The following is a 144179-nucleotide window of genomic DNA, read 5'->3' on the forward strand; positions in this document are numbered from 1 at the left end:
GCACTGAAAAATGTTTTCATCATTTTCTGGAAAGTTCCCTTAAAAGCTCTATCTGCAGAAGTCATTTGCTGATTTTTTCTGCCAGAGCAGGGCTAGAGTTTGCACAGCAGGTTTTAGGTACCCAGCTCCTACTGTCTTCTAGGGACACTTAAGGAAGCCAAACTCCTTGAAGCATTTCTCCTCTAAGACATGACAGGGCAATTTAGCAGGGTTTGTATACTGAGTAGGAGTGGAACAAACTCTAAACACCTCTGCTCCCTGTTCTAATAGTCCCTTTCTGTATGCCACTGAGTACTCTGACATCCAGAGAACTAGACAGCTATTAGTGCCATCACCAGGAAGATGTCTTTCTTAACAACTCTTTCTAAAGTTCCTTTCAGGCTGGGAGCATGCAACAGGGCCTCATCTGTACTAGAAGTAATTTGCAGGTATACAAGGCCTTGTCTATGCTCGTTAAAAATATAGGCTATTTCTGCCTAGGCAGATTACAGTCTGAGTGAGAGATGCTTTGCAAAGCCTTTTTGTACTAAGTAGCTTTCATGTTTGTGCGGAGAAATAATTCTCCAGGAAATTGTGTTGAGGTTTGCCTGCAATGATAATTTAAATTTAATATAAATAGCATTTGCAGATGAGAAAACATGAAAGTATGCAAAGGAGTACCAACAGCCCACTCCAGAGAGTTCTCAGAGCAGTGATCCAAAACTATTATGGTTTGCTGGTAATGCCATGCATGCTTTGGTATTACAAGTCTAAATCTGATATTGGTGGGCATTATTCATCTGCCACAGCTTGTCACCACCACAATATATGACACAGAAATCAAATTCTGTCATAACACCCAAAATTCTCATTGCTTCTTTTAAATACCAACTACATCTCAGCTACATAAAATGCTTAAAACTTCCTGGAGCAGAGCCAGGTGTGGAGGGCAGCTGTGCTCCTCTTAAAATTCCAAGTTCAGGTTTTGGAACGTGTCTGAAGGAATGACAGTAAGCAATCAAATATAAAGGAGCATAATTCTATAGCTGATTGTACTGGAATTTCTTGGAAAAAGAAACTCGTGGAATCCCTGAAATGTCATTTTAGCGCCAGTGTGAAAATTACATCCAGATTACTTTGCTTGAACATTAATGACACTGGAGAGACAGGCAGCATTAATTGCAGATTGTGCTGCAACCTAAGAAATCAGTCAATGCACCTGCCTTGCATAGATGGCAGTGCTCTGCCTGCTATGAAATCACCTCTAAAACAAACATAGGCAACACTTCCCTATGCTGCTTGTATGTCAGAGTTCTGCTCCACATGGCACAGGGAACTGTGGCAAGCACTACTTCGTTTGAACTTTATGGTGGATGGCAGACAATCTAATGGGTAATTAAGCAAAGGGCCGTTCTGCTACTCAGCTTTAACAAGGACTGTATTCCAAGGGTTGAAAGTACGGAAAAGCATTCAGATATGATTTGCTGAGAGAGTTACAAGGAATCTCAGTGCACACATAAGGACGATGCTGAAATGGAAGAATAGCTGACCGTTTCGTCTGAGTAAACTATTACATAACAGCTAAGCTATAATAAAACCCCAATTCCAAATCAAATAAGTCTCCCAGACTGCTTAAAATGAGTCACCAACAGCTTTATAAACATACAAAATACTTGACAAGGAAGTCTCTGATAATTTTTTAGTAATTATGCCTGTGAATTGTTCTCTGCTGACATCACTATTAGGAATGGTTTCCCATAAGTTTGCACTGCCTGTTAACATCTGCTCATTAATCACTGGGGCTTTGAATATTTCTTTCATTACAAGTTTATTAGAGAGTTTACGCTGTTTGTTCAGGGACTTGTTTAATTAGCACAGAAGCAATAGTTGAAGACAATACAGTTTTGGTTTGTATGGTGTTTTTTATGGCTTCAAAAGCCTCTTGACAAGATGCGATTTCACAAGACAGTCACAGATGATGAAATATGTGTGCATCTCAGAAATTTATAAGGAACAGAAAACCATTCTTCACGGGCTTCAAGGACACTTTCAAGCCATGTCTGTGGACTGAAAAAAACAATAAGACTTGAAGTATGATTTGGAAGCAAATGCAGAGCTAAAGCTAAGAGGTCAAGCAGTGTTTTCTTAAGACAGTCCTACAGGGTTGATACAGTGAGCAGATAAAATTGGCCTAAAAATGAACACGAAAAAGGAAGGATATAATCAGGGCCCAAGGAAAGCAGATTATCCCCAGGAATATGATTTTTGAGGACAGAGGAGAGTCTAACATTTACAGCACAGCCTTTTGGAGGCAGGAAAGTCCTAAGTTCAATAGTAGCTAAAGTATCACCACAGGCAGTTCACTTGACCTCTGTGGTACCTCTGTCAGCTAAGCTGTAAGACTGACTTCCATGGAAATCCAGATGTTGCTTTTGAATTAAACTGTCCTGAGTAAATAAGTTACCAGAAGAACTGCATATCTGAAAAATGCCTTAGCCAGAGGTTACTAAAGGATATTACTAATGACAGACAAATGAGGAACATCAAAGACTGCCATATTTGTAGATACTTCAGCCAGGGATGATACTTTGTGTAATGCTTGGAGGAAAATGAATAATGAGTTTCATTATCTTTTCAGGAAGAAATAAGAAAGCCACAGTACAAATGCTACTGTTAAATAAAAGCTAAAATGCTTTCAGAAACAGCAAACCTATAGTAGTAAGTCAGCCATTTTAATAGGCTATAAAAGTGCAAATGAAATCCCACAGTCTGTCTTGCAAGACCCAACACTAGGACCACTCATGGGCAACGATTATGGGAGAAAATATTTCAGATGCTCTGTAAACTCTTATTCTGCACTACCTATGAACATACAAGTCTGCTTTCCTTGAGAAAAGGAATTGGAGAAAAGAGCCCATGAGAAGCCAGACAGGAAACAATGGTGATTGTCCTAAGGCCTTATCCCAGCCCAGCCTTGTGCTGAGAAGGTGTATGTGAAGCCTCCTAACAGAAAGGCCAGGTCCTATGCACATAACCCCAATTTGCACCTAGCATTTCAGCCTAGAAATTACAGGATGGCAGCAGCTATCTTTTGTCTAGTCATGCAGGAAAACACAAAGAAGCTTTCGAGCAAGTGTGAAGTTGGAGCTCTTTTTCCCTTCATTACCTGTAACCTGCTGAGTGGAACCAAACCCACATCACGCCACAGTAGCTGTGCTGCTCTCCTTATTAGCACATTTAAATACTCAGCTAAAGTAGATTCCTAAATAAATAAAAGAAACACAAGCTACAGGACAGCAACCAAACCAGGGTTATGTTTCTAGTGGTGAGTTCTTTGTCCTGATGTGGATGCACTGGCTTGTGGCTCTGGTAAGGGGGTGGGGAGTGGGGCTGCCAGCTGTTTGCTTCCTCTGAAGAACACTTTTGGAGTGAAAGAATGGCAGTAGAGGGTGATAGATGACAACAGCTGGATGCAAGGGGCAGGTTTTAATAAGTTATCTTCGTCTTCATCAAGACCCAACTCCTTAGTACAGTACTTTGCAAGATTAACTCCTGTGACTGTCATATTTATGCAATCTCCACAGCTGAGGACTATACGTAATATCATAGCATGACCATACGTAAGACCTTCAACATGGACTAAACCACAGAAGGAAGAAACGCAGTCAGTGGTGATTATAAGCCAAATGATAATGGGCAGATCTCTGGGTCTTGTGATGATGTTTTTCAAGTTCCTCATGCTTGCTTAATATTTATTCTATGTTTTGTTTCCTGTATATCCTTCCTTCAACAAGCAGAGTAGCGAGAGCTCCACCTAGGATGAGCTGGGATGCTGGAGTGGGATGGACTTTGATGTTTACACCTTTCTTTGACACAGGCAGCTTTGGTTTGAAAACAGTGGCTAGAAATGAACAGGGATTTTGTCACTTTTTTTATTACATGTAAAATGCTAGGAATGTTTAAAAGTAACAGTAACCAAAGTAACAGTGAATAGGAAATAAGAGTGACATTTATCCCCTTAGAAGCAGCTTTATTCCCCTTGCATTTCTACAGGAGGATAGAAGTTTTCTGTCTGCTTTGGCACAAAAAGCAACATTTTCAAACATCAATTTTTTCTGCCTTTTACAACGGCTGCATATATTGACTGTGAGAGCAAGAAAATGGACCTCAGTTTTAAAGAACTTTATCACTGCTACCAGCAGGACAGTGCAACAAATACGACATTCTCTTGAATGAGACAGGCTGCTGAAGAAATATATAATTTCACAACACTCCAAAGTCTTTGTCAGATCCTCTCATCTGAAGACATCAAAGCAACTGAAAAATGTGGACCAGGCTAAGATGAATGTATGTGTCACTCTGACTCCCCTGGTCAGGAGGTAAGTACAGTTCAGCATTAGAAAACAGGCATTTTTATTGCTACAGTGATCCAGCAAAATCAGTCACAATGGAACTGATCCAAAATCCATTAACGTCCACAAAAAATTGAAAGTTTTTTTCACTGATTTAATAGGCTTTTAATCAAATCTACTGCCTCTTCTACAATATCCATCTACTCTGATCTTTCAAAGAGATTAGTACAAGGGAAAGAAAAGATGTATGCATTGTGATGAAGGTCATATTCACTGATCAGCTGTAGCATATGCCACAGACGAAAGGTTGTGTAACTCAAGTTGACGACAGGAGCAATGCAGGGTTTGAGGAGAGTATTGAATAACAGCCTTTTAAGTACAGGAATTATAAGGTCTTTGAAACAAATACTTGTGTTGTGATTTGGGAAGCCTGAGGAATTTAATTACCTATTCCTGATCTAATTGCTAGTGTGACTTTCACTCTATCAAATGTGAGCTGTAATTGATTTGGAAAAGTTTTGCATGTGATAGGCTTCTGGGTTCTCCTAACTTACTGCTTTATTTGTTTTATCAGACAATTTTCTAAGCACAATAGGTAACCTGGTTCAAAACGCACCTTTTTTCCTAGGACATAGGTGCTGCTAAGTCCAGAAGAATGAGTCTGGAAAGGGGTGAGGTTTTGATAGTTACAAAGGGCCATAAATCACTTTCTATTGACATCTAGTATTTTTATTTTAATGGAAAGAAAAATGATTCTTTGTCTGAAATCCCAAAGACAATTTCAGGAAAACGAAGGGAAATACCTCTTCCCAGAGTGGAATTCATTGCTGCAAGAAACACTGGAGTTAAATACTGCGTCTGTATTTCTACAGAACTGCAGTGGCACCATGAATAGCAACTGTAATTTCAGTGTATGGGTTCTATCCTGCATGAGTAGAGCCCTTGCAGGGTCTGGGCTTAGATCTGCAGATTCACTGAGGCAGGACCCTGTGCTGAGCGTTATCCGGACATACAATGGAAAGGGATAAAGAACACAAGTGTTATGTGAGGCCCCAGCAAAAGTTAATGCCTCCTATTAAAATACCAAATGGTTTTGCTACTTGGCTTAGGTAAAAACTCTCATTCTTCAGGTGCAGAAATTGCAAACATAGTTGTAATTCAGGGGTAATGCATCCCATGGTCTTCTTTCTTCTAAATTCAGCATGGCACAGAGCATGGAAAGAGCAGTAAGCCGGTCCCATTATTGGTGTCTGATTATGCGGCTGTCCCTCTTCCTATACAATAGAAAATGGGCAAGTGTTTTCTGTCAATGGAGGAGTGCAGAGCAGGGAACGTAAGGAGGCTGTAATGTGGTGCAACACAACCTGGGCCTGATCCAGAGCTCAGTGAAACCGATGGAAAGACTCATAATGAGCCTTGGATTCTGCTCTGGAGGGATTGTAACTGTGCTTCATGGGGAGTCCAGGACCCACCTTCCCCAGCTTCACAGCGTGCCCTTGTCTTCACACCAGGCAGAGTCAAACCATGTCGGGTTGTTTGTTATTGTTATTTGTATTGTTATTGTGGTTATTGAAAGAAGTATTTTCACAGCAGTGAAGGTCAGATACGAATGATGACTCACTTGCACCGCAGATCTACACAAATAGCATGTGCTAAGATTACCATCTGGTATAACAATCTACATCACAAGACACCACATTTCCTGTTACCCAGGGTAAGTAAATTTCAAGCATGAGGGAAAATTTTAGCAAGTTTCCCCAAGTACCTTTGCAGAAAGAATAATGTGGCTTACACAGAGAGGGGAAGAGAAAGGGAAATTATGAGGTAAACGTTATTCCCCTCCCTCCTGCCCCCTCATCTCCCAAGAAGAAAAACATATTAAGTTTGCAGCTCTCATTTCTATCATATTTAAAAAGTCAAATCTATGTAATGAATACCTGCCTGGAGGGAGGCCAGCAGGATGCTGACAGCCAGTCTTTCTGGACACTGTGTGAAATGGAGGGTGTATGTTTCACTCCCTTTCTGTCTCTTTTTCTTTCATTATTTATTTAATGTCAAGACAGCAGTGTGCATGGCAAGGGCATGGGATCTAGGTGGTGCTGACAGTGCTCCTCTTTCATACAAGGGAGCACAGTGGGGCTGGCTGCAGAGGACGCATAAATAGCTGGTCTCACTGGGGACACTACTGGGGCAGCTTCCTAACCAAGGCAGAGGCAAAAGCACAGAGATGGAGAAAACTGGCATATTTCCATGGATGCCAGTGGTTATGGCAAGAGCTGATAGTCTTGTCCCAGCCAGAATGGCACTCACTAGGGTGCATCCACACAAGTGAGCCAGGGGAAAAGAGGCTTTCTGTGACAGTGTTTCGCTAACACATGTGAGGTGCTGTGGGTCATATTTACTGCCTGGTCAGGCTTTCCAGTGCCACTGAATATCAGTTTTCCCCCTCCCTCCATCCTATCCACTCTTCTGATCATGTCCACTTCAGAGGAGGCCCCATCCCAGCTGGAAGCCCAGCCCAGGGCTGAAGCTACATCTCAGGGTGAAGCTTCCACACCATATCCTTTGTGGGTTGCCAAACAACACAGCTCCAACCTGCTATCTCACCCTCCAGCCATGGCACTGCATCCCTCTCCTCATAGGTCCCATCACTTCCCATGAGCTGGGATGCGAGCTGGCTCCTCCTCCAAAAAGACTCCCAAAACACATGGCTTTGGGATTTGGCAGGAGCTGAAAGAAAAGACCTGAGCTGCAGGAGGAGATAGATAAGTCTTTTCCAGACAAAACAGAGGTGAATAAAGCAAATAAATAAATAAATCTGGGCAAGCCACTGGATGCCAGAGGCACTGTACATGCGTGAGGTGGCTGGGAATCCCCTTTGGGATGCTGGCAAGGGTTTCTTTGGCCTGGAGGATTTAATGATGTCTTTCACCATGACTCAGTGCTGTTCAGCATCAGCTGCAGAGAGACAGGCCTCTGCAAGGATGAGAAAGATTTCATCTCTTGCTCACATTTCAGCCAAAATCTAGCACTTGGGAGAAGGCTTCTTTCTTTCTACTCATTTCTTCACATGTTAAAGGGCTGCAACCTGCACTATGGTGGAAATACCAGGAGACAGGGAGACAACAGGGCAAGAAACACAGAAATAAAATGCAGAACCCTGAGTACTTTTCTTCTCCAGCCATGGGCACTCTTCCTGCCTGCCCTGCCCTACCCTACCCTGCCCTACCCCAGCACATCCCTTCCAAATTTCCCATCCCAAACTCTCTGTGACTCACACGTTTTAAGCCACCTCAGTGTCAATGCCGATGCCTCGCCATGAGCAGATCTTCAGCCAGGATAAACTGGTGTAGCTCTGTCAGAGAAGCCTGAGATTAATGTCATCTGGAGACAAAACCCTTTTAAGTGAGAAACTGTCTCGGTTTTCTCCACAGCTTTAGCTATCTACGTACTGCAAAGGCAAAGATCATGTCTTCCTCTACACTCTGTGTATGTCAAAGGCTACTGTCAATGCCTGCAAAATAACTGCTACATTCTAAATTAGAAAAGCAGTAAGTAATGCAAAGATCACGAGTTGAAAACCCACACAGCCTGCTTGCTTGCTTGCTATTTTAATCCATGGCATCAACATAACAAAATTAGGATCTATAGATGATGTAAGATGACAAACCTTTATATATCAGCTTCTGAATCTCCATGAAAACCGCTGCCTAGTAATGCTGAAAGGAGAAATCTCCCATTCCACACTGGTTATTCAGTTCAAACAGCCTACAAATGCAGTGACTGCACCTCAAACTAAGTCAGAAATATGCCTTCACACTAGAGAAAAGACTCAGTTATTATAAATTGGATGAAGAAGGCCTTCTTTTAGCACCATGTGATTCAAAGAACCTTTAGAGAGACTTCAGAGAGACTCTCATGAGCTACTAATAGACACCAAGCATAGTAGTGTTCCCTGTGAAATGCAGCACCCGTTGAATATATGATGAAATACTCTGGTGCCCCAAAGCTAGTACTACCCGAAGTTTTGCCAACAACACTCATTCTGGTTTATCAAGGCTTGGCTCAGACTAGCACTGACGTAAACCAGACCTTCCTTGAAACCACTGGACTGAACTAATGCAGCAAACGAAGACTCATCACGAAGGGTCGGGATACATCAGGACAGTTTGAGCTGTGATACAATTATGCGTTACTTCACCTCTTAGTGAACTGAAGCAAAAGCTCCCAAACCCACAATTACTTTTACATCATTTCTTTAAAGGATGATGCACTGGACACAACAGATTTGAAAAGTTTTGAAGCAAGCCAACAGCAGGGATACTATACTTCCCTTGAGGATGAAAACTGAGGGTGAGGACAGTATTTTTATAGATATGTTTTCAGTTTGTAAAATCATTGCTTAAAACCATCTCTGAAAAATCAGTACCAAAGTACAGATTTCATTAGCAGCCCTTCAAGTCTAAAACTGTGACTTCAGCACTTCTGAGTTATTCTTAACATATGGGCCATTTTCTGGAGAATCCAAACCTTTGATCAACTCTATGTGAAATACCTGTGACAGAAAGAAAACATTGAATGAGCCAGAGATGTCAACTATAAGCATTCAAGCCATTTTATACCCTATATAATGCACATAAACTGATATAGTTTAACAGGTATTTTATCATTCTATAAATGTCCTAAATTATCCTTTTTAATAGTTCAACTTTTTTTCATTTCTTTCAAAGCATGAAAGAGAAACTCTTCACATGTTCATGGTCTTTCGTAGCATAATCAAAACAAATTGGGAGCAAAGCAACAGGACTGCATAGAGACTGTACATTTCAAACAAATGAAACACTTCTGTATTTTTTAATCAAGGTTTGTTGAGGTGGATTTGAGTTGGGTTTGTGTTTTTCATGATTTGCTGCTCTTTTTATATTCTCCTGTCTTGACCATTGTGCTTCAGGACCTGACCCCTCATCATCAATATTAAGGAGAAACTTACCACTGACTTTGGAGAAAACCTGTTCATTGGTCAACACCTTTGGAAAATTATTTCAGACGTCTTGATTGCTGGTCTCTATTTTTAGGTGTCTTACAGTGCCTTGGTGTTTAGAAAATGCTGAGTTCCAGTTGTGAACTGCACAGCCATTATGCGACTGGAAGTAGACTTCCCACATATCTGTTTGCATCAGTAAATCTTGCTCTTTAGTCCTGGAGCTTTGCAAAGCTGTCCATCAGCAGGCTAAGAAACTCCAACCATTGGTACAATAAAAAGTGATAAAATAGTTCTACTTCAGTCATTCAAAGCTCATGTAGACCAAATTCTACTTTTTGCTATTATCAGTACACTTTAATTGAGAAATAACAGGATGTTTCCCTTCTGCAATTAGATAAATGTCCTGCACCTAAAAGATGTTAAAACTTCCAAATCAACTTAGGTACTCAAACAGCAGACGGGCTGAATCCAGCTGCTTTAAATGTAGTTTTATTCCTTTACAGTCTCTGGGCCTATCTGTAATACCTTATGCTTCCATTTTGTGAGCTTTCTTGCAAAACATATTAGCCTCCGTAAGAAATCTTCAATTCCCACAGAGAATTACATTTCAAAATGATGCTCCGTGCTAGTAAGTAATATTTTTCCTGGGCTTCCACATATGGCAATATTTATCTTCAAAGTTTTCCTCTTTGGCTTGTAGGCTGGTTTGCAAACCAGATGGTCTTGTGTGGCCTAATTGTAAGATGATTTGTTGTGTGATTCAGTAGCATTGTTTATTTGTACAGTGGTTTGATGGAATTTGTAAACTGCATAATATTGTTTTACTGTGTTTTCTTTTATGAAAGAGCCACATCTTGCTCTGGCATTTGTGGCGGCGATTATAATTAAACTTAGTTCTCAAGATACTTTGATCTCTGTTTGCTTGCTGCATTAAACTGGAAATATAAAAACACAATATTTCTTATTTAAGTAGGGAACCAGTGCTGGATTTGAAGGCTGAGTGAATATACAAAATTTTCTCTTGAAAAAAAAAACAGAAATACAATTATCAAACAAATCAAACAAATAGGATGTCAATTGAACAGTGGAAATTAGATGGCTTTCCAGCACTGTCAACTTTATGATTTACTTGGGGCTAATGTTTTTGTTCTGCTCCTAATAAGCCTCTTTCATACAGTTTCTGCTGAGATGTCTTTGTTTTTTTGAAACAAGAGTGGTTTTGCCCTACTTCATGAACGCATATAGTTACTTGTATTGATATGAGGATTCCTTAGCTGTGAATAAATTTAAGCTGCCAGCTCTATAAACAGATCTAAATTCTTTCTGGCTTTCATGTTTCCATCATGAAAGGTGCCTCCAGTAGTCTGTGTTACCCCTTTTGGAGGGGTAACTGTGACGGTGACCCTAGGAAAAACTTTGGAGAATATGACTCCAAGTTTAGGGGATTGGGAGTCTTCTGTCAGTTTGAGGAACCCAGTTACAAGCCAACCAGCTTCACTCAAAGTCACATGCATGTCTCCTTGCTATTAATGGTCAATATGGCTAACTGATGGACAGAGTTCAATGCTGTACTGTTTCAAGAGATGCCTACATCAGATACAAGAAAATCAGCACCATTCACTTGCATTGATAAAGCCAAACCTCAGAAGACAAGCTGCAGAAGAAAGAGATACAAGAAAATGTTTTGTCCTGATTTAGCCCCTGGCAGTAGTTCCCTTAAAGCAAATGAAAAAAATGTTGGTGTGGATTAGGAATTATTTTAGTACAAAGATGCTGAGTATACAACTTCTGTTAAGTGCTTTACAACAACTTGGCAATAAAACAGAAGAATCAGAGTCTTCTAAACAAGTTCTGTAATTATCCCAGCAGGAAATGTGCAATGATGAATTATACAGGAAGAGTCTGACCGACCTTTATTTTTTTACTTTGACATTTGCTACTTTTCTTCCCTTTATACAGTCACATTCTGTGACAGATTACGCTTGAAAAGATTTCAAAGAAATAGATCAAGATTCAGAGACAGACGCATCCCACCAACTAACCCAAGATCATGATGAATCTGAAATTAGACTGATGAAGCTGTTCTCATACAGAGCCTGGCCAGCCTAGGGGTGCATCTCTGAGGGTTTTGTGTCTTGACAGAGATAGTCACTTCTAATGCATTTTCCTAAGCAGGTCTTTGTTTGGTATAAAAGCATCTCATTGTTTGTTTCTGGGGATGCAGCTTACAGTTCTTGTTCTTGTGGTCATTTTTTTTTTTTTGCTAAATGAGGTTCCTTCGTGCTTAGATTTTCTCTTAGGTGAGACAGTGGCTGAACATCAAGACATGTCTGAACTCAGCTTGTCTTCAGCTGAGATCTTAAAGAGCCGTCATGGCTTTATTCTCTTGTCAGATTGTCACTACCTAACCGTGAATAAAAGCCTAAATGGAACTGAGAATTGCAGCTAAACACTCCTCTGCTTTTCCTTCCCATTAGCTGGTGGAGGGTATTCACACTAAGGTGCTTTGCCCACTTATCACAGACAGAAGGGGAGTGGGTTGTTTCTGGACAGGCTTGCCATTAGGACACTTCCACAGTTCATGTTACACAGTTCGTGTTACAGTTCATGACCAGTTCATGCTACAAATATATTTATTGATTTAAAAAAAAAAAAAAATCCTGGAGAGAACACTGTCAAAGCTGAAAATGGTTCAGATGTTCAGATATTTCTTTTTCCTCAGATTCTTTTTTCTTCTCAGCAAGAACCTGAAAACCTGACATTTTCATTCTTGTTTCTTAAGCATCAAAGAAACAAGATCATGACTGTTTCACTTGGGAGGCTTTTTTACTGTATGTCAGAGGCCTGGGGGAGAGGCCATTCTTCTGAAAAGAGCATGTTCTTCACTGAAAATGTGCAAAGAGCACAACTTCACTCTGTTTCGTGCTCTGTTTCAGTTATTCTGCAGACTCAAGTAGATGTCACCATGTTAATTCAATACAGCTCATGGTCTCAAGCATTTCTTTCCAGTCAGGAATACAGGAAACTTGCTTTCATGTTTGAAATGAAAGCTGATATAATAATCTGACTGTATGACCCTGACAACCTAGAGTGCCAATGACCGAATTCTGCTCTTAAGCTGAGCCATGAGTGTGCAGCATTTCTGATTGGAGAGGATAAGGCAAATACACTTACCTGTTCTCTCAGAAGTCAAAGGTATTGCAACAAAATCTGATAAAACTTGCTGATAAATTTCTCTCTGGGCTGAATTCCAGCATCAAACGTTCAGCCTGAAAACTATTTGCAAAAGCTATAAGCAACTGAAAAGGGTAGTTTCCTCTAGCTCTAGATATATAATATATCCATGTAATAAACAGCACAAGAATTGAATCCAGCATTAAAGAATGCTATTTTCAATACTGTTGGATGAGATAAAAATGACAGCAACACCTTGTGAAATACACCACTTTAAGTGATAAGATCAACTTCCTTCTCCAGAAAACCATCATATTCTCCATTTTTCTAGATTTCAAATGTAAACTCACGTGTGATACAAATGCTTTCATGTAGGCTGCTGTGGCAATCAATTTTGAAACACTTTACAAACACACGGGCTTTGTGTGGAGCCACCAGTAAAATGACAAGCTGAGCCTGACTGCTCTTAGCAAAATGACTTCAAAGCCTGGTTTATGTCCCCTGTTGAAGTAGTTGTGCTGGAGTAAAGCTAAAGTAAGGCAGCTGGGAATAAGACCACTCAGTTCAACTCAGTTGCCTCCAAAAGCAATTTCCTGCATCCAGCAACACAAGCTGCAAAACCAACCTGCTATGGCTGGAGTAACCCAGAAGTGGAAGTTTCTGAAATATCCTTTTTCCCTCCTGCGAGCCATACAGTAAGACTGCTAAGAATATAACTACTGAAGCTGTCCAGAAAGTGCAAAGATACTTAGCAAATAGAGGGAGAGGTTTACAAATACAGAAAAAAAAACAACCTTGTTTTTTTGGACTGCAGTCCAAAGCAAATTTTAAAGAGGTCTTTAAATTTACATGCACCTCTTAAATCTTTGCATCCGCAGAAATGGATCAAGCATGAATCAATTCTTTCCTTTCTTGCTACGCGCATTCTTGCTTGCAGGTGTGTAAATGGGGTTTCCATATATGCAACCTGTGACACATATTTTTGCGTACACATATCCACTGGCTTCTGAGGACAGATGTACCCTGGCATGGGAGAGAATCACTGACTCATCCTGTGCTGCTTATAAGGGGAAAAAAAAAAGGTCTCATCAGTGAGGTATTGTTTGAATAAGTCCATGAGGGTCTTGTGGAGACCAAGACACAATACTTTTGCATTATTTACACAATAGCCCACTGTTGAGGGTGTCTTTGAGGTTCTGCTTTGTGCCCAGTGTGCAGAGCACCTGGGATATTACAGCACTGCTTTAAGGGATGTGGCACTAGAGGAACCTGGGTGTTTAATGCTTGAGATCTCCTCCTCGGTCCCAGGGATACTCACTGAGATTTCAGCTACTTTATAGATACCATCTGTTACCACAAAGCAGGGGAGCAACTTTTAATGCTAAGGCATGAGATAGAGGCCAGAAGAGCAGTTAGAGGTGTTTTGCTACAGGAAATGTTAATTAACGTCGTGTTAACAGCTATCCTGACTGATACTGATCTCAAAATGTATCAGCGACTTTCAGTTATTCCTAGGTAAATTTCTCCTTCCCTAAAGAAGCCCCTATTCCAAGACAAAGGATGAGGAATGGAAACAGCCCCATGGAAACATAGCCAAGCCCAAAGCAAAAAGTACAGCAAAAAACAGTCCAGTTTTCCTGTGGCTTTATGTAGGGCCTATACTTACACTGACATAAACCTTCTGCTGTATTCATCTGTCCTGCTTCACTTTCTGAGACCCAACCTTGTACACATCGATTGGCTATCTTTGAGACACAGGATCTGCAGTTATTCACCTCCTGTGTTATCCATCATAGCTGGATATCAATGAGAAAAAAATAAATTCAGCTCATATTCTTATTTACAGTCTTTTGGCTTTTTTTTTTGTAATGGAGTGTTTCATAGAAGAAGAAACAACATATTTCAGAGTTTCTCCAAATCCCGCTTTTCCTCCCAAATATTCACAAATTGATCCAGACCACCTCTTTGAGAACAGGTTACACACTGCAGAGGAATGCATAACTTGCTATGAACTGCTGCATATTTTGTCCTGTGTATTTACATTTTTCCAAAGGGGAAAAAAAGCAGTTTTTTCCGGATAAAGATATTTTCTGCTTTTGATGGATGAAATTAGTCTGCACATCCTTGGAGACTGCCAACAATTTTACACTAGCAACTGGAATGAAGCCACCAATTCGTTAAATGGGTTCCATCAGATGGCAAAAAAATCCATCACATAGTACCATAATGCTGTTCTTTTAATCACTGAAGAAGGTGACCTAAGGAGTGGTGACCTTTACTGGTTCTCTGGGAACCACTGTGACTGTAGGGACACTTTGACTGTCCCTGGCTGCAATTACTATGAATGCCAATTCCATTTATACAACTTTGTGCTTTGGAAAAAAAAGAAATACAAGGCTATTCTGTGAGGCTTGAATCTGGCATGCTCAGAGCTATTCAAGTGCAAGAAGTTCTGGCGTGTTAAGCTCAGAGCCTTACACACCCCAGCAGTGAATCTGAAGATTAAAGCTTGGTTATGAACCAGTTGCAGAGATTGGACCCAACTGAATCCTATAGAAGTGTTTCAGGTTTGAACGTGTACTCACATGTTAACATTTTGGTTTGATCCCTCCCTAGTTAGCTGGACCAAATGGTTTGTAAGAACTCCTTTCAGTCATGGTGTACTTCACTGAACAAAAAATGAAGTACATGTATTTCATGTACACTTTGCATGCACTATAATCAGGTCCCATTTGCCATTTGTATCTTCCTTTTTCCCTTTCTTGTGGCAAATGTTGTGAGTTGCATGGATCTTTTAACTGGGACCTGCCTACAATATGTGCAAACAGTACCAAGAGATCAGTGGCCACTGACCCTTCCTCCATTCCTGCCATCATCCTGGTTTGGCACTATTACACCGCATTCAAAGGAAATATTTGTTTCTTGGACCACCATATGTTTTAAGAAAGGTTTATACCCCAGGGATTCTGTATTAGATTCCAGCAGGTTACTTCATTAAATGAGCATATCGAATTTGATTGGGAGTTCTCATCAGCTTTCTGTTCCATTTAATTTTATTTTTATACAGATGAAGAAATTACTGTTACACCCATACCCACTGACAAGCCAACTACATTACTTCACATCTACTTTATAACCACATATAATTACATAACCTCTTGGTTTATTTTCTTCCAGAACTCATGGCTCCTCATAGAATCTGTTCCGTCTGATCTAAGAGGCAGAATTTGGCCTAAAAAAGGGTTTTCAAGACATTTACATGGTTTGGGCTTTTTCCTATATATTCCACATTTATTAACCACAATTCGATTCAAACAGAGCAGCAAGGGCTTCACTGATACAAGTCGGGAGAGGCTGTGTTAGCAAAAGGAAAGGGCGAGCCCAGCATCAAAATATTCTGCATAAATCTCATTATTGTGGGAGAGCTTCCATCTTTTCAGCCCCACGCTATAAAACCTCTCTTAGCACACTATGTTCCCTCCACTTTTTTCCTCTTTAGTTACAAGACACCACAGCCACTTTCCCATATAGAATTTCCTATCAACATTCCTCCTCAAACCCTCCTGGTCTTCATGAAATTTCAGAAATTAAGCAGAAATTAGTACTGCAAAGTATTCTCACCTCACTGCATAAGGGCTACCTGGGATAAGAATGGGGCTGGCATATTACATCCATGCCAAAGCACATGCCTGGGTATACAAAATAGATAGGATGAAAACTGGCATCTGGCAATTTTTATAGGACCATAGTTTTGTGCTAGTATAACCTCACTGAAATCAATTAAGGCAGGTTACTGCAAAGCTGGAGTGTATCTTATCTGTATTCATCACAGATAAGATTGGTTTTAATGCTTATCACAACTTGCATCCTTAAAACATATTCACAGGACATGTAGTCCATTTGTTATAATTTATCACAATAACATTAAACAATCTGGCATAAACATATTCTTTCATTTATGCCAAGAAATGGTATGCACCCCTTAGAATCCAGAGAAGGCACCAGAAAGTGCAGATGTTCACTCCTTTTTATCATCAGTCCCTGATCTGGAAGCACTTTCATGTATAATTTTATTAACTTTTAAAGTGACGTTTCAATCCTGCACACCTTCCTCCCATCAGTTTTGCTTGTTTAAGTGACCTGAGATGCAGAAAGTCTGATAAGGAAAAGCTGCAATACCAGGTTGCTCCAAGCCCTGTCCAGCCTGGCCTTGAACACTGCCAGGGATGGGGCAGCCACAGCTTCTCTGAGTAACCTGTGCCACTGTTTCACCACCCTCATAGTGAAGAATTTCTTCCTTATGCCTAATCTGAATCTACCCAGTCAGGTTAAAGCCATTTCCCCTTGTCCTGTCACTACATGCCCTTGTACAAAGTCCCTCTCCAGATTTCTTGTAGGCCCCCTTTAGGTATTGGAAGGCTGCTATAAGGTCATGAAACATACAAGCTTCTCATTTCCCAGAGCACTACAGACATGAGGAAGAAGATCCTCTACCAGAGAGGAAAGACCCCCAAACTGGTGCCTACAGCACCTGGGCCATGCCAGCATGGTTCTGGTGAGAGATCAGGCACAGTAGGGCAGTGGGGTAACATCACTCCTGCCCAGGGCAATAACCAGTCCTGCACACACATGGGACAGCGGGGGCTGCTCAGATCAGTCAAGCAGAAGCCACTTCTTGCCTATAGACCAACCCATATACTGCAGTGGCTAAGGGGGAAGCAATCCTTAGAGCAGTTGCGATTCACGCTCACCCTGGATGACTGTTCTTCATCTCAGCCTGAGCTGGACCACGCCAAGGTCGCACACACTAAAATCACACACTTAATCAGGCTTTGCAGGGATTAAACTGAGCCAGAGCTGCGGAATCGCCTATGCCAGAACACTACCATATGAAAGCAACACCAGCATGTAATTGAAATAATTTATTTACCACTAGAGCACCACAAAAACAGACATACAATGTGTTAAAATACAGAGTAATCGATCACCAAAGTACAACACAGCTGTCCTTTAAGTTCCTTGGTTTTTTTCTCCTTTAAACCATGCCAACCATACAATTATATTCATGCTAAACACATAAAAAAGGCTGTCCTACCCCACCCAGCTAAGTGCTAAGATTCCCTCTCAGCCCTAGCCAAGCCCTTGGATCCCATCTTTCCAGGTACTGAACATTTCCCACCAGCTCTCAGGGACTTTGCTTAGACAGTGGCAATGGTAAAGCCCCTACCACAAAGCCCTGTTGCAGATCCATCTCAGTATCATCCAAGGGGAGTAACATCAGACCTGAGTGGTGCTTAGGACTCACATTAACCAACTCTGTAGAAGGGAGTTTCACCCATGAGTTCTGCACATTGTAGGATCAGGCCTAACATCCTTGGTAATTAAAGGGAAATATATGCCTAATGAACAAAAAAAAAATCAAACAAAAAGTAGGAGCTTTATAACAGAGTATTTCAAATACCATCAGTGCATTTTGAGGAAAAAAAAAGAAGTAAAAAGTATTTTTGCTCTTGGGGTAATGACTTGGAGAAATAAAGTTTTATACTTAAATTTAGAGCAAAACTCTAAACCCAAACCGAAATTTTCAGCTGCGTCCAGCGCATAGTGAGTATAGTTGGACAACTACGCTATCTCCTATTCCACTTTTTCAAGCTTCAAAACTTGTTTCGAGCTGCATTCCCACCACAGGGAATTGCAAAAACGTCTTTATGTTCTGTAAAACGCGTTCATCCTTGTCTCCTTTCCTGTCCAACAAAAATACAGTTCTCGTACTGAACCTGATAAAACTAATTTTGCTGCCGTATCCAGCAAAATCCAGAGTATTTCCTACCCTGAGGAGTTTCACTGAGTTCAGTGCATCTTCTCACTGGAGTAAGTTTGGCTCAAGCAAGTGTTAGCAGGACAGATTTTTTCACTTGTTCATCTCAACTCACTAAATAAATCAGAAGTCTAACATACCTCCTCCTCTGCGCTGAGTCAACGGGTGGGATTAGATCATCTGTGGGGCTATGTTTCCATCTAAGCCATAAGCACAGGCTCTCCTGAAGTCCCGAGGAGCTGCGTGTATGCAAGCTACTGCGGTCCTTCAGCTTTGCATCAGTGTTCTGCTGAAGCCAAAGAACATTGCACTTCTCAAAACTGGAGCTGACAACACCAAGCTCAGGAATGTCCTCCTGACACCACTCGGGTCAATGACAGAAAAAGTCCTTCTCATCCAAGTAGTATGTTTCTAACGTGGTTTTCCAGCTCTGCTGTGCAAAAACCATTTGTCATGTGAAATGAACTGGATGTGCCTTTTTCAAGATGTTTTGTGCTAATTTAGGTTGGAGCTTTTTTTAAATGAACTATAAACATGGAACTTTTCATTTCTTGTTTTTTTTTTTTTTACTCCTATAATATTTAAACCTGTGTAAAAACCAAATCCTGGGAACCCCAAGTTCCTTTTTTATTATTTTTTAAAAGAAGCTTTAATGTGAACTCAATTGAAAAACAAAAATCGGCAAACTTGCAAAAATCACGGGTCTGATCCTGCAAATCCTCACACACACACACCAATAGCCTATAGGGGCCTGCCGTGCCAAGTTAAAGGCAAATCTCTGTTCCCTGCAGCAGAAGCGGGATCAGTCCCACAGACTAACTGCAGGGACAAGTCCCTGCTGTGTGCAAGGCCAAGGACACAGCCTCTGACCACAAACTGATCCCACTCGCAGCATAGCTGCGCCAAGACACTTCCTACCAGCCTTCTGTACAGTGGTGAATGTCATTCCCTGCAAGGTTTCACCTCGCTTCAGCCAGGCTGGGACATCTCTTCTTGCAACATCTCGCTCCCTGCCCATCTGTTTGAATGTCTACAGCCGAAATGAAATAAGAAGGTCAAGGAATCCAAACCACATTGTGATTCCAAGTGTTATAAATGGGAACAACTGAGGAAGGAGAGGAAGGGGGAGAGGGGAGAGATTGCTTTAATCCATCCTTTTTATAGAACAGAAAAACAAATGAAGTCAGGTAGCTTATGTCATAATGATGAACAATATACAAAGCACATGGATAGCAATTATTATAAAACATGTATTTGTAGTGCAAGTCAAAATATAGGGACTCTACTCATACTGGCCAGCTAGAGGGAAACACATGATTCTGAGTGATCAAAAAGAGCCCCAAATTCAAATTCAAACTCATGAGAGCTGACAGTATTACAGAGTACAAAAATACGGTGAAAATTTACACATTACACATACTTATTTTTTTAATAGTTTACAAATAGAGATCTACAGATATGTTTCCAATTAAGCTGGCTTTTACTACCCACCTATTGTAATACTCTAGGTATGGTTACATATACCAAAAGAACAAAAAAATCCCATAGCATAGCTATACAGCAACATATTAAGGTCTGAAGATTAGACCAGTACATGTTAAATATTTCACTGGTTTACTAAACTGACATTTTAAATCATTTACAGTAAAAAAAAAATCTTATAGACTTGTTTTTGAGACTGAAACAGAGTGTCCTTTATTAGTAAATTATTCAGTATTTAAAACAAAGGTTCGAGACCTTACAAGAAGCCTCTCTAGGCAGCTGGCATGGAAAATAATTATTTTAAAGGCAGAGTTTCGCAATAATGTAATAACTGATTTCTATTTTAATGGAACTAAACTAACCATTACTTTTCTGATTTGTTTGAGCTCATGTTCCTTTAGGCTTTAATATGCATTTCTGGCAGTTTATTTGGTCTCCACTTTGTCCTCATTGGCTGGTTTTCTTTTTTTCCAATGGTGATACTGAAATGTTCATTTGATAGTTTTTACACACAAATAAATAATTCACTGTTAACTCTACAACTAAGAGGAATGGGTAGGATGCCTATTGCGTAACAATACAGAGAGATCAAGTAAGGCACGGGACAGATACAGCAACTCCACTTCATGGGATTTTCCTGTTTTTTTTTCCTTTCACATAGTAACACTAACAAATTTCTTCCAGTGTTTATTTTTTGAAGGTTTCTTTTTTTTTCTTTAACTTTGCTTCTTGTCTATCTCACACTATGTGTAGGTGAAATGTCGGATAAAGGCCTTCAATGTTTTGCTTCGGATGCCAGTTTAAAAACAAAAACAAAACAAACTTTCAAACAGTTCAGTCTAGTACCACTTTTTTTCTTCCTTTTTTGTTTTTTCTTTTTAACACTGATGAACCTGGGTTTTCGTTTGTCTTTCTTTCCTTCTCGCTCCCTCTTTCTTTTTTCCTTGGTTATAATACACACACGTCACACTGTTTCAGGGGTATTCTTTAGCTGCACTTGCAAGACTTTACGATCATGTTGGACAGCTGTTCGATTTTGGGTGTCTTGCCAATGTAGTAGAGGATGGTAAGGGGCTCCAAATCCTGGGACACACAACATGGAGAGGCAGAAGCTTCTGGATTTATGGTGTTATATAAGCTGAGTACCTAGGAGAAAGGAAAACAGATTTAAAACAGCCACCTCATGCCTTCCCGCCACTGAGGAGCAAATTCCTTTCTGCATCGCTTCCTCCGACAGTGCGTGAGAGAAATCCCAGTGGAAGCAGTATGAAGATTCCCGGATATTAACATATTTTATGATTCTTCTGTTCAATCTGATGTCATGACCTGCCTGAGTTTCCTAAGGTTTTATCCATAGTCTTAAACCTCATGACTGGAGCCTGCCTTGAAAGCATAGCCCTCTGAATAAACACGCACACTGTAATGATATGGAAAGAAGAAACTGAATGGTTTTTATCTGTGTCTTCAGACTGTCATTTGCTGTTACAGGATTTTGGCTTTAGAAGTGCAGCAAAGAGAAAAGAGAGCCCATCAGAGCAGAAGCTCTGCTCTTCCTTTCTGACTTCATGTAATGCCACCCTGCAAGCACCAGGACTCAAACTGCAGTTACTCCTGTTGAGATCCAGCTGTGGTGAAGTTAGCAGCGCTGGTGCTTTATGTCACGTTGGATTCATATACATGGTTCTCTGCAAGGGAAGTATGTGGGGCTACCCACTGATGATGCATAGGCATTTCTGAGGATGCCATTAATGTGTTTGCCAAACACCAAGTGACCTTTTCCTAGAACTTCAACACAACATTTGCAGCTTAGAGAGACAGAAGATCTGTTCAGGACAGCAACACTAACTACTTTATTAAGCAACTTCTGACTCCTTGGGCAACTATCCAAACCACGTATTTGTGACCATGACAGTTATTCTTCCTCTTTCCTTTAAAAACAAGTGCTGCTCCAAAATGTGTACACTACTACTCCACATCAGCACGGAAACATACTTAATTTACACCTCTGCCAGCTGACATTGCTAATAGTACAATGCCACAGCCACTGACAGCTACAAAAGATAATCTATACCCGAGTCTGTAAGCTCAGGATGAACATGCTATCATAGCTTTATAGCACAACGAGAAAACAAACTGCCCCTTGGACACGAAGAGCTCTCCCTGCTGGCTGACTTTCATCTGGTGTTTTAAGGGAGGCTCGAAAAAGGAAGACATCATTCTTAATGTGGACCTGAGGGTGAAATTCTTGCTTTATGACAACTGTGGTGTGTATGTCTGCCTCTTGCATTTACTGTCTAAACTTTCTTATTGACAGTTGAGAGAAAAAAGCACTTCTCAGCAGAGTACTACTCATCCTAAGGTAGTTGGCTAAAATACCACATCTAATCCCTAAAATAAGAAGTCCCATTTCAGATGACTATGACAGCATCTCAGATACAAGGTTCCTCCTTTGCATATAGGTTTTCAAAGTCCAAAAATGAATATGTATTTTGGAGTAAAAAATGTCCATCTATCAGTACATTTTTATGAAATTCAACTAAAAGTCATAGTAGGTGGTAACCAGGTAGTGTGACTCAGCCCTTTTGTTACTCTAATAATGCTTCCCTCAGTGTCTTTGCTGACCAAACTTACTGTGTCATCTTCCACTCATTCTCCATCATGAAAGCTCCCTTCTCAGGCAGCCTCCTAAAGCTACAGCAACCTCATGCTCCCCAGAAGCATCCAATCCATCTGCATGTTGTATCAATGAATACATTAAGAACACAAAAACTCAAGGCCAATACATTCCTACTGCTTCAACGCTAGCTCGAGGTCATCTGAAGTCACTCTAAAGGGCCACGTTTCATCATCCTTGGCTGCTGACACAATAAATACAAGCTTTGGGCACTGGTGTTGATGTCAGTCCCAGAAACATAGTTCACCCTGCAGTTATAAAATAGAAGCTAAAATACGGAAAAAATATTACTTACTCTGCTGTGCTGAGTATCTGAACTCCATAAATATGGGCAGGCTCCTGCACAGAAATTAGCATGATATCCTTTAGGTTCATGAATCCATTTCCAGCCAAGATCCCTCTTGAAGTCAATATAAAGTGGGCGCAGACAGCAATTATCCTGCACGTTCCTGGGAAATAAAACACAGACAAACACATCAGTCATAACAAAGACAACACAGGGAATAAAGATAATCCACTTGCTTGCTCTCTGAATGATGCTTTGCAGGCAGGCAGGTAGGTCTGAGTCCCAGGAACTCACAAACAAATCACAAAAACAGTAGCTTATGTAACTGAAATTGAATGCTTAGACATGGCAGGACTTGTTTATACAGACATAGCTAATGGTTTCCCTGGAGGACCAGTGTTTTTCTCCGGGACCTACTGAGTGGCCTCTTTTAAGTAGGTGAGCAGAACAGAGGCGATAATTTGTCTGTCATTATGGGGCTGATGAGTCTGGGAATCATCCCAGATAGAACTCAGCTTCTGCTTTCTAAGGCCACAACCTTCCCCATCTGCCACTGTCTCTGTGAGACTGGAGACTGCTGGGCAGATACCTGCTGCACATAGACCCCGTGAGTCCACAATGAGGATGCAAGCTCTGTATACATGCCAACCGTAAAGAAACATTATAAGCAACAGCATTACACCTCACAGACTGGTACTACTGAGTAAGTATATGGAATATAGTTGCATAGTTACCTAAAACAATAGGCAGCATCTAGAGCACGCTTCTTCCGCCGACTGGGCTGTTGCGACTCAAGTCTGTAGGAGGGTAATAACATTAGCAGAAGATGTGGGGTCTTCCCACTGTATTTTTTCCTATTGGACTTTAAAGCTTTCACATCACCACTGGAATATGTGTAGTCATCAATACCTTCAAAAAATACATTTTGGTGATAAACATTGTGTTGCTTTTTCTTCACAAATTAAATAAACCATCTCTTAAAAAAAAAGTCTCTCAGAAATGCTGACATCAGCATGTTCACTGGGCAAGTGGGGGTAAAATTCAACCCAAGATCCCTAAGATATTCACAGTTCTCATGTTATCTATTGTTCAGCCCTCCCACATTTGGTTAGCCATTTAATGGCCTTTCAGCATGTTTACCAGAACTGTTGAAATGAGTAACAGATTATTTCAATCACTGCATCTGCATTGCTTAGTTTCAAATGGCCCAAAGAAATGATGCTTGTGCAACTTCACTTAGGGCAGTATTCCCATCTTTTTTAACAGCTATGCACCCTTGAAAACCTTGTAACACCATTAAAGCTGCTCTGGATACTTCACCTGCATTTCCCATTGCTCAGTTCCGTCCATCAGATTTCTCAATCTCACTTGTAAATTCCCTGTCTCCTATTGCCAGGTTATATAAATGTGCTAATTTTCCCCAGAAAGTTATTCTAGCCCCTTCGTTTGTATGGGTATGGCAAGAACATTGATAAAAATATTTCTTCTTAAAGTGTCAGTGCATGACCTCACATTTTGTATTTTCTCTTGAAACACTAACTGCCTTACTAGCTTCTTGAACATGGCAATAGCACAGGCAAAAGCTCACAGCTCACGTTATGCCTGTTGTTAAGACCCTTTTGAAAATTAATCTCCTAAACCAGATGTTATTTAAAAAGATACACTTTTGGTTTTGTAACTTTTGCAATTACAGTGACTAAATATAATACTAAAAAGTTTTTAAATACACATGATGGCTTTAATCATACATTCATGTATTTACTTAAGAGAAAAATTCCAATACAGTGAAACAATGGTTAGAAAAGCTTAATACTTGATGAGCAATATAGCCAAATCATTGGAAAACAAATGAACCAAATCATGATATACTTAATGAGAACTGCATAAACAGAATTTGGGCTCTAATATTGCCGTAGTTTTATATGTACTGGTGGATGGTTAACTACAGCATGGTCAATTAACATTTCCCTTTTGATACTGAAACGTTAATGGCTTAAAAACACAAGGGAGCTTATGTGAACTTGATATATTTACTCTATATCACCTTGTCTGCTGTCCATAAGAAGCACTTATAACCATAACCCTAACCACACACCGTTTACTTTTTAATGCCCACTCAATCCAATTTTTTTACCAAGCTGTCGGCATAAAAATATGTGTATAACTAACATACCGATATCTTGCAATAAATTCTACACACCAATATATATATAGAGAGATAATCAATATTAACTAACGTAGTTCTGTTGACTTCACATGAAAATCAGACTTCCACTACTGGAAGTAGGAGCACACAGACAGGCATACCATTGCTGTTTCTTCAACCCCACAATGCAGTAGAATGGCAGTAGAACACTGTAGGACATTTATACACATCTAGAACCTACTGTTCAGCTCTTCCCAAAGTGACTGATGCCATTGCTCAGAGTAATTTAAAATATTACTTCTATGATCAGAGAAAAGCCCAAACCAACAAACCCAAGAGCAGCTACAGATAGTGGGAGAGCTGCAAGTACATATGCAGGTACTCACAAAGACTGTGACCCCCTATACTCAGTGAGGACAAAGGAGGGTGCTTTGTAAACAAAGCAGCCAGCTGCTGCCCTATCTGTACTTTGGAAACTTGCCACACAAGGAGTACTATTTAACACTCAAATTCACTCAATTGCGTTTAACACTCAAATTAACACTTAACTCTCACACAGCTATCTACTGCAAGCAGTTACATGAGTGCTAAACACCATCCTAACTCTACTTTCCAGCAACAGCCTTCTGTCCTAAGCTTGGACCACTACAGTGCTAGGATGGACAGCAGTCAAAGTGTTTATCTTGAAAGGATTCAGCAAGTTTTCTCATGACTAGCCAACAGCGGATTGTTTACTGTGTAACAGCCTTCCCCTACACCCCACAGTGCATCTGGTGTGCATGCTGCAAACTGTAACACAGACACTTAAGGACATAGAAGATGCATTCATGGAAGGCGATGGCTTATTCATGCCACCTGCTTTTGGAATAGTTCAGTTGATGGTTTTACCCTTGTGCCTTCAATACCATTTCCTACCAGCTGAGAATCCAAATTCTCAAATGAACAAGTTTTCAATCAGCTGAATGCTATATGGAAAGGCAGTAATGGCTGTTTCCCTCCTCATTAGTAAGTATCACAGCATTTTAAAAAAAGTTTTTTTTTCTTTCATTACCTGCAAATCTTGCTTCAAGCTCCTCACTTTTATTTGGGATGATATAATTATTGGAAGGCACGAAGGTGCAGCATGGACAATGCAAGCTAATCTTAAATCCAAGGTTCCTGTCTGCAAAACATAAAAGTAAGTTGCTTTTTTAGATATGGAATGACCCTGAAATACTGCTGAGTTAATGGAGGAGCAGTTAGGGCAGGAGTGAAGGCAAAGAGCACTTGTCACCTCTGTGATGCAGCCATTCATGTACAGCCTCAGTGACATCAAAAGACAACCATTCTCCTTCAGCTCTTGTTTTAACTACTTTGCTGTCGATGTAGCGCTGTCCTGGTGATGATAATTCTTTAGATTTTAGAACCTGCAAGAAACAACAAATATGATGGGTTAACATTTACCTGATTTTTATTAAAATGGACTACCCACATTATAAAATAGCAGAAGAAACTATTACAGCTCAAACCTCTATGGAACAGATGTACATTTGGGCACATTTTCAGAAAGAATTTTCTTAGGGTGAATGGGGAAAGGTAAGTGATATAAAAACACCCTAATGAAATCAGCTTATGCTCCCGAGCAAACATTCCACCACATTCCTTTCTTAGAGAAACCACATAGAAAGACTGCCACAAAAACTTGCCCTGCAACACCAGTGGTCAAGAGATCATAGTAAGTGGAACATCAGAAGAGGCTATTTCACCTTCTTCAGTAATAGCATAGTATCACATGCTAAAGTAAAGCCTGTACAATGTATCTGTACTCTGAAGATACTGATCACCCGTAGCTCATCTGTATGGCATTGCTTTACTCATGCTCCCAGCCTTCCTTCTGATTCAGGTACTAGTCATACAGTAAACAGATGAAAACTTATTGTCCGTCCAGGCAACCTGGGGGTGTGCAGGGCCAGCCTGGCGTGAACTGTGGCCACACATGGGTTTGTACAACAAGGTGATGCTGCTTTTATCCAAACACTGATGCCAGCTGTATTTGTGTCAAGTTTCAGCCAAGCGTCCTACTGACCATACAGTAAAATAAATATCTGTGCAAAAGGAACCCAAGACACAGCACTGTGAGCCTAGAATTTCGTATGCCCACAGTCCTCCCCTATCTGAACAATACACCGAGTGCCTTCGCACATACAGGCATAGCCTGCTACTATTTACCCTAACTCTAGGACAAAACCAACCAGGCTGCTGGCTGCTAACAGGTTTCTGTTTTCCTGGTTATCATTATGTTGACAGTTTTGTGATGCAGGAGGCTGGAATGCCATGCAACATTAAGTCACCTCCGATCAAGATACCATATGATAACATCACTTTGTTAACTCCTGGCATGCCAGATGTTCAACTTCATATATTGGTTTGGGATCTTCCTCTCTTCAGCCATTCAAATCCATCTCCAAATGAGTAACTGACAATGTCTCATTGTTTCCTTCTGTTTTCTCAGCCCAGACCAATCTCATATCTAGCAAATGCTGGTGGAATAAAACAATGGTGAAACTGTGTAATACATGTAAAGAAAAATATTTCAAAAGAGGTGTGAAATTATGTCATCATGATAAAATTAGGCTTTTCATAATTAAGCAGAAAAGCAGACTTGAAAATGCCAGATTTTGTCCAACATGTAAAGTCTCCTTGTTTCTTTCAGTGGAGTGCTGGACCTCCCAGAGGCCAACAGTGCAGCTCCCACAATATTTGTCATATGAGAACAACAGCAGCATGGCAAGCTCTCTGACCAACACATAGCAAAAAGAGATGAGATGATGTTGGTCCAAATCCAAAAAAAGTACTAAGTGCCCCTAGTAGGCGATGCTGAGTTCTCCAGTAGAAACTGAGGGCACGCAAACGCTGAACACTGGGACTTCTTTTTATGAGGCAACCTTCAAACAAAGTGTTTGAACAACTGTTTACAGAGCGTCTGGCAGCAGCGAGGGGACTACCATTGCTCAGAAGTGCCAGAGGGATGAGAGAATCAGTAATCAATGCTGGGAAAGTCCCACTGAAGTACAAATATAACTCTGCCTTCCCTTTGGTCTTTATCAGGTCAACTCGAGTGTTTCTGAGGATGTAATGCAGCTGTCATTATGCAAAGATGTGTTGGGGAGTGGAGGGGTGTGAGGCAAATGGGACACAAGAACTTGGCTTATTTCTCTTCCTTTCTGCACAGTCATATCTTTCCAAAGACTCCAGAAACTGCATACCTCAGTTCTGGAAGTGATCTAAGGATCTAAAAGCAAATAATGTGACAAAAGCAATCTCCTGATGTTAACTATAACTGGTCTAAGATATGTTCTGAAGACTCAGCTGTGCCTTGGTATCCACAATAAAATGTCTTTATCCCAATCCCACAGCCACCAGAAGACAAAGTCAAGGGCTGGCAGTGTATACCTTGCATGAAAGGCATTTGTAAATGTACAAGAAATCACCACTGCAAATATCCAGTGGTACAAAGAACATTCATCCTCACTGAAGAACAGAATGACAAGAGAAGTATTTGCAGTTTTCTCAACTGTAGGACACTGTGGATTGAAAGAGCTTGACATTATCCATACTGTGGTACCTATGATATCTGAAAGTAAGGCTTCTCTTCATGTTGTTATGCTGCATGTTCAGGAAGAAAATTATGAGGAATGAGGCTGTTAAGTGTGATGAATGCCATACATAACGAAATTAGCACCTCTGCTTCAATCTCTCCTGGGCTAAGTATCTTTACGGTATTAGGGCAATGTACTATCTTAACAACTTGATTGCATGTAAGCAAGAATGATCTAGAGTCATCACTTCTAACTTCTTTTTCTGTTATGTTGCTTCACGTGTAGAAAGCTAATGGATGATAAAATCCTATGCTGGATCCTCACAGATTACTGTTTCCCACAAAACAAACTGACGAAGGACTCTTCACTTTTTTTCCTAGACTGAATTATGTGTTTCCATCCACACTGAAGCAACTGCACTCTACACTGCGCTAAACAAAGAGTCCTCTTTGTAGGAACCCATCATAAATTTTTATAGCTACGATAGTTCTTCAAGTGAGTCTTCCAGAAACTATTACATGAGATAAGCCTTTCTGGGTTGCTCTGCCATTTCCCCCTGTTGGTTTGCATCTTTGCCCTTTGCACTACATTTCTGGTCTTAACTTCCCCATCAGCAACATACCTTTTTCTTTGAATAAACCCTCAAGCATATATTCCCACTGAAAAAACTTCTCTTCCGGTATTTCCAATACTTTCTTTCTACTAGATCAAATAGTTGCAAAAAAAAAAACAAACCAAAGAAGAAAAGCCTTTTCTGTGCCTTGCAGCTTTTGTGCTTGAAAGCTTGTCTACTTCTTCCAACTTCACTAATTGGTCTTAGAAGAGATATTACCTTTATCTATAAACATTGCTTTGCCTTCCTATAAACACTGCCTTACCTTTATGCTTAGCCCATTGCAACCACATCAAACACTGTTATCAGAAATGCTGATGAACAACTTGTACCTCCAGGAGCGAAATGAAGCTTAAAAGGTCTTTGTGCAAGAGTTTTCAGCACACTAAAATATTAACTGAAGGGGTGGGGGTGGGGGAACCCAAAACCACAGGGGAGAAGGAAGATTGAGCTAAACTTCCCCTTTAATCCCCTCTCATTTCCTTCTGGCACCTTATCCATACACTCCCCCTTAAAGAGGTGAAAATTTTTGGTGTATATATGGCTCATGATGTGGATGGCTAGGGCTTTTGGGGTGGGGAGAGTACCAACACCATCTACATGTAGATATGACAGCTTCAATCACTTGTTTGAGTAGAAGGTAACACACACAGCCTCATCTCACTCATTTCTGAGTGACACATTTAAATACCTGAATGCAAAAGTAGCTGACGATGCACAACTGCATGTGTGAGTGAATGCTCAAGATCAACAAACTCAGAACTGTGGCTGTGCAAACATCTACCTGAACATGGGGATGATCTTCAAGGTACACGTGTTTATTTGGTCTCACTTTCAACATAATCCAACACTGCCTTTTCTAATAAAGGATTACACAGGGAACGTATGCATATGATCACATGTGGGAATGAGCTGAATAAACGTGCAAGTGTTACCAAAAGGTTATCCAGCAGACTTCTAGCCCAGTAAGCAGAGTGATTTTCATTCAGTAGTGACAATTTAAATTGTAAGAACAATTTGGTTTTGTCTACCCTCTTTTTTTTTACAGGATTCCTCCCTTTCACAGGAAATCAAATAGCTAAAATGCTTGTTAATCGCTTCTTGACAAAGTACCTTATACAGTTAAGACCTGCCTTCTAGATATCTTCTTCTATGGCTACTACTAATCGCCCCTTCATCAATTAATCTTCTACCTTCTAAGCAACCCTTGGGGAAAAAACTATCTCAGAAATAGCCACAAAAATCCCCTAGATATCACACACATGCACTTACTGTCAGCATATAGCATCAAGGAAAACCAAGCACAAGAACAGACAACACAGTTCATTGCAGAACAGTGCTCACAAAGCAGCCAGATGCAAACAAAGCATTGCTCTTGCTTGTATAGCTACACATGTTGAGGAAGCCCAGCCAGGGACCTCTGTGATGACAGTGCTCACATGCCACCGTCATGAGGCCTGCCAGATTTCTGGTATTGTATAAATCTGACAGAAATCTGCTCTTCACTGGTTCTGCAAAGGCGTTCTCTTCCCTCTGAAGAGGGACACCCTCTGCTGCCAGCAGGGATCTGTCTCTGCTCCTTCTTGCCCGTTAGAGGAGGCCAGACCAGGATGCTATCTTGGGAGCATATCCCAAATCACCGCGGCCAGGGCATTCAGCAGTGAAAAGCTTTGGTTTTGTCACAAACTGGTTTCAGGAGAATGACAAGTTGAGTCTCCAGAAAATACTGGTCTTTAAATTACTTCTGCCACTTGCTATGCTTATTTTTCAGATCAACTGGAGAGCATTAACTCATAATAAGTATCAAGTAGCTGAATCTTCATTAAAATACCAGAGGATTAAATTGTTTATCCATATGTACACATTTACATTCTCAAGTAACACAGTTCTGTACATAAAATAAAGCACAAGAATTGTCCTCATTTGTATTTTATAAACTGTAAAGTACCCAGAGAACACTATATAATTCATGATAACAAACAAAGCAGAATGTTTGCAAAAGTAGCAGAAACACAGCTCCTTTAAAAAATGGGCCGTATCAGAGGCTGATATAAGCAGAGCAGCTGCATTTGGTGTCACTGTAATTATACTGGTTCAAAACAAACCCCAAAACCCTCCAAACCCCAAGACTCTGTTAATAGAAACATAATTATTTTGCTCAAATTTTCCTTTGCCTACACCCCTTCTCAAATATATAGAGGCAGCTACAGCAGCGGATAACTGAATGAACACATCAGTGTATGTATTCTAGATAATAAACACAGAGAGCAGACACCAGAACAGGCTGTTTTCATGACTCATGACACACCTAAAAGGAAAAAAACCTGAAAGACACACTGGTTCTTTCAAATAACTAGAGCTCCAGAACAGCAACTTGCTCAGTTTATTTCAGATTCGATAGTCTGGTCAGTAAGTACTTCTGGTCTTCTATAGTTACCACAATCGGATACAGAAGAACAGAATTGGCTAATAAATTCATCAGCTCCACAGCAAGCAAGCAAGCAAGCAAACAAAAAAACAACTGAGTGTGGTTCAGCAGTGATGGCACACAGGCTGATGCATCAATGACATAGATCAGCTGCAGCCAAGAACACCCTAGGGCACATCAAAGGCCAAGCTTTAGCAACAACAAGGGCATTTTATAGCTGGGTTTGAGAATTACAGTTGCCAACTGTTAGGAAATACTTTGGGTGACTTAGAGTTTCTTAAAACAAGTTGATGAACTTTCAAAACATAGTAAGATCATATGGCCACTTAAAAAAACCTGTCCTGTCTGCTGCATTGCCTTGGAACTTGGGAGGGTCACTGCTGTCAGTCAGTGTGGGTTCTGCAACCACTGAATAGCAGTAAATATGACATTATCTTGTAAAAACCTGCTATTAATCAGTTTTTCCTTTCCATGCATTCTGATCTCCTCCCTCCAGATGCTGCTGGCTCCCTGGTAACTTCCTTCCTTCCCTTCTCTTCTCTGACATGTCAGACTCCTGTGATGTTCTTGAGTGTTACAGCATCTCGGCAGGCTCACCAATCTTTCTCCTACTTATCAGTCATTATCCATGGTTTCCATTGGAATTTCAAGCTCCTTTTAAAGTAATGGAAATAACCTGACATGTAAGCTCAAAGTAAGTGCAAACAATGAAATGCAGTGGTATATGATGTGCTAATGCTGGTTAACAGAGTAGAGGTAAGTACAGCTATCATGGCTGAAAACTGCTATTGAGGGGAACCTGAACTAGAAGAAACCTGCAGGGGACTCCAGCCTAACCATCTGCAGTGGAATAACCACAAGCAGCCACTTGAGGTTTCCAAATTCTTACGTACTATTCACCCTACTGAAAGATTCACTCACTGCCTGGTTCTAGATTACAAGTGTCTCCTCAGACAGCTCGCAGAGTCTTCATCCAGGCCTTTCTGAAGCTTCAGGTTAAAAAAAGACTATGCTAATTCCCAGTCCTTTCTCACTCCCTGGTTGAGCTTGATGTCTTTGATCCTATCTTGGACACAAGGATAAGTAAACCCTTAATTCTGTTGTAAATCTCTCCAGTTTCTTACTCATTATATGTGGAAACATACATTATAAATCGCAAAGGCTCTATATTATACGTTCTGCCAGGTAACTAGGAATCTACTGGCTATCAAAATCTTAGCTGCTTCTTATCACCACTAATGCAAGAGACTAAGTGCAAAAATCTCGGTGCAAATTTCTAAGCTCTTCTTGTAACCACTTCTGCAAAAGAGTAATTCAGATTCTGCCTTCAGTGCTATGGAGTTAAAAGGGCTTTACAGCTCCCCTGCTTATCAATGGAAGTCTTTCCATTACTTGCAAAGGTCTCTGAATAAGGCTCAAACTGAGGGCAGAATCTTTAGAGACTAGTATATGAGATGCAGAGCTCCTGCCAAAATACAAAGGTATGGAGTACTTGCCAAAGCTTTAAAAAAAACCCATAGCTCTCTGATCCATCTGCTCAGAACTTGCCAGACACGTTCTTCATGCAAACTTGCAAATAAAAAGAACATATTGCACACATAACCCAACCCGTTTTATATCTGGATGGGCTACAGCTGCAGCAGGATTCTCTTACAGTGTTGGCTGCTACTCGCTTAAAGGTAAAAGAAGGTGAAGTGCAATGGGGGATAAAGAGATGAGCAGCTAAAGCAGGTCAGAAAGGGAGGGGAAGTCAAGGATGTCATGGAATTGCTGTGACTGACTCATTGCATTGCCCTGTGGTAAGGGCTCTGGGGACAGAACAGATCCTGAGAAGGGATTTCCCCTCCATTTGTTCCCCCAGCAGGGCCTTCCTCCTGCCACTGAAGATACATGTGCAGTGTAAGTTGGGGATACAGCCCTGAGGCCGTTCAGCCTGATTTATGCTTAAGCAAGCAGGAAGACTCTGCACTGTATAAGCAGTAAACAAGAACGGAGAGTCTGGGGTCCTTCTCCTGGAAGATTCAGAAATATTGAGTGCAATTTCCTGCTGTTTAGGAGATTTTAAGATAGCTCCAAAGAAAGATTTTATATAAAATGAAGCAAAACAAAACAAAAAATCCTGTAAACTTATCTAGCATTTAGCTTTTACTTGCCAGAGGCACATTGTGTTTTATTAAAACATCAACAAAGAGGAGCCAAAGTCAACAAAAACAGAGTGGGTTCTCCTGTCTTCCAGCCAAATCCCCCAGATCCTGCAGGATACTCCTGTGTTCATCTTCCCTCCTCTTCCTCAGTTCTGTCCCTGACAGCCATATCTCATACTCACATGCATTTACTGCAACACTTTGGAATGAAATTTTCTCTGTTACCTGAATATTTGGACTTCTTTTCTTACAGGCTGTCTTCTTCCCCAGGTGACCCCTCTGTATTCCCTTTCTCTTGCCTGCATTGCTCTCCGTAAGTCATGATTCAACTTGTGGCTTTTTTCCCCACCAGTCTGACTTTCAGCACATGGGGAATGCCTGCTCCTGTACCTTTAAGATTTCATTCTTGAAGAGCATCCAGCCTACCTGGACCCCTCTGTCCATCAGTACTGTTTCCCAAGGGACTCTCTCAACCACCCTCCTAATAAACAGGCCAAAGTCATCCCTCCAGAAGGGCAAGGTAGCAGTATTGCTGACCTTCTTCCTGACCTCATTTCAGTCATTCCTGATCGCTTTGCCCAAGACGGCCTCCAACCATCACGTCACCGACCTGTCCTTCTCTGTTTGCGAACACCAAATCCAGCCACGCATCTCCCCTAGTTGGCTCACTCACCAGCTGGGTTAGGGAGTTATCTTCCACACCCTCCAAGAACCTCCTGGACTGTTTCCTCTCTGTGGTGTTGTACTTCCAGCAGACATCTGGTAGGTTGAAGCCCTCCATGAGAACAAGGGCAAGCGATTGTGAAACTTCTCCCAGTTGTCTGAGGAATGCTTCATCTGTAGCTTCATCCTGGTTGGGTGGTCTATAACAGACTCCTACCAGGATATCTGCTTGGTTGGCCTTTCCCCTGATCTTCACCCACAAAACATTCAACCTTCTCACAACATGAAATTCCAGGCAGTTGATGCAACCCCACCACCTATTTTTCCTTGCCTATCCCTTCTGAAGAGCCTGTAAGCCATCCATTGAAGCACTCCAATCATGAGAATCATCCCACCATGTTTCTCTGATGATGATCATGTCATGATTTCCCTGCTGCACAATGGCTTCCAGCTCCTCCTCTTTGTTGCCCATGCTGTGGGCATTGGTACAGACACATTTAAGCTGGCCTGTGGATCTGGCCTCCAACAGTGACATGCCATCTCCTGGCTCATTTTCCCAATGCATAAAGTATACACACTGCAAATAGCAATAAATCTATCAGCTCAGTGCCCCAGATTTCTATGCACAGCAGCACTGAGTTGGGAGTATGCACTGGCTCATGCCACTAGCTAACAGGGATATTGTATAGTTCTTTAAGTCATCTTCAATAACTGCTCTGTTCCTGGCAAGTGGTAGTTGCATCTGAGATAAGCTCTCAAATCGCAGTGAATATGACACAGCGATAAATACTTCCCCTTGTGCACGCTCACAGATTATTTGCCAAAGTACTGCACACATGGTTTCCAGCATACTGACTTTTTCTGGTAGGGAATACAGTATTTCAGCCCCCAAAAAAGGGTTCTAGAACAAGGACAAAGCAGCAATTTGATTAAATACACTGCAAATTGACTTCCTGTGGTCCTATCTGCTGCTGAGGAGGCCAGGGAAGGAGAAGGAAGTTGGTAGAATAGAAAGTTATCAGGCCCACACTTTATACTGAGTTTGGCACTTCAAAGAGCACTGTACCGTACATCTGTCATTTAACATAACCTTGTAACCTTTCAGATCCCAAGAGTCTGGCTTCAGGACAGCAATACATGAATTGTGAGATCCAAATATACTCCTTTAGATGTGGGTCAGAGTGATGGCAGTCGATTAAAATCAAATGCCCCAGGTGATATCTGTAATACAGACTTCCTGCGCCAGCTTGCAGCCACAAATCCTGCTTCCTGCTATTTTTTTCCGTGGCATTAGAGACAGCACTTTTTTGGCAAGGAAAGAGAGCAAGGCCCCTCTGTTCCGGATTATATGGAGATCAGTCTAGAGTAGCTCTGCTGCAGTCAGTGTAAATTGCCTCAGATTTGCACCGCGGAGATTTGGCCCACATCTATAGTAGCTCGCCCTAAATGTATTCCCTAACTGAAAAACAAGACAAAACACTGTCTGAATTGAAAGTATTTGAACAACCGACTGTGGTTTAAATTTAAATCTGACTCATAATGGGGTAATATGTTCCACAGCATCTTCCTGCTCATACCTCCAAGTAGTGAGAGAGGCCCTTAAAGAAACGGGGGTTACCACTGTCTGCAAAGCAGACTGTTCTTCCTAGACCCTGAGCAAGCTCCATAGGAGCCCACAGCATGGATCAGGCCCCTTCTCAACATAGCAAGACCAAAGGTCTGCTCCTGCTTGCTCCAAATTCTTCACTGCAATCCAATGTGCCCCAACCTGGCACCTACTGCTTGCTCCAAAACTGCACTCTACTACGTTCTGTGACACATGCCCCTGACCCACAGCCTCTCAGGGACCCACACCCACAGCAGCCTCTGACAACGATCAAAACCAGCACCTCTGTTGCATGACGTTTTATGATGTGTTAACAAAACACGGCACCGCTTCTGTAAGCGGTAATGATTACTTGTTATTGCTTGACCGTCTACATAGCAAAACTACCTTAAAAAAGATACCACAATGCTCTCTGAACGATGGCTTTTTGCCCTGTGAAGGTTTCCACTCATCCAGCTTTGTGGTGGCGCCTATTTATTTTTTTGAATGTTTATTCATAAAAGACAAGCTTTTCTTTTTTTTTAAGGGTGCAGGGACTTTATTCATAAATACAGAAGCACCTTAATAAAAGAAACATGTGACGAAGGCTTCAAAGCAGGCAAGAAAACTGATGAACAAAGACATTCCCATAACAACTGAGCTTTACCTGATCAAACTCCAATAAAGCCTGCATTTGGCATAAATCTTTAAAAACATAGCAAAGGCCACCAGAGGATGCTAAAACTTGTTTATTTAATATTATCCTCCTCCCTTCCCCAAAAATAGTTTATCCTTTTAATATTTTCTGAAGTCCTGGTGCACCGAGTGAACCTGGCGCAGTAGAAAGATGGGAGGAGAAACGTGGGAGAGCGCTCTCAGCATTGCTTCCTTCCTTTCTTCCCTCCAGCTTCCCACTCTCCAATGTGCTGATGATCAGCAGCACCACCAGCAGATAACCCTCACTTTCAGGCAGAAGAAACAACAAGAAAGATAGTGCCTTTAGAGGATTTAATTCTTTGTGGCTTCACTTATCCACAGCCAAGAAGAGACAGAGGTTTTTATATGAGCCTTATAGAAAAAACTTAATTTCGACCTCTATGAGATTTATTATTTTCCCTCCTAAAACTACTTAGTATGTGCACTGTGCTTCCCATCTGTGCAGGAACACACAGGATTGCTTAAATACCAAGAGAAGTATTCTGGGTGAAAACAGACATTAAAGCAACTATTTCTGCTCTCAGATATTACCACTTGTTCACTGGTGACAGACTCATCCAGGGCACCTTCATGAGAATTAATCTCCAGGACCCACTGTCTGGAGAAACCTGGGGGGCAGGAAGACCTGGCAAACAGATCCAACAGTCACTCATTCCCAGCATGAATATGATGGGGTGCTCCCTGCTCCAATCCTGCCTCTGATGTAGGAATAAGGCCCTGCTGCACTTAGGGACGGGTGTGAGGGGCCATGGCCCTGGCTTGCCATTCCAAGCAGCCCCAGACTGCTTTCCCGGAGTCAGTGCAAACAAGGGCTGCAGGAAAACACAAAGTCCTTTTCTGATGTGGTTTGGAAAAGGGAGCCAAGTATAGCCTGAGGAAAGCTCAGCTGAAAAGGTGCAGTCTTGTTCTTTTTTTTACTTTAAGGGGTAGATCTGCAAGGTCAGAGGACCACACAAAGAAAGAATCAGGAGAAGAAACAAAATATTTATGTTCTGCTTGCTTATTTTTTCCATTTACCCTGCACATCTGTCTCTGGCTGTTCCTAAAATAGCCCTTCAGAATAATACCATCCCTTCTGCACCAACGGTATACATACCACTACTGAACTGCCATGGGACTAAATCTGAGAGCTCTTGGGGAGCAGTCAGGAGACGTGCATGTGTTCAGGGATGGTTGCTTTTCTACAAACCACAAAAAGAAGGCTTCTGCCCCTCTCTTCCTGCTTGACTAAGAAAGATGAGGGGACAGGGGAACAAGCATTCCCTGAAACTACAGGTATCAGAGGAATTTCCAAAACCCTCATCAAAAGGATCTCCTCAACAAAGCAAAACACCAGGCAACCCGAAACTTGAAAAACTCCTTAATAATTAATTAAGCGTTGCTTATACAGGACAAAACCCCACATTGTTCCTTCTGGGCACAACAGCCCTGGCAAACCCTGCATGTATCTCACAAGACAGGATGTAGTGCTTACGCATGGAGGAGTGGTTGTTGCACATGCCAACTCCACTAGTAAACTCCTCTGCAAGACACACTCACCATGCATGGCTCTTCATGCTGGAAGCAAAGATATCTAGAGTGAGTCTTCAACCCTTACAGAATGTATTTGCCTCTCCCACTTCCACTGAAAAGAACATCTTCCTCATTCTCCCCTTTTACCAGCAACGTTTGTATCTTCTTCCACTGCTAGACACCCCTATCTGCACTATAAACACGTAATTACACAGCCCGGAAGCTTGTCTAGCGTCACTGTGACACTAACACCTGCTACCCATCTTTCCTCACCTTCAGCTCCTTAGATTTTCTTCTTTCGAATCTCCAAAATTCATTACTAAGTTTTAGGATGCTTTCTATAGCACTGTTCTACATCATAAAATATCTCAAGTTGGAAGGGAATAATAAGGACTGTGGGTCCTTCCTCTTCAATTTCTCCCTGCTTTTGCTTTTCCTGTTAAACACTGCATGTGTTGTGATGGAGATTAGCTGCAGCAGTATTTAGGAACTCAGTATTTAGAGATCAGATGCTCCAGCAGTAGAGCTGCTGGCAATAAACCCGTGCACTTCAGACTGGCCATCACAGAGCTATTCTGCCTCTGTACAAGGTTTTGGAGAAAGCTGCATACAAGATTGCAAGAAACAAGTATTCCCCAAAGCAGGGAGGAAAATAACCACCAGAAGAAGGCTTACAGGAGCTTGTAAGAAGTAAAGTAGAGAGAGGAACTAACAGGCAGCTTTTATCATTTTAATAGGTGCTCTGCAAGGGAAATGCTTCAGAGACAACTTGCCTCTCTACAGCAAAGTAACATGTCCAAAGTATGCCTGGCACAAACACACACTGAGTGCTCGCTGCCTTTGGCTTGCCTGTTGCTTGGCGGAGAAAAGAGCTAATCCTACAAAAACCTGCACTCATTACTCACCTCACACTTCACTCGGCATACCCCACCCAGCCTAAAAAAGAAACTGCCTTACTCAGAGCTATATATTTATCCAAAGACCTGAGTACCTGCCCTGGATGCAGGTGTCAGTCACTTCCATGGGCATAGGCTTGCTGGAGGCAGGCTCTCCCAAATAAACTCCAGCTGTTTCCCATCACAATGTGAAATCCCAGCCAAGCAAAGTCCCCTTCTTCTCCACCTCTGCTGAACCCTTTGTGTCCCATGTTCCTCAAACACGGAACGGAGATGAATCGACCTCAGGCAACCACAGCTGTACTCCTGGCTAACAGGTCTCAAAAGCAGAACAACAGAAAGCCCGGAGATGCCATCAACTCCTTTTAGGATGTCTGAACAATAAGGTCAAGCCAGAACATATAATCATTTCAGCAGGCTTGTGTGGCAGTGTCACAGGACTCCGTTATATATAGATGACACCAGTGACTCTCATTAAAGACTCTTAGCTTTCTCTTTTAACAAATGACACGTTATTTATGCAACTTTTCTACCAGCCTGGTCTTGGGCAGGAAGGCATCCAGGTTGCAGTCATGAAACCAAGCACCCAGTAACCACTTGTGGACCTGAACAACGTTCAACTGGGAATCACACTTCTCCTACATATAAACAATGTCTAACCAGTCCTTTCCTGCTGTCATCCTCTAAGGCTGGCTTACACGGACACTTCAGCAAGAATATGAAACCAAATTCCCCCTCTGCACCAAGTCTGGCTTGTGCCTGACCAGACCAGGCAGGAAAAGGTGAACATTGAAAGTGAGGGAGAAGACAAACTCAAAGTTGCACCCACTGGATCTGAACCTGATTCTACAGTCAAATCCAGGACAGTGCTCAGGCATAGCTAATGAGGGCAGCAAGAAAAGAGCCATAGAGGGGTTCAGTACACTTTTACAAGGTGGTATTCTATCTGGCACGGGTTTCTGGAACAGTCTGGGGTGTTGAACAAGTCCCGGGTTGCTGGAACAACTGAGAGTTTTACTCCATATAAAACTGCTGGGAGCTGAGCTGTGTTTCTCAGCAAAGTGAACTATGCTTTAGATGAAATATGCTCTAGATAGTAACTGCACAAATACACAGGCTCTCTGTGAGTGACTTTAATGGATTTAAAGTCTTTAAAGACTAAATGACATTAATGTTATCAACAGGAGTGAGAAAGTCACGGGGTCATTTTCTTCCTCATGCCTCAATCCTTGCATTGTCCACTCACTTTCCTCAACCCCTGGGTTATCATACAGAAGCCAGGTCTGAAACTCCTAAGCTTTGAAACTCAATTATTAACAGTGCCATTTATACAAGGAATGGTTAACAGGCTTCTCCTGAACACAAGCCAGAGAACGGAATTTGACTTCCATTTAAACTACAGTACAGGCCAGGTGCTGGGAGACAGAGATCCAGGGAATTATTTATTTGATGCCTTGTTCTGTCCTTTATCATTACATGATGAAACTATGGAGTCCTGAGGCATAACTGCAAGGAGTTTGTACATTTCAGCTTCATACGATTTTGAATAAAGTCCTTTCTAGGAAAAGCAAGGGAAATTGAAACCGGCCTTCAAGTGTTCAAGGCCACGGTGGCAGGGGCTTTGAGCAACCTGGTCTAGTGGAAGGCATCCCTGTCCATGGCAGGGGGTTGGAACTGCATGATCTTAAGGTCCTTTCCAACCCAAACCATTCTGTGATTCTATGAAATAATAGGCTACTTTGAAAAGATGGGATTCAGCTGCTTCTCCCAATGGCTTGTTCCTCCAGCTAGATGGGTACAAGGTGGGTTTGCTACAGAAAGACAGGGAGCTCATGTGTGTGAGGTGCCAACCTACCTGGTACAGCTCTATCCGCTGCTCTGAGACCCGTGCCTTTGAGTTCTGCAGGCGGAAGACCCTGAACTCGGCCTTCACCAAGTTGGAGGCATTCTTCTCCATCGCCGAGACGTCAAATCTGACTATTCGGAAGTAAAGGCTGTAATAGCTCGGTGGGATGGCATCTGCAAGAAAGCAGTATGATTTTAGTTTTTTATTTTATGGTAAAATACACTGTTCCTTCAAACTGAAATACAAGACAGCCTCAGTAAGGGAAATATCTGTAGCACGATTCAATTTCCAATGGACAATTTAATACTATTAACAATTTAACATAAAAAAAAACAACCCCACATGTGTTTGATTATAGGAATACCATATTAAAAGAGATTAACAACTATTTCCAACTCCATATTCAGGTCATGTGTTTAAAACTCCTGTCTTTCAACATAGTGCTGGAAAATCCCAGATGCTTATGAATTGGGAAAAATCACAGGAGTTGGCATACGGCAAATGCCTTCAGACTTGCACAGACTTCACAGGGATTTTCAAAGACAACAAGTAACAGCAACTCATCTGATCTGTGTGTTCTTTGAAAACCATTTCCCCCCAGAATATGGAGCATAAATTTGCCAGCTTCAGATTTTTTTCATATTTAGCTATTAAAGGATTTTACTGGAACAAAATATGCATTCTGATTAAGGTGACAAAGGCAGGAAAAGAATAAATAAAGGGAGGGAAGAGGCAAGCAGACACTAGACATTATGGCTTTAAACTGAAAGAGGGTACATTTAGATTTGATATTAGGAAGAAGTTCTTTACTGTGAGGGTGGTGAGGCCCTGGCACAGGGTGCCCAGAGAAGCTGCGGCTGCCCCATCCCTGGCAGTGGTCAAGGCCAGGTTGGACAGGGCTTGGAGCAACCTGCTCTAGTGGAAAGTGTCCCTGCCTGTAGCAGGAGCTTGGGACTGTATGAGCTTTAAGGTCCTTTTCAACCCAAACCATTCTGTGATTCCACTATTATAAACTCGATTACATGGATTTTCACCACTTGGAAGCAGTAAAAGCCATAAACATAAACCCCCTCACCATTTATCAGGAGGAAAGCAGAAAAAAGCAGTTAGAAAAATGGACCCAAATATCCCATAACAGTGCTGAACATATCAGTTTCAAAACTGTCTTCTTCCTCCTTTCCAGCTGTAAAACCCTGACTGAGGCTAAGCAGCAAAGCCCTTCTGCACAACATAGGTTACCTAAAGGGTTCAGGAATCTGAGGCCATTCCACGTCATGCTGGCCAGCAACACGAAAAGAAACCTCTTCTCTTACAGTGTGAAAACTGAAGTGGGTAACAGAAAAGAGGAAAACTGTATTTGGGGAGTGGGGAGGGGAATTTTCTCTGAGGAAGTGAAGCTCACAGGCCTCCCTGGGGCCACGCCAGCAGCAGGACTCCAGATCATAATTACAAAACATGAAGGCTTCCCACATTACGGCAAGATTTGTCATGCAGTAGCAGGAGATGACAGCCTCATGTTAGGGAGGTGAGCAGTTCTGAGACCATGAAAGTCCCATGTGAGTCACCTGCTCTGCTGCCTCCCTTGGCTACCCAGGCCATTAATCCAGACAGCTATCAACTGAATAAAATGCATTCTTCTGGAAGATAACCTAATTCTTAATAGATATAATACCCACACGTTATCAATTCTATGTAAAGAAATGGGGGAAGCTGGGTACAGTTCATTTACCTTTATTTCCAAATAGGAACAATTAAAGTAATAAATCCTTAATAATATTTAACCATCTCAATAAATTATTAATAACTTAAAGAACTTCTTCCAAGTATTTAATGTTTCTAGACTGGCTGCTATTACCAGAACTTCTGAGCAACACAGGGCTCCCAGCTATTCAAGGCTACACCAGTCACAGTTACACATTCAATAAAGGATTTGTTGGAGCTGTTTGAATAATTCTAAGTTTAAATTGACTACAGAATAAATACCAAGTATGAGGCAGTCACACAAGAAATAAAGCAAAGTTTCTGCCTTCACAAACTTCACAGACATGCTGCCTCTACATAACTGAGCCAAACTCTATCTCTTAAATAATCAGAGGTAAAAACTCCTGAAAATAATCCTAGCGATGAGAAAATCTTTGACAATAAAGAAGTAATCTTGGCCTTGACTGAACATGTATTAGAAGTGACAGATTACAAGCTCTCAAAATACTTAACGAAGTCCTCTCTTCCAAAAGCAGACCCTCAGGATGGTCAAATGGGTAAGAGATACAAATATGAACAGGAAGTGCAGGGCTCCTTAAGATCCCATTTAATTAAAGAAGCAAAAAAAGTTCTCAAATTTTCATATCTGCAGTGCTTGAGAATAAACCCCAAAGCATCATGATCAGTATTCTCACCCACCAAGCTTATTGGCAGAAAACTGCTACAGTCTTACAATAAAAAGAAAAATGGATGCAAATTACCCCCACACCAAACTGTTCCTCTCTCCCATGAGCAACACATTAGTGCTGGTCTCTCTAAAAATACCAAATGAAGGTCTTCTGAGAAAAGCTTAACTTTATGCAAGGATGATCTTAATTTCAATACACTTTGCTAATTCTTATAAAAGCTACTTGCTTCATTTAAGAGGAATAATCTCTTCAACTTATTTTTATGCCATAGGAAACTCTAAGACTCCTACCTGCTCTTCAGCCAAACCTAATTCTACTAGGAATACAATTTGGCATAGTAACAGTTATATATAGGATTGATGCTTCCAGGATGAGTTCTAGATTGTCCTTCCCTGTCATTTATTTGAGGCATCAACCTATCATTTCATTCCCTGTGGACAAGTCAAACTAGCAGCCAGCTGCTTGCCCTGGCTCACACAAACCCTGTCCATCTTGACTTTATTTCAGATTGAAAAGTCATGTCTAACTGTCAGTTTGATTTCTATTCAGCTTCTTACTTATTTCTAGAACTTTCTTGCGCTGTATTTGTAGTCTTTTCAGTTTCTATATTTTAGATGATATATATTACAAACCTGTGAATAGGTATCAAAACAGATTCTCCTGAACTGTTCTCTCTTTCATGTATCAATAATATAGACAGAGAAGGAATACTCTAGTAGTGTGCATGATTTAGTTTCAGTATGTGCATTTGTATATGCAATGATCAAATATTTACCTTCCACTGGAAGGCAGGTATGGGATATCCACCATGAATAAGAATGAGTTCTTGTCTTATAGAAGCTTCATCTCTCTCTTGAAAATAACTTTGAAACCCACACAGAAATCTGGTTTCTTTATTTGATCATTCATGACAGTATCCATGAGGAGTCAATTCAGGAAAAAACATTATTTATGGACAGCTTAAAAACCTAAGGGTTTTTTACTAATCAGAACCCTTCCTTTGAAAAAGAACGGCTGACTGAAGAATTGGGGGTTATGTGAAAATTAATCAACATTAAGACCGAGAATTGATACTTGTAACTCTCCTTAAGTGAATGGGAAGAACCCTATGGAGTCTACAAGCATTTAGATTAGCCTTTAAGCGATCTCAGATGCTGCCATTTATCTCTCTTTTGTGACTCCACCTTAACCTGACAGTTCGATCAATTCAGACTCAGTTGGAGACCTCTGGACTCCCCTCTGGTTTTGGCCCAGTGACTCCAGTGGATGCCAGGATGATGCCAAGTCAGTCTGCAAACACAGTTACCCTGCTGCAGATTAGGCTCCTAAATATTCCTTGAACTATTATCATTAATGAGTGGAATTAAGTCAATATGTTCCCTGTAGCTAGAAAAACAGAGATTCCTTTTGTTTTGGAGAGAGGGAATAGTAAACGCAATGAAAGACTCCGCTTTTATCATCTTTAAATTATTCATTGATTCAACCCTCGGAAAACTGAAGACTTCCAGCTGTAATAATCATAATCACAATCATCACAGTACAGTTGAGACAAGAGTTATAAAACACAGTTGGAGGGTGAAGGCATCATCCCTCCCCCTCCCTTTAGCCTGCTGAATACCAAGCATCACAAGTTTGGGGTTTTATTCTTTTTGGTTTGGGGTTTTCTTTGTTGTTGGAGTTTCTTTGGGTGTTTTGGTGTTTTTTGGGGGGGAGTGGTGGTGTTGGGGTCTTTTTCCCTTCAATGACCTGAAACTTCATCAGCTGCTTCACACAGGACAGTCCACATTAACAGGTTAACGCATATTCTGGCATATAAGCGTTTAAGTGCATAAGGACACTGTGGTTTCTGTGTTTCCTACTTACTTTGTTCAGCATCTTCTAAGTTTCCGTGCCAGCAACTAGGACAGAAAGCACTCCTGCTCTGGCAGACCAGAAAACCACTGATGGGAGAGGTGCAGGAGACCTATCCCCAAATACTGGAGGGTCTGCAGTACTGCTCCAGGTTGGAGCATTGTCAGCAGGACAGACTGAACACATCCTCTGATTGACTGCCCAAAACAGCACACAGACCCCCAGGCAATGCGGCTACGAGGAGAGCAAGATGCAGTCAACCAAAAGTGGGAATGGAAGGAGTTTGTTTCCTGCTGGAGCTATTCCCCAAATCAGGAATCTCCTGCGCAAAAGGAATGACGCCTCTGCCTTCCACAGTTGTGTTTGCTGAACTAAGCCCTGCACCCTGCATTTCCCTTGCAAGTACTGCGTGTACTGACATTTCAGGAGAAACAAAACACTCTGACACAGCTCTGCTGAGAGTTGGGCTTTCATTCTGGCAAGGAAAAGGACCTCAATTCAATTGTATCCAAAGGAGGCTTCCCCCACCACCCCCACCCCCCCCCCCCCCCTTAAATTTTCATTTCTGCTATTGAAACAACAACAACAACAAAATCAATTACATGCACAGCCCAAGTCAGGAAATGTAAACAACTTCTCTTTTCTTGTTGGAAGAGGCCAGACAGGCCGACTTCACACATACACCCACACAGGAAAGGCTGAGAGCTTCAATCTAATCCTTCCATCAAGGGCTTGTAATAAATGCTCCAAAGATTTATTTTTATTCTCTTTTTTGTTTATTAAACTTTGGAGGGTTTCTTTTCGTTTTTTTCTTTTCTTCCTGGTGCTTTGCCCATTCTTTATTAGAGCAGCTACAAAACATGGAGTGCCCTTTTCTTCTTGCCCTCTCTTTTTTACCCTCCTCATCCTTCTAACTGCAGTACATGAATGACCATGTAGTAGGCTTTGAAGCAGCACATGCAAATATTTACAAGAGTAACTTGGTTGCTATTAAATGCAGTTGTTATGCTTTCCATGCTCTGGCAAGCTTCCCTAACCCCTCTAACTATTAGGACTATTTAGGCTGTTTAGATTTCAGCTGATAGCAAATCCTACAATTCTTCTTGTAACAAGCAGTATAACGTGACAGTGTTTCCCTCCCTGTGTGAATTTTACTCTCTGCTCAACAGAGAGCTGCCTTTAAGGACAAGGTAAGGGAAGCAGTACGAGCAAGACTGCTGGAAGGATGGACAGCTTGTCAGCTGTAACAGCACATCATTCCAGCAGGACTGAATCCTTCCTGTCAGGCACACTCGGGTCACAAATTCTCCCTTTTCCAGGGAAAGTCTCTCCAAGAAATTAGAAACTTCTTTAAAGCATCTGGGCTCCCAAAGCCCACAGATAATTACTTTGCTCACCCTTCCTGACCCTGACGTGGCTGCAGAATCCTGCTGCAAACTGCCTCTCTGCAATGAAATGGGATAGGCAAATACAGTGGACCAAATTACAGAGGCCTACAGCTTATATTTGTGAACTGGGATTGGTCCTCAGAGGTAAATCAGTTGTACATCAACTTTCCATTAGCTCTGAAACTCTATCCTGCTGTGGCATTATGAGCACATCCATTAAACACTTGTGCCGCTCTCTGCTCAGCTTCCAGCCTCTTGCTGCAAGGCTTCAAAGTCAGGCAGTACAGAAGCAATGTAAGAGCCTCGCTCCAAATATATTCCAGTTCTTACCTACAAAGCTGCCATGAGCTATTACTTTCATTTGTCATCAACTATTTGCTATTAAGGAGGGACACTGCATTGAATGTCAGAAAGGCCCAGTGGCTCTGGAGCAGCTCTTCTTGCAGAACAAGGCGTGCATGCACCTACAGCACAATTTAAGACATGATACCTGTTACTACACATGGCTTTGGTGGAAAACCCAAGCCAGAAACTGGCAGCTAGGAATCGTCCACTGAATAATCCCTGGATACATAATGCATCCATGCAAAAGGTGGTCACAACTGTGTGAACCATGTGCAGGTGGTTCACAATTCCACATTCCCTGGTAACTTCAATCTTGGCATTTACTGCACGTGGATATGCTGACACTTAACAAGAGGAACAGGCATACATAAAGGAAGACAGAGCTTTCTTAATCAGAAAAATGGACAGAAAGAGAACAGGTTGGGGTCCCAGTTGCTGCAATGACCCTTCTGGGAATCAGAACAACTGAAGACTGAAATGAGAAGCCGCTTCCCTCTTTTGCCATAGACACCGACCTCTGGACCTGTTAGTATGCAGTCACTTCCCCTCCAGTCACATGGGTAAACCTCAGTACAACTTCACTAAGACAGTGGAATTTAGAGTCATGAGGTGATTTCCCTTGGAGAAAACCCAAAGAAATAAAGCCTCACTACTACAGGGACTCCTACTACAGCCCTTTAAGCATGACTTTCTTTTACCAATTACACTAACAGTAGCCAGTCCTGAAGGTGTGTGTGTGGTGTCCCTGCCCTTGCAGGGGGTTGGTACTAGATGATCTTAAGGTCCTTTCCAACCCAAACCATTCTATGGTTCTGTGACTGTGATTTCAGTTAACATATCTTCTGCTGCTGAACCACTTGCTATTGCTCTTTTAAAACATGCTAAGCTCTATGACAACATATGAAAAGTAAACAAGCAGCCCAGGACGTTCTCCAGACTGAAGAGACAGGTACAGTGAAGCAAAGATGGAATTTTCTGAAGATATTTTTATGAAATAATGTGTTTCTTACTTAAAATCTGACAAGGGCTTTCTGCTTCTGCTGCGACTCCCTCATTGCTTCTCAAAGCCTGAATCAAAAGATGACTAGCCAAAGCTATGACCTCCAGCACAGTGATCTGGCAGTCTGGTTGCCAGTTATCTAAGTAATTCCTTCAAGGTACTCCTGTTGCTCTGGAGTTTGATGGACTTTGATGTTATTACACATTCGTTTTTGTAATCTTGGTTTCTGTAATGGTGAAAAACATTCTGCAGTTGTCTTTGGGTCAAAATGTGACTGGCATGATAAGGGACACCGAGACTGTGATTAGCCACTGGAGAATCATAGAGATAAACTGAAGTTTAAGTTAGGTTCTCATGAAGACAGGTAGTAAAATAAAACTCAAGTCACTGGTGCTGTCATAGCAAAACTGCTGCATAGGATTCTCTATACAAAAAAAAAAATGGTTGTAGGCTCAGTCTGAAATACATTGTTTAGCCTGAAAAAATCCCTACCACCCACACCAGCTAGAAAGAAGGAAGGCAAAATATTTTGAATGATCACCTATGGCTTCTTTTCTCCTTCCTCTCCTATGGGTGCTGTGTATGTTTGTTCACCTCCTACGAGGTGCAACATCAATGACCAAAAAGTCTATGGGAGCTATGACAGATTCCCCAGAATGAATCCTTCCTGACAAAGGTTAGCAACTATTCCATCACCCAAAAGGCAGAGGGAAGTCAAATTTAATACCAAAGAGAAAAACTGCAGGAACATCCTGTTTTATCTCTGCAGATGACCAAGAGCCTCAGGCAAAGTTAACAGGATCATTCTCCTGGGAATGACAGAGAAGCATCGCTGCCTCAAACACTGCTGCTGCAAGAGAGAGGTAACATGGGTGCAGGCTCCCACAGAATGACTCAGCTTCCCCTCCAAGAATGCTCATGTGCAGCAAGCAGAAAGTGATTAACCTCTCTTGTGCTTTAAACCAGGCTTTAAAGACTAGACTGGATTCCAAGTGTTTAGCACCCAGTATTTTGAGGCATTTTTGTTGATGCTTTTTTTTTTTTTTAATTTTCCCAAACGTCCCAGAATGAAGCTTCCAATTGGATGTATGTGGACTGATTTTCAAAGGGCCTGGTTTTGTGAGCTTTCAAAAATCAGTTTTGGGCTTTGGGACTGCAATGGAGCTGGATCTCTTTGCCAGCCGTGGCTGCTGACACTTAGGAGAAAGCCTTCACCTGAAATCTTGCCTCCTCCTTAGCTTGCCTTGCCCAAAACCACAAAGCAAAATCTGTCAGTCTGTGTGAGCTGAAGGGTAGCCATGTACATCTGCCACTCCTCTGGACAGCCTGTTCCAGTGTTTTACCACCTTCATTGTAAAGTTTTTCCTCACATCCAGCCTGAATATCCCTTCTTTTAGTTTAAAACCATCACCCCTTGCCTTATCGAAACAGGCCCTGCTAAAAAGCCTTTTGCCATCCTACAGGCCCCCTATCGGCACTGGGAGCTGCTCTAAGGTCTCCCCGGAGTCTCCTCTTCTCCAGGCTGAACAACCCCAACTCTCCCAGTTTCTTCAGCCTTCATCTAACTGGTCCATACAGTTAGATGTATGGACTGGTCCCCTGGTCTGTGCTGGGTATCAGTAGGATCAGCTCCTGGGTTTTCCTTGACTGGACCATTAAAAAACAAATACCCCACAAAAGTGATGTGCTGTGAGAGCAGAGGCAGCAAGAACAGACCAGCCTGTGATCAAAACCCAGCACTCATGGAATAACCCTCTTCACGGGGAGGCTGTAAACCCTGCAGTGCCATGCTAGTCTAACCTTCCCTCTCTACCCCTCCCGCCCCTGTTCCTCACTACTGCTCATCTGCAAAGAAGATACTTAAGAACTACTTCAGAAAAGTCCTTCCAAACAAGCTACACAAGTTATTTTGGAGAAAATCAGTTGCCTATGCAGGCTGACCTGAACAAAAAAAAAAACACTTGTGAAACATACAGAAAAACACCTGAAGGTACAGCCTACAGACTGCATGTGTGAGTTTACATCCTCAAATGCAGGCTAAGATAACCCTGCACAGAGATTGCAAAAACCTGTGTTATTAATATTTTACAGTCGCAGCACAGTCCTGAGGCAATTACAAGCCACAGTCCTGGTCTCTCACAAACTTCTGTCTTGAGAGCACTTTCTGTTGAACAAGACCAAATTCTTCTAAGAAAGCACACTCTACTTCTGCAACAATAAAAGCAAGTATTGTCCAGAAGACTATTGCTGCTATAAACAAAACTGAGTATTAGAAGAGTCAGACTGAGTACTGAACCTACAGTCAACTGGCTGGATTCAAACCTCTGAACCTGGAGCAGGATCAAAAATCAGTTGAAATCACTGAAACCTCTGTCCTGTTGCTTTCAGGAAAACAAACCCAAAACTCCAACCCAGGCAGACTTGGTATGACCACTGCCAAATGCTCCCAGTTCTTAAAAAGGAGAGTGGGGTCCCTCACAGGGGATGGCCCCTCTGGGGACAAAGCAGCACATGTAGCATAGCCCCATGCCTGACCTTTCTCCCCCAGCAAGGAACCATTTGCCTATTTGCAGATACTTTCTGACCCTGCCTTTAACATTGCTTTAATATGAATCTCCAGAAGAAGAATTCCTTTACGTGAACTCACCAGGCCCTCCTCTCTGCTTGCCTTTAAAGCTTTCCAGGCCGTTGGCTTGTTTTCTCTCATCCATGCTGAAACGCAGAGGTTGGGTAACACGAACACCACTAAATGCATCACATGAGAGCTATTTTCAGGTCTAAGTTTTGAGCTATTGAGCAATGCTTAACTGGGGTAACCTAATTACTCGGGAGTATTCTGGAGAGCAGCAACGCTGAATTTTCCTTTCTGGACCATCTTTAAGCACACACAAATCTTTTAGCATTTTAGAAAGTCTGAAAGACCTGACCTCAACTCTCCTCTCCTCAGAGTCCCTGTTTACACATCACCCATCAAGCCAAGGAGCCAAGGGGGAATGTAAACACAACCCATACTGCCATCTTTGTTTCTCAACAAAGAAATGTTAATCTTGTGTGAGGTTTAAACATACAGGGTAAAGAAACAGAACAACAGCTTGCTCTCTCAAATATAATCCCCCTATAATCTCACTGCTGCTTATGCAACACTACAGCTTTAATAGTGAGAAAGAAAACACCGTCAATGCATCCCGTGCTCCGAGGTCGAATAACATTATAGCAAGTTTGTGTCTGCATTCCCAAGAGGAGCTGACAGATCCTCTTCTCCTCAGGAGATGCACGGCACGCTAACAGGAAAGCTACTGCATCCATCAACAGGCATTAGAACAAGTTAGAGTTACCAAAGCCTCTCCGAAACCCGACTGAAGTCACTGACAAAACATTCCCATTGCTTTCAAACGGGCCAGGAATTTACCCCGGCACTTGTAAGCACAAAAAGGATCTTCAGCACAAGAAAACTGTCTCCAGCCTCTCTGCCTCCTGTTCTCTGTGACTTCAGTCTGCCAACAAAAGGTCCTTCAGCTTTCAGCAGTTACTTTGTGAACATTCAGGGAGGAACTCCTTTCAAATCCCCATCAGGATCCTCTGAATGAAATCCCAGGTTATCATGTATCACCACTGAAATCAAATATGTAAATAGATGTGTGTTGTGTTTGGAAGCTTCTCAGGTATGTACTTTGCTATTCTGCTTACATTGGAATGCAAGAAAAATACTCCTAGTGTCTTTCATCTCTCTCCATGAAGGGCTGCTCCTCTTTCAGCTAGGAATCATAAGCAAGAATTGCAAGTACAATTGCCTATCTTCTAGTAAAGGGGGGGGGGGGGCAAAAGTTAAAAATGACCACAAACCTTTCTCAACGGCAAAGACCTGACTTGCTGGCACTGCTCAGCTGAGTTTTTAAAGTGAACAGACTTAAACTCAGTGACTTAAAATAGATCAACCTTCCACCATTCACAAGTCTGACAGTCTTCCTTGTAACAAGGACCTTTTTTCCTTTTTCATTGGAAGCAGTTGCTCCATCCCTGGCAGTGCTCAGTGCCAGGCTGGATGGGGCTTGGAGCACCCTGGTCTAGTGGAAGGTGTCCCTGCCCATGGCAGGGGTTTGGAACTGGATGAGCTTTAAGGCCCCTTTCAACTCAAACCAGCCGGGGATTCTATCTATGACTTCCCAACCTTCTTCTAGTTAAATGCTAGAAGTGGCATCTTCACAAGCAATCTGTTAACGGGAAGCCTCTCCACTGGTGGGCTGAGGAATCATATGTGATCACAAGCCCAGCTGTATCACTTGTATATCATGCTGCTTTACACAGAGACACAGGGCTGCTGACTGCAGTGTCTAAAAATCCCTAAGCAGCCAACATACCCCAAACCCCAAAGTAACCTAAAAATAGTTTCTATCTAAGAAAACATTCTACCTTTTCTTAACTATTCTATGATTCGTCTCAAAGCAGGTTAGGTGTAAGGTTAGGTGTATGTGCATGCCTTTGGGGAAGTCTATGTATATTTATTTATTTCTGTTTTAAAATCTTTCCTCTTCCTGGCTCCTTTCTTTTGAATTTCACTTGCACTGACAGCTTCTTTTAAGGTAAGCCTTGGTTACCCATATGTCTATGTCCGTAAAGTTTGGCCATTCACTAAACATCAGTTCAGTACAGCATCCACTTCGACAGCAAACACGTTCATCACAGGCTCTGACTTGTGCCTTTAGTGCTGGATGACTTGAGCTGTGTTTTAAACCTGTGAATATGCATCTGCATTTTCATCTTCTGTGCGGAAGGGCTTCCAGTCACAAGTATTATGAAAGCCAAGCGGATGGCTGGAAATCCCTTGTATATGTCCTAAGGATTATATCCCACCACTATGACATAACTCTATGCAAAAATCTACTTTACAAGAACTTTACAGAACAAAGCTGCACTGGAGAGAGAAACACACAACTGGAAAACATTTTGAATTATTTAAAGAACTAAGAAAACTTTCCCCAAATCCAATTTTCTCCAACAGTGTCACAACAACCACAAAGCCGTCATACATGACAAACTCAGTGGTGTTGAAATCAAGGAAATGGCAGGGAAAGGACATTCCCAGGCTATTTCACAACTCAGTTTAAGCTGTTCATTCTGCTGTGTTTATGTGTGTCTCTACCTTCACACAGAATAATCCAAGTTTCATTTCTCTTGTTCTCAAGTCAGATGTTTTGTTTCCCCCTCTTACTCATGTGCAGGGTGGTTTAACCAACTGGAAGTGAATGTATGTGAGGTAAGTGGTAAAATCATTCTGAATATGTAATAGAGTAACTAGGCAAGAAGCCTACCACTCTGTTTCAGAGAAAGAGCATAGGCATTGGCTGCACTTTAAACACAGCCCTACCAAAGTTATCCTTTTAGCTTTCCTGCACAGTCATGTGCTTAAACACCTTCCTGCCCAAAGCCCTGAGCGGAGAGAATGGGATGAATCCAGCCCTCATGAAGGCCTTCAGCTTGAGAAGAACTCACAGAACCAAATCCTTCATGCACCTCACATCTGCACAGCGATTAAATTCCAGTCTAGACAGAGCCATCCAGTATTCTCCTAAAATTTGCTTTGTAAAATTGGGAATACAGTTTTAACTGGTAGAAGTTGGATAACAGATCCCTTGCACAGGAATCAAATTAAGCAGTGTGTCCCACAAAACCCGTAGGGCAGCAGTTTATGCCCCATCATGGATGAGAGTATACTATAAACCATGTCCTAAGTTGCTTTCCCTGTTAACACAGACCTAGAAGGGATAGCATCCTACTGCCATAGGTCTGGAACACAAAGTGCTGCACATACAGTGATGAACCTTTGAACTGCTGTCTCCTAACAAACAGTGAACTATGCTTCTCCTCCCTCCATCTGCATACTTAGCCCCATGACCAAAGCTTTTAAGCACACATCTATTATTCATCACAGTTGGTGGTAGCTCTTTTACTTTTGCTGCCTCACCTCACTTGGAGCTCTCCCACCATTTCATTCCTTTAAACCACTGGGCCATTTCCCCTCTTCAATTAGTCCCTTAAAACTTTCCTTCCTCTTTAAGCTTATTATTATCTTTCATTAGAGCATTTTGTGGTGCCCTCTAAAGGAGAACAAAATGAAATACCCCCCCCCCCCAATTACACTGCCATGGGTATGGGTACAGTGGAGTAATACACAACTTGTAAGAAACCAAGCCAATGCACAGATTCATAATGAACACCATCAAGTTTCACTCTCTTCTGGAAGAGAGTAAAACTGAATACACAGTCACAAAAAATACAAAATACACAAAATAGGCCTCTGCAAATGAAAGGCCTCTGCCTGTGAAAATAGTTTCCAGGTCTATGGTTTTAATTACACATAAATGAATGGAAAACAGGATTAAAGAATTTGCACAATTGTTACACATCATATTTGGAATTGCAGCATTTTTTTTTCAGCTATAAAGGAATAATCCAATAAAGTCCAACTGAACTGGATCCAGCTTCTCCCTGATATGTCAGTTTGGTAGACAAGAATCTGAAATCATTCTCCAGCAGCACTCACAAGGGACTGAAACATGCAATACCGGGATGGTTTTGCAAAGCTTCCTCATTTCTTCTCAGGCATTGGATTTTATGATTTGCACAGATTAAAAATGTTTAGGAGTTCCAGGCATTCCAATTTGCTCATTTACCAGCTCTGTTTGTAAACAAGATTTCAAGCACTGATGGAACCACGGACCACAGTCTCTAAATGAAAAGCCCTCTGGGTACAAAAGACATCTGGGTACAAAAGCAAAGTGTGCACAGAAATAAAACTGTTAAAACTGCTCTTGTGCCCTTGTAAGAATTCATTCATGTTCACAGAAGCTTTTTATCCATGGCTAGAGTAGACCTTTCTATTTTTCCCTCCTTCCTTTTTCTGCTTTTCCTTCACTGCCATGCATGTTGATTTTAGCCTGAATAAACTGGCCATGAGTGGTTGCTCTTTACATGTCTTCATGTGTCAGTTACCCGGGAAAAATTCAGCACGCTCTACCAGCTCATTCAAGCTTTATTTCCTCCAGCTTAAAATCTCTCCAACTCTCCTCTCCTTCACAGGCCTGCTCTTCATCTCCAGCTGGACCGAAATGCGGTAAATATTACACTTACAAGGTAACAGGTCTGGAATGCGAAGCATCTAGGGCCCAGCAGAGTCTCTTCTTGGCAACTCAACATACGCACTTTGTTGCTTAGTGCCAAGCAGCATTCAACTGGCTTTATTCAATTCAAATGAAGATATTAAATCGCAGGACTGTATAAACATGGTTTACCAAACAAAACCATAGTTAAAAGAAATGCCTTCCTAAGGGAAGAGACAAGAGCTACTTGCCTTGTTAGAGCCCCCAAAAAGCACAGTGTCTTGAATAAATCTTTTTTTTATCTTCCTTCATAAACAAAAGACAAGAGAAAGATGAGAAAGGCTGGTTTGTCGTGTTTTGTCCTCCTGTAGGAATTTCCCTATGACATTACCATCTGCACAACAGCAAGGACCAATGGATGCAAAGTCCTGACATTTCATAACAAGGTTTACAGAACAGCACTGAGAGCCAGCTGAAGGCCTTTCCTAGATGGAGGGTCTGGCACACATTTGACCACTGCCCTGCTTATAGATAAGTAGGCCAACAACTGAATGAACTAGGGAAGCCATCTTCTGGATGAAGGCATCTACTCAAAGCCATCATCCACAGCTACGAAGGCAGAAGAGGATGCATTTCCCTCACTTTTTCCTTGCATACTGCTGATATTGAAGAATACAAAGAGAGTCATAAAGAAACAATTAAGTTCAAATTCCTTTTATAATAAAGCATTATTGTATGGCACCACACAGCACGGCCTGGGAAGGGAAACCCCAAGCATTTCTCACCTGCTAACCTAGGGCTCTGTCCATACAGGCTCAGTCTTGACAACTGCCAACTTCCACATGCTCTGTTCAGAACTGTTAGAGCCCCTAAGGCTGGAAGAGCTCATCCGAATTTAATGTTTGCTCCTGCTAATTTAACTGCATGGATTAGATGCTTCATGTCAAGCACAAGAAGTTAGGAAGAGACAGGATTTTCAGCTTTAAAACTTCTCTTCCATGTGAACACAACGGCTGGCCATGCCTATGTAACAACACGTTTTTAGTTATGAATGGTACAGCTGACTACATTGCAAAGACTTCTGAAGTGAGATGCACTGACTTGTTCAAGAAGCATTTAAAGACCAGTATGGGAAAAAAATGATAATACACTGTGTAGGATTCAAATGCAGGCTAGAAAGAAACCCATCTTTCTCCTTCCAGAGCAGCCAGGGGTCTCAGAACTTTCTGTGGCACTGTAAGTATACAAAAATGGATTTTCCTCTTATTGCAAGTTACAGAACTGCCCACTCAAATGGGCTGAAGCCGTAACACCATTGAATTAGCAGTGTCTGCAAAAGAGGCAAAGACCCAACTATGACACCTACACAGTACATGGAGAATAGAGGTGTCCAATTTTTTCTGAGAGAGGAGGTGTTAATAACAAAAGCAATCTCATTCTGCGATAGAAAATTTAAAGCAAATACAAATTTACTAATTAAATATAGGCTATATGGTGCCCACATACCTTGAGGCACAAAGTTGTGCCTTGCTAACCCAATCCTCAGAAGCATGAAAGCCCACTCTCCTCCTTATACTGGCATATAAAGAGAGATTGCCGTGTGTGCAGAGAACAGTATCTCGCCATGGTCTGCCTCTGGCAGGCAAGTGCAAAAAGATTCCCACCTTCTGTTGTGAAGGAAAGAAGGCCAAGGAAACAGATAGATAACAGCTCAACATCAGATGTGAGAGAAACAGAATATTATTAACTAATTGTCAAACCTCAGCCTCTCTGTGATATCAGAACTGGAACTGTGCTGCCCTGGATCGAAATGCAGGTTTTACCTCCCAAAATACAAAGTAGAAACAAACAAAATCCCTTTGAATCTGAAGAGGGACCAATACTCACCACTGACCCAGACTAGCGTCTGGCCCCAGACAATGGGAAGACCACTGATTCCCAGACACTGCTGTTCCAGTTGAACTTTTCTTTTTTAACCCAATGCTAGAAATATTCTAGATACTGATGACTAAAAGTGACTTACTCCAACAGCCAAACCCACTCTTTTCCAGTCTGATCTGAACTGTGACCTCCAAACCTTACTGGTCCAAGTACATTAAGAGTGAGTAAATAATGCTGTTGCGAGCAAGAGAGCGCCTCCCCAGCTTGCCCCAGAACAGTGATGAGATTTTAAATAAATCAATAGGTTTTTTAAATGTATCGCAAAAAAAAAAAAAACATAGTGAAGAGTTTGAGTTTTTTTGAGTTCTAGTATATTACTCCTATTACAAAACTTTGCTATTTCTGATATTCTTAAAAAATAATAGTAAGAAGGAAAAAAAAAATTGTTTTTTATGAAACATTTTAGGCTAAATAGTAAGATGTCCTAGACAGCTTTCTGAGTCTTAAAACCATCCAATTTCAAATACTGGTTAATGTAAATCTGGAAAGTTGCCTTGTCTGGAGTAAAATTATATACAGATTGAAAAAGGATTAAGTTTTTTGTTTCAATATATGCACTTTTTATATGTTAACCTTCCAGTGTCTGCAGTGGAAGAGGAGAGGTGGGGAATAAGGAGAACAGAGAATGGTACAGTTCACCTGCTGCAGTTACATGCCTCTTTTCGCAATACACAAGGCAACACAGGGCATTCCAGACACTCGACTGTTCATAGTGAGACTTCTCCTTGTGACAGGTTAACACATGAGGAAATGGCACAAGTTCATACCATAGTGGGCACTCAGCTCTTGTCTGTGCTATTCATAGCAAAGCGTTCAGGTTTACAAGGCTAGAATAGTTCTTCTGTGTCCAAATAAAACAGCTAGAAGGATCCAGTTGGATTTTCCAAAGCGCAAGATAAACGTCTTTCCTCAAGACACTATGAACATCCAGCACTCCAAGTATGGCCACTTGCTTCAGATTCCACTGCAGAGGACTGGCTTCTAGATACACATCACCAAGACTGAATTTCGGATTCCTTTTTATTAGCGAGTCTTATCACACACAGATGGGACATAACAGAACCGTGGCACAGGACAGCTCTGCACCCCTGAGTGACAGGGGCTCAGACCCACACCTTGAGTAGGCTCACAGTACTGCAAAGACAATGGAACTACAACTGAGCTTAACAACAGATGACTTTTTGCCTGCTATTTCTACTGGTAATTTTTGCTCAATCAATTTAAATGTTTCACCCCTACCTGAAGTTTCACCTCTTTTGTTTTACAATTTTTGCAATAATTGCAGAAAAATTGGCTTCATATTTGCAAGCAACTTTGTGCTTTTTTGGTCAGATATCAATGTTTAAGACAACGTTCACTAGAGAAAGAGGCATGCATACACACACACATACGTACACGAAGAAACCAAAAATACAGAAGAATATGTATTTCAGACTAACAAGATGATATCCAACTAAATATTAGAAAAAGATGTTCTGACCATTTATGATTCAGAAGGATCCAAAAATAACACAGACTCAAGACAGAGATCACATTCAGTGAAAGAGCTCCACAAATTGCATCATACAACACCATGACTGTGATAATGAATATGGATAGCAATTGCAGAGTCCATGTCTGCATTTCTTAAAGATCAAAACAGACTAGGAATGCATCAATGGCTGGTTGGAATAACCTAAAGAATGATTTGAAAGCATATTAGTTCGAAGGAGCATGAAAACTATGGTGGCTCTTCACAGCAAGTTTAAACTATTCTTCTCTACATGCACTATTAGTCATATTTCCTACTGGTATTAAGCTGACCTGTGACTACAGAAGTAGGGCTCCAGAAATAGTCTTTACTGCTTCAGTCAAATGACATTGGCACAAATTACACAGGTTGTTCAAGCTTCTTAAGAACCATATTCAGAAGGAACATCACACTGGAAAATAGGTTGTGAAACTGGGAACTGCCCAGAGAGTTTGTTGTTGAGTTGGGTGTTTTGTCTGAAGTACTGGTTGTATGTACACCTTGGTGTCAGGGTCCTTCTAAATGCTGATAGAAAAGAACACCTGACAGTGAAATACTGTACGTATCTCCACAAAACACAGCATGCTTCAGGACTGTTCTAGAGCTACCCAACCCCAGCCTGACCTACTATCAAAAGGGAAAGCTCCACATCTCAGAGGTGGAACTTCAGAATTCACAATGGAGGTCTCTTCAAAAGACAGGTTTGAATTACATCTATAACCATTTTTTTTTTCCTGGCTTTGTGTATTTGACACACAGATACTGTAATACTACAGGATCACAGATTCAAATGAGAAGTATGGGACACTAGCTAACCACCTTACAGTCATGCCAAATAACAAAGAACAATTATTTGCCATTTTCAGATTTACACAACAGTAGGTTATTTCACATACACAAAAGCATTATGGAACCTAGAAAGCATTAAAACATATAATGAAGTAATTGCAAATATTAATATGACCGAGAGCCAAAAAATGATTTAACTGCAAGGCTTCAGAGTCTGATGTAGGAGAACAAAGACTGAATAGCTGTATGAATGTAACAGGTCAAAATGGAATGGGGCAAAAATTAACCAGTAATTTTTAAGGCAGTAACATCATTACATTGTAGTCCACCTTGCTCACTTAGAGAAGTCACAGAACTGCTGTGTTACTTTTTTAGGCACTCCTGGCCTCAGGATGATCACAATTGAGAATGCAATTGAGTCAACCAGAAAGAGTAACATGAAGAACTGACTTCCCCCCCCCCCCATTAATTAGCATATTTCTTAGACTGTGATAGTCCATGTAGTTTCTCTTTGTTTTGATGTGGTTCCATAGTTCATCTGACTGTAGCTGGCAGTTAAGTGTCTATTTTAAACCAATAACCCACATGGCCTCTAAAATAGTGCAACTTCCAAAAACTTCTACACTTGACCTTTAAAGGTAGACTAAAGGAAAATGACACACCAACAGTGGTGGGAGAACAGACCACTTGCCAAGCAGATCCTTTGTAACCTCACCCTCTACCCCACCATGTATAAAGCTAAGCTCTTAATCATACTGTCTAGAAAGAAGGACTACTCAGTGAATTCTCACACAGAAACACTAGCAAGTTTTGGGGAGATTAAATATGCCATTAAATATGGTACCTACCCTATTCAGGTTTGCCACTTAGAAAAATTAAAACATTGCAGTTGACTTCAAAAAGGAATTAGAAGAAGTACAGTGAAAGCACATCAGAAGCAGACTATGCCCTCAGCTCAACTGGAATTAATCAGGGCAGGTGTTCCTTCAGTGGACACAACAGCTTCAAGTTTTGGTAGCTAGGAATCCAGATCACGTGCACATAGCTCATTCTGAAAGTAGGTTATCATAGTGCTGACCTAATGATTAGGTGAACAGCACCTACTTATGATAAACTATTCCTGGGGTTAAACTGGCACTGCTTGCCTAAAGCGAACACATAATGCCCCCTTCCCCCCTTCCCATCTATCCCAAAGGTTGAGGGAAGGACATGTGGATACAGCAAGGGAGCCACTTAGACTTGAAGCAAAAGGAAAGAGAAAGGAAAGGTAAAAAAGATTAGCTCATGTGCAAAGTAACATAATCCATGGGATCAAATATAGGCCACCGGAAAACATGGTGCACGGAAATCACTAACAATCAGAGGAGACAAAGCACCACTGTCCTAGAGACCCGGACTATGCTGGCAAGTAGTCCCTATCCAAGGAAATAAAGCCTAAAAACCCCCGAATATTATGTTTCTTATAAATATCAATTGTATGCTCTGGAATAGCAAACCTAGCCAATAATACAGCTTTGTTTTGATTTCTTGAAAAGAGTATGAAAAAGTTACTTCTGAATTCATTTGGTTATTTCAAAACAGAGGCCTGAGAGAAAATGCTTAGAAGTCATTTCTCCATTCCTTTCATAGCATCCAGTTTTTGAAATTCCATCTGAAAAAGGGAGTAACAATAATGCAAAACAGGGAGGTCAGAGCTGAGTCTTCTCATTTGATTGCCTCCTGTAGGCATCTGTGGAGACTCCTGAGTAAAAGGTAAGAGAGAATGCTGCTCATGATCCCTTGGATTGGTTTTTAAAGCAAAAATTAAGCTATGATCATGACACCATTGAAATTTGTCAGGTGACTTTCACACACAGTTGGCAACTCAGTTTGCTGTTTGCAATGTATTTCCAAAGAAGGGATTCCTAAGGTCTGTCCCACTTCTCCCAAGTACATCGCAAGCTACAAACAAATTAGTTGACCATGTGGTAAACAACAGCCATAACACAATGTAAAATCCCCCCAAACATAAGCCATGGTTACAGGCACAGAAGCATTCAGTCCTTCCCTCCATTCTTTTACAAGCAAAGTGGGTCTAATACACAAGCCTTGGATGCAGAGGACTGTGGACATTTGCACAGTTTTCTACACTTATCTAAACTTCTGAAAAGAGATGCCACTAAATACAACATTATTTCTTACCTACTTTACTGTTCTTTATTGCTTCTAGTAGCAGTAACACTTGTATATGAGAAAAAATAGTTTTAAATACAGCGTCAAGTACATAGTAGCAGAAGACTGGAAGAGGTTCTAACCTATACTATCTATTAAAAAAAAAAAAAGAGGGGAGTGTATGAGGAGAATAAGTAGTAGTGAGGAATTAAAGACAGAACAAGAGTGGAAAAATATTCAACCAAACTATTTGTTAGCACCTGGAAGAAAACAAGGAGTTGAGTAACAGCTCACATGGACTTGTCAGATGCAATTAGCATCCAAACAACCTGAAGTGCCTTCAGGACTGGATAACAAGCTTTGCAAATAGAGGAGAAACCACAGGTGACATTTATCTTGACTTCAGTGAGTTTGGACAGTGACATGCCCAGCAGCAAATGGAGGAGATGTGGTCTAGACAAAAAACATGCAGTAGGTAGGCTACAAGACTAGAAAACTGCCCTGAGAAAGCAGTTACCAGAGGTTTCTAGTTAAAATAGAAGCATCTACGCAACTAGGTGCTGCAGAGGAATGAGATTACTACACAGCTATAAAACACAGGCTAATGAGTAAATTTGGTTTGCTCAGACAAAGATGACTACTAAGGTGTTACATAAAAACAGCCTTCAGGTATGTAAACAGCTGCCACAAAAAGCAGGGGAATGACCCATTTTCCACATCCATGATGATTCTATGATGGATAAATCATGAGTAATTCTGAACTGCAGCAATGAAAGTTTGTGCTAGACACCACGAAAACCATCAAGGATAACAATGATGGACTAGAATAGATTGCACAGGGGGATGTGATGGTGACTGCAAGCCTTTAAGAAAAGGTTATACAAATACCTATCTGGAATATCACAGCTACAGTCTGCACCCTCTTCTAATGCAGAACCAATGCAGCAGCCTCTTGGAAGTTCCTCCAGCTCCATGTTTCTTCTGTGATAACCGGATGACTTGGAAGTCTGCTGCAACTGTACTGCAACTAGCTAATAAACCATAACAGCTCCTTACATTAGAGATAAGCCCTGTATTAAAGGAATTTATACCTTGGTATTTGAGATGTGTAATAATGCACATACAATGAGTAAATTCTCTGTGGTATTAACATCAAGTCCATGCTTAAAACAACACAGTAGATAATTATAACTGACATTCCATTCCCTGGTATTAAATTCCCCAAACGAGGATGCTAGGTTGTACAGTGCTTTCCTCCACTGCATTATCTTGGGATTGCTTGTAACATTGCTTGAAAAGTTATATCCAGTGTGAAGAGTGATTGCACAGTTTTAGCAAAATTACTACGATATGCTGCTTTTCTTTTTTCCCCTCAGTCTTTGGCATTATTTCATGCTAAACTTTGAACTTGCTGCTTTCACTGATGTGCATTTCAAGTTTAAAGCGAAACAGTCCAATAGCTGAAGCCAAAAGTTTGACCTCCATTATAACTGTTGTAATCTTCTGGGAAAATACCCTCTTGACTCTTAATTTCTCTTTTCAGACTCACCATGCTGCTCATGAGAAATTGCAGTTATTGGGGCTCTAAGGCCAAGATTAATGTCTGGCCCTGAAAACCAAAAAAAAACCACCAATAGGACTGAATGACACATGAAGGTCTCCAACTCTCATGTACGATCACTTCCTAGATAAGCATTCTGGACTAGCACAGCAGCAAGATAATGAACACTGTCACATGAAGAAATGTTTAAGATCACATGAAGCCTCTGGTTTTGAGCACACACGCCTTTTGTAGCGTAATTACACCACAGAGCATCATTATCTGACTTGTCATCTTAGACATGAAGGTCTGTAGCACTGGGAGAAGTACAGCAAGATCAACAGCGCCTCATGCAACAGGGTCTTGATCTCTCACTGGGGTTTGAGCAACTACTGTAATACAAGTATTACAGCATTCTTCACAATGTCTCAGTTGGATAGTGTTGTTAGATGGATGTAGCATGTTTCTATCAAGAGATATTTGGCTGCACTTCTACTGGAGTGAAATGATCCCTGCAAATACATGGACAAATTGTGGTTGGCCCTTGGCTCCACACATCAGAAAACCTTTCTGTCAGCAGCTGCAATATGGGGTCAAAGCTGGCTGATGCACTAGCAGAACCAGAATGGGAGCGAAGAAAATGATCTCTGTTATGGGAGCTGTGGAGAGCCCTGACTCACTGAACACAGGCAGTTACAGCCTCCCCCAATTGGACTGTTCCTACCCATGGATGTTTTACTTATCACCTCCCAATAAGATGAAAAGAGGTGGCAAGAAGGACTATCCAGAGTGAACTTCTTTCTCCTTTTTCATTTTTTCCAGAACAGAACAAGACTGCTTTAACACAGATTTTTTTCTTTGGTGACACCAATAAATAGTTTAGAGTTCCTTGCCAAAAGCGATTAAAAAGTTGTAAACAACATGGAATAGGTGCCAGTGCCCTTGAATTAGGAGTGCTCACGCCTACCTGTTTAGCTCTCGCTACCCAAAATGCTTCATAATGCTAAAAGCAAGATGGATGTTTTGATATTTACTTAAGGTTGACAAAATCTATCAGGCAAAAGGATCCCAGCTTCTCACAGGCTTTATAACTTCCAGTCAAAAACATGAATTCTTACCACTAAGACTCTGAAGGAGCAAATGCCATCTGCATAGCACATGGGATGTATTTGCTCTTGGTGCTATCAGCTGCTTTTAGCCAAGTCAGCCACCAGCAATTTTTGTGTCCAACTTGAGGAGCATGAATTGCAACTATCTAAACTAGAAGTTTGTAAAGCTCATCTCACTACAGCCAGGCTTTCACAAAAGCACAAAAAACAAAGCCTCTTCCATTTACCAAATGAATTATTTCTTCCACTTTGGAAAACTGCATGGGAGGATGAGAAAAGATTCATCATGACACTGAGGCTTCATGTTGCTTTGACGTTTCCCATCACTTGTTGATGCATGTGCAGCAATTGGCTCCTCAGATGAGTTACCTTTTGTCACTGGTGATTCAGGCAGCTGTGTCTTTAGGCCAAGCCAGGGACCTCTCATCATTTGCTAACTTCATTCAAGGCTCATAGTAAAAGCTGAACCAGTCACATACAGTGAAATGTATCACTTCTGAGGGCAGCATGACAGATTCTGGCATGTCATTCTTGGGGGCAAATAACAGAAAGCCTTCTCCACAACAGTAATTTTCACACTGGGACCTCTTTTGAAACATGTCGTGAAACCACGAATGAGGATAGATGCTCCCAAACTACATCTTCAGGGCTTAGAAGTCAAGTCTTCTCACTCATGAATTTCTGGTAACAGTCCCAACAATGGAGACCAAGGAATTACATTTCGTTAGATATTACCAAGAAACCTGCAAAATTTCATTTCAAAGAATACTGCACAAACAAGTTGCTGACAGCAACTTGTCTGCAGGTCTCCAGAGCCAGAATGCAATACTATAACACTCCACCTGTCCAAAACTTCATCTCAGCAATGGGGCTTAATATTTTGCAATGCTCAGTGCTCCAAAACCAAATCCACAAATAGAAATCTACCCAGAACAATGAAAAAAAGAGGAAAAAAAAATATAATAATAAATAAAAAAAGAAAAAGACTACAGGAATCAACATTACGGTGTGTATCCAACCCTAAATCATAGAATCACAGAATGGTTTGGGTTGGAAGGGACCTTAAACATCATCCAGTTCCAACCCCCCTGCCATGGGCAGGGACACCTCGCACTAGACCATGTCACCCAAGGCTCTGTTCAACCCAGCCTTGAACACTGCCAGGGATGGAGCATTTGCCACTTCTATGGGCAACCTCTTCCAGTGCCTCACCACCCTTACAGTAAAGAACTTCTTCCATATATCTAACCTGAACTTCCACTGTTCAAACCCATCACCCCTTGTCCTATCACTACAGTCCCTAATGAAGACTCCTTCTCCAGCATCCTTGTAGGCCCCCTTCAGATACTGGAAGGCTGCTATGAGGTCTCCACGCAGCCTTCTCTTCTCCAAGATGAATAGCCCCAGCTTTCTCATCCTGTCTTCATATGGGAGCTGCTCCAGCCTCTGATCATCCTCATAGCCCTCCTCTAGATATACTATATATAATGGAACAGAATAAACCATAGACCTAGATCTTATTCCTAACAGAAGAATCAGAACTGGACCATTACACAAAAACCAGGGATTCATACAGGGTAATAGCGATGTGGCCAGGCACACAGGAGCACCCATCTTCCCCTACTGGGTATTCAAACAGCAGACACAGAGATTTGCACTGGATTGCCCAGCACAAATTAGTTTTTTTAATCTATCACTATTTTTAAAGGCAAGTTGCTTTTTTCCTGCTTTTCTTCTCTCCAATGAGTGGCCTCACTGCTCAGCTATTCTGACTGGGAGATCTAAAAGCAGTCAGGAAATGTCAAGAGTGCCTTGCAGAGAGTGGAGGAGATGAAAGCCAGTCCCACGGCACCGGCTCTGCTCTTCTTGCCCCACCTCTGCCAGGAAGCACTCCTGTATCCCTGGCAAGCAGCACGGCTGGCTGCCTCCTCCTGCTCAGCCAAGGGTCCAGGGAACAGCCTTTCCAAACCATTCCCTGGCTGGAGGAGGAAATGAAAGCAAAGCATTATCAAGAAAAGCAGATTGGATGGTCCAACCCTTCCACTCTGGGGAGGGAAGAAAAAATAAGGAATAAAAAGGAATTGTACAAGAAGTAAAAATGCAACAGGAAAAAAGACAAAAGAAAACTGCATTTTTTGTGCATTGCAGAGAAGTCAAGATTCACAGGCTCAAAGCACAGGTGACACAGCTTTAAATGATTAAGATAAGGACCGTGGGTAATAGGTGAGTGCTAGAGACAGAAGGAAGTGAAAGTTTTTAACCACATTAAAATCATGCGATCTCTTCTGCTTTGTAACAGGAATTACAATTAAAAATATTTGCACCCTGGTCCAGTGTAACTCAGGAACAGAAAAGTACAGAGACTGCAAACCTCTCTTTGAAGAAAACTCTTCAGCCAGTAGAAGACGGTGCCAGTGCTGCCTGCATGCAGGAAATGCACGCATGGAGGCGCTCAGCTTTCAACTCCTTTCTCTACCTTTCACCCAAACTAGTCTAGGAGGCTCCTAAAAAACTAGAGTCCTGAAGAACTTCATGGGCTTTAGCGTGGGAAATGTGGCTGCCTGGTGAGCCCAGAGACTACCACAGAGATAGACATGGAAGGATTAGGAGTCGCAGAACAAACAGTGCAGTGCAACAAAGCTTGGAGGAGCTCATCTACAGAGCTTCTTGTACAACTAACCCCAAATCATGCTATAACATCATAGCTATCACAAAGAAGATTGATGTTGAATATCTGGTCATTTCTTAAAGACATCCCTGAAGATACTCGCTAGTTACCTCCAATTTAGCATTAAGAGGATGTACTCAATGACAGTATCAACTCTTATTATTTAGGTACAGATATTCCTAATTCCAAGGTCCTTTTACTAAGTCCCAGTTACTAGGATAAGTTAAGATCCATCATGCCCTCTATGCTATTTTTAAGGTAAGTGAAATTTCTTTATAGGATGGCTCAGACCTCTGGGTGGGGTAAGAACACCTCTACTAACTACTTTGCAACATGGAGTCACCAACTGAGTCAGTAACTTGGAGGTCGCCCACGCCCTGTGCTACTGAAAAGAAACCCAACAACACTACTTTTCTTCCAAAATTATGGTTTCTGGCAAGAGATCTAACCTCACAGCAGAATGTCTGGCCCCTCACTTCTCTTAGGGATGAGTTGCCAACCAACTGTATGAGCACTATATAACCCATCACCACCTACTTCCTGCTGTGTCGCAGGGAGCTGCAGGTGACACTGTTCCTGCCAGCACAAGGGCAACCGACTCTGTCAGGCAGGGTGCTCTCAATCTCTTCATTCCCCAGCCTGCATTGATACTGAGGGTATCAATATCACCCCAATCCAGGTGCAGGACCCTGCATTTAGCCTTGGTGAACCTCATGAGGTTCACACAGGCCCACTTCTCAGGCTTGTCCAAGTTCCTCTGGATGGCATCCCTTCCCTCTAGCCTGTTAACCACACCATTCAGCTTCATGCCATTGCTGAAGGTGCACTCAATCCCACTGTCTATGTCACTAATGAAAATATTAAATAGTACTGGTCCCAATATGGACTCTGAAGGATGGCACTTGTGTCCATCCAGACATTGAGCCATGGAACACTACCCTCTGGATGCGACCATCCAGCCAATTCCTCATCTACCGAACAGTCCACCCATCAAATCCATCTCTCTCCAATTTAGAGAGAAGGATGTGATCAACTGTGTCAATAGCTTTACAGAAATACAGACAGACAACATCCGTAGCCCTTCCTTTGTCCACTGATGCAGTAACTTCATCATAGAAGGCCACAAGGTTGGTCAGGCAGGACTTGCCATTGATGAAGATGTGCTGGCTGCCTCAAATTGCCTACCTGGAAAGGGTACCAGATATATGCTACAAAGGACATAGTTCTACAATCAACAAGACTGCTCAGAAAATTGCCTGTGACAGAAACCAAATGAAACCATAAGAAGATAAAATTTATAAATGCAACTGTGTATTACAAATTAAAAAAATAGCTGCCGAGAACTAGTACAGGAGAAATTAAGAACTGCAGGTAACAGGTCAAAAATCATAGGTGCATACCAGCTTCATGGCAAAGAAATGTAAAGATGAGATTTACTGAAGTACTAAGGAAGCTTGCTAGTGATATTCATCTATTACAAGACAAAACCAGTTGAAATAATGAGAGAAATATGAAATACACTTCTGTATCCAAAATAGCCAGATAATCACAAGATGGAAAGATTTGGTTTTTTACTCCAGCAACAACTCAGGTATTCTTGAAACAATAGGTAATACCATCAGACACTGTAAAAAAAGCAAGACCAGATAACCTGCAACAAGACTTTTTAAAGAGCTGTCCAAGGAACTACCTGAATAACTAGAACTGGCTTTCAATAAATCCCAAACACTGTTAAATCCTTAAGGATTTTAGGCAGAACATACTTGCTAATATACAATCCCAAACAGGGCAACCTGCGCTACCTCACATATACAGTCAGCCTTACACTGATCCCATAAAAAATTATGGAAAGCACAAGAATAAGAATCAGCTCAGAGGAGCTAAGGGATTATAACCAACATCAGCTCAAGAAAAACATATCCTGCTGGTCCAGTATCTGGTAATCCTGCTGGTAAGACAATTGTTTTAGTATCATCTGCCTGGGTACCTGCAAGACACATTTAAGCTGGTGCTACATAATGATTTCGTAAGGAAACACAAACAGCAGGACACTAACATAGCCAGACAGTAAATGAATCAAAGCCTTGCACTTTAACGAGACTCAAAGTACAATGGAAAACAGCAAACTGTTACTGAAAGACAAGTTTCTAACTAGGTCCCATAACACTCATTTTACTGTACTGTACTATTAAATATTTTTTACTCATCACCTGGAAGGAAACTAAACCATTAGTAACCAATTGCAGATAAAATAATGATACAGATGTGACAAAGAAGATGATTCACCCTGAATACAGTGACTTGAATCTTGAATTATCAAGACATAAATGTCAGTAGAACCCACATAAAAATACAGCTCTATAGGACAGAGAAACTAGACCATACTTACAGAGTAGGGGACTCCAACCCACCCTGATTGTCAGGACCTCTGGAAAGGACTTGGGTAGGAAGGGACCCTGATGGATAACTACCCAGGCATGAATTTTACTTCTCCTTGTAGCACTCCTGGCAAAACTACAGCTGAAACTAGCTGCATGACCTGTGTAATATTGAATTAGAGCAGAGTCTACAACATGCAGATACTTGGTAACGCCAACATCTCAGCTGAAGGAGATACTCATTTCATTCCTGTTCTAACGCACCATTCACCATTTCAATTGTCAACCTTCTTGTAGGTCTGGCTGTCATTACATTAAGGCACTTTATGCCTCTGTAGTTTCCTTAGATTAAACAAGAACCAAGCCTTTTGGTTTTATGTCCTACACCAAATGGCTTGGGATCAAACCTCACTTCACCATGACATGGGAAGTACCACATAGCTAAAATACAAACCAAGGTTTTTCTTTTCTTCTAAAAAAGAAAACCCAAGCAAACAAAAGCCCAACAACCTGTGGTGGATGTTGAGTCCTCCCAGGCTTTGAAAAGTATATAGTAGCAGTACAAACATCATACAAAACAGCATCCAGGACATTTCTAATCAACAAAGCAGATTTACCTGACTCAGCCTTCATCTGAACAGAAAGTTGGGATTCTCAAAGGCTACAAAGGAACCACTCCTTGAGGTGCTGCTAAAGTCCCCAGCCGCAATGACTGCTCTGTTTGCCTAAACGATCACTGCACGGACTCTAGTATCAGGCCCACAAGTTAAAAACCTGGAGTGGCTTTACTGACTCAAATTAAATTGCTCCAGCTTTTCATCAATGCAAAAAAGCACCTCAAAAGTTAACTCAGTATTTCATGAGACACTTTGAGACACAGCTAGTCAGAGAGGCTTTACATAAAGCCACTTGCACCTTCATGCTACAAGCATAGGTCCTGTTCCTAAACTACCTGGCTTTCCAGCTTGTAAACTCAGCACACATCATGCAGCAAACTAACTTTCAGAAGTTGTTCTCCCAGCTCCACCTCTAGAACTGACTTTTAAGACTTGACTGATAACACAAGACCACTCTATTGGCTTAGCCCTGACCTTTCCTTACAGTCCAATGCACAGAGATTTGCCACATTCTTGTTCACAGCCTCTAGATTACTCCCTGCTCCAGGCGCTGAGGTCTGATTTTGCATGTGCTCATAAGAAGCCTCTGGATGTGGTGTGATTAGCTTCTAGACAAAAACTTGCTGTAGGGAGGATGACAGAGATATATTATGGCATGTTTATTTGCCAAGACCTTTGCAGTCATAAGGTCATTTATTTTAGACAGAGGGAGATGTGGAATACCTAAGAAGTACAGAACATGAACTCATGCCTCCTTTGCATTCTACCATTCTTGCCGTATTGCTGCCATATGCTGTTCCCAGATGACATCTGCCACCAAATGCTTCCATCAATAAGCTACGAAGGTGTTTATTTTAAAAAGTGAGCGTTTTTTTTCCCTTCCAAAGCCTTATGCAGAAGAACATCCCCAGTGGCAACTCAATAAAAGGGAAAGCACCACGTCCCAATACATCTTGAAGATGTGGCCATTCCCTGAAACAAAGAACAGCACTTAATACCCAATCCAAAGGGTTTTGCAGTCAATGGAAAGACTTCCAGTGTTTCAGCAGGCTTTGGACCAGGGCCCTTAAACTAGGGAACATACTCTCAAAAAGCAGAAGAATGGAAAGGTCTGGCTGTATCACTTGTATAGCTAGCTGGCCTTGTGGCAAGTGTGCATGAGGCAGGGTCCTTTCCAGATTCCACCTCAACATATACGCTTCGAGCCAGAGAAAATTAAGTCTCCCAGTAAAGTGGGTAAATAATAGGACTCCAGCTTGGAAGGAGGTAAGTTCCTTCAGACATACGATATTGTTCTAACTCATTCTCTGGCCACCTTTATAAAGATCTCTTTTTCTAGATTCTTTTGGGGCTCTTTTCTTCCCTGATTAGCAAGGGGAATGTGAAATTTCCAAATACATGGCTCCTAGCATCTGGAAGAAATGTCAGCTGGGATGGGGGAATCCAGATTCAAAGAGGGAGAGAAAGCTCAGACACCCAACAGTCTGTTCCGAGTCCATCCTAACTGAGACAAAGCTGCTCCCTTAGCTCCCTTCTTTCCAAGATGTATATCCTGGCAGGGAGCCTTCTCCGTTCCTATCACACCACCAGATCAGAACAGCAGATTTCTTTTCAATAAAGCTGGAACTTGTTCCTCACTCACAAACCTACAGATGTATGTATAGCTGCTGTAATAGCCTGCCATTAAACACTAGGTAAATGCACAGCAAGCACAACAAGTGAAAAGTACAGGCATCTTTCAGCATACCTCAATGTTGAAATGTGGCTACTTCACTTCCAAAGCGTGCATCAAGAAAAACTTGAGTACAGAGCACTGACTGGCACAAGACATATACAGCCCCTGCACTGCCAGGAAGGCCCAGAGCCAACTACAAGAGCCAAGAAAACTGAGCTGGATCTCTCAGAGATTGGGTGAGAATGAGAACACCAAGGATCTGCATGGATCCAACACACCTCCAGGCAGTTTAAAACATCACATCATGTTGGAGAATACAATATATCGCTTATCCTTCCCTGAGGGCAAACATCCCCTGTACCCCCCTACAGGCATTTGGACAAAGAAATTAGCTGCCAGCGCTGCATGTGTCAATGGATCTGACCCCGGTACCCATAAATTTTGCTTACTAGGTATTCATTAAGTGCTGTTTCAGTATTATCCAGCCAACTGGATTGATTCCTGCATCAAACCCTCAAAGCACAAAGGCCAGGAACTGCAATACAGAGGGCAGAAATGCTCCTCCATCACCACATTCTTGGGGTACCAGAGACATCTCTCAGCTTTGCTAACCTGGGCCACCCCTGGGACCAAGCAGAGGTGGGACAAGGAGCAAAAGCCTTCCACAGGCCATGGTGAATGCCAGACCCCAACATTGCTGTCCCTGGTAGCATCAAAGAGGGTACATTTGTTGCATCATTTTTACACATCACTTGTAAGACGGAAAGTTCTGCAAATGTTCCTTCTCACAGCAGACATCTGGGCAGCCCTGGAGTCTTTACAACTCTTTGCCCAAAGCCCCCAGAAGTCATTTTATATGTATTGTGCAATGCCTACTCAAATAAGCAAGGACTAATCTCTTTTCAATTTCAGATACTGGAGATCATCTGTGGGCTCAAGATTAGTATTACTGCTCAAAGTCTTCATCAAGTATGGCATTGCTAGGTACTCTCCCACCACTTCAAGAGAATCAGTGCTGCCAAGATCTATTAACTTTTCAGCCTCCTGAGTACAAAGTCTACCCACAAGGTTGGGGGGGTTTTTGGTTGTTTCTTGCTTCTTTTTTCCCCACCCCAAGGAATGAAAACCAACACGTGATTCCCATCTCTCACTCATTGCTATGGTAAATACAAGTTACCACCGCTATTTCAGCTGAGCTAGCTGCTGGATTGCAAATGCTATCTGTAAACAAAAACAAGTTAAGAGAAGGAACTTCAACAGGCTTAGCTCGTCTTTTAAAATTCAAGGCAAGGGTTTAAAAAAAGAGATGAAAACACTGAATACTAACACCAGCCAAACAGGGAAAAATAACAAAGTTGTAAGCCTGAAAAACTGAAATGGAAAGAATGACAGATTTACTGCTGCATTTGATGCACATAACCACTGATAGACTCTCCCCAGGAAGTGTTGAAATTGCCATCACTGAAATGAATCCAGAAGCTAAAAATTAAATTATCGTTCCCAGAACATTCCAATTTGGGCCTTGGCAACAACAGATGTTTTAATGCTCTTAAATATATGCACGCGTGTGTGTGCACGCATCCACACACGCACACATATACTTTAGTACAATATCCTCTTTCAAGCAAGACCTCCCTCTTAGTTTTCACAAAGTCAGACTGAACTCACAGTCCTTCTGCAGTCTCTTCTTCAAAGTCTCTGCTCAAATGCACAACTGTCAGATTAAGCAACCCATAAGGAGTCTTACAGCAGCTCCAAGTTATGAATGAATGGTTATTTGTGGACTTGCCTGTCAAGACAGATGCGGTATTTGTCAGTGCAGTGTGGGTTAGATATGGTGGGAAGGAGCCAAACAAGCAAAGTGAAAGGTCAGCATCACAACTTCTCCCTTTCGCCTACCTCAGTTCACCTAAAAGGATGCCACAGCTTTTGCTGAAGTGTAATACAGAAGTCTATATTCATGCAACACATCATGCTTATTTGAAAAGCAATATTCTAATGTAATAGATTAGTATACATAAGTAGAAGAAAAATGGGTGCAGAGAGAAGAACAGCAGCATTCTTGTGCAAGAAAGCAAGGGACAAATCCAAAACTGACAGAAAACAACATGGATTTAGTAACCTGGTGATTCTTGAATCAAGACCACCCTGTGGAAGTTGAAACATAAGCATTGTTTTTCTTGTATTAAAATGCAGTATTACAAGGTTAATTCATGCTGGAAGGGACATCCAGTCCAACCTCCATCTCAAAGCAGGGTCAGCTATGAGGTCGCTTCATCTTTCATAAAGTTATTTATAATAACCTGAAGTCACCACCACACTGTGAAAGGTCTTGTATAACAACAAAAAGACCCCCTAAGGAGGTCCCAGTGGGGAAAGGCTCAGCTCTACAATAAGGATCCTGAATATGTCAGTGAGCATCATACATGAAATTAAAAGGAACCCCCATTGTCCAATTTAAAACCTGAAAGAGGGAGAGATGTTCTCCCCACACTCTCAGCCATTAATGTGCTGCAGGCACGCTTGTGAGGTCTATCATCTCCTGGAAACCAAACGTGGATGCCAGCGAACCCAAACGGCAACACAAGATGTACTTCATTGGAGCCAGGAGCTTTCCAAGCAGCATGCATGAACTGCCCTGCGGTTGGATCCCTTTGGAAAACCTGGCTGATTTAGACAACACTATGCTACCCACAGAGGCAGCTTTTCTACTCTGGACCAGCTTGCAGCGCGCCAAAAACATGTAAAAACCTGCTCATGAGACAGGTCTAGCAAAGCCAGGTCTAGCACTTCATTTCTCCAGGGCCAATCCTGTGCCATTCAAACTAGGAGAATCGCAGTAATAAACAGGCTCATGAGTCATTCATATATTGAAAAACAACTGTTCACAGTGACAGGAGGTAAAACAACCCTCCACACTAAGGGGTTTTTTAACTCCTCATCCTCTTGCCCTGGAGAAATCTGTAAGCTCTATGTCCTGTATGGGTGGGTGTCCAGCTACAATCACTTCACAGCAGGAAGGACAGCAACAACAAGCACTGGGGAGCTTTTTTTAAGAGAAACATAGGTGCTTTGGATAAGACTACTACAGGAAGCCAACTGAGAGCGATGCTGGAGCTAGGAACCTACTAGTCAACACTGCAGATTGAAAGGGAAACGAGCAATGGCCTGTGGTTGAATGCAGGATGCAAACTTTCCCTAAACAGCAACCAAAACAAACTGTTTAGTCGTAACAAGTCAGCAGAAACACTGGTAACACAGTATTACAGCAAATAATACCTGGGGAGCGTATCATCCTCAAGCTAAAAACTGCCTGCTTGAAAACAGGCAGCATGTGGTTTCACAACAGGAGCAGAAACAGTTGTGTGTCTTCACTCATGACTTGTTTTGCCACTGTACCCTGGGGTTTCTCTCTTTATCTGTAACACAGGAGCAGTCTAGCACAGACACTGCAAAGGCAAATGAAGGCAGCTGCCCAACAGAGTCAGTGTTCTTTGGCATCACGGGAGTACTGAAGAGCTGCATCCTTCCTCTCTAAAAACCCCTGTAAAGCATTTACTTCCCACTGGCCTCTGATGCCTGAAAGACAGGTTTCAATGCAGAGAGAGGGATTTGAACTGTATGGCTTTGTTCATCCCTGCAAATGCAGCACAAACTGGGCCCTGATTTGGGAAGCTAATTAGGCAGACACACAGCCTTAATGTTAATGAGTCCATTCATGTGTGGGAAGCTCCGCACAAGTTTCAGAACCATGCTGAAGGAACTCACCAAGGATGACAGCCACAAGTTCTCATTCATCTTTGGTGCAGGGAGAAATCTCAAACTGACAGCAAAATGTTGGAAGTGGTAATTCCAAAGTAGCATAGCATCCTGATGGCCACTGCTGTTCTCAGTGCACCAAGGATGAGCAAGGCTAAAACCAGCAGCTAATGAAGATGATGCTCTGCTTTCTCACACTATCACCTACTCACATTCAGTCCTGCAGTTAAGAGGAACCAGCGAGAATGGCATGAGTTCTTGGCACACCTGCTTGTGGCTAGAAATGCACAGGAACACAAGGGCACATTGCCAGATAGGTCTCTGGACTACACAACATTCATAGTGCCAGCAGGCTGGGGCTGTGGAGCAGCAGGGGCAGTGATGCACATCTAACCTTCTCACTCACCAAATCAAAGTGACTCTTTAAAATAGACACCAGAGATAAACTTAAGGAGGGTTGTGGAAAGGACTCGGGAATATAGCCCTACATTTGTCTTGTAGGTCTGCTGACCTTGCAACATTAAAGAAGGGTGTCATGGGTGTTTTGCTTTTCTGTAGGCTTCAGGGATCACATACCATGCCAGACCAGCTTGTGGTCCTGCCCCGCTCCCAGCCTGGTGCCCTGCTGATGATTCGGGAGGCCAGCAGATCAGCAGATCACACAAGTGGTACCCCCCCCCCCCCCCCCCCACCTGCTCTATATGAGTGGAAGAGAGCTCTCTTTCAGCTACCCTTCATTAGCGCACCAGAGCGTGTTACTTGATTATCCCTCTTAAGAGTATAGGGGACTACTGTCCAGAAAATGACCCTGCCCTTTTTTAAAGCTATTTGCAATTTCCTGGTTTTTTTATATCACAACCCAGGAAGACTTCAGTAAGTGTTATTCATGGGCAAGGAACTATTCCTCCCACTTCTTTCCTCAGAGAAGCCTTTGCGTTGCTTCAGGTCCCCTCTGCAAACCAGACAGTAAAACTGGCAAGCACCTCCCTACAACAGGTGCTCCAGAGCATAACCATAGGGCCAGCATAGCTAGGAGGCTTTTAAATATGGTATTCCTTCAAAGACCATTTCCATATAATCAACGACATAGGAAGCCCTGACAGATTAAGGTCTGTGTTCTGCTAAATGCAAACGCACACGAGCCATCCCGGTGTTAACATCACGGTAATGACGCAGTCAGTGCCAGCAGACGTGAGCATGGCGCTCCTGCATGAGCAATTTTGGTACCCTGAAGACAAGGAGCCCAAATACGTATAACTGCTCGTAAATCGAGTCCTTGTTGATAAAGCAGAAGCATGTAATTGTGTCTGGACAGTTCATAATGTTGTCTTTCATGAGGCAAATATTCAGCAGAATGACGGGTCTATGTAAAGTAATATTCATGGTACCAAGCGCCTGAAAAGACTAATCCTACCACTCGGTGCAATCTGGAACCTATGGAAGCTCCTTCATACCGAACTATTTCAAAGTCCATGCAAACCCAGAAGAACTGTGATTTCTTGGTACTGAGTACTTAGAGACCTATCTCAAACAATGCAGAAAAATTAACACTTTACCTGCATTAGCTGTTAAGACATCAGTACTGAATAGCTGTTGACCTTGATAAAAACTGCCACGAATGAAGATGACAGAACTGGGCCCCAGCCCCACATACACGTGCTGCCTGTCCTTCTCAAGTATCCCAGTTACGCATCAGCATTTGCAACCCTTAACTGTACTTGCATTAGATTCCTGTTTATTATCAGTACAATGGTGATTATCCCTCACCCTCCAATAAATAACTAGCTTCGTTACCAGGCACTAGACAGTCGAAGAAAAACTGATAAGTAACCAAGTTCTAAGGTGATACACCTTTCACAGAAATCAGCATTAAGCATCTGCTCAGGTAACTTCACCTGGGCACAAACTCACAAGATCTGTCTCTGATGTCCTCAGCTTCCATACCCCAGCCCCTTTTCAAACCACTCTATAAAACAGCTCAATTTCCAGCTGCCAACTGGACTTAGAAGATATTCAAACCTTTAGTATCTAACCCACGCTGTCGCAAGCACAACACAGGCAGGCATGCCTGACAGACAGCAGCTTTTTGGTTTCTCCAAACCCCTTTGCAGTACTTTTTTCCACCGCTACTTTTCACATCTGGTGGTTTTGGGTCTGGCAGACCCCGCCTCACTAAATTTCCATATATACTCTGACTCGATGTGTCCTTAACCTCAAGTGGACTGTCAAGCCAGATGCCCCCTTACTTCCTCAGTACAAACTATGGGTAAACCTTAGCATAACTTCACTTTGAGCCTTAAACTAACAGCATGTGAAAAGATTAATATGAATAAATTCAAAACTAATCAGATCCCTTCTTTAAATGTTGACACAGTATTATTTATATCCCATAAATACCTTCTTGACTAAAATTCATCCCAGGAGATTGGCATCTTGCCAGTTCTATTCATATTTACTGTATTTATACAGTACAGTTGGCCAAGGATAATATTTAAGACAAAATATGCCTTAGGGTATATACAATATCTCTTATAGTTTTCCTTTTAAATCTCCTCATTGCTAAAAATATTTAGCCTGAACTTTACAGAATGCCCCACAAAGACCTATCAGCGATCCGTAGTGATATATTGCTGACTATGAGTATAATTAGAGCATATTTGTAATACTTGGGTTGTAGTCAGTTACTGAATGCTAACAACTTGTGGTAAAAACTGAACCACTGCTCTTTCCCATGCCTGCCTTCCAGCAGCTTTTGACCTCCAGTGTGTTCACACCGATCCCCTTCTTCCCTTGGATGCAGCAGAATCCATAGAGTTAAAAATACTCGCTCCAAGACGTCTCAGAGAAAGCGCCTGCGGCAGCCAGAGCTGCACTTTCCATTTCTTCCTTTAGAATGTGGTGGAGCGATTCCTTTCCTTCTGTCTTTTTTGGAAAGGTTCGCTCCATCCAGCATAACTAGAGAGCAGTGGAAAAACAGTTAACCTACTTACTGTGATGTTAGCGACAGCCCCTGCACAGTAGTACTGGATCGGCGGCTTAACCGCCCCTCCGATCCCAAACGTCTGATGCACTCTGTTGGTAGATACCTGCAATCTCCTTTGCTCTTCCAAACCCTTCCTATTGATACTTCAGCACGGATCTGGCCTCTCTGACAGCGTTTTAAAAATAGATCCTCTTTTTGTCAGCACCATCCAAGTCACACACCACAGATATTTTAATTTTCTGGAAAGTATGCAGCTGCATTCTGGACTATTGGTTCTTTGCAGTTTGCTTGTGTGAGGAAACAGGACAAACATACTCAGGGTGGGTGCATTTTACGACTCTCTGCTCTGGGGTCAACTCCAGAAGCCCAAGGCACTGCTATCGCTGCCCCTAACCTCTGCCCATAGGGGCTCATCCCTCTGCCTAGGGCACAATCTGGTAGGTCTCAGAGTGCTGACTTCCCCCAAAACCACCAGCAAAATACTACAGTATTCCAACGTGTAAAACAGGCACGATGTCTGTGTTCTCACAATGAATTACACTGAACCTCTCTGCTCATACCCACTTGGCTCCAAATAGCCTTTTTTTTTTTTTACCCTTTTTAAAGTATTTCTTCCCCGAGGGTAACAAGGGTGGAGTGCATTTATCATGGCTATTAAGGATGGTGCCATAATTACAATAATAAAATGGCTCTGACTGCCAGGATGTCCTGTACCTGATGCTGTCATTTAAGAATAAAGGAAGAAAGGGGAGGCAGCTGCACTGAGCACGGGCTTTGGATACCTTGGCTGGCATCCTAGGACTATCACATGCAAGATGGAGCAAGCCCCAGAGCTACAACTTACTAAACTAAAAATAAATAAGGAGAAAATGCAATTAGAAACTCTAGGATAAAGTTACCAAGATGGCTGCATTATCTATTTAAGCAAAGAGGTATGTGCTTTTCAGAAACAGGCAGCAAAGTATATAGGGCATCAAGTGGTGGGGGAGGGAAGAGAGGGAAAAGGGAGCTAAATGAAAGGAGTAGGAACTGGTCTTTGGATATGTGAACAGTGAAGTTATTTTCTGCTTCTGGTATTTCACTTTCCTCAGTGTGGTGATGAGCTAGATTTTTTTAAGGGGGTGCAGTGCTTTTTCTGTTTTCCTCTTCTATACACTTAACCTTCACTACCAAAACAAAAAGGCACGTCATTGTGATTATCAATCATTCTAAGTGGATTTGGTCAGCATATTTAAGGGCTTTTTTCCCCCTCTTTTTTCATTTTCTCTCCTTTTTTTTTTTTTTAGCACAAAACGTGGCATGGATCAACCAGAAGGTCGTTAAAAACAGCAAAAGGCAGACGGGCTGAGACAGGTTCCAACAACCGAGGCTACCCAGAAGGGAAAACTTTGGCTGTACCTGAAGTGAAAGCGCCGATGAACTGAAAAGGGAGGCTGGCTAAAGTGGTAAGAGGGGGGAGGACCTGTATGTCCCTGTGCTCTCCAAGCACCAACCCGAACAGCGAGCAGTCTGTGGGACAACAGAAGAGGCACAGGCAGAAGAGAAGCCCGTGACTTCTTTTTTAAAGACCTCCTTTTCTTCTCAGTTATGGAGAGATGGAAACCTGCCCGATCCAGACACTCCAAAGGAAACAACAGCAGTGGAAAGATATTGGCTCTTTCTGGAGGCTGCACAGGGGGCTGCGGGGGAGCTAAACCCAGGGCTAGGGAGGGGTCGGGACCCTGCCTAGGTACATAGCGATGGAAAGCAGAAGCACTTCTGGAGTGATTTCAAAGCGGACTGGGGAGCCAGCTGACCCCCAGAGCCACCCAGGCACAGGCATACCCACCACCTAACACAACGTCATCACCTATACGACGCTAAGGACAAAAGCAACCTAAGCAAAGGTGGCACAACGCAATGCACAGAGCTGGTGCTTGAAGGCGCTGGGCACTGCCAAGCCTCGGGGGCTAAGTTAACACACACATGCACAAACACTGAGGACTTACTTTCAGGGTAAAAAGGCTGCATGTCTATTTTGTAAACTTCTTTGGCATAATACTCCTCTTCGCTCCTCTCCCTCTCGCAAGTGGCAGCTCTGTGGTTGGCTTTCTCTTGCAGCAGGTCCCTGGTGCTGTTGTAGATGGAGATGACCTCCGGGGGCACCTCCTCGGGCTCGGGGTACTCGTCCGGGGGGCTGGTGAGCTTCAGCTTGCTCAAAATCTGCCCTCGGATCGCCTCGATCCTCTTGCGCATAAACTGATCCATGTCGAGGGTGCTGCAAGTAGACAGGCTGAAAGCCACGGTGGCCAGATCCACGGTGAGAAACACGCTCAGGAGATAGCAGTGCATTTTAAGTGTTTAAATACAGCGCCCCCCCGAAAAAAAAAAAAAAAGTTACTTTAACAACGAACAACAACAACTACAGAAAAAAAATTGATTAAAAATAAAAAAGGAAGAATTGAAAAATAAAAAGGGGGGGTGTGTGCAAACAAAGGGAAGATCTGCAGACAAAATGCAGTTCGGAACCGGACTGCAAGGGCGACTTGCAATCGCAACGCGTCAGTGAAAAAAATAGCAATAATAATTAAAATAATGAAAAAAGGGGGGGGGGGGGGGGGGAGCAAGTTGCTACAACTCGATAAGATTCGGGGGGTGGAGTGAGCCGGGCAGCGGAAGAAAAACGGGAGGAAAAAGCCCCCAAACGGATAAAACAAACCTGTGAATCAAGTAAATGGAAAAGAGCCCGTTCCCGGCGCGCTGGCGGGGCGGCTGGAGCTAAAAACTGGAGGAAAAAGGAAAAAAAAGGAGAAAACCGAAAAACGGGAAAAGGGGGAATGGGGGGTGTGGGGTGTGTGTGCAAGCGGCGGCGCTGGGCACTCCGGGCGCTGCCCCAGCCGGCGGGTCAGGGCGTGCGGGCGCAGCGCTGAGCCCCGCCGAGCGCCCGCGGCTCCCGGCGGCAGCGGCACCGCCCCGCGCCCGGCGGCGCTCAGCGCCCGCGGTGGCGGCAGAGCAGCGCACGTGTGCGCCCGAGCGCCGGCCCCCGCGGCCGGGACAAGCGGCGGCGCCTGTGCTCGGCGGCGGCGGCAGCAGCACGGAGCGGCGGCGGCGGCGATCCCGGGTCCGGCCGCGTCCCGCAGGCTGCTGCGTGCGCCCCGCGCCGCATGCACCGACCCACCCCCGCGCCGCCGAGCTCCTTTTTCCAGCTCCCTCCTCTTCCTCCTCCTTTTCCCAAACGCCAACCCCAACGCCGCAGTCAGCGAGGAGGCAGCGCCGCCGCCCCGACAGCCTCCACCGCGGATCCGCGGCCGCAGCGCCGCTCTCCTCCTCCTCCTCCTCCTCCTCCTCCTCCCCTTCTCCGCGGCGCTGCTCGGCACGGCTCCCGGCGGATCTTAGCCGTGCTCCGCTCGGCACCCCCCGCCCGCCGGCCCCTCGGCGCGCCCTGCGAGCGGCGAACGGGTGCCAGCAGATAACATCACGGCCGCGCAGGGACTGGGAGATTTATAAGGTCTCTCCCCGCCCCACGTGCTCGCCTCGCCGCGGAGTGACGGGGAGGGGCTGCGGGGAAACGGAGGGCTCCGACGGCCCCCGCCCGGTTATTTATTGCCCTCCGTGAGCAGCGGAGAGGGGAGTCGGTGCAGTGCGAGTGAGGTGTTTGAGCCCAAGGTGGGGAAGGAGGAGAGAGGGGAGAAAAGAAAGCAGCTCGGACAGGCTGTTTTCCTTATTAATTTGAGGGTTTAAAGTTTCTTGCACCTATTATTCATTAGGCCAAACACCACCGTTGCCTTAAAGGAAGCATTACTCGCTTCTTGGGAATGACAGAATGATAGAATGGTTTGGGTTGGAAAGGACTTTAAGCTCATCCAGTTCCAACCCCCTGCCATGGGCAGGGACATCTTCCACTAGACGAGGTTGCTCCGAGCCCCGTTGAACCTGGCCCTGAACATTCCCAAGGATAGGGTAGTCACAGTTTCTCTGGGTAACCTGTGACAGTGCCTCACCATCCTCACAGGGAAGAGCTTCTTTATATCTAACCTGAAATTCCCATGTTTCAGTTTGAACCCATCACCCCTTGTCCTATTGTTACAGTCCCTGATGCAGAGTCCCTCTCCAGCATGCAGGGAAGCATTTGGATGTGTTTACGTGGAAGATCACAGGGCAGAGGGTGAGGATGGGCACTGCTCCATCAGCAGGATCTGGTCAGTCCCTGTGCTGCCCCTTGCCTCACTTCTGGGCTTCGCTTCCAACCCTGCTGTAGTCATTTCTCATCACTCCCCACTGATGGACATCTCCCCGCTTGGTCATCAGTGCTACCCACCAAGCAGCGACAAGGGGGAGATGAGGAGGTTTTGCTCCTTTTCCGAGGTCTCCTCTTCTGGCAGAAGTGTGCAAATGCATCTTTACTGCTCTGGACAGAAATTCTCAAGCCCCAAAGGCTTAGGCTGTGGCGCCTGTAATTCAATTTTCCAGTGCCTCTTTCGGCCACAGCAAACATCACAGGCTCCATCCGTGCCTGCTCCAATGCGTGTGTGCAAAGCTCAGGCGTTGACCTCAGCAGGACAGCTGCCCCTCTGCCCTGGAGACATCACCATCTACTGGGCATCCCTCAACCTTACGCCATACAGCTTTTCTCTCTCAGTCCATTTATCACCCCTCTACATCAATATTAACATTAGAAAGCTAGCAAATAGCCTTTCTCTTTATCCCCATCCATTTAGCCCTATATTCCCTTCTGAATTAAGTCATGTCAAGAGCTTCCAATCCCACCCTCCTAGGTGGGACACGGTTGTTTCTTGCCAGAGCAGGAACCTCTTGTCTCCAGAGATGGGGAAACACATAGAAGCAGTACTCAAAGCACCACAGGCATTTAGAAGCACAGCTGGGCCACTGCACAAACAGGCAGACACACATAGGAGAAGCGGGAGAGGATGACTGGGATCTGAGAGCACAATGCGCATCACATAAGGTATAAACCAGCCAAACACCACCAAAGACTTCCTCTGGGTGACCACATCTTGGGAACTGTCTTCATTCTGCACAATGCTTGAGCATTTATAGGTATGGGTAGACACACAGACTCTGAAAGTAAACCTTCTTTGTTCTTTGGAAGTGTGTGGGGATGTACAGACACAGAGACTGCGTCCTGATGCGAGAGTTAATGGTGCTTTCCACTTCAGTGTGTGAATTCCTGCAAGGCCAGATTAAACATCTCTACCACAATATCACGCTTTTACTGCTGTACATGTCAATGTCCTGCTCCCACTGACCTCAAAAACACAGCTGCAGTGTCAGGAATGGCAATGCTTCCAAGATCATTCAAATAAACAAGCAAGCTCCATGTGTAGCCTCAGCTGGTTTCACTTCTGCAACACACCTGTACAAAACCAAGGGAACAGTTCCTCGAGCTGTTACATCTCACAGCTCCATGACTGCTCCAACCAGCTGGGGAACCGGCTCTGTTACACGAGGCACCTCAACCACAAATACTTCTGAAGAGAACAGTTATTAAATGATTTCCTCCAAAAGCTACAGCTGAAACCATGAAGAAATTCCTGACGCAGCACCTAAGGCCCTGCAACACTTGGCTGCTGTAAGCGCACTGCCCAACGCCTGCCTTGGGGGCTTTGGAGCGACCATGGGGACAGAGCTTAACACCCTCCTGTTGGAAACTTCCCACCTCCTCTTAGGAGACCTGCGCAGGTACAGCCCTGCCAGATCCCAAAGTTTGCTGCTTTTGCAGGTGTATTTGCATTGTATTCCAATTCAGAGGGAAAAAAAACAAAACTAAGACAAAACCAACAAACTTTGCAGTGTCCTTCACAAATACTGGAGCACTAGCGATGTCCACAGAGGCTATCAACCCCCTGTGTACTCAGTGCCTGGCCGCCCACACTGGTCATACAGCCAGAGGTGCTGGAGGTCCAAGCTCCACAGGAGCCTTCCACTAAGCCAGGCTGACAGCAAACCAGTCTGACTAGATTTTGGAAGTTGCTGAGATTCCTTCCGATTTGGAAACGTTTCCTCAGACTCTTTTAGTCCAGCTAGGGAAAAAGAAAAAAAAAAAAGGAATTAAAATAAATCTTGGTTTTGTTTTTTGAGACAACCCATTTGCTTCCCTTCTGACCCTTTCAGCATGACATGGTGTCGGGCCTACCCAAGAGCAGGTCTCCACTCTGACTCCCCAGCTCAATTCCCTAAAGCTTTCTGGTCTTGCCACATGGATGCTTTTGCCAGGCAGAATTCCCCAGTGCAGGAGCAGAGATGGACTTCTTGTCCTTTCCAAAAGGCCCAGCCACTTGAGCTAAATACCCACCAGGCACAGAAGACCCACCACTCATGGCTGAGCTGCTTCAGTTCACTCCAGGAAGGGATACCTACCTGCCAACCAAATCATGCCGATACACATCCACATTCATAAGCACCAAATGGACAATATCTGGAACCTAGACATGATTACAGGCATCAGGACTTCTAAAAGTCAATCCCCTGCACATACAAGTTTGGGGGCTTTTTGCCATGGAATTCCTGCAAACTAGACTTGAAAAGGTGATGTTCCTACCTTGTAACGCACAAGAAAGGCAACCAGAAATTGTCAGGAATGACAATGCCCAACTGTGTGCACTCTGCAAAGCTGGATAAGGAGTAACATCATCAGAATTCAGTTACCACATGCCCTTCTGCACAGGTAATCCGGTTCCCCTATTCTACCCTTAATTTCCAGGAGTGATGTATCTGTTAAACTCATCCTCATTATGGCTTTGTGTTTTAGCCTAAAAAGCTTTTTGGTTTTTTTTTTTTTTTATTCATTCCAAAATGGTTTTAATTAACAATTACCTGTTAGTTTCAAAAGCTGCTGGGATTACCAAACACTGACATTTAACCACATTTATCCGTTCCCTGTGCCTTTATGAAATGGGTTTATCCTGCAGGGCTGCTGTCAGTGGAAGCTTTGTAAGTCAAAAAGTAGGAATGGGCCCTTAGCGTATATACGGGGAAAGAACAGAACTTAATCTGTTTTGGAGCTTTTAATTCAATACAACACTGTCTTTTTATATATATATATTTTAATAAACAGTAAGTGTTTATTAGAAAAACAGGGACACCTGGAAAGTTACTTCACTGAATGCAAAGGTTTCATGTTTCCTATTAACTTAAGAATTACATGGTCAGGATTTTACAATTTGTGGTTTCTTTTGAGATTGTTTTGGTTATAGGCAAATGCGCTCTGCGAAATACAAAGGCAATAATCTCTCTGAAACTGCTGACGACCAGGTCATTAAGTAAGGTGGCTGGCTCCGTTTCATGAACTAAAGAACACTGTTGGAAGAAGGAATAACGTTTAAAAGTTAAGAGGTGACTTTTGTAAGCGCTCACACTGATGACGAGCGCAGGATGATTGCACAATTAATTCTTTGTGGCACACATAGAAATCTGCAGCCCTAACAGTGGTCATGTAGAATCTCAGTCATTCCGATGCAGGGCGCTAGGCAAAAACACGTTTGAATTCTCCTTTTTATACAACTAGGTGTACCGAGGTTCAACTCTTAGAGCCAAAGTGACACCTAATAAAGGTGAGGCAAAGAGGAGATGACAAATAATGGAAAGTTGTAATATATACCATAATAAAACCTCAGATTTTACTGTTTATTATCCTTAGTGAAGCAGAAGTCCGTACTCCTGCACTGCACATTTCATTAGTGTGCGCAGTAACGCCTGGATGAATTTGAGAGCAAACCCTGCTGACCTTACTCATACAAGCAGCCCTGCTGCCTCTCGGATTGTGTTTCACACAACCACAGCCCACTCCTGCAACACTCATGTTCCAGAAGATAAAGGTTGCTTTATAGAACATGCTGTTTGACATGCAAGACTGTCATGCATATTTACATATACATATGTAACTACTTGTCAACTTGCAAATCAAAGGTATGCTTCCGATTATATAGACAGAATCTCTTTGTAGGAATGAGAAATTTAATATATTTTATATATAGGAATAAATGAGAACTTATTTTTATATATATTTGTAGATATATACATTTTTACGTATTTTATGTATATTATATATACAGACATACGTAAGCATAAAAAAAAATTAAAGTTCTACAAATAGACCCAACAACTTCAGTGGAAACAATCACAGGAAGTGCTGAGAGATTACAGCTGTTCCCCCCAAAAATCTTATGGATAAGAGGAAAAAGAGAACATAAAGAAACATGACTATTACTTTGTATTTGAGTGCATGGGTTATTATCTACATCTTACAAGGCTTGGATTTGACAACCCAGATAATAGCTTTCCTGTAGTAAAATTGCCCTCCCTCTCTGAAGAGCACAGCTGGACATCAGGGGGTTTAGGAAAGCAATATAACAATCAGTGGGCTAAAACCATCTATCCTGAAGATATACATGTTTCCTATAAAGGCTGCACACATCAGTGCATCCAAAGAGGTTTCTGCTTCCAACAGCCAATTCCCATCTTTAAATCAGTTAAGACTGAAGTCTTGGTAAAAATTCTGTGAATGCCAGAGAAGTTCCCCCATGGTTACAACTCCCAGAGCCTGATCCCTTCATGTGCTCTTTCAAATCTGCTTGTCAGCCCCGAGGATGCCACAGTAATCTTCCCTGCATCATTCCAGTTTTAGTCTATATACCACTAAAAAACCCCAGCCTTCTTTAATCCTAGCACCTGTGGTTTTAATCACCACAGGAAATCCTGTTTCCACTAAAGTCAGTAAGACTTAAAATATCAGCAGAGGAAAATGATCAGATTCACTAACTAAAAATAAAAGTAATTTTAAAAAGGGGGAGAAATATAAGCCCAGTGGTTTATATACTAGTGTGTCTTGACATCTACTTATAGCAAGCATGACAAAGTAAAGACGGCAGAATAAAAGTCATCCCTTTAATCTCAATGTTTGAACTCCTGACCTGCATCCCTTCCTCACTGTTACAGCTGCTCCCTTCTATTTCTGAACTGCTCAGCGATGATTTGGGTTACACCTCATTAAGTAACATGTAAATAATAGCTATAAACACTGTACTGCTAACAGTGTCTATAGCAGTTTATTCAACAACTCAAAAGAACAAACAGAAAAACTCAAACACAAAACAAAACTCACAAAACAAAACTTTTGTGCTGTACTCACCAAACTAGCTCCAGAGAAGGTCTTTGTGGAACCTCTCAGCCTTACACATTTTTAAGCCCATTTTTTATGCCTAGCTACCAAAATTAATGAAACCAGTGTTCTCGAATAGCTGATCAAACCACACCTTTTCAGCTGCATGGTTTAAGCTTGATGACTCAATCTAGAGGCAGAACAGAAAGATGACAGTGATAATTCTGAGCCAGATTTAGGTTATTTTAGAGCTGGATCTAGAACAGACCACTCATATGCAGTGGTAGAAGTGTCAGTACCTACGCCTCCTAAACTGATGCTCTGTCTGGCTGTAGGCCATAGGAAGAACTAATGTAACACCCCTATTTTTAAGCTCTAAGAGCATATACGATTCTCTCCTACCTGGATGGTTTGTATTGGGAGCGTGCTTAGGAAAGTGCTCTCCAGAAGGAAGACCAACTGAGAGCACCTTCCCTACCATCCAAGGCTGGCTCTGGAGTAAGGACAAAGATCTTTAAAAGAAAAAGGAAAAAAAAGAAGTATCAAAAGAACTGTGGTGTTTTTCCACACGAATATTTCTATTTTTCTAGAAAAATGAGAGAAAGGTTTTATGCAAATAAGATTTAAGAACAACAGACACCAAGAATGGGAGAGCTGTATTAAACATATCAATGCCCAATTTGTTCTTTGGACAGTAACTACTCCATCATGGATATAGACCTACAGCTGAAATGCCTACGCTCACTAATAAAAGCGTCATTTGAACATCAACCTCATTAACAGCTAAGTCAAAGCTTAGAAAAGCCTACATATTGGCTGGGAAACGCAGACCTAATACTGATGTTATAAAAAGACACAAATGTATTTCCCTTCTTACCTGAACTATCTTCCTTACAATAAACTTATTTCACTCCTGCTTTAATTCTAAGCAATGATGCCAAAACTTGAAATAATCCTCCAGCAATTAAAAAACGGGGCACACACAGCAGATGGAGAGGACAGCAGTGGCACCAGCAGTCCTGATCTGACCTGCTGACTGGACTGGTACATCAGAAAGATGTTCAGCACCCTTCAAGGCCTGACCGGTCCCTTTGTTAACGCAGTTCACAAGAATGAATGGCAATTTATCATCCCATCAAGCTGGATTTGTTTGATCAGTTTTCTTACTGGAAGTGTATTTATACTTAGGTCTAATACATTGTTTTGGCAGAGTCACAAGCTCTTAAAGAAGCCCTTAAAGATGATCAGGTGTCTGGAGCATCTCTCTTATGCTGAGACTGCGGGAGCTGGGCTTGTTTAGTCTAGAGAAGTCTGAGAGGATCTCATCAATGCAGATCATTATCTCACAGGCAGGTGCCAGGAGGATGGTGCCAGACTCTTTTCAGTGGTGCCCAGCGACAGGACAAGGAGCAATGGCCATAAACTAAAACACAAGAAGCTGAACCTCAACAGGAGAAAGAACTTCTTTACATTGAGGGTGGCAGAGCATTGGAACAGGCTGCCCAGGAGGGTTGTGAGTTCCAAATCCACCATGGACGTGTTCCTGTGTAACCTGCTCTGGGTGACCCTGCCTTGGCAGGGGGTTGGGCTGGATGATCTACCAAGGTCCCTTCCAACCCTAATGATACTGTGAGTCTATGAAACTGAGGATCTTGCCTGATGGTTCTGAAATTCATAGTCTTTTTCTATTATGAAGTGACACCAAGAAGAAAATTTTGTGAAGCCTTTTCTTACATTTCTTAAGCACATAACAAGATACTGTCAAGCATTTCAGTCACCTAAAACCCAACTACATGCAAAACTACACTATTGTTACCAACATGTACCTGTGCAGCATCCTTTACTTATGAACCATAAGCTCTTTGGAACCTATTGGGATTGTAACTGAGGTAGCAGACCTACACAATGATGGATAAGCTATCAACATGGGTTTGGTCACCTTTCATGTCTGATGAGCATAGCGAGATGGTGAATGGATGGATGCCCAGGCAGGTATGTCAAGTCTCAAATAAGTAAGCTCACGTACTAAGCTCACGTACTGAGCCCTGTAGTAACAGTTTTCATTCAGCTGCCAGACCTCAGACACTCTTCTGAAACGAAAGCAGCAAAAGGCTGCTTCAAAAGCACATTTCTAAAAATCTCTGCCACTGACAGAGCTGGCAATGAAGCCTAGGATTGTTGATACTCATATTTCTACCTGCAACTACATACCCTTGTAATACATCATTGCCTACATACAGTGTCATTTGTGGATCACTTGAAAAACAAAGAAAATCCTCTTTAGATAAAATATGCACAACCTGAAAGTTAATGCAAACATCCACATAATCAAGAAAGCTTTCCATTACCATTTTGCTTGGATCAAGCAACACTTGTTAAGTATTCCTGTTCGGAACAAGAATAGGAAAGTCCTCCTTTTCTGGGAAAGAAAAATTTCAAAGCAACAAAGTGACTGAATAGCCACAGGGTCTCAGTCACAACCTCCAAGATTACGTTCATAATGCAGTTTATAATGGGTTCATAAATGGCTAGTGGAATCTTTAAGTACCTCAATATTCAAACAAGTTTTAAAACTATAACAAACAACCATGTTCTGTTCTATTTGTGATCAAACATGCCTATAATAGACATGGTTTGAAGACCCAATTAGTACATAACATCAGCAGGCTGTATACTTAACCATTTCTAAATTACACATTAAGTTTCTGATAAGAAGTGTAACCAGCGTATCTTTTAAGTGACCTATTTCTATTATTTAGCTACTTCTGAAAACACTTATGTCTGTAAGAAATCCTAGTGCTATCAAACCTCAGTGCAGGTCTGATCCTGGTTAGCAGTTCACAATTAACACCACATATACTGAAAACAGAATTAAGAAACACTGGGAAAATGTTGCAAAATAAAGCTCCAAAAGTTCATTCACTGGCATGAGAGAATGGGCTATTAAAATCACTGAGGCACTGTGAAGAAATAATGGGTTTTGTAAGTATTCCTAAAATCACCTTCCAAAGTGCCTCTTGGAAACCATTTGTGCTCATGAGGTCACATGTGAAGACCTGACGAAAGTGTCCTAATTCATTGTACAATCTGTTATCCAGCAGATTAAACACATGGATTTAAACAAAAAGAAATCATTCCAAAGGATGAAGCATTACACAAGCACAAGCATCTTTTTTGTTGAAGCTATTCAGTTTGACTGGAGTTTTATTACAACATATCCCATAAGACAGAACAGCAATTAAACAGATGCATTTGAAAACAAAACGGTTTGTCTAAGAAATATCAACCTTCCTTATCAGTCTGAAAAAGAATGATTAAGGAAAAGCCCTTATCTGCCAGATAATCTACAGAGGCAAAACCTTTGACGCTTACATACTGACAAGAGGTTAAAAGCTGCTGCTTTAGAACAGGAGTAAATCAACAGCATTCCATAATTTGGTAGCCAAGAACTCTCCAGTGTCTACCACTGAGGTCCTAAAGTCCAAATTTAACACCTTATTTAGCACAAGGATACTATCTATTTATTAAGATCCTAAGAGTCTTCCCTTCCTCAACCCTTCTCCTGGCCTTCTTACTGCTTACCTCAGCAAGTCTTGAAGAAATCATTGAGCAATTTGCAGGGGCTGGAAGTGAACAGCATTGATGACTGCTCTGTGTGGATATTAACTATGCCAGGACTCATTTCATAAGAATGAATAGTTTGTCATTTTAAGTTGCGCAGACTGTTCTGTGCCAGATTACTTCTACTTCTGCCTTCCTCCCTGGAGACAGCTACTGAGCCAGCTCTGAACAGATGCAGCTTTACAGACCACCTTCTTCTGGAAGCATCAGATAGTCAGAACACTTTTATGGCCTCCAACCATTTCTCTCTCTAAAACAAAACACACACTCACAAAGCCATATCTCCATTAGAAAACAGTTTGTAGCTCTTTCGTTCTGAGAACCTGCCTCACAGCTGCAGAAGTGGGAGCTCTTCCCTCCACGTTTTAGCAGGGAAGATGATACGGTGCTGTACCATCAGGCACAACAAGGATACTCCACCATCACTCATCAAGTGTTTAAGGAAACAGCAGGCTGCAGAAAAGCAGACAGAAGATGGTAAGATGGTTCTCTTTCTATTTTCTCCATAGGCCAACTCATGCTTTCCTTGCTGAAAAAATACTTAGCACAATTAACATAAAGAAAAATTAGATGAGAGGATAAGAAACATGGGGGAGAGCTTGCCCTGTGCCTCCTCTTATGAAAAACCACTTTGTTGCTTTGCATGCAATCCATACAATATTAAACTCTACATTTTCTAGAGTTGGCTTGAAGCCTAACAAAACTGGAACCACCCCATCCTTATTGGCTTTATATAGATAGGTACAGAAATACACAAAGTTGAGATGATTCATGCTCTCTGGAATGAAGGGCAGCAGCACAGCTTTGCTTAAGCAGAGATATTCATGGGAGCAGGCAAAACAGACCCAGCACTCTGCTGGCTGGGAAAAGCTGATGAAGGTTGTTCTTGGTAGCTATGGAAAAGGAAGAACATTACTGGAAAAGCGGGTGGGGAGGCGGGTAGAGCCTGATCCCACAGCTGAGAAAGGAGACTGGAAGGGGTATGGGCCAAACAGGGCTTAGCTCTTCTCTTGAACTGCTAGTCCATTACAATAAAGCTCGTGAAGTAAGTCGTCCACCAAATGCCTAAAGTTAAAATACACACTTCCATCTGCCACAAAGAGCCCGGAGCTTATTTCACTTTAGGAGGTAGTTACCAATCTAAGTTACTCTAGGAGTTTTTCTGAATATGGCACAACCAAAGAACATGGCAAAGGCAAGGTACCAAAATCTAAGAAGTATTCGATATACATAGAGTATTATGCTTCTGAAAAGGTAAGAAATGCTCTCCACTTACAGGCAAAAAGTACTGCCATGAAATGGAAGCTCAAGGTATTTTTAGCAATATCAATATACTCCATGTTTTTCTTAAATACACAAGTGATACACCATTGCTTTAATCAAAACATCACTTCAAAAATGCACAAGTAAAATTCAAACACCCAAGTATCCTAGAAGTAGTCTGAGAGCATTTTTAATGCCATAATGTCACTGTTCCTAAGAAAAACTAGATTAATTTCCAGAAGTTTGACCTCAGGCAGATACTGATGATATCAAATGAAAGAGCAAATGTAGATTTAAAGATGCTGATGTCATTTTTTCACACAAACTGAGCTCTGTAGAAAGAAAGCAATGTCAGATTAGGCTATTATGCTGCTATTCTGCTTAAGTAGCTACTTGAAATATTGTAGTCTATCTTTGTTTTGCACTAATGAGATGCCAGCTCTCACTGAACAGCAATACAGATATCTTGCCTTCAGAAGCCAGGATAACCGTATGTCAAACTTCTGTGGTTTTGCCACTTGGTATTTTGGGTGTATGCCTTCGTCTGTGATAATAAATATCAGGCCACAAACTAATGTCTCCTCAGATATCCAATATGTCTAACACTCAAAGCAGCTTGAAAATCTAAACATTTCTGCTGCTAGCTTTGAGCTCTCCTCAAAGAATTATGCTACAATATCTACACCAGATGAATAGGCTAGGGATAACACAGGCATTGCCAGTTGTTAGGATAGGTTTCTCTGCCATTTTGTATGTATATTTTTTTTCTCCTGCAGTATACACAAAACTCAAACTCTCTCCCCTCCTCAGTGCCTTTGTTGGGAAAATCTAAATCCACTGTCTTACACAGATTTCAATGCTACCTTGCATATAATCAGGTACAAAGAAATGTTTGTATGCCAGACATCTATAGGAACAGACAGAATAGTACTGTGCTTTTAAAGTATCAATTAATAGGCCCCAAGGCATTTTCTTTACATAGGAAATGGGGAAATGTAATAGAAAATTTAAACAACTGACACAGCATCAGACAGCCAGTCTGGAACAGTGAAGGCAGCAGAATTCAACCTTAGCCTCTCATTTAGAACACCTTAATCATAATGCACTTTCTTCTGTATGCATATGCTTATAAAGAATATATTCTTATTATGTATGTTAATAATAACATATTCACAACTAAACAACTGATTAGGAAAAATTGCTGTGGTTTGAACAAAGACAAATAGTGTTACCCTGACAGATGTCTTCCAAAATCTGCTACTGTTACAGTATGCACCTAAGAGGAAGGGCTTTTGTTTGACCCTTTACAGACCTCAGGAATTAGCATTACAGCTGCCTAAACCCACAGGATGTATCCTGGAGGTCCAGCTCTGTGCTGAAAAAGGCCAGAACACCAGAACTGCAAATGAGGAAACACTGAACACAATTTTATGCAGTATTGCTAGAAAAGCCCTCTCTCCTCCAACAAAAATAATAGCAATGATTGTCCTTTCGTCTCTTATCAGTCTCACAGCTTATACAACTTCAGACTTGCAATGGAAAAATTCATACTTCCATATATATAACAAAATATAAAAGCCAATCAGTAGGGTCAAGTCTCTCCTTTTACAGTTATGTTTCCAGAATTGTCTCCAATCAAATTAGTGCTCCAAGACCAGAACTATCACATTAATGGTTACTTTTCTTTATTATCTACAAAACCTTTTCTGGCCAAAGTAGTAAAGACTCTATAGGAGTCTGATAACTTTACAAGGTGACGGCATTTCTGTTTATTGTAAGCCATTTCTATTGCGAATTGCTAACAACTTTCAAAGTGCAATGCTGATTTGGAAATGCAGGCACACTAATACAACACTTGCCATGACTAATGTATAAACTTTTAATGACCTTGGCAAAATCATTCTTTCATTGGGCAGGTGCCACTATTTTGACTGTACAAAATGTTTTGGAAATATGTTGAAAATTATACATGTTTTGGAAAATATTTCAGGATTTCAGTATAGCAAATGAAGCTGTATTAAATAAAAGTTTGACATGAAGGAGAAAACACTCCAAAGTTGCGCAAGTCTTTTCCTTTTTTTCTTTAAAAAGATATTCTCCAAGTGTTGTACATTCACAGAATGCTGACTTTTTATCCAAAGAAAATAAAGATGATAAAACATTATCTTGAATGGTTTTCAGTTTCATTCAGTCACTGTCATCTTGTTTCAGACCACCTCCTTCTTCATTACTGCCCTCTCCATTGCTTTCCTTGTCCCAGTCTTTCATAGATGCTCCCATCATGAAGTCATCACGCAGTATATTCCATTCTGGCCCCTCTTCAGACTTCACTTCACCCTGAATGTTTGAGGGAAGAAGAACAGAGAAAGATGAGATCAATGTGAAAGGCAGTAAAAGATGGAAGCTCTTCATGCAATCAGAGTAACACCTCTCACATGATTTCAGTCAGTTAGCTCTTATGCAAATGGTACACAGAAATATGCAGGTCAATCATAAATGACTTGATGCTAAAAAGCAAACTTGTTTTAACCAACCAATAAAAGAAATATGGGAACAAAACAATTATTCCTCGTGGATGAAACGGTCAACCCTGGGCATGTCTTACTTTATTAAAATCTTTCTTGGCAATCAGAATGGATCCATGATATCATTTATTAACCCCCAGGTGCTGCTCCATTAGAACACTTCTTGGCACATTTTTAAAACACAAATATGGATTTAATAAAGGGCTACCCCCCCCCCAATTTAATATTTAGCATATTCTGCGATACATGGACCAAATCCCCTTTATGTGGACTATTACCTCACTACCTGGGCTTGTCATATGGTACAAAGCTGCCTCTAAAAGAAGCAAACTTGGTCTACATTTAGCAAGCCAACAACACCTTAGTCCAAATCTCCTACCTCCTGAAAGTGGATAAACTGAAGCCACACTACATGGACTGGTGAATAATAAATAAAAGCAACAGGACTGTAGTTTTAGGTTAGCACTGAAAGTGCTTGGTTGCAGTTCTTCAAAATGACAGATCATATTTGGGCAGTGCAACAGCCCCATCCTGTGGCAACAGTTTTAAAGAACAGCTTGACACTATTCCTGCATCCTTACTGAAGGAAAACACTACGACCTGTTCAATGAACTGAATGATTTCAGTGGTTTAAGACTTAGTAGTAAAATTCTTCTGAGGAACAACGTGGCTCAGTGTCCAGCAGGTAAGCAAAGAATTGTCCTACTAAAGTGGAATCAGGGGCATGGAAAACAACTTATTTTTGCAGGCTCTTTAAAACAAAGTTAATACAGGTATCTCAGATGTGCTTTTCCCACTCCCCTGCTCAACAGGACAGACCTCAACCAACGTATATAACTATCTCCTGATACTGTCCAAGGCATGGAGGTTCTCTCTTGCAGCACCCTCTGCAGACACAGATTTAATGACTAGATGCAAAACCCATAGTGAATGTGATTGCCGTAGACATTTGTTCATGCCTCTTCTCTGCCATGCATTTGGAATACGTGATATACAGAACCATAACATATATAGGCAGACATCATGCAAGCTCTAGCAGAGAGAAGCATCCAGAGTTTAACAGCAGGAGAAATGAGGAATAGAGAATGCAGGTCCATCACTGTAAATCTAACACATCATATCACACCAACAGAAGTTGAGTACAGAAAGTCTGCCAAACGAGGTATTTTTAGTAGATAATCAAAGCAGAAATGCTAAATGTGACTTCAGCAGCTCTTCTGAAAAAGAGTACTGTCACAAAAACAGGGTAACAAGTCTTAACATTCCCCTTCCCAAAAGGAATCTCTCAGGACCCAGCCCCAAGATGGTTTTTTTTTGTCTTCACAGCTGTTCTCAGTAACGCCTACTCCTAAAAGTAACTCACCCATCCCAACAACCCCCCTTTTCCTCAGGCAGGGCCTTCTAACCACCTTCTATTCTTGGAGTAATTCATTTCAAATACCCAATAAATCCTGAAAACATCACAGACAGGGTAATCAATTGCCTGGAGTTAAAGAGTTACAGATAAGGTAGGTCCCTTACACAGACCTGATAGTGTTAACATGAGAATAATCTGTATTAGGGTAACACAGGTACTCTTCTGTGGGACACAATCAGACAGTAGCTTCCCTCTGACACCTTCTTAACTGTCTTTCAGTTGGTTTCTGTTTACCCCTGCAGAGTAGGGAAAAGCTGAAAGCTTTACAAAAGTCACCAAGCAGAAGCTTCATTTATCCCAGACCTTTTATAAATCACTGTTCGAACATGCCAGAATTAAATTTGAAATACCTGAATGGAAAAAAAACCTCACCTCCCTTACAAAACAATGCATTTTTCCTATTTCTTTTCAACAATAAAAATAACAGAAAATCCTTTTTTTTTTCCCCCAGATGTGCAGAACAGGGGGTTGGGGTTTTGTTTTTTGTTTCTAATAGCACAAACCAATACATTATTGTCAGCAACGACAGTGAAAGGCTGAGGGCTTGAATAGCCCAATGCTCAAATTCATCACAAGCTACTATTCAGCCTTCTTTCTGGCTACGTCAAGTGAACAACGGGACAAAAGAGGGATGCTGATCCTTCATTGCATTACCCACTATATAAGGGACTACAAAGGTTTGAATAGAGTTTTACAACAAGCCCCAAGGAGAGGTAGCATGTCCATGCCTCAAAGATGAGGATTAAATGCTTGAAGCAAATATTTGATGTATTTTAAGCCAGCCCTCCAAGTGAAGAAAACCCCCTGTTTAATATCTTCATTCCTAACTCATTTACTGCTCCATTTTCCCCTCATAATAATAATAAACAAAAACAAACAAAAAAAAACCAAAAAATAATCACAAACTAAAAAATAATCTATTGTAGCACAAAACATTCCTGCAGTCTTAAGAAAATCCACAGCAAGACTATTCGGATAACCAACAATTAGCTCAACTGTCATATCACTTCCCAACTTGCTCTGTGTAAGAATGTTGATACACTTGGATTTTCAATGCCATAATATGGTTTCATCTAAATAAAACAAAACTGATTCTTGGCACGTGGAAAATGAAACAGCTTTCATTCTACAACTTTTCAACCACTTTTGAACTTCCAGTCAGCTGCTTGTCCATCTCCCACATTTCACTACAGCCCTGAAGTCCCCTTTGAACATCCCCAAATGAAAACAAAGCAGGCTATATAAACATTAGCATGCAATGCTACATAAAGTGGGTCCTTCAGTGAGGCAAAGAGTGAAAAATTCTGGTGTTGCTTCCCCCCCCCCCCCCTTTATTATACATATATACATACATTTGAATGTTTTTTTCCTTTTTCCTTTGCCTGAGACAGCAGTTAGTAAAGTATCTCAGGAGTTACTGGTACACGACAACGCATTTGTTATCATGAACAAAGAATAAAATGCACAGCATGGTTATTCTAATGCAGATACTGGGGAAGACCAATAGTCCATTTGAAAAGAGATTACCTAAATAAAACAAACACTATCTCTCCTCCTTGGTATGCCACCTAAGCTATCACAGCATTAGCTCAAGTCTGACACAAGTAGCAGGGACATATTTCCCAAACTAATTATTTTTGAAGACATACCCTTTAAAATCTGCACGAGGAGAAGATGAATGGAAATTTGTAGCCAAGTCCTAATAAAATCACCCACCCACCCAAAACCAAAGTGTCACCTAGAACAAACAGCCATCCCTTGCAGGATCTGTGATAGAATTGCCAGCTGGATGATTTTGGAGGAACTGGTCTATGAAAGCCCCATTGCACCAGCAGCAGCCACATGATCAAGATCATGTTAGAAATCCCACTGTTTCAGTTTATTTCTCTGTGGAGCTACATAACCCACTCTTGGTAAATGACATTACAGTAACTATCTTCAACTGAGACCTGCCAAACTCAGCGCCAGAGTTGTGGCAGACTGCACTGCCACTCAGGTGGGACACAGATCCTCTTTATCCCTTTCTGAAGTTGTCAGGAGCAGGAGTGGGATACTTGCAACTGCACATAGCTGCTTCAGTCTGCAACAAGTGCTTTAGCTCAAAGCCTGCTTCCTTCGAAACCTTAAGGGAATTAAGTTCAGTCTAAGTCACACTGTCATTTTCATCTGTTGCTTTACTGGCACAGCAACGTCCTAAAAGCCAGAGCTTTTCAGAACCCTACACACAAGCAAACTGAAGTCCCATAATGCTTCTTGGTAAGTAACGGCATGAAAAGCTGGATCTTGAAATCAGACTGCACAGATTAAAGACAGCATTTCACTCTGGCTCCCACCAGCTCATGTCACTTGAGCATACCAGTTTCTGCATATGGAAAGCAGCACATATACATATCACTGCAGAGACTTCACTACAGCCTGTGTTCAGATAACAGTAACTGCAGGGTATTAACAAATGGACACCTTTCAGACCTAGCAATTACAATCGGCACACTGGACTCTCCATGACTTTGCTCCAAGTACAAGATGAAATGCTAGAGCTTGCAGGGCCATCTCTCTTTACATCTCTCATGTCCCCAAGGTTGCAAGGGCATCCCTCATACAATAAACGTTTATTTGTACCTGTCAGGGAAGGAATTTCTAACATAAATATCTCTCAAGCAACAACTTTAAGCCCTGAAAAAACAATTCTAACATGTCTAATTAATTTGAAATGCCTCCCCAAGTTCCTCTGTTTTGCTCAATACAAACATCTGAGACCTTGAAATACAGGGAGGCTTTTGTCATGACAAAGTTAAAAAGCTTAACTGCCAAGACACAGTCTCACATACAGCTGACAATTACCTTCCCAGCCAGCCTGCATCTTGGTCCCAGTGACTGCTGCTATTCTGTTTCTCATCCCCACACAAGTTGGTTTATACCTAGCTCAAAAGTCCTTGGCACAGACATACACTGAGGTGTGTTAAATATCAATTTAATAAAATAAAAAATTAAAACACACTTGGTAGAAGAGAAAGGAAATTGAAAGCAAAGAATATCAGCACAATCATTTCCCCTAAATTTGTTTGCAGAGATATCCAAGCTCACAGGCTAAGAAAGTAAGATTCCCCTAGGACAGGAAGAAATAAAGAAAACTGCAACTGAAACAACTAAAGTGGCAATATAAGCAGAAAACAAATGATTTTTTAACAGAAAATTACTCGAATTTAATCATCAGTACTGTTTACAAGTTTATCTAATTTGAATTATGGTGAGATCTTAACTATAAGAAAAGTTCCTATGTAAACCCAATCCCACAGAACTGGAAAACAAGAATATGTCCTGTACTGCTACTATTTTGAACTTCTGAGCTGAAGTCTCAAAGCAAGCCACTTTGGGGAGCGTTTTTAAGCTTGCACAACATTCAAACTATACAACAGCAGTCTATTCTGCTGCAGCATAATTCTGCACAATATTTATTCCTTAGGGTGACAGTTACTCAATACCCATTTGCAGCCTCTCTCTAAATGAGAAATCAGAGTGACTGAACTAAACTGCCTTGGCATATCTGAGTTGACTGTACAATGTGGATGTCAACAGTGACATAGGAGATTTATTTACACGTCACACAGATTCTAGTGTGCACAAATCTCACAGTGTGAGATTTACGCTCAACTCTTGTGCCCACCAGAATCTGCACTGGCATTTCCAGTAATTCAGAATGAAATGTTTTTACAGTGTGTTTTGAAACCTGTTGTTCCTGTTCAAAGTCCTCTGCAAATAACACACTGGAATTATTACTACAAGCACAACAAATACTGATTTTCCTTTTGAGCATAGCCAGAAGACCACCCAGAGCTTAAAGACCCGCATGAGGAATCTCCCCATCCTCACATCACCCTCTATGATTTACTACAACTGAGGATGTGTGAATGGGAAAGAATGCTTTGGGTTGGCATGCAGATGCTTAAACATGCCCCAACCTTAGAGGGGTCAGAACTGAATTACGGAATTTCTAAAAACAAACATCCAACTGGACTTAAGAAAATTCATTAGCACTGTTATTAAATGCTCAGTTGCAAAGACGAATCAAAGAAAGCGCTTATGCGAGAACACATTTCTTTGGCCTTAGCTCATCAGAAACCTCAAAGATCAGTATTTCTGTCAGAAAAAGCAAAAATATCTTAAGAATCCAAGCACAACACAGGACCCTCCTGCACACAGGGCACTCCAGAACTCCTCAGCCTGCGCTGTGTTCCAGCTCTGATAGCAGCCGTCTCAGAAAACCTTCGTCTGCACAAGCAATTCTACCATCCTGCAGTAATGAAGACATGATGGAATTTAAAGATCAGCTCAAATATTACACAGATCCACAAAATCCTTTTTGCAAGTTGCACAGTTCCCAAACCATCAAGTTGAATCTGGAAAATATGTAGATACAACAAGACCTAGTAAAAAGCATCTGGTCAAGACCTTCAATGTGCCATACCTCAGAAGTATTAATGTCTTTCAACAGTCTACTTTAGACAAACATTTCTGACTCACAACAGACCTTTCTTAGATGTCACCCATTTACGTAAAGCACTTATGCACTATCTCAGCTGGGTACCTAAAGCCTTCTGCAGGATCCTGTAACAGCTTGCCTGCTAACACAGCAAAGAAACATGCACAGCACAGAAACATGCACAGCACAGAAACATGCACAGCACAGAAACATGCACAGCACAGAAACATGCACAGCACAGAAACATGCAGGCTCACAGCTGTTAGGAGTATATTTTGATCCTTTTTTAGGATAAATTAGCATCTTGCAGATTTTAGAATAATCTGAATGTGACTCAAGATTATTCCATACAAACAATGCTGAAATACCCACTGGTTTTCATTATGATTCAACAAGAGGCATAACAGAATGAGTCCCAGAAGGCTGTCTCTAACAACGAAGGCTACAGTAATGACCAAGTCTTTCACTTCCAGCACTTAAGAAATCATCTCACAGAGTGGCTGATGAGGAAGAAGCGGGGCTAATAAAAAACCTCCTCTTCCTGACTCAGGATTTCCACTTACATTCGAGTCCCAAAACAAATACAGGGATCCAAAAAACTATGAGGCAGGAGGGGGAGAAAATGGGGGGAAAAAAAATATACAAAAGAACTAGCTTTTCTGTAATTTTACTACTAAATATGAAATACTGAAGTTTTTATGACTACTAAGCAGCTTGTCTGGCTAAACCTCCCTACACTCATTGCTCCTACTTTTACTTAAGTGACTTTTGCAACATACCCTAAATGTTTCCAAATCCAAGGCTGTTTAATTTTATATTCCTGTAATTTCCCTCACACTGTTGTGGACGAGTGGCAAACTCATTACGCAACAGACCATACCCCTCAACATTCCCAGTCTGCTTTCAAAAAGCAGTTTAAACCTGAAGAGCAAATATGTTATCTGCTCATGATTCCAGTCCCTTATCTTTAACCAACTGGCTACCCCTTCTCATCATTTCTAACCCTTCCATTTACTTCTGCATTTCTGTATAGGTTTTACAAATGCCTGCAGGTGGAGAAGAAATGGCACAGACCACATGCAGAACACCATCCAGGGTTCAGCAACAAACTCAGAAGAGATCAGGTATTTCCAAGAAGACAGCTTTAGTATCATTTGTAATAACAAGTAGGATTAAAAGGAAAAAAAAGAAGTGTATTTTCTAACGCTTTCAGTAAATTTCAGAAACATTCATTAAAAACTGGTCAGATTTTCCCATAGGAAAGAAAAAAAAAAACAGAAACCAAACCTGAATTTGACAACCTTCTACCCACTGGAAGCTGGAAGCAGTCTGACCCACCATTCCTTAAGTCTACCAAGATAAATAGATGAGTAGGTGCCCACAGAGGTGACCTCAGGTCGTCACCTCACAAAATACAATAGGTATTTATTATCCAATTTCTCTTGAGGTATCTGTCCTCACTGATCACCTACTATCTGCACCTTAGAATACAGCACTAAACCGGATCATGTGTGACTCATGATGACAAATGGGGACCTGGTGTTTCTGTGCAAGCAGTTGTCACAGTTGCTCTCACTTTAGGCACCAGGACATGGGGCTTCATGCTTGACCCTCAGGTGCAGGGTAAGAGAACCTGGCAGGAACATAAAACATGAAGAGGATAAAAAGAGGTTGATGGGAACAGAGTGCAAAATCACAATCTTTTCCCCTTTCTGACTTCTGATCATGCATCTGAAAAAGCAGAAAGAGAAACCTGAAGCTAAAAACACAGGGAAAAGGATGAACCTAGTGAAATACAGCTGTCACACAGCCCTTAATCCTCTTATCTGGAGCTGAACTCACAGTGTCAAATACTTCACATCTATAAATCAAATACACATTTAAATATTGACAAATATCTACATTCCCATGTTAACACAAATGTGTATTACCAGCTATGGCAAAAGGTAGGGAACTGAGCTTGTACCTCCTAGAAACCTAACCCCGCTGATGACGTATAGTAGGTAAGTCAATACATCTTCCTGTACAAAGATTTAAAACAAAAAGATCACCATCAAACCACTTCTAATACTGCACAATAACCCTTTACCTTAAAGAACATAAGGAATTTAAGATATAGCAAACTGGTGTCAGGTGGCATTGCATTTATCCCTAAGGATAAATGATAAAAACCTGAATACAGCATACAATTGGGTAGTCAGCAACCTTTTGGTACAAAACCAAAACCCCCAAAATAGTGGGTGACCTTTGAGAGACTATACACACATTTGAGAAAAACAGATACAAATGCACTATATATAGAGGAATCCAAATTCACAGAACCATAAAATGGTTAGAGTTGGAAGGGATCTTAAAGCTCATCCAGTTCCAACCCCCTACCATAGGCACAGACACCTTTCACTAGAGCAGGCTGCTCCAAGCCCCATCCAGTCTGGTCTTGAACACTGCCAGGGATGGGGCAGCCACAGCTTCTCCAGGCAACTGGTGCCTCAAGACCCTTATAGGGAATAACTTCTTCCCAATGTCTAGCCTAAATCTACCTTCAGTCAATTTAAAGCCATTCTCCCTTGTCCTGTTACTACAAGCCCTTGTAAAGCTTTCTTTTAGGCCCCCTTCAGGTATTGAAAGATTGTTATAAGGTCCAGGCTGAACAAGCCCAACTCTCAGCCTGTCTCCAAAGCAGAGGTGCTCCAGCCCTCGGAGCATCTTCATGGCCTCCTGCAGATGCACTCGCTCCATGTCCTTTTTTTGTTGGGGCCCCCAGAACTGAATCCAGGTGGGGTCTTATGAGAGTAGAGTAGATGCTCCTGTGCATGCGATGGGAAGACATTTATTAGAATTGAGAGAACACATCTACTCTGGCTGCAGCTGAACTAAATTAACACTTGGCTGCACCCTCAAATCTGCTGAAACACATGCATGCCTGGTTACTCCTTCAATTAGTTGTGTAAAGCCAGCACACAACAGCTGTAGTAATAAACTTGTTATTCTGCAATGTCATTATCACCTAAGAAAAAATGTTTCCTTACTACTGTCCCTTCAGACAGGTATATGGATGAAAACAAGATTCCCCCCCCGCCCCCCTTTTCTACACTGTGTAAAAAAGCAGAGCAACACGGCACTGGCCAGTACTTACAAAGTTGCAAGAAGGAGGCTGTCACTCTCACAGGTTTTAAACATGTCTAATTTTAAGCTGGAAAGTACATTCATATCCCCATCTAAAATGAAAAATTGAAGTCCCTGTGCCAATTCTTGTGTCCCAGCAAGAGCAACAGTCAAAGTCAGAAGTGTAGTACACCTTCTGCCTTGAATAATCTTCAAACTACTGTTTATTTATGAATATTAAAAGTCTTATGAAGAAAAAACTATAGCAAACCTGACTCTAGAGTCACTAAGTCACTAATAAGAATCATTAATTTACTGAAGTAATTATAGAATACTTCAAAAACACCCGGAGCATTTGTAAAATACACTTCAGGCAGAAGGAACATATCTGGAAAAACATTTTATTTCAAGTCCCATATGAGCAATAGCTGATATAAAATAGTACTTGTATTCTTCGACACTCATATTCCTTCCCATCAATAAATTATTTTAGAATAGGTACTATTTTGAGACTAACACACCTATTTTTTCCAGATGTCAACACAACACAGGAAGCAAATTGTACCTTCAAGACATACAGTCAGCACAGTTTACCTTGATGATTACAATTACCTTGGCACAATTTGAATCATGGTCACTGAAGCAGACCAAGAAATCCAGCACTGAAATACTCTGCCACAGATCTGCTGTAAGGAAACTTACAGGTTGAAGCAAACACAGGTGATTCAGAAAACCATGCTACAAAGATCTAATTCAAAGGTTGATGAGTGCAGGTTACACTTGTCACAAAATATCTTTCATGCTAGTTACTTATATGTCAATGGAAAAAGTTTTACTGCCCAGTAATGCTTTACACAGAATATCACCAATGAAAAGAAATACATCAAGATGAGAGCTTCTGGTACTTGAATGACCCTGTTGTAACTGACGTAAGCAAGAGAGAAGAGCTGATGCTGCTCTAGGAATATTAACTCTGAATTTGTTTCCTTACAATGATGACTTCAAAACCTCATGTAATTCACTATATCAGTCAACATGTCTGTGCAGCTCTACGAGATCAAAAACTTCATTCAGTCTTGGAAGCAAAGATAGTTCCCTAAACCATAATCCTAAAAACACCCAGGAATTTCTTAAGCACCTAAAGAAACCAAAGGATTCCTGTAAGGAATCCTTTACTGACACTACTGTCCTGGGCTCAGCAGTAGCAGTCATTCTTCTGTTATTTCTTCTATAGACATAAAAATGGGCTCTAGGGCTGGAAAGACAGCATCTCCAACATGTACCTTTCTTAAACCTGTAGTTTAGTAATGTTTCTTATAGTATCTTAAAGGTGGGAACCTGCAAGATACACCCAACACATAGTGAAATGAAAATCTGGTCTGTAAGGATTGTACAGGACAAGATTGAATGCTCTCTTATCTCCCAGGAAATGCTTCCCCCCCACCCAAAAAAAAGCTGTGAAAAATATTAGATAAGTCAGCTGGCTCAGCAAGGACTAAGAAATACCCTGATAAACAGCTAATGATATCAAAAGCAAAGCTCTTGGCTCCAGCTCACAGAAGTAATTACTCCCATCTGGGCACACAAACCCCCAAGAAGGGCTACAGTTTCACATGGCACAGGAAAACATTCACAGCCTTACAGTCTTTCTTTCACAGCTACACTGGCTGGGTGTACACCAAGTAATACTTTGGCCAATGGCTGAAAGTATACAAGGCTATAAACATGCTCACAGGGCACAGGTTGCCTGTCCTCCTCCCCATCAGTGCATGAAGGCAACGGAAATAGAGAACAAACTTGTTAAGTGGCTGTGCCGCTGTGAAATCCCACTGCTACAGGTGGGCCTTTGCAGAGCATTTGATTTTTTTTTCTCTAAATTGGAAAGACATCAATTTGATAGATGGACCACTCGGTGGATAAAGAACTGGCTGGATGGCCGCATGCAAAGAGTTGTAATCAATGGCTCAATGTCCAGCTGGAGACCAGTAATGAGTGGTGTCTCTGAGAGATCAGTGTTGGGACTGGTCTTGATCAACATCTTGGCCGGTGACACAGACAGCGGGATTGAGTGCACCCTCAGCAAGTTTGCTGATGACACCAAGCTGTGTGGTTCAGTTGATACCCTGGAGGGAAGGAATGCCATCCAGAGGGACCTTGACACGCTTGTGAGGTGGGCTGATGCCAACCTCATGAAGTTTAACCATGACAAGTGCAAGGTCCTACACCTGGGTGGGAGCAATCCCAGGCACAGCTACAGGTTGGGCAGAGAAGAGATTCAGAGCAGCCCTGCGGAGAAGGACTTGGGGGTGCTGGTGGATGAGAAAATGAACATGAGCCGGCTTCAGTGTGCGCTTGCAACCCAGAAAGCCAACCGTATCCTGAGCTGCATCAAAAGGAGCGTGACCAGCAGGTCAAAGGAGGTGATCCTGCCCCTCTATTCTGCTCTTGTGAGACCTCACTTGCAGTATTGTGTGCAGTTCTGGTGTCCTCAACATAAAAAGGGCATGGAACTATTGGAACAAGTCCAGATGAGTCCACGAGGATGATCAGGGGACTGGAGCACCTCCTGTATGAAGACAGGCTGAGGAAGTTGGCACTGTTCAGCCTGGAGAAGAGAAGGCTGCGTGGAGACCTCAGAGCAGCCTTCCAGTATCTGAAGGGGGCCTATAGGGATGCTGGGGAGGGACTCTTCATTAGGGACTGTAGTGACAGGACATGGGGTAAGGGGTTAAAACTTAAACAGGGGAAGTTTAGACTGGATATAAGGAGGAAGTTCTTTACTGTTAGGGTGGTGAGGCACTGGAATGGGCTGCCCAGGGAGGTTGTGAATGCTCCATCCCTGGCAGTGTTCAAGACCAGGTTAGATGAAGCCTTGGGTGATATGGTTTAGTGTGAGGTGTCTCTGCCCATGACAAGGGAGCTGGAACTAGATGATCTTAAGATCCTTTCCAACCCTAACTATTCTATGATTCTCACATATACATATACCTGACTAAGCAGTCAACCACAACAGAGCTTTATAAGGGGTTTCTTCAACAACCCGTAACATTTGGAAGAAGCCACCACACTTTGAAAAACACAGCAGTGAATTGTAGAGTAAGAAAAAGCATTTGCCCATTCTCACAAGTATAGTCAGGTCTCCTTTCATAATCTCAGAAGGCTGGAGTTGAGAAAGGTTTGCTTTCATTGGTAAAACTTTATTCTGCTATTTTTCCTGCTGACTGCTTGTTTTATGTGGGTGGGGTAGTGTTTTTATTGTTCTGGACTGCATTTTAATTGATGGCAGAGTGCCTGGAGTTTGGGATTGGCATCTCTTCCGTTGCTTTTGTTGAGATAAATAAATGTATTTCCCCTATCTTTTTTTTTTTTTAACGAAAAAAATAAGTACATGCCATACTCTCAACTGCTAAAAAAAAAAATCAAAAAAGAAAAAAAAAAAACCCACACCAAAACCCACCCAAATGAACCAAACAAAAGCTTTCAGATGGCACAAACAATCTACCAAACTCCTGCTGCAAGGAATTCGCCACCCAAAGGCCTCATCCCTGCTTATTACCTTCTGAAAACCCACAAAGTCCAAGCAGCAGAGACAGACAGTGGAGACCAGCAGTACTGGTCAGCATAATTCTGAGGAGGAGACTGAAGATTAGATTTTGGCCTCAACCTCAAGTATCATCAACTACAAGGATGGGAGCCTGCTAAGTGGGTAAGATATGTTGTCAAAAGGAAATAAGGCAGATCAAGAACAGCTTGAAAATGAGTTATTAAAGAGTTTGGTTCAGTACTGAACAGAGTTACTGAAGTGAATGCAACAAGGGAGAGAGGAAGTGAGGTGGTCTATAAAACCAGACAAGGTTATTAAAAAAATATCTAAACCAAAAACCCCAGCCCCCTCCCCAAATCTGCAAGAATAGCCTGACATTCATGAAAAACTCCAAAATCCCAAGTTTTTGTAGCAGCACCTGTATCAATACTCAAAACCAACAGTAACTAGCCAGCATTTAAAGCAAATCCAGAGCACTTTAATGGAAATATGCTGTTAATGATGCTGCCAAAATAAGCTGCTTTTAAATGTACAGAAACATTTGCTATCTATGTTTTCTGACCCAGTAATTAGAAAATTGCCCTGCTACAAGCTGAGACTGAGGAAAAAAAAAAAGTCCTTGTTTTTGCTCAGCTATTGATTCAACGCTTACTACAATAGTACTTGGCACTGCTATCACTCCGATGTCGCTCTGCTATTCCAGGGAAGGAAAAAACCCCAACCAAACCCCAACCCCAAACCACACACACGCATGCTCCCCACCCCAAACAAGCAAGCTGGAATTATTTAGAGAGAAATAAAGTGTCAGCACCAAGCTAAATTGTTCTCATTATCTGAAGAATTTTAAAAAAATACTTTAATATTACACTTGCATGAAAATTGTATGAGCTCTTCATGCCAGGCAGTGTTTCAGCGTGCTCCCCAAGTGCACACAAACAAAAAACATATGACAAACTGTTGTCTCCCAACTGATTAAAGTATTTCTTCCTGGCACAGAAAAGCACTTAGTTAACTACTGTGAGTCTGGGCCAAGACAAGTATTCCACCCACTACTGAGCACAAAGTTCAAACCTGAACACAAATACGCTTCAAAACCATGCAGCTTCTGAAATACAAGAAAGAGTATGTCAGAGCAACTTGTTTTCAACCCTAAAGCTACTTGGTGAGTTGAAAGAACTGATAAAGACTTGGGTAAGCCCAACTATACTGTGTCTGTCCTGAACATGTTTGGAAAAAGTGGAATGTGTTAAAATACTTCTTTCCAAAACACTGTAGCAGCAATAAAGCCACATCAGCCTAAGACACACATGGAATTAGGGAAATAAAAGCCTATATATAATGCTTAATATAGCTCAGTTTCTATTTTGTATTCATTTGTATGGCAAAGCCCTTCAGTTCCAGATACCCTAATTATCCAGAGAAGTGAGCCCAAAATGCTCAGTACATACAAGTAGTACAGACTAACACACCATGTAAGATGAAAAGTCCCTGTGCCTATAACAGTTTAAAAGAGTTGATAACTACGACTGGCCAAATTCCAAACATTACAATACACTAAAAATCTAGCAGTTTGTTCTATGGTTGGTGCAAAATCCATGATAAAAATCCATTTTTTCACTTTTTTTTTTAAACACACAACTAAACCAAGTTATTTGTACACAACACTTGAAGTCTTATCAGAAGAACTTTCCATGTTTTGTGCCTTGATACTTAAAAGACAGGGAAAACACACTAAGAGCTACTTGCCCCCTTTCCATTTAGTCTCAATAAAACTCAGGCACTTGGAATACAGCTGCTCTTAAGAGCAGGTACATTAATGGACAGTAGTTAAGCTGAGAAGGGATCTCGTGTGCATTTTTTCTCCCAGACAAAGCCTACCTGTTTACTTTTTGCAGCCTTTGCAGGATTCTTGCTTCCTTTAGCACCCTCTGCATTTCTTAAGACATCAATGAAATCTTTCTTTGAAACAGATGACAGCAGTTTAGCACGCTGCCTCTCAGATCTCCCAGCTTTCTTCACCTTCTCATCAACGTTCTTTTGGTGTGTCCTGACAGCATTAAACAACTGTACAACTCCTCTAGGATGGGGAAAAAACAAAACAGTTTTTAACTCAAGTTGCCTTTATGGCTTCTAGCTCCCAAAAAAAGCCAATCAGAACCTCAATTAAGTAGTAACATTTACTACAGCATAAAAGACTTTCAATTTTCATTCTTCCTTATCACTTATTGCTAGGAATCAATAACAAATAAATCCACAAGTAACTATTCAGACCCTGAAGTAAGCAAAGTAACACAGTACTGAGATAATTTCAAGAGCATTTTCATCCCCAGACACATGTTACTTGTCCTAATTCAGCTATTAAATTCTTCAGGCAAGATCATAAGAGCAGCTGCAGTAGAGGGACAAGGCGGATAAATGAGTAAGGAGACAGATACAGACAGTACATCAAGGTATTCAACTAGTTTTGTGACACCAAACTACCACAATGCAGAACAAGCAACTGAACTTGCGACATGGATGTGGTGAATCCTCTGTGGAGAAGGAAAAAACAGAGTAGCAGAAGCAACTGTTCTGCATTTTGAAAGCATTAAATTAACAAAATGAGGGGATTCAGCAAAGCACTTCTGTTAAGCAAACATTACATTCCCATCTAAATTTTTACTCTTTCATAAAGCTTCTGAAATCTTTTGTTGAACTTGATATTGTACAATGCAGACCTGTATATAAATCACTTGGCTCTTAGTAGGCACTTCTTAAAGAGTTCAATCTGATTGGAAACAGATTACCTGCACAGGCCTTTTCTTCCCCTTTTCCTCCTCTTTTTGTTATATATACGTATACAAGGAAAGCATTCAAAAAAACCGCTTACCTTGTGGCAATTCTCTGAAGATTTCTTTCTCTGTCTCGGTCTTTGACAACATCTGGCTTCACTCGGCACATCATTTCCCATTCCCGCTTTTTATCGAGCTGTGTTATAAATATTGTGACATGAAACAACATGGACATTTGAGAATGCAGCATATTTTGATAGAGTATGTAGCAGGAGGAAAAGAAATAAAAGATAAATCAACAAAGCTCAGTTGGGTTTGAGAGTAAGGGGAACTCCAATATGGCGCTGGACAACAGGTCTCAGGCAAGTCTCTTTTATTGACAAACCAGGGGCCACAGTCATATCTCACAGTCACTTGCTTTTTGTAACAAAAACTAGGAAAGACTCACATCAGAGTGATACCTCTGGCTCAAGGCAAGCAAAGAGTCTAAAATAACATCAAATGCTTTCACACTGACTGCTACAGACAAAGAAATTATTCAGAGGTAATTTTCAACTACAAAACTTCTCAAGCTGATCACAGATAGACTCCGGATTTTATTATGTATAGCTATCAAGACAGGCGTGTTGCATTTTGAGCCTTGGGAATTTGACTTCTCCTGCTGAATTAATCATAGTACAGCTTTGTGAAGAACAGTGACACATGGCAAAGACTACAATAAGCAGAACATGAGGAAGAGCACTAAGTGCCCATTACAGCAACTGTGTACAACACTGATTTTTGCTGTGGGTTTTGTTTGGGTTTTTTTTTTGGAGTCTCTGTTTCAAAACCAAACTGATCCACTTTCCCATTTCCAGAAGCCACAATACCACCAGCTTTACTTTTGCTACAATAGGAGCACACTGTATTCCCCCAGAATCTGCCTCAGGAGTAAGGCAGTGAATTTTGGTTTTCCCCTCTTTTAAAAGTTTAACACTCTTCTAGGCCTGGTGATGTTGCACTAAATCTATTTTATGCAAGAAGTCTTTCATGCAGTTTCAGAGCCCTTGTCTTTATAATTCCAGGCAGACTACTAGAATTTGTGAGTTTATGACCATGTTTTGGCCTTTGATAAAAAGAACTGCCCTATTCTAGCTTCCATCAGCAAGAAATTAATGGGAGGCAGACTATTCTCAGGTTTTTCTAAGGGTAAACAAGTCAATTTGGGGACCAGCAACCCACCTCTGCTTTGCAGTTATCTCACATACTCAGTGGGTGAGAACAGGTATTTAGGACAACTGTAACTGAGCAGATGCTGAACTGAAACTCCCTGTATTTAAAAGGCAGGTTGTGGCATAGCCACAGCATGTCCTAAACTGTCAGATGGATAACCTGGTTATCCCAGTGAAACACAACTGGTAAGATGAGACATCAGAACTATTAATTTTAGCCTGAAGGCAAATCAATCACAGCCTTGAAATTAAAAGTTCCACTAAAGATACACAAACAAATTACTTAATTGCCAACACAGTTTTGTTTTCATCATACGAGTTTCAGAACCAGAAGCAATTTAGGGCACAGACACTATAACAGAAAACTCTAACAGGGAAATCGTTGAGGGGAGCAAACAAGGATTCACAACTACATCAGTGGTTAATGCAATTTCAACCTAGAATTCTTTGATTTCGGACACAACAGCAGACTTTAAATGAAAGCAGCTTGCTTCTCTTTCTTCCTCTCACTTTCAGTAAGAGAGAACTATTTCAACTTGTAATGCCAACAAAGTGAATTATAGCCCAAATGAACAACAGCAATTAGAAACCTAAGCTTAAAGCAGCTGGTTTCACCCTCTCAACAAGAAACACACCTGAAGTTGACAGCCTGGAACAGTGCTGCTGCCAAAGATGATCCTGCCTGATGGCCCAGAAAAAGCAGTAAGGGAAAAAGCCCTACAGCATGACTGTCTGGAAAGCAAAAAACAATCTGAAGCTACTTGAGATCACTGTGGAAGAGAGATTCCAAAACTGAGACAGTCTTAGATCATTCTCCCAGATCCCCACTGAAGGGATCTTGCATGTATCTCCATCCAACTGTGATTGAACAATGAGATACTGCCTCTTTTCCTCACCTTCATCCTCCTCTCCAGCCTTTCTTGCTTTTCCTTTGCTTTCGCTTTCTCCAGATTTTTATTCTTGGCCAAGATAATGGACTTATTTTGTGGAATCTTTTTGTTGAGCACTTTTGCCATGGCATCTGCCCAGCCTGCACTTGGGCCAGCTTTGGAGCTTGCCTCTTCAACCTCATTGCCAAGGGCTGCTGTTTCATCTTCATCATCACCATCCAGGGCTTCACCTCCTGATGAGTAGCTGTCCTCTGGAAGCCCTGAGCTTAACTCAGAATCTAGGGATAAAAAAGAGAACAGAAAAAAATGTATCAGGAGTTCTGTTTCTAGTAAGGATGCATGACTAGCATAATTTGTTCCATATGTAAATGTTATTTGAGTTCAGGGCCATGTACTGCTTGCTGTCATTGAATTAACTGAATTCCTCAAGCAAGCATACAACACCATAATGAATTTATTAGAAAGCATCCAGTACAAGTGCTCATCTCATTGATGAAGTGATTTAAGAGGTTGGGTAAAAGGGAAAAGGCAGCTTTGGATATTTATTAGATTAATGAATAATTTGATGTTTAGGAGTGGTAATTTCAAGGAAAAAATGTATTTTCTGGTTCAACAATTGTATAAATGTACACACACACATACGCACACGTACACACAAAAACTGCGACAGTGACATCTAGTGCTTAAATGCAAACAGCCACTCGGATGAACATGGCGGGGGGGGGAGGGAGGAGGGAAGAGGCATTTCTGGCACGACAGCAAAATCTGCTCACAGAAAATAATGCCAGCAACCCCCTCCTTATTACCTAAGTCTAATGAACACAGAGGGGAGACTGCTTTGTGAAATACAGAATCAAGACAGTTATCAGGTAATTCAAAAAAACCCAGAGGCACTGAGCTTTTCTGGTCTAAATAACTGCTCAGGTTCTCGACATACAAATAAAACACCCCCAAATTTAAGTTTCTTTACCCTATGCCCCCCTCAAAACAAAACAAGAAGGTAAAATACTGAAATTTGGAATAAACAACAGCAAGACAGGAGAGAGACAGCTATTAATAATATTCCCTGTTACTCAATTGCCCTCTTAATTACTGAGCAAACAAACATACACTCTGTTGCCAGACTAATTCATTACTCTGCTTTCTCCATGTGCCTTTTCAAATCAGCAAAATACTCCAAAGTAGCATCAAAACAGTGGCGTAAACCAATTTAAAACAAAGCCTCTAATGACCAGGAACATTTACAGTTTTGGAAAGCACTTAGTTATCAAAAATGGAAATAAACAGGTTATACGTTTACCAAACAACTGCACATAAAGTAGGTACATCACCACATTCCATTTTCTACACGTGAACTAATTTGGCTAGTTTTCACCCCCAGACCTTGTCCATGCTAGAATATTGCTATCTCAATTTTAAACAAGGAATTAACCCCTACTTATGACTTTTTATACATACAGTAGCCAACAGCTACCAAAAGCCTAAACCAGAATTCCACACACTGTTTAGAATCAACTTCTGCAGTCAGCCATAAAGATCCATCAGACTTACAAAGACGAAAACTGCAAAAGCATGTGCTAAGTCTCCTTTACCTAACACTTTCTGTTAACAAAATAACAGAATAATACCAACGTTTTGTTTTCAACAATTACAGAAAGATGAACAAGGCTTCAACAACCTGCCACAACTTACTCTTTAATATGACATCATGAGATAAAGCAGAGGTATTTCAAAGTAACTTAATACTAAATTACATCTATCAGAAAGAAGACCTGGCACTCTTTCAATTGCAAAGATTGAAGCCCAGCACAGATTTACTACAGCAAGTCCTAACTGGGAGGGGGGGAAACATACATACATCCCCATACTTTATTCTTCCAACCTTGCTCAATAACTTCGGTGTTGACGCACGCAGCTAAAAACAGCAGTAATTCAGAAATGAGCTGTGAAAGAAGCTCTCATGCAAAAATTCCTCTTGGGTTCAGCTTTGACCCTCAAACCAAACAGAACCACTGCACTGGCTTGGTTCCTCCCAGAATAAAGAAAGGAAAAAACTACAATTACATTATATAATTAAAAAGCAATCACAACTAGCTAGGTATATCCCCACAACACATGGAAAGGCAAGAATGAGTGGAGAACCGTGTGATACAGGATAGAGCATGAAAGTGTTTGTGCTCTCCCGGCGGATTACTGTAGGAGGTGTATCTCAAAGCTCTCCCCTGGAGCAGAGAGCAGATCCCCGCCTCGTACAGACGGAGTCAGACATACACACAGAGCTCCTCGCACCACGGAACTCGCCCAGCTCTACCCAACCGTGTCATGCTTCCTCCCCTTCAAAGAAAAGGGGTGCTACCCAAGACAAAACACGGCAGCGAAGCTATTTTGGTGGGCCCAGAGAATGAATGAGTCGCTGTTGGTATTCCCAAAGCTAAAGCAGCGAAAAGAAGCTCCGAAACACTCAGGGCAGGGCAGGGCAAGGCTAGGACCGCATACAACCCCACCAGCACGGCGGAGTCCAGCCGGCAGAGCCTCAGGGAACCCCGTTGCCTCTACCGCACCGCGAAGGGGCTTCGGCAAGCTGCTAGGCCGAGGCCTTCGCTCCCGCTTCCTGTGCCAGCACTATGCCAAGGCTCCGGAGGGGCCCTGGCCCACCAGCGGGCTCGGGAGGGACAGGGAGAAGTGTCAGCCGGGCCGAGCCCACAGCAGGGACCGGGAGGCCTCAGAAGCCCGTCCGAGCAGAGAGGGCCCCAGCCGCCCTCCCGCTGGGTTACCGCTGTCCGCCTGCTCGCCCTCAGCCGCCTCATCTCCACGTGGGGCCGCTGCGGCAGCCGCCATCTTCACCATGGTCCGCCCTCTATCGCATTCCAACCCAACCCCGCCGCGACTCTGCGTTCCGGTTTCAAAGGTTCCGGGCAGGCGGGCAGCAGCGGCGGCTTCCGGTGGAGGGAGCGCTCCCGTAGGAGCGGGACGGAGCCTTAGCGGGCGCGACGGGGTTTGGTAGCGTTTGTTGCTTAGCAAGTACAGAAATCAGTACGTGCTGAAGCAGGGGGGTCTGCCCGGGCTCCTCCTTACCGTCAGGTACGGGTAGGCGACTGGGCTGCTGCTCCTTCCAGACCCTGCGAGCCTCCTCTCTTGGAGGCTGTTCGGCCTCTGCCACGTTTTGGGGTCACCCCACCCGGGCATGGAGACGTGGCCTCTGTTTTTCGTGTCATAGAATCGACTAAGTGGGAAAAGACCTTTAAGAACATCACATTCAACTGCTCCCCAGCACTACTAAGGCCACCACTAACCCATGTCACTGAGGGCCTCATCTACACGGTGTGAGAGCACTTCCAGGGACGGTGACTCCTGCACTGCCCTGGGCAGTCTGTTCCAGAGCCCGAGTACCCTTCGGATAAGAAATTGTTCCTGATCTCCATCTAAACCTCTCCGGGCACAGCTTGAGGTCATTACCTATTGCTTTATTGCTTTTTACTTGGGAGAAGATTGACTGCCACCTTGCTGTAACCTGCTTTCAGGTAGTTGTAGAGAGCAATACAGTCGTCCTTGTTTATTCTGTGGGATTTAGTCTGGAGAAGAGACTAAACCACCACAGCTCCCTCAGCTGCTTCTCATCAGACTTGTGCTCCAGAGAAGGCTTGTGACTGTATCAGCTAAAATGTGGAGGTACTCCAGCAAAAGCTGAAACTCAGCCAAGCTCAGGCTAGTTATTCTGTTCTACTTTGGGGAGCCACTGTGAACATGCGGTGATAAAAACACATTGGTGGTGTATTTGCTGCAGTTTGAGTGGTGGGAAGAATTTGAAGTCTCACATTCATAGTGCTGATGTCCCCAAGAATACTTGGACAAGCTTTCAAACATAACTTCAGGGTACAAAAGAGGGAAGGTTTTCAACATGGGGAGGAATGAAAAAGTGAAATTATTTTTTGTTGGATTTTCACTCAGATTATAAAAAAAAAAAAGTGAACAGAACATTTACTACATCCTGATAAAGATTTACTACTGATGTCACATACTGCTTTGAATATGTGTCTTCCCTACACTAGAGACGTTCTCTGAGGTTACTCTCAATCTTTAAGGTTAGGCTGAAAAGTTAATATCTGCGAAACAGATGAGCTCAGGCCTCCCTGAACACTAAAAGGCACATGGGCTCCAGATAGGTGGGTAGGTCATGGACCTGCTGTAAACAATTCTGCTTTGCTTCTGTGTGTCCAAGAGGACATGTTCCACCACAGGATGGGCTGGGATGTTAACTTCCACATGACAATTACTCTGTCCACCTAAATTACACTGATGTGATCCTTAGCATGAGTAAAGTCCCAGAACAATGACTATGCTTTACATTCTTTTACAGATTTTTTATATTAAGAGTTTAGGATGCTAGAAATTTCTGCAAAGTCCTGTTCAATTGATGAACTGAAATCCCTTTCTGTTAATGGTAGTTGGTTTTAGCACTGGGTGTTCAGAAGAGAAAACTATCCTCCATGTATAGGGGAAAAAAAAAAAGAACAAAAGAAAAAAAAAGAAAAATCATAGAATTATAGAATAGTTAGGGTTGGAAAGGACCTTATGATCATCAAAAAAAAAAAGGAAAAAAAAATCTTAGGTTAGAGAATTTCTCATCTGTGTAACACGTTTCTGTCACTTCACAGCTATTAAGTGGACACACAGATTTTAAGGCCAGACTCTACCAGTCATCTAGTTACTCACTTTGATGCATCTGCAAGAACTACATCTTGAAAAAAACATCACCTAGAACACCAAAATTGTAAAAGAAGCAAATTTTCTTACACAACTTCTTACCTAAAAGCACTCAAATAAAACCTTAGTTATCAATAACTGCTGTTACTATATAATTAAATGTGCTGTAGACAGAAGCTCCAGGATTCCTTGGAGCCCCAAAGGTGCAGTACAAAGAACCTTGGACATTGAAATGCATGTCTATGGATATGAGTACTGCTAGTAATGTATCTGAGAAGATTTGCCCAAAATACTTCCTGGCTTAGGTCATAATCATTAAGCATGATCATATGGATGAAACACCTGACCCCTCTGTACCTTCTTTGACACCTTAGAAAGCCTGTATGCATAAACATGTATTAAAAGAAGGAATGGTGGCTCATGTTGTAAATGAGGCACAAGGCAATGCTGTACATAGGTATTAATGATCTCAGATTGGTGGTTTGAGTTTAAGTGACTTTGTTGGTTTTTATTCTCAATTATCATATGGTGGTACGTCAGGGAAAAAAAAACCAAACCAGTTCCCCCCCCCAAAAAAAAAGTAAAAACAACAAATGAAAGAAAAATAAAAACTAAAAAAGAAAAAGTAAAAAACCACCAAAAAAAAACCAAAAACCAAAACCAAACCTACAGGAGAAGAATGTTCCATGTGAGGTATTTGTCCCTATTTTGCAGGTTTTAAAATCATTATAATGCTACTTTTTACACCTGTATTTTTGTAACTAAAAACTTAATTTGTTGTTGTTACCCTGCAGTCAGTGACCTGTGTCTTTGTACTTCTGACACTCCTTTTTTTTTGCTATCCTAAGGATAGCAAATTCCTTTTGCTACCTCAGTATCAGGTATAAAAATTAGAAGTTGCAGAAAGGTCAGAAAAGAGCCACAAATACTATCATATGGCTTTCCTGGTTTCACAAGGAAAGGAGCTATTAGGAAAGACTTTCAGTATAATTCATTGTCACAAGCAAAGAGAAAAACGTAGGACTCTGCAATGATCTGCAGAGTAAGAAGGAAACCATAAACATCCCCATGATGTTAATGGAGAAGCCTAAGCTTTACAGGAGACATAATTCCTAGTGTTTTACACTGTAAGGCTCAACTCCTAAGGTGTCTGCCAATAATAAGCACTAACCATTTGGTCAAGTCTGCTATGTGATGATACCATGATGCATCACCATTTGCTTGGCATCATTCGTCTCTGAATCACATTGCATTGGAAGAGATGTTGCTAGAAGGACTGCATAGACAAAAAAGTTCTTCCAGCATAGTAGTTACAGTCCTTGTTACCTAGTACACACACCTTATTGAATATGTCTTACTCTTGATAGCATATTTGTCTCAGAAGTATGTCAAAATCTTCAGCTTAAGTCCTGTAATGGGTTCCAATAGATGACAGTTCTGAACCTTCTTCCCTCAGACTGAATTAACAGGTTACATCTCTGATAACATACTTCTGCCCACAAGCATTATCCCAAAGCATTTGTCAGCAAATTTTTTTTTTGCCAAACCTCATTTCAAATGACTGTCATTGCCTCTCATCAATCTGTTCTGAATGTTTTTCTGTATTGAAATTATACTCTGAGGAGCGCTGGAGACAGAGCCACCCTGCAAAATCTTTCCAGTGTAGGCAAAGCAGCAGTTACCTCTCACTTTATCATTGTCAGCAGTGTCTGAAGAGCAGCAGAGGCACAAGCTGGCTTTCTGCCTGTACAGGTCTGTAGTAAAACCATGGCTAATGACACAGTGCATGAAACTTTGATCTGTGGATACAGCAGAGCCGACGTCTGAAAACCAAGCTGTGAAAAGGGTGGCACAGGAATTTGCAATCCTTTTGTTAAGTTTTTAAATGTGTTAATTCTTTATTTTTATTTTTTTTTAAATATCTACAATACTGGAACACAGCTCAGTTGAAGTGGGTTACTCATTACAAAAACAGCAGAAGCAAAATGAAGACAAAACTTTTCTTTGGTTTCTCCTTGGAGTGGTACAGCTTCTCTGTCCTGGTCTGTTCTAGAGTTACAGTTCCAATAAAGGCTGAAACCCAAGCCAGTATATAATCAAGCCAGTATATAATCTCACATCAATATGAGAAAATGAAAGAGAGATAAAAGGGCTTAGTGTACCCGGTAGCTAAATCTTAAATTCCTCTCTGTTTCTTCTTCACTAATTCCATTCATTCGTTCAGGCTCAGTAACCATTCTTAGTGCTATGTTTCATAGGAGTGAATTATGGTAGTGATTACTTGACATAATAGCATTCAAAACATGAATCAGTAACTGGAATTTTAGGAATTCATGGCAGATTTTCTCCATTTTGTCACTGTCTGAATTGCAATGTCTCCACTGCAATAGCTGCATTGCAATAGCTGAATTTATCTGAGTCTTTTTTTCCTCTTTTGCTCAGTTTCAATGAGCAAATGAGAAAAAGAGCTTAAGCCCAAATATGTGGTTTCATGTCCTGAGTAGATTTTAAATGTGTAAGGACTTGTGAAGTAGGGCACATGGGAGAACAGAACAGTCAATGAATATTTTATCCAAATCTTTCAGGCTTTAAAGATTTCGTTGTTTTGTTTTTTTTTTATTTACATTATTGTCATATTCATCGTATCTGATAATTTTATGGAATTCTCTAAAGTGGTTAGAGAAGAAAAAAAACTTGCAAAGATGAAAAAGCAGAAAAGCTTAGCAAGTTGCCTCCTGCTCTCTGAAAAGTACAGAGGAGACTGTGGCTTGAGCCTGCCTGAAACAGAAAATAATCCAAATGTGCAATACCCATATCTTAATAAAAGCTTCCAATTGTGACAAAAGTACCAGAATAGTGACTAATAAGCAGGGGCAGTTCCTCTAAATTGTGACAATGGAAACTTCTCACCAGTTATAAAGCAACAAACTGCAGAGAAAGATAATTCTTTAAGATGATTAATTAGAAGATGGGTCCTTTACTCCTATAAAAATAGTCTCAGGAAGTTTATATATGCTTTTGTTTAAAAGTTTTATCTGTTACCCACATCTTTTAGAATTATGTCAAATTATTACATCAAATTGTAAAATCTTTCTGAATCTGCTTATTTTTAACAGTCTTCACAAAATCAGGTGAAACCTCACTGCAGTGATTTCACATCAGCCATAAAAGTAATTATAAAATGGAGATGCAGAAGCACTAGTCAAAAACAGTGTTGTAGCTACAAAGCAAAAACTTCGTTGGGATAATTGATGAGGATATGATAATACTCTTGTACAATGGTGTAAGAGCTACAGAAAGATTTCACTCTAATCTAGCTTAAAAATTTCATTATGGATTTTATTTCACTGCAAAACAGGGAAATTCTGGGGCTTAGCTAGAGTTGACCTTTGCTTTCAAAGTTGTTTGCACAAGAACAGCAACTGCGTCTATTTTTACACTTCGTTTAATGCCAGATCTTGATACACCTACCTTTAATAGCACCTGGTTGCACTACTCAGGAAAAAAATAGCAACCCACCAAATCTGACTTCAAAAAGCTTCTAAATCTCTATTCAGAAAGACTTGCTCACACATGTGAACTCTCAGCGCACAAACTCTCTCCATTAGTACTCATGATCTTGAACCATGTGCTCCCTAAGCATGGGTGTAATTACCTTGATGAAGCCTGAATACATAAAGTTTTATGCACCTGAGCTGTAACTGGGATGTGCTACTTGCACCTGAGTGCTGATGAAAAGCCATGATTCTCATATCAGCAAATCTGCTGTAAAATGATTTTTTTTTTCTCCTGACAGCTGAAGAGCAATGGGAATTGTTTTACAACTGATCTGTCATACTCTCAGATTTTCAGTTAATGCTGTGTTTTTAAGAGCGTGAACTTTGCTAGTTCACTTTACCACTAGCAATGTGTTTAAAGAGCACTGTTGCGGTTTAAGCCCCTTGTCACTAGGGTTGATGTAGCTGCTGTATTTGGAGTTGGAGTAGCTGTCGTTGTCTGTTGCTTTGCCATCAGATCCAGACACATCTTTTTCCCTTTGAAGGTACTGGATAGTGTTGAACAGGGCTCTGTAAGGATAGGCCAAGCCCCAGCACGTTGCCATGATTTGTCCCTCTCTGGTATGACCAGGATGACAACACACCTCATTTAAATGTTTTACTAATTTTTCTGGATTTTGCACTTGTTCAGTGGTGAAGTTCCAAAGCACTGGTGGAACTACCAGTACACTTGGAACTGACTGCCCCAGGGGTTGAGACACAGCCCTACCATCGGGCATGGTAGGGCTGCCATGTTACAGACTGCACTGGAACAGGGGCAAGCTCCAGAACACTTGCAATGCATTGATGACATTATTGTATAAGGGTGATACAGCAGGGGAAGTTTCTGAGAAAGGGAGGAAAATAATCCAAACCCTGCTGAAAGCCAGTTTTGCCATAAAACGGAGTAAGGTCAAGGGACCTGCACAGGAGATTAAATTTTTGGGAATAAAATGGCAAGATGGACATTGCCAGATCTCCACAGATGTGATCAACAAGATAACAGCAATGTCTCCACCAACTAATAAGAAAGAAACACAAGCTTTCTTGGGTGCTGTGGGGTTCTGGAGAATGCACATCCCAAATTACAGTTCGATTGTAAGCCCTCTCTATCATGTGACCTGCAAGAAGAATGATTTTATATGGGGCCCTGAGCAGCAACAAGCCTTTGAACAAATTAAACGAGAGACAGTTCATGCAACAGCCCTTGGACCAGTCCGGACCAGGCCAGATGTAAAAAATGTACTGTACACTGCAGCTGGGGAAAACGGTCCTACCTGGAGCCTCTGGCAGAAAGCTCCAGGGGAGACTTGAGGTCGACCTGTCAGCTTTTGGAGTCGGGGATACAGAGGATCTGAGGCCAGCTGTACCCCAACTGAAAAATAGATACTGGCAGCCTATGAAGGGGTTTGAGCCGCTTCGGAAGTGATTGGCACTGAAGCACAGCTCCTCCTGGCTCCCCGGCTGCCTGTGCTGGGCTGGATGTTCAAAGACAGGGTCTCCTCTGCACATCATGGAACTGATGTTACATGGAGTAATTGGGCTGCACTAATTACACAACGAGCTCAAATCAGAAATCCCAGTCATCCAGGAATTCTAGAAGTCATCATGGACTGGCCAGATGGCAAAGATTTCGGAATGTCACCAGAGGAGGAGGTGATGCGCGCTGAAGAGGCCCCACCATATAATAAACTGTCAGAAAGTGAGAAGCAGTATGCCTTGTTTACTGATGGGTCCTGCCGTATTGTGGGAAGGCATCGGAGGTGGAAGGCAGCTGTATGGAGTTCCCGATGACAAGCTGCAGAAACTGCTGAAGGAGAGGGTGAATCGAGTCAATTTGCCGAGGTGAAAGCCATCCAGCCGGCCCTGGACATTGCTGAACGAGAAAAGTGGCCAGTACTTTATCTCTATACTGACTCATGGATGGTGGCAAATGCCCTGTGGGGGTGGTTGCAGTAATGGAAGCGGAGCAACTGGCAACGCAGAGGTAAACCCATCTGGGCTGCTGCACTGTGGAAAGATATTGCTGCCAGGGTGCAGAACCTGGTGGTGAAGGTACGTCATGTAGATACTCATGTACCCAAGAGTCAGGCCACTGAGGAACACCAGAACAACCAACAAGTGGATAAAGCGGCTAAGATTGAAGTGGCTCAGATGGACTTAGATTGGCAACATAAGGGTGAATTATTTTTGGCCCGGTGGGCCCATGACACTTCAGGCCATCAGGGCAGAGATGCAACATACAGATGGGCCCGTGATCGAGGGGTGGACTTAACAATGGACACTATTGCCCAGGTTATTCACAACTGTGAAACATGTGCTGCAATTAAGCAAGCCAAGCAGTTAAAGCCTCTTTGGAGGACGATGGTTGAAGTACAAATATGGGGAGGCCTGGCAGATTGACTATATCACACTGCCACCAACCCGCCAAGGCAAGCGCCATGTGCTTACCATGGTGGAAGCAACCACCGGGTGGCTGGAAACATACGCAGTGCCCTATGCCACTGCCCGGAACACCATCTGAGAAACAGATTTTGTGGCGACACGGCACCCCAGAGAGAACTGAGTCAGACAATGGGACTCATTTCCAGAACAGCCTTATAGACATTTGGGCCAAAGAGCATGGCATTGAGTGGGGATATCACATCCCCCACCATGCACCGGCACATGGGAAAATCGAACGGTACAATGGGCTGTTAAAAACTACGCTGAGAGCAATGGGTGGTGGGACTTTCAAACACTGGGATACACATTTACCAAAAGCCACCTGGTTGGTCAACACCAGAGGATCTGCCAACAGGGCTGGCCAGCCCAGTCAGAACTTTTACATACTGTAGAGGGGGATAAAGTTCCTGTGGTGCACATAAAGAATTTGCTGGGGAAGACAATCTGGGTTATTCCTGCTTCAGGTAAAGGCAAACCCACTTGTGGATTGCTTTTGCTCAGCAACCTGGATATACTTGTTGGGTAATGCAGGAAGATGGGGAAGTCCAATGTATACCTCAAGGGGATTTGATTTTAGGGGAAAACAGCCAATGAACTCAATTGTATGCTGTTGCCTGCTGTGTGGCACTTTTATAGCCCACCAGCTTGATGTCTTCAGGTCACCAGTGACTGGCCCTGACCTCTGATCATCATCCCAACAAAGAATGAACTTTGATGAAACCAGACGAGCTCAGCAGTGACTAGACAAGTTCTGTGGTGTCATCAGCAGTCAACAATCCAACACTGTACACCGTCTCTCCTGCTCTGAAAGACTGTTACAAGAGGTGGAGCTTGACATCATGGACCGGTTGAACTCAGCAGCTTTGTAGGGATTGGTCCATGCACTAAGGAATGATATCTCTCTGTGTGGGTGTGGATGTATATATATATTTATATATACACACACATATATATATATTTATATGAGACAAGTGTGATGGTATATTGAAAAATGTGGGCTCTGAACATGATGTGAATGGTATGGAATAAGGGGTGGATACTCTCCTGGGTTCAGCAGTAGCAGTCATTTTTCTCCTTCTTAGTAGCTGGTGCAGTGATGTTTTTTTGACTTTCAGCCTGGGAACAACGCTGATAACACCGATGTTTTTTAGTTGCGGCTCAGTAATGTTTACTCTGACCAAGGACTTTGTGAGTCTCATGCTCTGCCAGGGAGGAGGGGAAGCTGGGAGGAAGCAGAGAAAGGACACCTGACCCAAACTGACCAGAGGGGAATTCCATACCATAGCACATCACGCCCAGTATATAAACTGGGGGCAGTTACCTGGAATGGATAGATCGCTGCTTGGGCCAGGCTGGGTATCGGTCGGTGGGTGGTGAGCAGCTATATTCTCTTCCCTTGTTATTTCCCTTATCATTATTATTATTGGTGGTAGCAGTAGTGGTTTGTGTTATACCTTAGTTGCTGGACTGTTCTTATCTCAACCCGTGGGAGTTACATTCTTTCGATTCTCCTCCCCATCCCTCCGGGAGCAGAGGGGACGGAGGTGGGGGGTGAGCCAACAGCTGTGTGGGTGGGCGTAAACCACGGAAATTCTTTGTGGCTCCCAACATGGGGCACAAAGGGTTGAGGTAAGAACACTTTCAACATAGGAAACTAAATTTTGCATTTAGACGTATTGCTGCAAATTAATTTGTTTCTAAAAATCAATTCCTCCTCCTCCACCCCCTCCTCTTCACAGTGGAGATCATCTACAAATCTGGATCTAGCTAATACTCCTCCAGCTGAATGAGAACGTGGCTTACAACTTTAGTTAAGACTCAAACAAGCTGAGATCAATCAAGTCTTACCATGCCTGGACTGTATTTAGAGGCACCTAAACTCTCTAGTGAGAAGTGTGTTATATAAGTTTAGAATTGGGGAAGTAAAGAGAAAGGAAAAGGTGGTCTGTCAAGCAAGAAGCTCATACTGTTAAGTATGAGAGACTCACCGTCCAGCTTATTTTCATCAAGTTTCCTTTTCTCTATGTTCCTGCAACAGGCACCCTCCTAGGTAACATTAGGACTATTTTTCAGAATCTTTAGGAATGCCTTCATTTTTAATAGAAGTGGGTAAATTCCTCATTCCCTTGAAGTCAGGGGCAGATCTCCCACTATGTTCAGGGAAAATAAAATTTCATGGCATATATTTATATGTATGGTAGCAAAACCATAGCTACTAATGATTAAGTTTATTTTCTTGCCTGTAAACCTCCAGTGATTTACCTTGATGATGGTATTATTAATAGATAAACCTGTTATGGTAAAATTACTCTTTCAGCTTCTGTCTGAATACTGGCATTAACTAAACTTGCATCACTTGTTTATTGTTTTCCTCCAACCACAACAGAATTATTATTATTATTATTGCAAAGGAACTCCCTGAATTATTGAGCAATTATCCTGTAAATGAAGTTACTAACTGGAACAAGGGGCTTGGATGAACCTGTTTGTCATCTTTCAGAGCAAACAGTGCTTAGGTCTACTTTGCTTTTCTGAGGTGCATCTCTTACATGGTAGGCTTTGCTACTTTTACTCTCTACAAGCAACCACCCAGCTCAGCAGTGCATTGTGCACAGCAAGGACGCTTGACTTCTGTAAAACCTTTAGTGTCAGAGTTATATGGTCTTTTGGGCCATTTGCCTAAGGTTTCATTTAAGCCTTATCACTGCATTGTTTGTGAAGGTCTGTAATGTTATTCTCAAATACTTCATGTGACTCTATAGAGAAGCTGAATTGCGTGATTTAGTGTTGTTCTGTTTTGTTGCAGTGAGTGTGGATGTTTGGAATGGACCTAAGGAGATCATTGAAAGAATGCAAAGCTAGAGAATAAGCTTTCCTTTTAATTTCAACAGCGGTTAGTCCTGTAATTGTCCTTGGTTTTGCTTTGCAAGTGAGTCCTATTGAGTATATCAGGCTTACGGGGCTGCTCAGCCTCCTGCCCAAGTGAGCCTCCCCATCTCATTTGCTCAGCAGGAATGCATCTGCTGGGAGGTACCATGGTGCCAGCAGGAAAAACAGCTTGGCTTTCAATATCAGGACAAAAACATTTAGCTAGCCTGAGATTTGTAGTCTCTACTCTGAGATTAGTCATCAGAGTAGAGGGTTGGCGGTGATCTTGACCAGTAAAGAGAAAGACTGCTGCCTTTTGTGTAAGAGTAATTTTTCAGGTTGCCTGTCTTCGTTTCTGGTTTTAAATGTCTCATTGCTACCCCTTAAGAAGAAAAAGGTGGAAGGGGAAATGGGAGGAAGAGGGATATACATTCCTGTTTTGGGGGAGGAGGGAAGAGGAAGGGAGGAAGGGAGGGAGGAAGGGAGGAAGGGAGGGAGGAAGGGAGGGAGGGAGGAAGGGAGGGAGAGAGGGAGGGAGGGAGGGAGGGAAGGAGGGAAGGGTGTTGATGTTGGTTGGGTTTGGGGAAGGGGGGTTCATTGTTTGGAGATAATCTTGACTCTCTCAAACTGATTTTTGAGGCATGAAAATTCACAGTTCTAGGAAGAGTGAAAGTAGGATCTGTGTGTGCGCATTATTACTGAAAAACAGACCCAAGCATTTTACTGCTGCTGATAGCAATAAAAAAGCACACCCACGTCTGTCTGAGAAGACTAATGTGGATCCCACATGCATGTGCAAGTTTCTAGTGAAGCTCTTTCTGCCTGTAGGAGAAAATGTTTCTGTTTATCTTTAATAGAAATCCATTGCATGTAGCTGCGTAATGGAATCTCTCATTTTTTACTTGCATCTGTTAGCTTTTTATTGCAAATAGGGCTCTAAATCTTACTTTAGAAATGAGTATTGCACTATATGTCAGTGCATGTGCAAAGGAAGCCATTAATAATGTTCGTTATGAAAACCTGATCATAAGTGTTTTTAGTCCATTAGACATTCAGCTTTATTTATGTCCTCTTTCAGGAAGAATTTTAAACCAGAATTCAAAAGATGACGTTTGGAAAAAGAGCCACACATGAGATCATAAAATGCTGGCATATTCAGGATGCTAGAAAATTCTATTCTTTCTTCAAGGTTTTTGATAACCTTTAGAAAGAGGAATAAGTATTCATTGTCTACTGCTTTGCATCATTAAATTACAGTGCTTTTAGGAGATAAAATTCTGGTGACCAAACCATTAGTAGTCTGCTAATTACATGAAATTAGAATGTATCATACTTCCCCAGGCTGTTTAAATGGACTATAGGTAGCAGCTAGTAGAGAGTCCCTTCCCCTCAAGGCTTGCATAACTTTATTCTTGAGTGTTTGTCCTGACTGCCAGTATGTCCAGTGCTCTGATCGCTTTTGGGATAGAAAACTTGTAAAATAAAATACTGAAAAATGTGCAGTCAGCTTCCCATCTTCATGGACTTACTCTATGCATTTGTTACAGGTATTGCTGAAAAAAATTGGGCCCTAGCTCCAAAGTGTCGTTTGGTCCTATTTTGCAAAAGACACTCTCAGGAGTAAAACTTCGCATTAAAAAAAGAAAAAAACCCTCATATTGTGAGCTGGGTGAAAGCACAATCCTATTCAAAAAGAGTTCTTTCTGAAATAACAACTTGATTTTGCTCCTGTTTCTTTCCTTTCTAATATACTGTGGGATATGCATTATTTACAAATAGAAAACTGCTTGTAGTTGCTATTTTATCTGCAAGTAGAATCACCTCACACTAAAGAATGTTTCTTACAGCTTGCTTGGAATATAGTTACTCAGTCAGCCTCTGAGGTTTCTTGTGTATGTTTACTGTTTTAATGTATCCCTGAAGCTACAGCTTGATCCTGTTGCATTTAGAAGTGAGTCTGGGATTTGAAATGTCAGCAGAGGGGCTGCTTTCAATGCATCCCCGCTGCCATAGGTAGCAGTGGCTGTGGCAGCCACTTTCAGGAGCTGCTGCTGGTCATATTTCACAAAAGCCTCAGGAAAAGAGGCTGTGTGAGAAATAGGGCAGTGGAAGAAAGAAATGGTCTTGGCTAATCTGTCTTCATCTTTGGTTAACATAGAGGCAAGTGGATTGTGTATAATACAAATTATGTCATGATGTATAGGGAGATTCCCCCCCCCATGATTTACATAAAAATGCAATGGTTAGTCTGATGTAATAATTTGGCATTCAGTGGTTTTTGATTGTGTAATGCTGAAAGGCTGAAGTGTTTTCTTGCATGAAGAATAGGTCGCTAACTTCTGAATTAATTTCTGTAGGAGACAATATGGGTGCAATGGTTTAAAGCTTAATTTAGTTTCAAATTAACATGAAGACAAGCTCCTTGAGTCACCTAGTCTTTCTCTGTGGAATCTTTTCTAATTGAATGTTAAGATCAAAGTTTAAGTTTATAAGAAAGAAAAACAAGTGCAGATAAATAGTTATTATCTGACATCCTTATGAAAATTCATGACCTGCCGCTTTATCAGAGACCTTTTAAGAATTCTAATTGTGAAGTATGCATAACTATTAAATGGCTCAAGTGCTTCGGTCTCTTGATAAGAAGCGAGTTAAATAATTGTCCTGTTTAACTTGTGCTTGTTAACCTTTAAGGTCAACTAGTTTGAACATACGTTTAATGAAATCCTGGAGCCAGAATTTATGATACTGCTGCTGAATGTTAAATTGGACAATTTACATAAGCAGGACATTAACCTTCTGAGCACTAAATAGCATTTTAGCACTTAGCCGCTGGGGACAATAAGGGACATGTTCTATATATTTGTGATTAGCTTGCCTGGAAACTCTCATGATGACCAATTGGCCTACCAAGTTTAGCAGCATAATTAAATGAATGGACTCAGCCTAAGTAAATTATCAGTGCTGTGTATAGTATATCATTATAGTCCTAAGGAAAAAAAAGGAAAGATATGAATAATTTAATGTTACATTACTAATTTATCAATGCTAAGAGTCTGTGAGGAGGCTCTTTGTAATTCGTTGTTTTAAATTTGATATTTGATTTACTGCCAGTGTGATTAAACTTGAACCCACTTCATTTCTTTATCAGAAATGTATGGTAACAGTAGATATTTCTTTTCTTTCTCAGGGTAATGAATGTTTTTTTCATTTTCTTCTACTTAGGCGATAATAGCAAATACAAAGTATTACATATTGCCAAACTTGTAATTAAGCAGTTTGTCATAACAAGGCATGTGTGCCATCTTTTGGCTGGCAGATCTTGTTTCAGATAAGGTCAGCAGACCTGGAATTGTCACTGGTCTGAGCTGGAGGAGCAGAGCAATAGCAGCTTAGGGTATGCTTTTCTTCCTGAGCTGAAAGATGGACAGAGCATGCACCCAACTGTGGCCACATATTGCAAGCAAACTGGATTTTTTGGGGTTGGTGCTGTACTTATTAGGACTATTGCAGTGTATTCTGGGATGGTGTCTCTTTGTCTTGTGTTAGGTGCTGCGTACGTGAATAAGGACTGTTTTGAAGGACAAGTTAGGACCTGAGTCACTTCCTAAGGAAACACCTGGTTGCTCTTGTTCAGATGCTTGCACTACCTGTGAAATGCCTTCACATGGGTGTTACCTGTGGTCATGGCTCCTCAGGGGATCACACCTTATAGGAGCCACGGTGTCAAGCAGCTGCCTTGTGTGTGAGTGCTGTACCTTCAGCTCAGCTCAGCATCTCTACCTGAGAGGTTAACCTCCATCAACAGAGGTAGGAATGGGACTTGTGTTCAGGGAACTGGAGCCAAACTGGAAAGGATGGAGCTGACCGACACTTGACAGTTGCGTGTACTGCCCATGGACTGGGAAAGTGTAATTTTTGTATGTATTGCCACTGGTAAAATACTTGCATTACAGCCTGATAAAAAAGGACAGTGACTTAGGGGACTCTTCACTCGTCAAAAAAATCAGGACAGTAATGGGCACATAGTAGATAACTTGGGGATATTTCTAAACAGAGAAAAAATAGCCCCAAGCTCTAGCTCTAGAATTGCCACAATAAGATTTTTTGGAAGATGTGACATCATTGCTGTCCTTCCCTTATGAGGAGTGAGGGAGGCTGCTGAGCTCCACTCTGTATGCCCCATGGACTTTGCTGAGGGTGCTGTAGAGGCTGAGTGTTGCCAACAAGCCCAGGCTGTGTATGTGTGTTGGTGATGTTGGGAAGACGCACTCAATCTGTGATTTTTCTGGCATTTCCATGTCCTACTTCAAGTTCTGTACTGACCAGTTTTATTCACCTCTAGAGAAAGAATAAGAGTATGAGTTTAGTCATCTTGTTGATGTGCCAGAGGAGTGTAAATTTAACCCAATGGTGAATTTACTGCTGGATGGCAAGGGAGGAAATCTATGAACCCTGATCTTTGAAAGAATACTTGTCCTTACAAATGTAGTTCTGGTTTCTTCATGGGCAGGAATTACTCCTAAGGATGTAATCCTGCCCTTGATATTTTTCTCGAATTTGCAAATGCTTCTTGATTTGACATAGAAGAGCTCAGACATACTGGGGAGCTTGTGGCTGGTTAGGAAATTTTAGTGCTTTATAAAGGCTTAACAAACCCCTGTGTTTTCAATAGGCTAGACAAATATATTGGTATTTTGGATGCCAGGCCTCTTAGCCCTTTCCTGGCTAGCTGATGCCTGCCAGACTTTTCAGTCTCATTGATTATGCCATAATTAGAAACAATCGTAAAACAGCTGAGCAGGAAAAAAGACTTGCAGCCATCAACAAATTTATTAATATGCCTGATCATATAATCCTGAGGATTATTCAAGGTGTGGTCTGGCAACTGTAGACACTTGGTAGACCTAAGAACCAATTTAAGTGTGTTGTGTGTTTTGAGAAGGTGGTTTGTCTGAAAAAAAAGCTCTCTCAATAGCTGATTATAGAGAAAGTTGGATGACCCAAGTTCAGGGCCCTGTTGTGGCAGAGAAGCTCATGTGCAGTTGGGCAAGTTGCTGAGTTGGAGTGCATCAGCTTCTGTGCCCAAGTCCTGTCATATACAAAATGTAGGTAATTCAAATAATTCTGTGAGGATGAATGCACCAGGCCTGTGAGCTGCTCTGGTGCTGCAGTAATGAAAGCTTTATAAGCAATTTCCCTTTTTAGTAAGTAGTAAAACTCAATGGAAAAAAATTAACTTTGGTGACAAAGAGGTTTCTGACTGCTGCATAATAAATACACTTGCATCTGAGTTGGGAAAAAGGAAGAGGAACAAAGTTGTGCACCAGCCCTTTTTAGCTGCAGAGACTCAAGCTGTTAAAAAAAGATGCATTATTGGCACAGCATGCAGCTATATTTCTACTCCATTTTTGTGGCATCAGTGCTTTCAATTGGCCATCACTGGGATTACAAGGTGTGAGGTCTTCAGAAACAATTTGAAATGAGCTCCTCTGTACATGACAATCATCTTTCCCCTCTCGTGATCCTCCTTCTGAATATTTATCATTTGGGACATTATACATTATCAGAACAGTTCTGTTACTTCCCAAGTGTTGCCCCTGCAGCTGCTTTTCTCTTGGTCATTTTTACTGGCCTGAAATACCAGAGAGACTGGTGAGGGCTGTTAACTGGTATTAAAACTAGGATTTTTAGTGTTGTGATCACAGACAATTGGATTACACTGGTGAGATTAAGTCTTGTTTGAATCAGGAACAGATGAAAGAAGTGGTGAGTTCAGGTAATACAGCTTGTACAGATGGAAAAAATTAAGGTGATGGTATCCCACAGGTAGCAGCAGACTAGAACAAATCCAAATGGGAAAAGATGGATCTTTAAAAAGAACTAGTGGTTATCTATTACTTAACCTCATCATCTTTATTCATGGGAAGATTAATTTATACCTTTTCTGTTTCTTTTCACATTGTTCAAATTCAGTGTAATCAGACAGCTGTGTGGGTTTGGGGTCTGATTTCCTTCCAACTGAATTTAGCCTTTTAATTTTTCTCTTTCAGTAAGCCAACAGAATCTTCTGCTTCCCCTCAGTCGTTAAATACAGTCTTATTTTAGGATGCTTTATCTTGTTTCCACTGCACTGGAAAACTTGTGTTCTGGTTCAACTGTCTTTTTACTCCCCTCTCTCAGGGAATGTTTTAATTCTTTCCAAGCAGGCAGTCCCTCTTAGGGAAGTAAACTGACACAGAACTGTGAACGTTGCAGTGGGTGGTACTGAGGATGAATAGAATAAGTACACTACCTCCCCCAACCCTTTTAATATGTGACCTGGTTAAATAGACTTTTCCATCATTCGACCACTTCCCATAAGTCATGGTGCAAACTTTTGCTTAAGCTATTTGCAAGTATTTAACTTTTATAATTTTAAAAATGCAGCAGATACATCAGTTGAGTGCATCAGGGGAGCGACTTTTCCTCACACCTTTAAAATTGCCTGCACTAATTTACACCTGCAGGAAGCTGCACATTTAAAGTTACTGGCATTACTTTGTCTTCTCTTTCATATGCATTTTAGTTTCCCTGTTTAATGATACAATAAGTTCTCTAAATATCCTTCAGCTTCTATTTAAGCATGCTAATGGCAGTATATATGCAGAAACTGATGTACATGTAGAGTTGTCCTGTGTTACTGGAAGCCATAGAGTCTGTCTCTGCATTCTTCTCTCTTCCTCTTATTTTCTGCTTAGTAAAAGATTGTATATACTATTGTAGTCAACAGCTGTATGGAATTAGATGGTTTAAGCTTAAAAAAATCTAGTCTTCTGAACTGAACTAATTGATGTAGCAGTCTGGCAGGCTGTTTGAAGAGATGTAAAAATGGTTTCAGCCTAGCTGTGAGACATCTTCCCACAAAACAGCTGTTATCTTTTGAGGAAAAAAGACATTTCTCTGGCATGTTTTCCATACAGACATTTGTAAATATAATCCCTTCTGTTACTTTGGTAAGTCAATCATGCTAACAAGTACTAGTTATTCAGTGGCTGCCTTGGGCTAAATAGAGCAAGTGACAAAAACGCTTTTAGGTTGTCATGTGTTAATGTAAAATGCCCCCAGACCCCAGTGCTTATTGATCTTCATCTAGTTGACTAATGCTTTTCCCATGCTGTTACATATTGGTAAATTAAAGAAGCCTTCCAGACAGTTCTGTCAACAGTTTACTGCAATGCACCACATTAATGAGGTTGAGCTGTCACATGTGTGTAATTTAATCCTATTAAATTATCACTCAAAGATTCTCGAATACGAGGCCTTTATAAAGTAAGAAAGAAGGTTTTCTAGGAATACTGTCTCATTATAAATTGATAAGATGTGAAGCATGCAAAGGGAAAACCTCAGTTGTTCTTTATGCTCCTAGTAAGGCTTGTGACAGCTCTTTCACTGCATCTTTTCACTGCAGTGTTTTAGGGAACTGCATAGAGCATTTCTTTTGAGCATTTGTTTTTCATATCCATAACAGAGCCAGAAGGCTGAGTGCTGTGCGTAAGATGGAATATTGTTTCTTGCCCTTAAACAGAAAGAGAGGGGAGGAGAAAATAAAAAGGAACTAAAAGCACGAGGATGGACTTCAGTTGGTACCATAGAAAATCATAGGCATATAGTGCTCCTTTTAGAGAACACCAAGCATTTTGAAATCTTTGGAATCAGTTCTGTGTTGTTTGACCAATGCACATATGATTTAAACCATGAAGTATGTGTCTGTGTGGGTGCCTGGGGTCTTTAAGCACACTCTGTTCCTACTAACATCACAGAAATGGCTGTGTCTGCAGACTGAACGTGGATGCTTGGGAAGGCTCAAAACTAGCATTTCTCTAAAACTGTTATTTAAATAGAGCACTTCCTTGACTTACCACTTTAATAATGCTTTTGTTAGAAATGGGTTGGGAGGACTTGGGAAAGAATTTCCAGCAAGAATGAGACACCAGGGTAAGATCTGCCACATGATGGGCTTTCCTGGGCTGTGGTGGATGTTCAGAGGCTAGCTACACTTCCTACACCCTATCGATGTGCTCAAAATACTAGATAATCCGTTTCAGAGCATAAACTGAAAAGAATGATGGACACTTCACAGGAATGGTCTTTAGACCGTATGCAACAGGCTAATGGTTTCTCATTCACCGCAGCAATCACTCCCAAGCAAAGGAGTGGTGCGATGAAGTGTGGGTTCTGCATGTGTATATGTCCGCTATTGATGAAGAGGGAGGGGAAATGGAGCAGTGTCTCAGCACCTCACCTTTCTGGAGAACATCCCAAAAGACTTCTGCTATGGTGGGGGAAAGCTGATCTATGCACAGTCATCTCCCTACTGAAGGTCAGCTGGGAGTCTCTGTGGAGCACGTCCTCCGTGCTTGGGGCCAGCCCTACCTAGTTTCCTCTCCTGGTAGCCGTGCTGGCTTTACATATTTAATGAGATTTTATGGGTTTAGGCATTGTAAATTACATTCACTTTCTCAGACCTCTAAGACCTTCCTCCACCTACCCTCCCTTACCTGTCAAGTTTCACTGGGTATGCTTTAAATTCCGGAGAGGAGAATACTGACTTTGCATAACATAAATGAAAGAGCTAGAAAGCATTACATTTTCATACAACTTACATGGAAAACCCCAAGATTCTGTCCTTGAGGGGAGACAGCAAAGCAGCAAGTGTGCAGAGAAACAACAGCTTTGGGTTTGTGTAGGGAGGGAGTAGCGTTTCATGTACTTCTCATCAGGAAAGGAAAGTTCTTGTGCTTTGCAGGTAGCAGTTTGGTGAGGCTAGATTTTGTGAAACTAAGAATCCTTGCCCTAATCCTACACAGGAAAGGTTGTACATGTTTGTGGGAAGTTTGTATTAAAAGTAAAATCAATGCAGCTATTTCTCTTTTGGACTTCTATACCTATAATTCACTCTTCAGTGAAGCAAGCACTTCCTTTCACTGGGAGTGTCAAACATTTCTTCTGCAACAGGGGCTGCTACAGAAAAAGTATTTTCAATAATGAAAATGCACTGTTGCTTCTTGTATATGTAGCTGAACACAGTGGCTGAGCAAAATACACTACTACTGAGAATGTATAACCTATATGGAAAGGTTTCTTTTTCAGTTACTATACTGGGGGTAAAGAAAGGTGAGACGGGTCAGTGAGGTTATCAGCAGAAAATTAATCACTTCCTTGCCACTCCTAAGACATTGTCACAAAGGCAGTCAACTTTGGTCTCTCATTGCTCTGTATGAGACAATTGTCTGATCAAAGTATGCCTAATGATTTGAAACACTTCCTTGCAAGTGAATATGGCTTTACTTTTCTGAGTGATAAAACAGAAATAAAACAAAAGGGTTATGTGGGTTCTGGCGGAGGCCAAGGCATATACTGAAAGAGAGTGTCTTCATTGTCTCAGGTCATGCTTACTACTTTGGGTTCATGAACAAATTTGTACATGTAATTCTGAATTCATGCAGAGAATGGCAGGAAAAATAACTTGAAATATGGACCCATAGGGACCATGGGTAGGAAGTATGCAACTGCTTTTCAGTAGGAGCTCTCCACCTGACATAAAAAGTAATTCTAGGGTTAAATGGAGTTCTTCCAAGATACCAGACCCTGATTCCTTCTCCCATGATAATCCTTTATCCTATGGCCACCAGGGCCTAAAGTTTAGGTTCGCATAAGAGATGTTCCTTCCAGGTGGCTTTGGAGAAACAAGAAGTTTTGGGTTGTTGATTGGTTGTTTTTGTGGTGGTTTTGTGGTGTTCATTCTATGTTTGCAGGGAAAAAACCAAAAAGGTTTAATACTGCTAATACTACTATACCTTCTTAGTCTGGTTTTAATTCAGCCAAGAATTAAATTAACATGCTGTTAATTATGTGGAATTCCAAACTGGTATTTCTTTTCTGAGCTTGGAGCTAGCAGTAAGCTGCTTTCTAGCTCTGGGCATAAAACCATTCTTTAAAAGAAAAGCAAAATTCATTGCATAACAGCTTGCCAAAATGTACCTTGAAAAGCCCAGAAACTGAAAGCCACTGAACTTCATTTTTAGTGTCAGAGCTAAAGAATACTGAAGTATAAAAATGTGTACCCATTTCCGTATTGTCTTTCTTGACTTCTCTTCAAACATTTCAAATCTTGAACTAACAGTGTGGATTTAAATTCTTTTAAAAAGCAAATACTTTTAAAAATCTCAGACATTTATTAGTCAAACCATGTGTATCTTTCTGATACAAGAGTCTTCTTCATTGTCTGTTTTCTTTATAGTCCTGTCGGTTCTTTGTTATGATCTAAAGGAAGAATAAACCTATATGCGTAGCTTTACTGAGCTTTGCTTTTATAGGTAGGTGTATCAAGTTGATAGTGGCTTTCACGACTTTAGGAATTTTCTACTTGCTAAAGGAAAAGCACAAGCAAATGTAAGTGTTGTAAGAATGGGAAGGAGACATTACTATCCATAGGAAATGAGATGGAAACCAGATACTCTTCTGAAATAAGATGAGATATTTATCTCTGGGTTTAAAATATTTTATTCTTAATTCATGTTTTCTGGAGGTAAACTTGGAATCCTTCCCAGTGATTAGATGTACAGTAGGTTCATAGGTAATTTACCAGCCAATGCACAAGCTAAATTAATTGAACTGCTTAGGTTTTGTACAGTCTAAGAAGAAGTAGCATATATAAAATTCTGGTTGAAAGTTTGAAGCTCAGTGCCTACAGCTCTAGTCTATCACTATGTTCTGTTTCCAGTTATATTGGCAAAAACAACCCTCTTAAATTCAGTCAGTTCCTCACAGAAAGTCCATTGAAGTCAAAGGAAAGATTCCATTTACGTCAAGAAAATTTGCGTTAATCTTTTCTAAGGGAGCCTCTCATCTTCCTTTTTGCCTTGTTTGTTTGGGTTTTTTTTTTCTTTTGTTTCATTTCAGTGTTGTAGCTCATTGTTGCTAGCAGAGTGCTATTTGTGTCCTTTCTCTTACAAATAGTTTGCCCATTCTCAGTCATGGGATGGGTTTATAACATTACAGAGCTCTGTTTCTGAGTTTGATGGGGTTTTTAGATATTTCTTAGAAATGTGGGTTTGAATATCTGAAATTCTTATGGCTCCTGAGTGCAGTGTGCTTTGTTTCCAGCTCCACTTTGTACTTGCTATTACTTTGTAGGTAACTTAGAGCTGAAGTATAAGGTATAGGTCCAAATCACATTGCATATGCTATCTGTTATGTTCTAAAGCATCTGATGATGCTGGAAAGCTAGAAGTCTTCTTATGTGATTATCCTCTAATTTGTGCAAAGTTGCATTACTGCCCTTTCTCAGCAAATTAAAATGAGGTTTAATCTTCATCCAACACCCCTCCAGCTTCAGCTACTGGAGGGGTGCTGGAAAGTTGCTGATTTGGTTTTTTATATTTCAACTGCTATTTAGGGCATAATTGGATGACATCAAAAGTCTTGCTGTTGAAAGGGATCAGCTCAGTTTACTGTGCAACCAGAAAGCTTTTTCCTTGCCAAGTTAGTTGTTACTGGGCAGTGTAGGATCACATGAGAAGAAATAGCCTCAAGAACCTTCACTTCTGTGTACATAATTCTGGTTCCTTTAATAGCATTTTATTAAAATAGAGGCATACTGAAATGGTAACTCTGTAATGGTGTTCTCCATTTGCCTTCATAAGAACTCCCCAAAGAACAGATGATAACCTTGCCTTTTTCTCTCCATATATCTACTACAGTTTCTTCTAGAAACATTTCTGTGGTAGTCTTCTCTGGTAAGGTTTTTGCCTAGGCTACAAAATGTAAATGCATGATATGGTACCATCTTTGGGCTATCAGGGAAGCACTTCTGCAGTCTTATCTTGTTTCATGGGATAGCTGCTGCAAGCGTCAAATGAGCTGCAGCACCTCTTACCCCTTCCACCATATCATATAATGAGGCTCAAAGAAGTTGTAATTAATTTAAATGAGGTGAATCCTAAAAAATCTCAAGGCAAGCATGTTAGGAATGTTGATATAGCAGCATAATACTGTAATAAGCCATCTACAGTAAGTCTCAACAGTTATAAGGAACCAGACTGCCCAGGCTTCTCACAGGGATATATTAGCCCCTGAAAAGTATCATTCTAATACAACTGTACTGGTTTCATAACTTAACTTGGTTTATTCCTATCTGGCTTGATTATTTCCACATTTTATGTTGTACAGGTTTCCCTGGGTTCAGCAGTAGCAGTCATTTTTCTCCTTCTTAGTAGCTGGTGCAGTGATGTTTTTTTGACTTTCAGCCTGGGAACAAAGCTGGTAACACCGATGTTTTTAGTTGCTGCTCAGTAATGTTTATTCTAACCAAGGCCTTTCTGAGTCTCATGCTCTGCCAGGGAGGAGGGAAGCTGGGAGGAAGCAGAGACAGGACACCTGACCCAAACTAACCAAAGAGGTATTCCATACCACAGCACATCATGCCCACTATATAAACTGGGGCCAGTTACCCGGAAGCCCGAGATCACTGCTCGGGTTGGGCTGGGTATCGGTTGGTGGGTGGTGAGCGGTTGTATTCTCTTCCCTTGTTATTTCCCTTGTCATTATTATCACTGGTGGTATCAGTAGTAGGTTTGTGCTATACTTTAGTTACTGGACTGTTCTTATCTCAACCCGTGGGAGTTACGTTCTTTCAGTTCTCCTCCCCATCCCTCCGGGAGCGGGGGGAGGAAGAAGGGGAGAGCGGCTGTGTGATTCTGATTTACTGGCTGGGCTTAAACCACGACACAGGTGCATCCAGTGGAAAATAACCAACCGAACAAAAAAGCCCCTGTGTTATGTGTTCACCAGGAACCTTTCTGGGAGCAGCAGGAGCAGGCTGCTTCCCGAGGGCAGATGAAACTGGAGGCGAGGATAACAAGGGAAGCCCAGACAGGGCTTTCTCAGCCCCACCGTATCTGAACAAGAGGAGCAGACCAAGTCCAACAACAGCAACCAAGGTCAACCAACAGTCCAAGACTGTGGTTCCAGAGTAAGTCCAAGGACAAGCCAGGGCAATATAAAGGCATAAGAGGCTGGTCAGGGCAGTTAGAGCCTGTTGACACACTTGTGGCCCTGACCTGACCATCTGTCTTGACTGTTTGGATACATGGTTTCTTACATCGTGCACAAGGTGTAAAATTTTGTGGATGTCAGTGATGAGGATACCGGTGAATACCTTACCACATCATTGCCTGCCCTCACACAGGAGGCATGGGGAAAGCAGAGAGAAGTAGACTTCTACTCCCTGTGGTGTGCTTAGCTGAGACTGTAAGCAGAGTAACTTCTAGATTGTCTAATTTGCATCTGGACAGGGACTAATGCAGTTTGAAAATTAAAAAGGGCATAACCACAGTCCTCATGGCCTCACCGTTTTCCTTTATCAAATAGATCTCGGCAAAGGAAATAATCTGTCCTACCTTCCTGTAAAGGGCAGGTTTAAAAAGGCTCTGGCTTTTACTTTCTCGTGACTGGATTGAGTAGACATTGAAGAAAAACTTTTATATCTAGCATGGTCTAAGTCTATGAGGAACCCCAAATACCTGGGACCAAAGCAGTACAGTTTAAAAGATAATACTCCAGTTCTTCACTAGGTTTGCTCTTGTTTTTCTCCTTCGTTTTTATGCTCATGAAAATTGCTAGGTTGACAGACTTGGAAATGAACTTCCCTCTTTATCCAGCTGTCCTGACAATGTACTACTTCCCTAAGGGACCACTTTTAAGGGGACTCATGGTAGGTTGATTCCCACATTATCCTTCTCTGCCAGTAACGAACTGCCTGGGAGTAGATGACCTAGTTCTGTCTGTGAAGGTGATGGGATTTTGGTGGGCCAAACTCCTGGGTGCAAAAAGCTGAGCTTTTAGTAATTACCTTAATCGGTAGATCATGTACTTATTTGGTGAAGTATAGAGAGCAATCTGTGTACATACAGGCATAAAATATATATACTCTTAAGTGCCATGTACTTGCTTTGCCTTATAGTACTGTTTGCTCTGTGGGCACGGCCCATGGAATTATTATCTTTACAGCTATTTTGCAGTCATGGCATTGTTATTACCATGCAGCAATGGGAAAAATATTATCTTTTTTTTTTTGTGTCAATTTTCATCAAATTGCAACATTTTTATACCAAAGCAAAGATTGGAGACTGTCAAGCACTTCACGCATTTCTGTCAATGCTGGGTGAACATGAGCAGTTTTGTCTGGGTTTTTTATAGATACGGAACTGTGAAAAATGATTCTTTTAAAACTATAAACAATTTCTGTATAAAATACAGTGCATTAATCCTACCACAGCTTAATGTAACTATACCTGAATTTGATAATTTCTTTAAATCCAGAAATGAGTTGGTTCTGGGTTACTTTTCAATGACATTTAACAGTTACACTTAAAAATACAGAAGAATGCATTATAAGTTTTACCCAAAATGATTATGGCAGTCATTTGAATAAAATACAGATTTTGCAAGCTGTAAAGCATATCATTATACTATATACTGGTCTAACTAAGGTTTGGTTCACAAACTACAGTGCTCTAACCAAGTCATTAAATCTATCTAAAAAGGCCTCATTTGAGAAGCAATAAAATTTTTAATCATTTTATTATTAAAAGAGTGTTTAATATGTAGCTAATTAAATGCCAAAGGCAGGTTATCTGAGTTTAACCTTCAAAAAGAAAATGATGTATCAAAGTCTGCCTCTGGCATCATGGGATAGAAATGTCATCCTCATAATCATTGCGTGACAACTAGCTGGTGGCCTTTTCTAGAGCTATAGTTAAATTACCTGATTAAATTAATAGCCATTTAGATGTTTTAGGAACTGCACAGACCTATACTAAATGAAAATTAGGTCCATTACATTTTCTGAGTGGGCTAGATAGACCCTAAAATAAAACACGTATGCCATTGTCCACATTACCTAGATTAAGCAATTAAAAGCCCTTTCTTAAAAGCTACTAATTTTCCATAACGTGCCAAGAACTAGGTTTACACTAATGATCAGAGAGTTTTGCTCTGCTTTCCCCCCACCTTCCTTCTTTGTTTTATTGTTAAAAAAATCCCAGGGACTTGTGTGTGCTTGTTAAACACATCTCAACTGTGCAAGTGCATTGTATGTTGTGCTGCACTGACTTCTTTAATCTGACCTCCTGGGAGAGCAGTAAGGGAGGATGTTAAGTGTTCAAACTCCCACCAAAATCACGATGGTCTTCTCTATTCAAGCTGGAGTCCTTCAGCGTTGGGCTTTCTCTCTGTGACAGGAAAAGGCTTGTCTGGCGCAGATGGGTGGAATGACAGGTGAAGAGCACAATGCATGTTCTTTCTGTGCCAGATAGAGTGCTTTCAGCCAAGGGAGAGTGACTTAAGGCTCCAGAAAGGATGTTTCTCTTGTCTTAATATTCTGCTTGGGAGAGAAAGGAGGGAGGGGAAAGTATGTATATTTTGGATAAGGTCTGGATGGTTATTTGCAAATGTCTTGATTTGTGTGCAGTGTTCAGTTGGAAGCAGTTTTCTCATTGCTGTACAAGTTTGGTTTAGGGTAATAGTAACTAGAGCAGGGGTTGGGAATTCCTATGGAGAGGTCTAAGCTCTGCTGTAACACCGATAAATTGCTGTAGCTGTGATTCTGCATCCTTGAAGGGGCTAAGCAACCTTAATATCCTCAGGATATGGTCTCCAGAAAGCACCTGGACAGATGTTTACCCATCTGTAACACAAGCATGGCTATTCGTACTCTAATGGGAAGACTACCATAAGGTTTATGAATTCATCTCTAACTCTTTGGGACCAGCTCTGTATAAAGGATCTGGTTCAAAACCAGGTGCTCTTGGAGTGGAGCTATCTGTTTAATAGATAAAGTCAGTACATTCAGTAAGTAAGTGAAAAGCATTCATTAACCTGGTCTGTCTTAGCGCATTAGATAAAACTGGTTTATACACTAGATTTTCAAGTTATGAACTTTTAAATGGATTAGTAAATTTAACTGAGAAGCATGATTATGCTTCTCAGTTACGTTATGCCCCCAAAGTAAACCCAACAAACAACCCCACTCCCAAACCAGAAAAACATAAAACAACAAACTGCTTCTTATTTTATGTTTATTTCCATCATTGTTTTCAGAGTTAGTAAAATGAAACTTGAGACAATCTCATGTAAGAGAAGATCTCATAGAAGCTATGGTTTAATAAAACCTTATTTAACACTTCATTTTTCTTTAACAATTAGGCACTAACATGATGTTTATAAACATTCCTGCAGTTTTAAATACTGCTTGTCTTTTTGTCTGTGTAGTTTGCATATAATTCTGCTGTGTAAATCCAGTTGCTTACCAGTGATGTATTAACATTACAGAAGTGTTTAACTGTGTGATAAATTGCATGTATCAGGTGGTTAGATGCTCATGAGATAATATTAATAGTTGTGCAAAATACCAGCACCAGGTTTACTTGACATTTAAGCTTAGATGCTTAGGGGCTTCCTGAAGGGTACATTGCTTTTGGATCAGTAGTATGTCTCCACCACTGGAGGGCAAGGACAACAGAATATGCTTTGTCAACAAGTGGACTCATTGGGTGCTGAATCATATTAGGACTGTATGCAGTTAAAAATATGTACTTAGAGGCACAGTACATATGTACAAACATAAAACAAACAAAGCCCCCCCAAAACAAAACCAAAGCCCCCCCAAATCCCAGTTCTTTTTTTGAAGTGAATTTGGTTTGCCATGTAAGTGCAGTTGTTTTTGAAGGGTACTGGAGTTGCCATTCAGTAAATGGGGATGGTTACTGGGAGAGAGGTGTAGAATAGGGAGCAGGCTTGGACTGAGAGTGATCTGTAGAAGAAAGAGTGACTCTTATTTGAAATACTTCATCACAGGTTGCCCAGAGAAGCTGGGGCTGCCCCATCCTTGGCAGTGTTCAAGGCCAATTGGGTGGGGCTTGGAGCAACCTGGTCTAGTGGAAGGTGTTCCTGCCCATGGCAAGGGTTTGAAACTAGATGATCTTAAGGTCCTTTCCAACCCAAGCCACTCTATGTTTCTATCTTAAACTGGCTTCCGTTATTTCAATTTGTTTACCACCAAAGGTTTGTTGCTGTTACTGGTTTTGTTGGTTTTTTTTATGTAAGTGCAAATACCAATGTGTGTTTGTTTTAATGAATAACATGACCCATACCCCTTGGATAATCTTTAGGAGCCCTTGGAGTAAAACCAGGTTTTTACAGGGATGATAGAAGTGTCTAAAGCAAGGGTCAGCTCCACCAAAGAAAGTGAGCTCCAGAGCTCCTCAGAGTCCCCCAACACATAGCTGGAGTCTCCTGAAGGTGTTTCCTCAGTGTTTGGCTCTGATCAAGGATGTGCATCCTTCTTCAATGCTTGCAGCGTAACCCTTCATCTTTCAGTACTGCTGTGGTTTTACCTCTCCTCATAGAAATATGAAAACCAACATGTTGAAGGGGATGTTAAATAACATCTGACACTTTAACAGGACTTTTCATTTCATGGGTATCCCTACATGCTTTGGAGCATTTCCTCATTGAATGAGAAGAGGAGGCATTTCCCCAGCACTGCCTGGCCCCATGGTGCAGCATTATGGGGATGAGGGTGAAGAGAGGTGCTGTGTGTGCCTGAAATAGATGGGATCAGCACTCAGGCAACGGTCTTAAGTGAGCAGCATGTAATTTTATTTAATTAGCTGGGAATTTGGCAGGGGATCTGACATAGTCTGATTTGAAGTGGGAATGATCTAGTATTTTAGGTCTTGGAGAAGATGGAGCTGCTGGATAGGGTAGAAGTTTCTGGGAAGCTGCTATTTTGAGCTTTAGAAGCATGATATGGGGATTAGAAGTTATCCCCATATTGATCAGTAGATTTATGCTGATAATCCACATATTAGCATCAGCATAAACTGCTTGCATAAATGCTTCCCTGCGGCATGTAGGGAGGTGAAAATCACTGAACTGCTCTGATGGTGCTGCAGGGGGTGTACCCTGAAACACCAGCAGCAAGCTGTGCTGGCCCTAAGAGTTGCTGAGAAAAGTTCATGTGATGAAGATTTATTGTACAGAGCCAACTGAGACTATCATAAAATAGCAGGTTTATAGTTACAAGATGTCTTTTCATCTGGAGAGTCCAACACTCCAGTTCACAGCTCTTTTGTGGGAACAAAAAATGGGAAAGGGTTATACAGGCTGAAACTGTGCTCAAATTAGTTACTAGTATTTCTTTGGGGCAGTTCCCACTGCCTTAAATTGGATTTAAGGATGATAGCAATAATTCATCTAAAATTCTTCAGAAGTTTCTCTCTTTAGTGAAGAATTATATCCCTTTGCTACACTGAGTTTTGCCATATAAAGTATACCATCCCACTGGCTTCATTTGAGCTAAGATGATGGAATTAAGTAGCAAATCATTATTCTGGCTAGGAAAATATGCTTTGAGCTGTAAAATATTAATAGTAAACACAAATCAGTGTGCTTTTACTGCTAAATCATGATTTCAATAATGAGATATTTGATTTGGTAAGCAATGCAAGCTGCCGCAACTCGTGAGTAAAATGCTGGGAAGAAATGCTCATGGAAAGGGATCAATGACAGACCTGTTAAACAAAACCAATTT

General features: G+C 41.7%; 2 protein-coding genes across 3 annotated transcripts; both read right to left on the reverse strand.

Annotated features, from left to right (window-relative positions):
* Window positions 1-19533: 19533 nt before the first annotated feature.
* TGFB2 (transforming growth factor beta 2) lies at window positions 19534-80863 on the reverse strand. 2 transcript variants are annotated; one of them, XM_057406428.1, is made up of 8 exons: window positions 80767-80845; window positions 80057-80340; window positions 40887-41050; window positions 26169-26301; window positions 25947-26057; window positions 23484-23658; window positions 22759-22912; window positions 19534-20935 (listed from the first exon to the last, which is right to left on the reverse strand). In XM_057406428.1, the coding sequence occupies exons 2-8, from the start codon at window positions 80313-80315 to the stop codon at window positions 20777-20779; spliced, it is 1155 nt and encodes a 384-aa protein (XP_057262411.1). In that variant the 5' UTR covers window positions 80316-80340; window positions 80767-80845; the 3' UTR covers window positions 19534-20776. The 2 variants fall into 2 exon arrangements, with proteins under 2 accessions (XP_057262411.1, XP_057262410.1); XM_057406427.1 differs by having other exon boundaries at window positions 80057-80863.
* Window positions 80864-92977: 12114 nt separating this feature from the next.
* RRP15 (ribosomal RNA processing 15 homolog) lies at window positions 92978-114925 on the reverse strand. Its single transcript, XM_057406429.1, has 5 exons — window positions 114767-114925; window positions 111999-112270; window positions 109990-110087; window positions 108999-109197; window positions 92978-94386 (listed from the first exon to the last, which is right to left on the reverse strand). Exons 1-5 carry the CDS (start codon window positions 114837-114839, stop codon window positions 94237-94239), a joined length of 792 nt encoding a protein of 263 aa, XP_057262412.1. The 5' UTR covers window positions 114840-114925; the 3' UTR covers window positions 92978-94236.
* Between the last annotated feature and the right edge of the window lie 29254 nt (window positions 114926-144179).

Source organism: Pezoporus wallicus, unplaced genomic scaffold (genome assembly GCF_028554395.1).
Source record: "Pezoporus wallicus isolate ANWC-B61680 ecotype Strahan unplaced genomic scaffold, APGP_CSIRO_Pwel_v1 scaffold_2617, whole genome shotgun sequence".
Lineage (NCBI taxonomy): Eukaryota > Metazoa > Chordata > Aves > Psittaciformes > Psittacidae > Pezoporus > Pezoporus wallicus.

Bases quoted from the DNA above. Each gene is read 5' to 3' on its own strand.
- TGFB2 (XM_057406427.1), bottom strand. From the start codon at position 80,399: ATGCACTGCTATCTCCTGAGCGTGTTTCTCACCGTGGATCTGGCCACC. The intron at 23,659-25,946 runs GTAATGAAAGAA...TATTTTTTGAAG, and splicing joins GCTTGAAGCAAGATTTGCAG to GTATTGATGACTACACATAT. The intron at 22,913-23,483 runs GTAACTATGCAA...TTTATTTCCCAG, and splicing joins GATGCTGCCTATTGTTTTAG to GAACGTGCAGGATAATTGCT.
- RRP15 (XM_057406429.1), bottom strand. From the start codon at position 114,839: ATGGTGAAGATGGCGGCTGCCGCAGCGGCCCCACGTGGAGATGAGGCG. The intron at 112,271-114,766 runs GTAACCCAGCGG...TTTTATCCCTAG, and splicing joins GGGCGAGCAGGCGGACAGCG to ATTCTGAGTTAAGCTCAGGG. The intron at 109,198-109,989 runs GTAAGCGGTTTT...TCCCCATCCTAG, and splicing joins CTTCAGAGAATTGCCACAAG to AGGAGTTGTACAGTTGTTTA.